The following is a 144,179-nucleotide window of genomic DNA, read 5'->3' on the forward strand; positions in this document are numbered from 1 at the left end:
TGGTTTTATTTGATGTGCATATGTATGCCAAGCCACACTTCTGTAAGTAGCCCTGTTGGCAGGGAACATTTGTTGGTTTTTAAATAAAATAATAAACTTTAGCCTGGTTTTCATCACATATTATGTCCTATAGTGATGAATTGTGAAGAGACATATGTTAATAATATTGAAAAAATCCCTTGATTATACACACATTACAAGTTCACAGTAAATACTGTAAGTAGGCAATACTCCAACTACATAATGGATATATAGTAGTTCAAAAAGAAAAATAGCACTGTAATAAGCACTCATTTTTGAAAATGATGGCACTTGTTTGACAAGCAGGTGTTATATACTGCAGTAAATAGTAGATATTTCTATAGGGGTTTGTGATCTCCCCATAGAGTCATTGTTTTTCGGTTAATCTACATTATTGATGCTATATAAAAAAAGAAGAATAAAAAATAAACAAACCAATAACTTAACAGGTTGAATTGTTTAAGTTGGAGTTGTGAATTAGCAATCGAATCTTGTCATTCCCAGACAGCACTTCTTCACCAGCAACATCGATTTAGAGGGACGTTGATACCGCTCACTACACACAATAATTCAGGGTACATAGTGTGCTGAATTATACTTTAGGGTGACACGCTTTGGCTACTTTCAAGTCTGTACCAAGTCATTGTTTTCTTGTATTGATTTAGTAGATTCCTATACTGTAAATGTTACAAACCAACATAGGCTGCTTTTTTAGATCGTATGTCGTTAATAGTTGTGTCTCAGTTTGCACTACATATACTGGTTCATCGATCTAATTCAGTTATTAGATACCAACAACAAACATTTATCAATTAGAAAGGGAACTGATTTATACAGTACGCATAAAAGAACAAAACATAAACCTATGGGATTTCAAAGGTGCTGAGCGTCAATCTTCAATCTGTTTGCCCCGAATCACACTTTTGCCCCTTTGACCAATCAGATCATGCCATTCCATACTACCACAGAATTACACTGCAGTTTAAAGAATAAACATGTAGCTAGGGTTTTTTTAAAGATGCTTAGCTTTGATCTTCCAAACATTTAATTTAATATCAGACCCTCCCATCTTAACACTGAGATTGCGCCAGTCCAGAAAATTGCAGAACTATTCATCAGCACAATTGATGCAAAGGGTAAACCATATTTGTAAGAGCATTTCTGTGCCTGTATCACTACTTCAACAGGGTTATTAACTTTGAATGCCAAAATCATGAAACACTTGTGATTTTTTTTTTTATATAAAATCAGACTTTTCAAAAATCACAAATTTTTCGGAATTCATTAAACCCTGAGGATGGAAAAGTCTGAATCTGAAAATCCGGCATCTCAGACCTGTCGAGCTTGTATATAAGTCAATGGGAGAAATCCCAATGATTTTTTGATGTGCGCTAGGTTTCGTGATATTCCCCGAAGTTTTCGAGTGATATTTTCCGAAAAATTGGTGAAAATCGGATAAAAAATCCGAAAAAATCTTGAAAATCAGATTTTTCCCCACAAAGCAAATTTTCGGGAAAATATAATAATAAATAAGCTTAAAAAACCCTAGCAGATTCGATCGGAGTTTGTAGCAGAAAATATTGAGATAAATTCGGACTTTGATAAATAAACCCCTAAATGTATTAGCTATTTTTTGAACAGAAACCTTAGGACAAGTACAAAATCTTCATCTGGCCCGACTAAATTTGGCAGTGGTCACCTTGCAAATGTTCTGCTATTTAAAAGATGTAACATTAAGGTGCAACAAAAGATACATCAGTTAATCTAATGAACTGAAAACTTTGATTTTTTGAATGTCATAATCCACCATATAACCCCTGGCTGGAGTAAGATTCTATATAAAACAAGATATATTCCCTGTCCTAAATTTGTCCTAAATACATTTATGCTATATTACCATATTAGTAAAATGTTACCCTCAGTCTACATGATCACTCTGTCTAACAGCATGCCATCTATACACATTTTTCACCATACATTGTAATATTTGTCATATTATCTATCATCTAGTTAATAAATAAGGAATTTGTAAAACATAATTGATATTTTGAAGTCATTTGGAAGATATTTCAATAGTATCCACTGAACAATTTAGAAATGATTGAGCATTCTTCTTGTGTCAAATCAACATTTAAGTGTTACTACATATATTACTGTGACTTATATAAAAATGAAACAGTATGAATATAAATATTGTATGCTTGAAATATTTATACATTTCATATTCCATAAAGTAAAAAATCTATGAATATTTCTGGGCTGTTTCACATTACAGTAAAACTGGCAAATATATTGCAGCAGTTATTTTCCAAACAAAGAGAACAGTTAAAATGTAGTTTACTATGCTGTAGCTTAGAACAGAGAAAGTACTTTGTGCACCAAATATCTCTGATATATGGGAAAAATTTAGCACATCAAATTTTTAAATCAGTGATCAGTTGGTAAGAAATTATGGCAGCCTGTTAGCTATCAAGATCATAAATTAGACCTTTTATGGCCACACTGAATGATATTTCTCTTTAGACAGCTAAAGTCCTAATTAATGTTTGCATTTCTAAACCTGACAATGAAATACAGCATCGTCATACAGTTCATATATATAAATCTTTCAGTAGAGGTAATACTTATCAATTGGAATGTTCAGTCATCTGTTAATAAATGATGCTCCATCAGCTCAACAAATCTAGCAGAGCTGAAATAAACTGTAATTTTGTCATTTTAAAATTAGCTGTAATAGAAGTATCTTCTAGACTATTCTAATATACATACCAATGAGAACAAATAATAGAGAAAAATTAAGTTGAATTAAAAACAGTGACACAGTTGATGGACTCCAATTCTGCGTCAGATCTGGCACTCTCCTTGATTTAGCATCAGGCTTGGTTCATTTTGAAGAATTAATTTGCAAAATTGTGCAATACTTCGTGACGGGCGAATAAATGCGCTAGGCGCGACAAATTTGGGACAAAAATTAGATGGCAACCAATCCGCCGCTCTGAAAAAATTTTGGCAAAATTATTCGGATACCCATTGACTTTAATGCATTTGGACAAAATAGGCACAAAACTGTAGCTGTATATAAAAATCTATAAGTGTGCATCCGGTCCTCATTTAGTAACATTACTGTAGTACAGTCAATAACCATTACTCTAATAAAAAACACTTATGTGATGACGGAAAGAAGAATGATTGCTTTATAATATCAGGCATATAAAATAATATTTACTAGACTAATACTTTGGACAATGGCGCTGGATGTGCAGAATGATAAAGGTGGATGCAGAATTTACAATACAAAGTATTGATTGTTATGTTTGGCTTGGAAAAATGCAGGCTGGTTGTCAAGATATTTTTCATTAAACGTTTATTCTGCATAAAATTAACATGCTCTATTCCTAGTGAGAGGAAAACACAGAAATCAGCTGCAACAGTAATTTGTAGCTGAATAGTGATGGGAGAATTTATCCCGTTTTGCTTTGCCACAACAAATTGCCGGCGTCAAAATGGGCACCAGCATGGAACCACCGGCGTTGAAATTGCGAAATTTCGGCAAATTCAAGAATGTATTCGCCGCAAATTTGTGCCTGGCAAATCAATTCGCCCATCACTATAGCTGAACAAATTTAAGTGGCATCAAGAGAGTTGTATAGCAATAATTACAGAAAATAGTACTGATCAGGAATTCATCAAGTTATGACCATAAGCTCCAGTTCACAGTTTACAATGGGAACAAATAATTTGTTACATTGTGATATTATATGCATTTAATTTTTCTTTTCTACTAAACCAAACACTTCTGTTATGTTGTGATGAACTTTCCTCATACAGACCCTTGTACTGTAGCAGTGTTTGATCTATAAATATGTGTAAGGAGACGCACGCACGAATTTGAGGGAGAAGCACTTTACCATTTCTTGGTGAAAATTGATGATTGCTTCAGTTGCATTAATGCCCCAGCTAAAGGTTGAGAAGAGAAACACCAATCTTGTATGTGATAAGCCAAGCCTTTGAGTTGGGAGAAAAGAACTGCCTGAAAAGTTAACAGGTAAACTGTATATAATGAATATGTTATGCCTTCAAGAAGTTAGCATATTTTTAATTTCATCATTTAATCTGTAATGCCTTTTAGGGTACAGTAATTTAAACTGAAATTTAAAGATCTACTGTACCTAGTTCGAAGGTCAGGGACCACAAACAATCTGCAAACCAATAGATTATGAAATACATTTTTCATAATTACTGTATTTCATTCAGATTTCTTTTTATGGCATTTTCTAGGTACCGGTGTAATAGTAGATCACAACTGCTTAATAAAATATTTTTTTCCTCTTTAAAGCCTTAGTTAAGCTTTTTGAAAATTTTCATTTAATCCAATGTAGGTCATGCGTACTAGTCAGTAATAATTGCTAGACTTGGATTTCAGAATTTGCTGTCTATGTCAAATATTCAACATCATTTATTCTCAGAGAGTCATGTCTAAATACATTTCTAACAGTGTTTTCATCTGCACCAGTCAAAAGCTACATTATTTTGGGAAGTGTTCCAGAACTATTTGAAAGCTTAGCTTTAAAGGGTGATAGTTTGTGTAAAACAAAGATATTCAAAAGCAGTCATCAATAATTAGGAAAAAATACTCATGTATATCAGGGACAGAATAAAATGGACAGACTTCTTTATATCATCTATCTGTCAGCCAACATTGAGCAAGTTATAAAGACATTCAAATGGCAAATGCTAACTGCTAAGGTTGTTTGCCTTGAGTCAACAATTCCCACTGGCCTTTTCACCCCTTGCACTTGCTTTTCATTAAAGTAAGGCCGTCCACAAATGGAATTGCCAGTGTGTGCTATAGATATGTGTTTTCTTTCATTTGAATAGGAAGCAAATCCAGGTAGGAAAGTGTGTTTTTACTTTTACAGCAAGTATTTAAGAATTCAAGCAACCCCATCTGTCACAGGCCTAAGAGCTCCTCTAGCCAAGTTTTCAATACAAAAATTGTAGTGTTTCAAATGACCAAAATAATCTTTACCAGAGATACCCATATTTATATCCCTTCAAATTTAAAAGATAATGCTAATAACATCAAGCTAAGTAAATAAATCTAAATATGTTTGCTCTTAATAATCACATTTCTGCAAATAAGTGAGTGTCAGGACAAGGACTGTGAAACATTTTAAACCTGCCATGAATTATGCCTTTGGAGATATTTCAACTATAGTTGATGGATGACAAAACGAATTATTATTGTTAGAGGATGTTAGGTTCAATTATTGTATTTACATTAATAAAATCCAGGCATTTCTGTCATCCTCCTATTCAATTATATTTTCTACACAGATCCTTCCTACTAACTTAAGAATAAAAAATAAGCATACTGCATTTAAATCATATCAAAATCAAATCAGTATATTCTTCTTTTTCTAATGTATTGTAATTTATCTAACACTAGGAAGCAAAATTGTGGCATCTATTAATCTATTTTCTAAGAGGATAACAGCCAAAATAGTTCAATAATTGACTGACTGGGAGAGATGCAAAGGATGTAACCAATACTTTGTACCAATACACTGACCATTCATTTCTAATAGGCTTTATTAACTCTACAGTGTATTCAGTGATAGTAGTCATACAGGCATTATTAGAATCTACTCGAAAGGCAAAGTCAAGCTTTAAGGAGTGGTCATAAAAAAAAAACAAGGCCTAGACAGATTTTGCTGAAACTTGGTAAACATTGTTCATTGTAACCATTTCAGGAAGGTGTTCTCGTTTGTTGACTGGGCTATGATTATGATTATAGTGTTTGCATTTTACAAAACCAGCCACTAAGAGCTTTTTGAGGTTTTAGGTTTTATATTTTTTAATATTAGGATGGAGCATTGATGTGTTGCATTCTAGTAATGTATTTATTGTGCTCTCGTAGGGATTAGTGTGAGTGGCTTAAAAATCCGCATCTGCATGTATTGGTTTATTGGCTAAAAAGGCCTCTTTTAAACGTTTTAGTTTGCTGCACCACTAAATCACATAATAGGCTTGCCCACTGAGTCAGATGCTTTTAGGCATGATTACTGAGTCATAGGATTCATGTGGAAAAGTCATAAATTCTTATTTTCTTACTGATGTCAGAAAAAATGTACAGATGAGTATACTTAAGATAAGAACACTACAGGGAATATTTATACTGGTCAAGTTTTTAAGGAGAAAAATCCAAAACTTTTAGAGGAAAAAAAATTTTTTTTTGAGATACTCCAGCTAAAATCTGTCACGTAGAAGTGAATGGCAGATGACCTTTTTAAAATTGGAAGATTTTTCTTGCCTTCATGATCTTCATAGGTTTAGGACATTTTAACGCTGGGTTTCATTCTAAAGTCAAAAAAAAAAAATTCGAAAAAGTTGCACGATATGAATTGACGCACAATTTTGTTGTGACACAAAAATTTTCATTCGGATTTTTTAGTAAATTAAGCCAAATCATAGTTGGGAGTTTTTGGGGGGGGGGGTCAAATTTTTATTTTTAAAATAATGAGAAAAATTTGAGTTTTAATAAATAGCCCTCAACAAGTCAGAAAAACACAAGAAAGTACATTAGCTTTAGACTTAATTCTACTAGATACAGTACTATACTTAAGATATGATTCTGGCACAAATTAATTCAACACATAGGGGTATAGTTATCAAAATAAGTTAGAGGTCGCCACAGTCCTCTACAGTGAAATTCCACCACTCTCCAATCATTTCTATGGGATTTTATTTGTCAATGGGTGAAAGTGAAAGTTCATCCTTTGATAAATACACCTTTTAAAATCAGATAGAAATTAATGGGGAGTGGCGGAATTTCACTCTAGAGAACGGTGGCAACCTCTAACTTCACTTGTTGATAGATATACCCCATAGTGAATTTCCATTTGTAGTTAATGGTAGATTGTGGTGCTAGATACTCCACTAAGGTGTGCTTTATGTATGTTGCTGTTTTAAGTGTTTGTGAAGCTCTAATTTAATGGAAAGATGGAATTGTACAGTCTGTGGTTCTGGATACTTCATTAAAGTCTTTTTCATTATGTTTATATAGCAAAGATGCTCATTGGGGAAATTGTAGGAACTTGACCCAACGTGACATGAACAATAGGATATTATTCCTATGGTAGGAATTCTGATTGTTTGCAAAACAATGTTACTCATTCTGATGGTTTGGAAGCATTACTTTAAAGAACAGTTGGAATGGTACTGTCTATATATATCAACTCTCATTTGAGGCCTTTCAATGTAAATTGAACTTTAGCTGAAAAAGTCTGAAAACCACTGCTGTAGTTAAAGTGAACTTGTGTGACAAATGCTACAAATGGGATGGTTGTATATTGTTTTTGTAGTTAGTTATCCTGATAATGCAAAACAGACAAATAAATGCAAGGGTGGAATATCTCTTTTGATTTTTTTACTGCAGTGAGGTTTGCCACATTCCCACTTAAGATCCTCTCTTGCCTGGAATGGTGCCAGAGCATTGGGGGGAATTGTGTCTAATGGCAGTTTCAAACTGCAGTGTCTAGAATATATAAGTTTGACATCTACTCTAGCATGGTATAATATATGAAGCATTGCTTAGGACCGCATTAAAGGGGTTATTTATAAAAGGTTGAATATTAGAATTTTCTATACCTCAAATGAACTCACAACTCAAATGGTTTCTTATTTAAGAGAACACTAGATTCTGAAAATTAGAGTTGCAAAAACCTGAAAACTCGGAACGCTCGAATTGAACAACTTTTCTGTGAAAAAAACTCTAATCACTAAAAAAACATCATGAAGGCTATTAACATTTTCAAATGGTTCAAGGGGCCTCTGCCATTGCCATCCTACATGACCTTAACAGGTTTTAAATGGTGTATTTTCATATTTAAGCTATTTCCATTGTTGGGGTATAATAAATCTCAAAAAAATTTAGGTTTTTTTCTAAAAAAACTAAAAAATTTGAGTTTTTTAACCCCAAAAATATGAGTTTTGACCAAAAAAACATAACCTTGAAACCTTGAATTTTTGTGGAAAACACAACTCAACCTTAATAAATAACCCCCTAAGTACAGTATGTCACAGTGAATAATACCCTTGCTATTTAAAAAAGTACAGCAATTTATATTTTTCATATATTTGTACATGTTTATATGTTATAAGTTAATAGTTCCTAGCACAAACAGCTTAGAGCCTGACTTGGTGCAAAGGACAATAAACAGAAATATATCAATAGAAGTACATATTAGTAAAGGACTCCAAAAGATAATCTGGATCATTAATAAAAAAAAAGTTTGATAATTTCACAGTATTTAAGAGGAAAATATTAAAATATACAGATATGGAGCCTGTTATCCATAATGCTCAGGACATGGCATTTTCCAGATAATGGATCTTTCCCTAATTTTGATCTCCACACTGTACCTCTACTCTAGTCTACTAAAAAAGCTATGTAAACATTAAATAAATCCAACAGGCTGATTTTGCTTCCAAAAAGAATTTATTGCATTTTAGTTTCAAGTACAAGGTACTGTTTTATAATTACAGAGAAAAAGGTAATACTTTTTTTTTTAAATTTGGATTGTTTGTATAAAAGTGAGTCTATGGGATATGGCCTTTCCATAATTCTGAGCTTTCTGGATAACAGATTTCTGGATAAGGGATCCCATAAATACCTTTTTTTTTAAAACTAAGCTGACAAGGTTGGTGCCTACAGCAGCCTTTTTAATTGCTTGTGTTTGTTCATGGTGCAGGCTTAACATCTAATTTCTTCTGATGTGCTCAGGTGTATTACATACAAGCTATATATAATTAGACTGCAGCTGGAGGCTAAAAAGCAGTAGCTGTAATGTTAGCATAAGGGATTCATAGTACAGTGTTTTTTCATTTGAATTAGTAGTACTGGTTTCGTTTTATCACATATATCTAAAACGTTCATTATATATTGAGGCGTCTGGTTAAACCCTGCAAACTCTTAACAGGGACCATTATATATATATATATATATATATATATATATATATATATATATATATATATATATATATATATATATATATTGAATAAAGTACCCCCTCTTGTAAAATATAAGGTTAGTATAAGTTACCGAGGAGTTTCATGACCATATAAAAACACGAGGGTGTTTTTATACAGGTCATGGAACTCCAAGGTAACCTCTAATATCCTTATATTTTACAACTGGGGGTACTTTATTTATTATAATAAACAAATTTCAGTGAGTCATGTGACAGAAGTGACATCAGAACTTACCGTTTATAACTGATGACATCAGAACTCACCATTTATAAGGATATAATTTACAGGATATTCATGGCTTTTGTGTGTTATATATATTATATATATATATACATGATTGGTGCCTTTGTAAAAATGGGAGGGGTTACACGTATTTAAACACTTACTTGCACACTTATATTTTGTCCTTGATAAAGACCCTAATGTGGGTCGAAACATTGGATGCACAAGTTTGAAAGATAAAAATATTGTTGGTTCACTAACCATGGAGTGCAGGTCTTCTTGAACTATACACATATATAGAGCCCGGGTGCTGCTCCTGGGATTGGAAATGTAGAAACAAGAAAATTGGTAGCGCACTCCAGGGACCTGTATACAATAGAATTCCTTTTATTATTTATGGCATAATAATCGACGTTTCGGCTCCCCTCTAGATCTTGTGAAAGGCGCTACCAATTTTCTTGTTTCTACCAATTCTCTTGTTTCTATATATATATATATATATATATATATATATATATAGCCAGTTATTTAGCCAGTCATTTTTGATACACTGGTGTCTAATAAAAGGGCAGCCAAGTTTGGGAGTTTTACTTTGAAAGCAGCAAGTAAGTTGCAGGTAAAACTTAGTCCCTTTGTAAAATGTATAATGAAGCAACAGAATTCTTAATGAATCAGATGAAAATTAAGCGTAGTACTGGCCAGATATGGGATGACTTTGACGTAGTTGGCCAGCTTAAATATATTGCAATATATGGACAAACAATCCCTGTTTTGTTTAAAGGGTAAGGCATTTTTCAGTAGCAGTATGCACAAAATGTCTCTGTCTTAAATATATTGATAATGGGTTGAGTGCAGAGGAATCTTGTATTTGTCTATATATATATATATATATATATATATATATATATATATATATATATATATATATATATATATATATATATATATATATATATAAATATATTGTTTAAGGAAACCTATACCCCTATATAAATATGTCTATATGTCTATATATTTATCAATATAAATATATAGCATCAAACAGCTCATATTTAAAATCTTGCTTCATGTAAATAAACCATTTTCATAAAAATATACTTTTTCAATGTGCCATTGGGTAATCATAAATAGAAAATTGCCATTTTAAAAAATAAGGGACCATAGGATTGGATCATTGGATCATTGGATCATAGGATCCCTTGGGATCATTGGATTCACAGTGCACACAAACAAACCATACATGTTAGGTCAGATGAGCCAATTAACAGACAGAGTTCTGTCTTTTGCTTCAACACTTCTTCCTGTTACAGTTAAAGTTTGTTTTAGCCAAAAAAAATGTGCTATGTGGAATTCAAATTTGTAATGCAACAATATTTTAATGAAGAGTATAACTTTGGGAGATTCACATTTTTCTTCTTAGTTATAGAAGTTTTCTGTCTAAAGCTTGTATTACATTTACCCTATTATCCGCTTTGAAACTGATTTGATGAAATTTCTTTACTATTTGTCCAGACCTGTCATCCTCTCTTGTCTGTGCCAGCTTCTTCCTGATTTACAATGAGCACTGCTATCTTTTTCAAGTTCCTGTGTTCCACCTGTGCCAATTCTGTCATCTTGCAGACCCGTATTGCTCTGTCATATGTATAGTATTTCCAGCTTGCATTCCCTGTTCAATTAGAATGAACTACAAATTTCTATTACGGAGTGTCAAATTCCTTGTTCCTGTTACTCAGTTTCTTATCCAGACACTCCCATTTTATTTCATCGTACTCTAAAGGTCTCGGTTATTTTGGTGACTTTGATATTGCTTTGTATTGGTTTCCTATTGTGCTGGCTTTCCTGTTAGTTTTGACAGGCAGTGGTTATAGGGCTTAAATCCTGAAAAACATTTTCAGACCATTCCAGTCAAAGATTCTGCAGCAATATAAGTTACTTATTTATTTATAAAGATTAATTAGTTATATATTGATGTAATTACATAGTTACATAATTAAATCGGGATGAAAAAAGACAAAGTCCATAAAGTTCAACCCCTCCAAATGAAAACCCAGCATCCATACACACACCCCTCCCTACTTTCACATAAATTATATATATAGCCATATCTATACTAACTATAGAGCTTAGTATCACAATAGCCTTTGATATTATGTATGTCCAAAAAAATCATCCAAGCCATTCTTAAAGGCATTAACTGAATCAGCCATCACAACATCACCCGGCAGTGCATTCCACAACCTCACTGTCCTGACTATGAAGAACCACCTACTTTGCTTCAAATGAAAATAGGGTGGTCTCTGGTACGGTGATCCTCTTTATGAGTAAAAAGGTCCCCTGCTATTTGTCTATAATGTCCTCTAATGTATTTGTAAAGTGTAATCACGTCCTCTCACAAGCGCCTTTTTTCCAGAGAAAACAACCCCAACCTTGACAGTCTACCCACATAATTTAAGTCTTCCATTCCTCAAACCAGTTTAGTTGCACATCTCTGCACTCTCTCCAGCTCATTTATATCCCTCTTAAGGACTGGAGTCCAAAACTGCACTGCATACTCCAGATGAGGCCTTACCAGGGACATATAAAGAGGCATTATTATGTTTTCATCCATTGAGTTAATGCCCTTTTTTATGCAAGACAGAACTTTATTTGCTTTAGTAGACCCAGAATGAGACTACCCAGAATTAGACAACTTGTTATCTACAAAAACCCTAAGATCCTTCTCATTTAAGGAAACTCCCAACACCCTGCCATTTAGTGTATAATTTGCATTTATATTATTTTTGCCAAAGTGCATAACCTTGCATATATCAACATTGAACCTCATTTTCCAGTTTTCTGCCCAGTTTCCCAACTTAGACAAATCACTCTACATAGTGGCAGCATCCTGCATGGAACCTATAGTTCTGCACAATTTAGTATCATCTGCAAAAATAGAAACAGTACTTTCAATGCCCAACTCCAGGTCATTAATAAACAAGTTGAATAGCAAGGGACCTAGTACAGAGCCCTGCGGTACTCCACTAACAACACTGGTCCAATTAGAAAAAGTTCCATTTACCACCACTCTTTGTAGTCTATCTTTTAGCCAGTTCTCTATCCAGGTACAAATACTATGTTCCAGGCCAACATTCCTTAACTTAACCAGTAACCTTCTGTGTGGCACTGTATCAAATGCTTTAGGAAAGGCTAAGTAAATAACATCCACTGCCATCCCACAATAGCAATTAGCCAGTCTCTCGGCACTATGCCAGACCTCTTTTTTTTTTTAGTTTTCATCAACCAGCTGACCACCCTCTAATAATAAAGGCCCCACCCCTTCCTGCTTAATTTTTTTTTACTATTAACATATTTAAAAAATAATTTTGAATTCTTTTTACTGCTTGCTGCAATATCCTTTTTCATACCAATTTTAGCTTGCCTTATAGCTTTTTTGTATGATTTATTGGTCACCTTGTACCTTATAAATAATTTGGCTGTCCCAGCTAACTTGAAAGCCTTAAAAGAACGCCTTTTCTTAGCCACCTCAACACCAACACTTCTATTGAACCAAAAAGGTTTTGTTTTGCAACAAAGTTCCTTTCTTACAAGGGGAATATACTGACATGTATATTTATGAAGCAGCATTTTAAAGACTTCCCATTTTTGTTCTGTGTTTAACCCTGTGAAAAGTATTTCCAACTTAATATGTTGCAGAGATGCCCTTATACTGTCAAAGTTTGCACGTCTGAAATTTAGTGTTTAAGTTACTCCCTTACAGAATTGCTTCTGCAACAGAATCTCAAAGGAGACCATGTTATGATCACTATTCCCTAAATGATCACCCACAAGAATGCTAGAGATGAGTTCAGTATTATTAGTTATTACAAGGTCCAAAAGAGAGTTATTCCTAGTAGGTTCTTGAACGAGCTGGAATAAAAAGTTGCTATTCAGCCTATTTACAAACCTACTAGCTTTTTCTGTCTTGGTAACCCCATTACCCCAGTCAATGTCTGAATAATTTAAGTCACCCATAGCAACAACTTGACCCAGCTGTGAAGCCACTTCTATCTGCAAAAGTACACTGAAGAAAGTCCAAAAAGGATTATTTTGTAGGGATGTAGCGAACTGTTCGCCCGCGAACTAGTTCGCGCGAACTTCGACCGTTCGCCGAATGTTCGCGAACGTTTGGGAACGTTCGCATTTTGAGTTCGCGTTCGATCGTTCGATCGTTCGACCATTCGAATTCCTTCGACCGCTAAAAATCGAACGATTTCCATTCGTTCGAACGATTGTAAGCATTCGATCGAATGAAAAGCATTCGATCGAATGGCTTCGATCGTTCGATTCGAATGAAAATCCTTCGATCGAACGATTAAAATCCTTCGATCGTTCGAATCGAACGATTTTAGCGGGTGTTCGAAGTTCGCGAACTGTTCGCGAACGTTCGCATTTTTTGCCGGTGTTCGCGAACGGCGTTCGCGAACACCAAATCGGCAGTTCGCTACATCCCTATTATTTTGTAACATGAATTGTCTGTTGGTTCAAACCACACTTTTCCCCACACTTTGCACAAGTAACGTAACTAGGTGGGAGTGGGCCCTGGTGCAGGCCATGCAGCCTCCCGCCAATTTTCTTTGCAGCTGCAGCCGACTGCAGCTGGCTACAGTGGGGCGCAATCTGCAAGGGGCGGTCTGCGGGGGTGCGGACCCTGGTCCAATTGCACCCCTGTTCCCCCGGTAGTTACGCCACTGCTTTGCACCCAGGATGCAGGCCTTTATGTTCTAGAATGAAGAGCAAAAAAACTGTGCTCCCCCTATGAATAATGCACTGCCTGCACTGGATAGTAGGGATGGGCGAATTTTTTTGCCTCGTTTCACCACGGAAATGACGACCATCGACTTGTATGGCAGCATGTGTGAAAAAAAATTTGGCGCACATCAAATTTTTTTTGAAGGCCATAGACAGTAGTGGCTGTCGGTGACATTTCACCGGCGGCAAATTTTTGGCAAAACAAAATGGTTCGAATTCTCCCAAGCATCCTGGATAACGCTGCATTCAAGGAAGCTAGAGAGCTCCAGTGGGTGCAAGAACAACAGAGACTTTACTTATAGCTGACCCATGGCATGCCTGACTACAACAGTGCTGTCTTATACTCACTGCTGTTTTTGAACATTACTCTTGTTTTTTAATGTAGCATTAGGTATAGAGCACAGCAATGCCCTGGACACAGTTGCTGAGATGAGAACTTGGGGATGCATAATGTCTTGCACTTGCAACCCTAATGCCTTTTTTAGCTGTTATTATTATTTATTATATTAACAATGATATAGAAAGGAAAGCTAGGCTGTTAGTAGAGTATACATGATATTGTAAGAATGAAAAACAGGAATTCCATAGGCTGTTGAAATGCAGGTGCCAGGATAGAAAAATACTTCATGAAAGGATGCTTGAGTTCTTGAAATTTCAGTCCTGCTTTAAGAGAAAAAAAGAGTCCATATTCCTGAATGTGTTTTCTTAAAGGGTTAGTAGTTTGGACAGATAATAGTGTGCAATGTTTTTGAGCTGTACTTGAGAGTCAATTACTGCCCTGAAGGAGCAAGTGCAAGAGTGCGTCCCTTAGTGTTCACTTACTGAGCACTTGCACCCCCACAGTTGCTGCTCTCTGCACTAAACGCCAGAGCAAATGAGGCACAGGTAGGGGTTGGGCAAGGGGACCCTGGCCAGATTCTCTTGGATTTTGTGCTGACTAAGCAGTCATTGCTGGATCCAAAGGCCATGCCATAACTCTCTGCACTCTGAAAAAGGCCATTGGAAAACAGCTGAACACAGTGTGCAAAGTGCAAAAACCTGAGTAAGTGTTGCCTTTTTTGCACTTTGCACACTGATTGACTTCACAAATGAGATCTACTGTGTTCTAAGACCCATAGCAAAAATGGGTTTGACTGCTCAGTTTCAAAAGAAATTGCATATCTATCAGATAGATGTGTCAATGCGTTACTGCTAATCTAGTTGTATTGTTCTTATTTTAATAGTTTTTTCCCAAAAAAATTTAAGAAAAAAAGCAGAATGTGACCTCCTAAAAAAGTTTTAGCATGGAACTTAAACAAACTTTCATGTAAGTCATACAGAAATATTTTATTGGCAACTCCTAATTATATGCCCCATTTAATGTAATGGACATCATTGTCAAAAATAAATGTTTCTAGACTGCCTTGGTAAGAAAACTGCCTCCTTATTTTTAGTTTTTCATAATTATACTCTTGAATAAATACATAGCAACAAAACTGTGTTTAAAGCTAAAATCCTGTCTGTATAAGAAGTGCTGTATAACTTACATACTTCTGTTTATCGCTCTATAAATATTTTTGAATGTTGTACTCATTCTTATCCTGCTGAAATGGAACAAGTTCAGCCATTGCCAAATGCTGTCAGTATTAGTCAAACAAACACAAACTTCCACATGCCTTTCTAATTTCTGCACAGTGCTTGTCACTCTGCTTGAGGACTGGCAGATCTGGGTTGACTTTCCAGTTAAAAGCATAGCTTTATATGGAAATGAAAATGATGTCATTGTCCATCACTGAAGATATTTTATTTTATTTCTGTCAAGGAATATTTTGTTTCCATATATTCAGGCTGTATGCTGAAAAACAGGACAAAGCTGCTTGTAATATTAAGTGCTGTTCATAGGAACATTTCCTTGCTATGTTATGGTTGGGGAGACATCTACTATATATTTAATCTTTGCCGGTTTGTCACTCTAGTTATACACTTGTGATAAAGTGGAACCTGCTAATATGTGTTAAACATATGAATGGAAGATATACTGTAAGCTAGCAGATGTTGAAAAAGGAATAAGCAATTTAACACAAATGGATATTTGTATTTACAGAGCTGACCAGTCTTGAGGTTTGAGTGGCTTGATGCAATACAAAAATAAACATGTCTGAGTTTATGATTGTAAACTTCATTGAGAGTCTTTGCCATCAATAATTTTTCAGAAGAAATGTAATGAAATGCAAATGTAATGGGAAGTTCATAAGATAATGGACATTTGTCATTTTTGTATTCAGACACTTGAGTGCATCAGTCTGGGATTAGCTTTGATCAAGAAACAAGTTATGTGGAATGTTTTGTACAATTTAACTAATCCCATACCGGGGAAGCATTAATTACTGGCCAGTGGCCACCTCAACCCTATAATCAAAGAACATTGACAGACTTTGCAAAAACCTTGACACCCACTTGCCAATAAGATGAAAAGACTGCAGCAAAATTGATTATAGTAACAAACCATTTAAGTTAATAAAGCAAAGGTTGTCTGTACAACTGAGCATAAATAACAAATAAGACACATCAGTAAACATGCTACTTTTATAGTACACTATTTAAAGGGTTTAATTGCAAATCATACATTATTTCCAACATGGCAGCAGGCCCCCACTGACAATTTAGAAATAATCACTCCTAAACTTGTGGCTCTCCTTGTGGGATTCTGCACTGTAGTCTTCATAGAACTGAAGGTTAATGTAGAAGAGAGGTATGAAACAAAACTTTTTCTATACGGGAGATTTATCAACATTGAAATTCAAATTTTTGCATGAATTTTAATTTATCAGTACTTAACCACATGCATTTGAATTATGGCTTCAAATACTTAAAAGTTTGATATTTATATAGCGCAAAAAAATGTAAAAACTCAAAAGTATTATCTTGGCATTTAAAAGCTTGCAAGTTCATGTAGAAGTCAACAGGAGATATCCTAGGAGAAATTTAGGGATTTTTTTTCAGTTTGAAAAGGTTGTAGACCCATTGAAAATGATGAGTCGAATATGAATTTAATGCATTACATTTTTTTTAATAAATAAGCAAACATCACAGTTCAAATTTATTCAAATTGAAAAAATCCTCTAAAATTCACAATTTTGACAATTTAGAATTTTGATAAATATGCTACTAAACTTACTTTGTTAGGGATGCATGTCTTTGAACATTATTTTCTTTTAGTACAGCATTTTATGAGAAAATTGTTTAGTTTGTTGAGATCTAAATACATACTGGTGGTGAGTGAAAGGGTATGATGTTGCAAGTTAGTACATCAAGTTAAAATATGCTGAAAAAGTTGTCCCTGAAATATATGTGCCTTGTCTTTTCACATGAAACTCTGTGAGTGCTGTAATATCTTATTTAAGATTTTGCAAAATTGTGCATCTGTGAAGTTCTACATTTTGCACGTGCACGTAAGCACACACACACACACACACACACACACACTTCCCCATGTTGATGTATTTGTCTCATTATATTATACAACTATTGTATGGTACTGCTCTCAAAATATCTTGTCTCTTATGGTGACATCTTATGCCTAACTTCTACAATAATTCATTTCATGCTGGATGAGTTTCTTATGTAACAGAGCGCTACAATGCTATTTAAGCCTCTGTAAAAAAAGGTTTAATAGAATTTTTTATTGATGTCAGGTGAGGTTTTGCCATTGTCAGTAACACTGGTTGTTGCTCAGATCTAGATTTTTGCCAACAATCCCAGGACAGGTAAAAAGCTATTTAATGGTGTAATGGTTCATTAATCAATTCAAGCTTATGTTAAAGCCCATTTACTGGGTTTGCAACATGCTGAAGTTGGTCTCCTAATGCTGCTGCCAGGCCGGATTTGTGGCAAGGCCACAAAGGCCCAGGCCTGGGGCGGCAGAACTTCAGGGACGACATGCCACCCAGCCGCATCCAAATACAGGAGATTGGCATACAGGAGATTTTAAAATCTCCTGCATCTACAGTGCTAAACCACGTTTGCATGCATGTTTGCACGCGCACACAAAGGAATTGGATGGGTAATGGAAGTTAAAGAGGAGACAGGGAGGGGGCGAGAAGGGGAGGAGAAGGAGACGGATAAGTGGAAGGGACGGCATAGAGGCTCCTGGACAGTAAATCTGGACCTGGCTGCTGCATTAAAAAAAAAAAAATTTGCATTTGGTTACTGAAACTGTCTGCATAACAAGAGCTACAAAACATGCCATCTAGGCAAGATATCAAAATGTATTCTATGCACCATCCATCTCATTCTTTGTTGTCGATTATTGGTGCTATGAGGCCTCCTTAAATGAACACGTGTTGATATAATCTGTAGTTGTTTAAGAGAATTTAATCATGGCTAAATCTAAAATTCAGTCCATAGATATCATGTGGATCCTAAGCCTAATGTCCTAAAGGTACCACTATAGTGTGAATGATGAGAGCACATTACTGCTGATTGCTATGGAAAAATATGCAACCCTGCTATGGTTGTATCACTACTATAACAAACTTCAAACAGAAAAAAGTTCTAAGCTTTCTAATCACAGCCATATTATCCTTTTAATTATCTCCCCAAGCTGCAATGTTTGTATAGAAATTATTACAGATGTTCAATAATTTATCATACAGATGGAATTTTTTTTTTAAAAAAAGCATCACCTGAAAACAGGGACACCTGCTGTTACAGGTGAAAATCTCTTTAATGTCTTACATGTGAGCAAATTCTTGCAGTTCCCATACAAGATATAAGGAAACAATCTCGGATAGGTAGTGGCATTAAGACGCCTTATAATAAATATAGAAGTCAAAATGTCAGGTGTAACATTAGCATTTGGGAGGTTTGTAGATCACTGCAAATAAAAGGCTTTAATATTCAGTATTTGAGGTGCACTGATATCTAACGATAGAGTATAATATACTTGCCCCTTCTTGTTTTTCTGCAGTGGAGTGATATTTATAAGTGATTATTTTAGAAATAAGACTCAAACCTTGGAATATGGCACTCAAACTTGTCATTTCTATCCCATTATTGAATCCAAACAGCAAAGTTTCACTAAGCAAATTAAAAGTAATCTTTTTTTCCCACAAAAATAAGGACACAGCTGATGAAAAAGGCAAGGTATTCAATCACAGTCTACAGCTGCCATGTACATCCGTTTGGTAGTATTTGCTGTTGTAACGGAATAGCCTTTCCATCATGCACTCCTATGGGACACCTGTCTTCAAAGTGTACATTACAAAAATAAATTGCAGTCATCTGCCTGTTAAACTTCACCATGGGAACACAGAATTGCCTTGCTTAGAGGAAATATAAATTAGTGATTTTACATGAATACACATGAAAGAGTGCACAGCACAGCACAGATTAATTCATTTAGACATATTAGAAATACAGCATTTGGAGAAGGAAAAAGGTACATTATGTGATTATCCTCTTTAAACATATTTTTGTCACTGTAATACTATGTTGGACCATATTGAATCTTCATTTAGCAATCAATAAATCTAATTCATTATGGCTGCCAAGCCAACACTAGCAGGAGCTCTGATCTAGCCAATCAGAGTTAAACTTGCACACACGTATTGATCTTAGTTCACCTCAAACTATCACAGTGATATCCACATCACTTTTAGTTGATGGATTAGAACGTCATATCCTGACTTGTAGCTCATATAAATGCACTGCAGGAAATGTGATAGAATGAGCTTAATAGGAAGAACCCATGGTGCTTAATGTGAACCAACTATCAGTGTTTAACTTGCTTTAATATATCATCACCCAACCATAACATATTTAATGTAAAAGATATTATGTATCACAGGCTGTTTTATGTGACTGACTGCTAATAGCAAAATTTATGATAATTCCTTCCCTCTAGAGCTCCATGGCAACAATTTTAGTCCTTGTTGTTCATCAAACCTCAGCAAGTCCAGCAATCATTGTTACTGTAGCTGCTATTGTGTAGCTCCTAGTTCATAATCAAACAGCTCTCTCTTAAAGGGGAACTATCACAGAAATGAAGGCAGGAAGGAGCCTGGAAATTGCACATCTGGGAGCGGATCTGGGCCGGTGAGGCCCACAAGAGCTGGGGACCCACCGGGTTTATTCGAAGTGTCCCGTCGTCCCCGTCCAACCCTGGAGTTAATTTTTTTTTTTTTTAAATTCTTTATTTAGTAAATTTTTTCCATTTAAAAAAAGAAGTCAAGCTTAAACAGCATAAAATGTATCGTGTCAGTTTACAGTATTAATAAAAACATAAAAGTAAATAAATAAAAGAAAGAAAAGGAAAAACACGTGTAAATTATTAATTATAACTACTATTCTTTTTCCTTTTATTCTTGCTTTTTCTAGCATCTTTTATAACTTTCATAATTATTTTCTTTCCTTACTTAAGAAATCAACCCATCGTTCCCATAATTTATGGTGTTTAACTATTTTACCCCTCTTTTTTTGCTATTATTTCTTCTATACCTCTTATTTCTTCTATTTCCTTAATCCACATTCCCTTATTAATTGGCTTTTTTATTTTCCAATTAAGTGGTATCATATTTCTTGCAACAGCTATCATCAATTTAGTTTACGGGGTCCCTAATAATTTATTGGATCATATAGGAGTAGAATTTGAACTGTATCTATACATGGCATATATATTCCCTTTTTTCGAGAACGTTCAGGACCTCTCCAGAATGGCCTAATTCTTTCTCAATCAAACCATAAATGGGTGTATGTTTCTTTACATATCAGCATTTCCAACATATTTCAGACAAACCATACATAGTATAAAGCTTAATCGGGGTATAATACCATCTTGATAGTAACTTATATCCAAATTCTTGCATTTTAGTGTCTTTGGATATTTCTATATTTGCTTTGCATATACTGTATAACTCCATACTTGGTCCGTCAAAGATATTTTCAATTCTTCTTCTCGTTTTATAAAAAAACTCAGTTTACTACCAGATCCTTTAACTAACTCCCCATAAATTCTCGATAAGCTATGTTGCAATCTATCTCTTATAGCTACAAATTTCTCAAACAAAGTCAGAGGTCTCATAATGTCATCAAATTTTAATGACAAAATAGAGTATTTAGGCTTCTTTAGTAATTATGTTTTCTTTAGTTAGAAAATATCTTAGTCTTAATATTTTACCTTCTATTTCTTCCCATTTTTGCACTTGTCCTGGTACAAAGTCAGAGTTATCACATATGAGCATTAAGACCGAGGGATAGGTAATGATATTTAACTTTTTATTTTTTCCCCCCATATCTTTAAAGTGGGGTTTGCTGTTATTTCCTCTTTTATATTTTCCAATCTTGTATTTTATTTAACCAAATAAGAGATCCTAATTGTAATCCCGTATCTCTGCTTTCAGCATTAATCCATGTCGATGACTACTCTTCTATAGCCCATCTTAATATTCTCGATTGACCCTGCACTTAATTGACTCTAGTTCTTTACAGGGAAAGCAAGTATCTTTGTAATGAGTCCTGATATCCGTAATATATCCACTGTTGCTAAATTGCACAAAAGGATAGTTGTTTATCTAAGTTAATACTGGTAAATTTCTCATTGGAAAAATCCAATCCAGTTTTGCCTTCACGCATTCAGCTTTAAGAAATGGTGATTTCAATGCCTTAGCTATTACTTGCCTAGCTGCTAGAAAAATATTGTTCAATAAGTGACCCTCATGTTGAGGGACTGCTCCCAAAAGAGCTACATATGGGTCCCTTTTCAAGTGTATATGTAGAATAGAGAAAATAAAGTTATTAATACTAATCCAAAATCATGTCACTGTCGGGCAGGTCCACCAAATGTGTAACATTGTCCCGAATGAGGAACAGCCTCTGAAGCAGTGGGTAAAATTTAGCTAATTGGCTATTTTGGGGGCAAAACAACACTTTATAGCCTGCCTCCAGCATTGTGATAGAAACTTTTCCTTCTTAATACTGGGGGCTATGTGCAAATTTTTTATTTTTTTAAGTTTTTGAATTATTTCATTCTTTTTCTGAATCTTTCAAGCTTATAAATTGGAGTGAGTGACCCCCAACTAAAAAAACAAATGCTCTGTAAGGCTACACATTTATTGTTATTATTACTCAACTTTCTACTCAGGCCATCTTGCTAGAGTAATTTTGAACATAGCAACCAGATTGCTGCAATACAAACTGTAGAGTGGCTGAATAAAAATCTAAATAACTAAAAAACACATATGATAAAAAATTAACTTATCCCTCTCTGCAGAGGCAGTTTCATGGGCTGAGTCAGCCTATGACTAAGTGTCCCTGGTAGACATGAAACGCGTCAGGCCTCGGTTCTTAATTATGGAAAATAAAATGTAAGCTTTTTTAACCATTTTAGAATCTGACTGGGTCCAGCCTCTTTTGAAGTTTCCTGGTATTTGCTCCCATTACTGAAGGTCTGTGGCGTGTGCACCCAGGCCCACCATATACAGCGGTAAGCTCAACTAATGCATTTAAACTTAGCATATACTGTTACATATTTGTATAGTGTGATTGTCATTCAAAGATTTATGGGCTTAACTGTATTTCTGCTTGCAAAATACTATGGAATAATCTGGAAAGAGAGCCACTTTGGAATTCTTGAGCACCATCTTTTTTTCTTCAGGAAACCTGTATAATTTGCATTTACTAATTATATAATCAGATTTTGGCGGAGCAAAATTGTATCCAGTGTAGTTAAGTTGAGTAGTCCTGTATATCATTGTAAATAAGTACAGATTTTTTGGAAAAGATTTGTTAATCTTCAGGTGAGTATCCACTCTGCATCTGCAAAATCAGTTTTGTAATATAAATAAAGTGTGAAACTTTTTGTCTAGTTAAGTCAAGTAGCATGTCTGTAACTCCTGAATGCCAGGAATGTACAATGCAGCTGTGACCTATGAGAAAGCTTTGGCATTTCAACAGTTCCCAATCTCAGGGGTGGAGATTTCCCAGCAGGATTTACAGCACAGTGCACAGCACTCTGTTATGAATCAAGAAGAAGAAGAATCACACCAAACAGGAGAGGGCTTTGACCATTTCTGCACCTGTCACTTTGCTGCATATACTCTGTATGACTGTAGTTGAATTTTTTATTACACGTTTTCCCTTGATTTATATTTTGAGTAAAAGCAAAAATAAACTGTTATAGAAATGCCAAGAGATAAAAAAACAAAAAAAGTGGCATATATCAGAAATATAAAAAGCTGACCTAGCTTAAGTATATACATACTGTGTTCCAAATTTGGTATGCTTACATTCAAATTCTTGCTTTTAATATAAATAAAACCCATTAAACTGCATTTAGATTCTTATCTCTTACAGGTATGGGACCTGTTATCCAGAGTGCTCAGGACCTGGGGTTTTCAATTTAGTAATCTTACCATAATTAGAATATGATTGGTTAACACAAAAAACCTGTGCAAAGACAATTGTGAACATTAGTGATCATGTTTGCATCTTTTTTGACTGAATAAAGATTGATTGCAAAGTTTGTGTCCAAATGGCTTTTGTGAACATTTGCAGCAGTGTTTTTTGTGACAAAATATTTAACAAAACTTCAGAGCAGGTGTTAACACTAACCTTTCCTTAGTGATATAATATTTGCCAATGAATGATATTACATTGTGAGCAGCGCTAAACATTAGCAAAAACGCTTTTCAAATAAACTTTGTAAACTTTAATTAAATTCCCCCTTAAGTCTACTAAAAAGAATTTAAACTTGAATAAAACCCAATAGGATTGTTTTACTTCCAATAGGCATAAATTATATCTTAGTTAAAACTCACTGAAGGTGATAACTGAAGGGTCTGGGGAGACCCAACAGTCGTAGCACACACTGGTGCCAGTGACAATGTCAGTGGAAAGGGGAAGTCCTCAAGAATTAATTCAGTAACTATGGTAAAAAAAAGATGAAGCAAAGTATAAAAATTTGACACAAAAAATGGCCAATAACTTCAATGCATGTTGCAATTTTACATGTGGTTTCAAGAATTTTCCAGTGAAGTGAAATGAGATAGATTGGCTCATCACTAGTTAGCGCAAATGGCCAGATCCAGTTCTGTGAGAAAATGGTTTAGCAAGTGAAACTCTATTGAAGTCTATTGGAAAGTACTGGAACTGAACCTGGAGAAAAGTTTTTTCTCACTGAATTGAATTACAAATGTAATGCAAATAAATGTACCGTATATACTCGAGTATAAGCCGAGTTTTTCAGCATCCAAAATGTGCTGAAAAAGTCTACCTCGGCTTATACTCGGGTTAGCGGGCAGTAGCTGCGATTGCAGTCACATTTAATCATTCCTACATTCCTATACCAACAGTTCACTTGGGGAGAGACTGCAATATCACACAGCGCCCTCTGTTGGTTATATGAAAGAATAACAGTGCGCCCTCTATTGGTTATATGAAAGAATAACAGTGACTGCAATATCACACAGCGCCATCTGTTGGTTATATGAAAGAATAACAGTGCGCCCTCTGTTGGTTATATGAAAGAATAACAGTGACTGCAATATCACACAGCACCCTCTGTTGGTTATATGAAAGAATTACAGTGTGCCCTCTGTTGGTTATTTGAAAGAATAACAGTGACTGCAATATCACACAGCACCCTCTGTTGGTTATATGAAAGAATTACAGTGCGCCCTCTGTTGGTTATTTGAAAGAATAACAGTGACTGCAATATCACACAGCGCCATCTGTTGGTTATATGAAAGAATATCAGTGCGCCCTCTGTTGGTTATATGAAAGAATAACAGTAACTGCAATATCACACAGCGCCATCTGTTGGTTATATGAAAGAATAACAGTGACTGCAATATCACACAGCGCCATCTGTTGGTTATATGAAAGAATAACAGTGCGCCCTCTGTTGGTTATATGAAAGAATAACAGTGACTGCAATATCACACAGTGCCCTCTGTTGGTTATATGAAGGATTAACAGTGATGGCAATATCACACAGCACCCTCTGTTGGTTATATGAAGGATTAACAGTGATGGCAAAATCACACAGCACCCACTGTTGGTTATACGAAAGATTAACAGTGATGGCAATATCACACAGCGCCCTCTGTTGGTTATATGAAGGATTAACAGTGATGGCAATATCACACAGCACCCTCTGTTGGTTATACGAAAGATTAACAGTGATGGCAATATCACAAAGCACCCTCTGCACTTGGTAGTGGGACAGTGGGACAATGCACACAGTAATCCGTTTGGCAATTCTCTGTCACCATCAACTTTGCAAAGAAGTCCGGTTGATCGCTGGGGGGGTCGCTTTGGCAGAATGTGCGCTGCTGGGAGACAGGGCTGTAGTTGTGTCTAGGCTTATACTAGAGTCAATAAGTTTTCCCAGTTTTCCTAGGTAAAATTAGGTACCTCGGCTTATAGTCGGGTCAGCTTATACTCGAGTATATACGGTATGTATTTAGAAAAGGCATATTTGTGGACAATAGACTTCCCCAATAGATCCCCATTGCTCCGGTCAAGATGATGAAAATTTGCGCAACTAAATGGGAGGGGACGGGGGCAATGAACATCAACAAACCTAGTCGTGCCCGCTATGTAAATCCGGCCCTGTTCACAGCATGGTAGCAAAAGTCTTCACTTCTACAATGAGCTGGTAAGGACCTATCTAGAATATGCAGTGTTGTTTTGGTATTCACTACTCAAAAAGGTATTATTAAAACAGAGAAGGTCGAGAAAAGAGTAAGCTGAGAAATAGCAGGGAAGTAGGGCCACAGGGCCATTTAAAGGGGTGGTTTACCTATAAGTTAACTACTAGTATGTTATAGAATTGTCAAATCTAAGCAACTTTCCAAATGGACCTTTTTTTCAAGTTTTTTAATTATTTGCTTCTTCTGACTATTTCAATTTTTCAATTGTGGGTAACTGACCCAATCTGAAAAACAAATGATCTGTAAGGCTACACATTTAGGGGCCGATTCACTAACTTCGAGTGAAGGATTCGAATGAAAAAAATTCGAATTTCGAAGTATTTTTTGGGTACTTCGACCATCGAATTGGTTAAATTCGTTCGAATTCGAACGAAATCGAACGATTCAAACGAAAAATCGTTCGACTATTCGACCATTCGATAGTCGAAGTACTTTCCCTTTAAAAAAAACTTCGACCCCCTACTTCGGCAGATAAAACCTACCGAAGTCAATGTTAGCCTATGGGGAAGGTCCCCATAGGCTTGCTAACCTTTTTTTGATCGAAGGATTTTCCTTCGATCGTTGGATTAAAATCGTTCGAATCGTTCGATTCGAAGGATTTAATCGTTCGATCGAACGAAAAATCCTTCGATCGATCGATCGCAGGATTAGTGCTAAATCCTTCGACTTCGATATTCGAAGTCGAAGGATTTCAATTCGAGGGTCGAATTTCGAAGTATTTTTAACTTCGAAATTCGACCCTTAGTGAATCTGCCCCTTATTGTTATTGCCACTTTTTATCCCTCATCTTTCTATTCAGGCCCTCTCCTATTCATATTACAGTCTCTTATTCAAACTAATGCATGGCTGCTAGGGCAATATGGACCCTAGCATCCAGATTGCTGAAATTGCAAATGGAGAACTGCTGAATGAAAAGCTAAATAACTAAAAACAAATAATAAAAAAGTCAAACCAATTGTCTCAGAGCATATTTTAGCTTAAGATTCCAGTTGCAGAACAGATGACTTCCACAAATATTAGAAAAAAGGAGATACAAAAATGGTTTAGAGTTTATGCCTTTGATGGTAATATGTAAGGTAGGACAACCAATATGAGCAATAAATACTTCATAAACAATATATGCTGCATGGTTAGAATTCTATCTGAATACTATCTTCAAGAAAAATGTATACCAACAATTTCTTTGTTCTGAATTATTAAATACACATGGGCATTCATAAACCTGCTTCCCTTTCCCCTTCAGCCTCAACATCCTCCTCGTTATGGTAGTATGAAACGTTGAGGCAAAAAGGGAAGCAGTTTACTGAAGGCCTATGTATTATTATAATCATGCGAGTGCATTTTAAGAGTTAAATAATTTTTATTTTCGTTTCTTTTTATACTACCACACTTGGGCACTCTCTATTCTTTTATTTTTTAGAAGTCATACAAATACAGTACATCTTTTAAGAAGGGGCACTTAATACACTACTTTCCAATACGCATTTATTGTATATGTATATTTTATTTATACAATACAGTATATATATTGTATGGCCTAAAATGAAGTACATATGGGTGCCCACATTGAGCTACAAGATCCAAATAATTTAGAAGATATGTGAGATAATCAACATTAATCTTAAGTGAGTACATTAACCTTAAAGGGCACCTGTTGGGTAAAAATGTTATCCCCAACCAAAGATGTGGGCTAATAGACCCCGCATTCCGATTGGGGATAACAGTCATTTTTTTTTAAAAAAAAATGCCCCCTGCCAACTCTACGCTACCTGCACTGGGAGGGAGCTCTGGTGCAAGCAGCCATGTCCGGTCACTCACATGCGCTTAATGAAAATGTGCCACAAATTGCTCGTTACGCACATGCGAGTGACACAACATGGATGCTCGCATGTGAATGCATGGGTAGTGTAGCGCTGGAAGGGAGCGGGGGGATTTTTTAAAAAAAAATTACTGTTATCCCCAACCGGAATGCAGGATCTATTAGCCCGCACATTTGGTTGGGGATAACATTTTTATCCACAGGTGCCCTTTAAAGGGGGCCTGTCACCCAGACATAAAAAGCTGTATAATAAAAGTCCTTATCAAAGTAAACTCCAAAGCCAAATTCTATTTTTAATTAAAACATTTCATATCTGTTATAAACGTATTTAAAAATCTCAGCTGTCAGTCATATATCATCTTCCCGCCTCTATGCCTTAGGCAATTACTTTCCCTTTCCATTGTGCACTTCCTAGTTGTTACTGCCCTCCTCACATTCCCCTTCCCTCCTCACATTCCCGTTCCCTCCTCACCATCTAATTAAAAGATGTGCTCTGTAGCTAAATCTGACTCACAAAACTGCATTAGATGTAATGCATCTAGGGCCAAATTCGCTAGATTCCAAATTTTCCAAATTTGCATTCTGCAAAAGATAAAATTGTTATAAGGGCCTTTGTCCTGTTTTTAACTATGTCATCTATTTCCTTAAATGTCCTTCCTGTATGTAGGCCAAACCTCTAGACGGGTTACAATACATTTAAATGAACAGAAAAGTCTGGAAAAAGTAGAAGGTGATTTCAAGTAAAGTATAAGCAGAAAAATGAAATGTATTTGCCTGGCATTTTTTAACAATAATATAATGCATATCTGTTGGCAAATATTGAAAGAAGTGTGGGGACATGGATATTAGAAAGTCATTTTTAATTAGAGAAGTTTTGGGTACAGTGGTCAGGTAAACTGAAACCAAAAAGACTGTATAAAAACTAGACGTTTAATTGCTACTATATTAAAGATATTGATCACTAGTTGGGGAATGAAACAATGTACATGTCTACATAATCAACGCAATATTTGAAGGCTGTTTTACCTAATTCCTTGTATTATGACGTTCTTCCACAATTTAAAAGTCGAAATGTGAAAATTATCTATCATAACAGAAAATTCTTAACAAATGTTTTTCTATGTGGCAGATTTACTAAAGGGCTAAGTGTCCCTTAATAGCGAAAATTCACCAGAAATCCCATCCGAAGGGACATGGCCAAGGACAATTTGCTAGCGAAAGTACATCGCTAGCGAATTTTTGTACCCTATCGCCAGGCGAATTTTTGCTCAGGAGAACGAAATTTCGGAATGTTACCTCTTTCGCCAGAGTTTCCTTTGCCAGCTTAGACCTGGCAAACAAATAATAAATAACAAGATGAAGCTACATCCTCCCCAATCTTATGTCAGTGACATCATATCTTGTATGCCGAAAAGTCATAAAAATGATTAAAAAACGCTGGCATTATTTCATATTTTAAAGCGGCATTGTCTGTGAAAGTTGTATTTTTTTTTTCATTTGGGGGGCACATTTATTTTAGGATGGGCTCATGTCTAGGGCATTAGAGGAACTCTGTTGCCTTTATTTTGCTGCTTTGAACATTTTTAACAACAAGTGGCCACTTCAAGCATTTGAACATCTCTAATAAAGATGTCTATACGACCCATATGTACCCACCCTATTCAAATTGACCTAAGCTTTAGTGTACTAACAAAGTTTCGCTAGGAAAAAAAACGAACGTTATCGAAAGTTTGCTATGAAATGCTCGCACTGACAAATTAACGCTAGCGAAGCTTCACCAGTGTTCGGGTTGCGAAATGCAACTTTGCATTTTAGTGAATTAGTGTAGTGGAAGCGAATTTGTGCCTGGCGAAGTTGCACAAAGTGTGGCAAAGCCTTCAAAGTCGAAAATTTGCCCTTTAGTGAATTTGCCCCTAAAAGTGACACTAGTGGCACATGCACACAACATGCATGTCAGGGAAGGCAAGAGACCTAGCCAGATCCAAGACGGTGGATGCATTCACAGGAACAAAGCAATATTTTGAAAGGCCAGTACCGCTGAAAGAAAAATATTTTTGGCAAACAATGTAGCTGTTCTAGAGGGGCATATGAGGACTACCTATTGTTAAGAATGTCGATGTCTATGCCTTATCTTTGAATAAAGTCATATTTCGTTATTTTTCTTTTAAATCTCAGTTTGTTGTATTTACTGTAATCCTGAAGGTTGCTACCCCTAAAAACTCTGAACCATGTTCAATATTCTAGTTTCTAAAATTCCCCTAAATTGGTATATGGTGTGCTATTCCTGTCTAGCAATTGATTCTACAATCAACACTAATCACTGTGGCAACAAACAAATAAACAAAAAAAGATATTGGTCAGTGATCATGCATTTTCTAAAACCAGATTACAAGGTTATGATCAAGAAGTTACTAAGCTACCAGCCCATGTCAAGGTAAACCACATACGGTGGTCCTAATTATCGAATTCTGGTCATATTTTCATGGGCCACACACACTCCTGCAGTTGCAGTCTCCTGATCAAAGCATTGGTCGCATAGGCTGATCTAGCCCACTTGGCTTTTTTTATAGAAAGGAAATTTGCCAGACCAACACTAATCCATTAGACCATCATTAAAGGGCATGTAAAGGCAAAAATATAAAATCCCATTTTTACTTTCTTTAATGAAAAAGAAATCTATCTCCAATATACTTTAATTAAAAGATGTCTACAGTTTTTATCATAAACCTGACTGTATGCAGTGCAATTCCCCCTTCTTTTACTGCTGTTGATAGGAATTGTCAGATGGTCCCCAACTGCTGTGCAGGTAAACGATCATATTTTCAAATGGCAGGGGGAGCCCCCCCACCTTACTTCCCAGAACTCGAGCAGCATTGTTGGATTCCCTGTAGAGATTTGTATCCAGAGACGCAGTGCAGTCTCTATATTATGATTATTAATCAGTCTTGCTGTATTGGCTTCTATGGCAGGTATTATTTGACTTGTGCTGTTTTGATAATTTATGACGATCCCTAAGCTTAACCTCCCAACTGAAGCCCAGACCACACTGAGCATGTGCGAGTCTTGATATTGCAGAAATGTCTAACAAAGTTACAAGATGACAGCCCCCTGCGCCAACTTTGAAAGCATAAATCATTTGTCTTATTAGGCTGCTGGTGCAGTAAGTTCATGTTTATATTTAGTATACATAATACAGCATTTCTAACATTATTCTATTTTAGACTTTAGTTGCCCTTTAAAGGAACTGTAGGGGGGGTTTTAAACTACAGAGACATTTGGTTTGCCTTTTTGCAAAATAAGGCCTAAAAAATGTGTTGATTTGAGCAAACTTGCTTGAATATTTGACCAAGGCATAATATCCATATCCCTCTTGCTCTTTCAAAAACATGGGTTTTAAGTTTATAATTGTAAAGTGACTAAGTAATTTTATGATTATAAACAACATTGTATTTAAAAATCTAAATAATCAATGACCAGTGCAAGAAGGGCCAGGGAATGTCTGTTGATCATTATTACTATTTTAAAATGATTTTGGTTGGATAGGTCCCGCATTTCAATATAGTTTCCAAATACCATTGGATTCATTTATACTATTTAATAATGACATTTTTTATTATAAATATTGGATAGCAAGTTATAATATTAGTTGTAGTAATGTAAAGCAAAACAGATTTTCAAAAACTAATCTTCCAATAAAACACTAAATAGTCTTTTACATGGTAAACTCTAATAGACAGGGCCTTCTTTACCTTTTGTATTTACCAGTATTTGCATGTAATTTGTCTCATATAAAGACTTATTTTGACTAAAATAATCAGGATTGTTTTGCTTCCAATAAGGATTAATTATATCTTAGTTGGGATCAACCTCAAGGTACTGTTTTAATATTAGAAAAAAAAAGAATAATTTTGGAAAACGGTCCATAATTCTGAGACTTTTGTATAACAGTTTTCTGGATAACAGATCCTATACCTTTAAAGGTACTACAATACTACTATTAATATTACTAATAACTCACATAAAAGGCTTAAAATATTGCCTAGTTTTTTGTGTCTTTCCTTGTAGATTTCATTTGCTAATGTATTTGAAAGAGGGAATACTGTAGACAATGTTGTATGCATTTTCAGCTACATCAGTGCCCTCTATAAGAGCTATAATTGGGACAAGCTTGTTTGGAACCCTAGATTAGACTCACTGAAGCACAGATCTAAACTGAAACACCATGTCTTTCCTAAGCTATTCTGATTTATAAAGGCTACACTTCCATTTTCACCTGTGAGTGTTATATGTATATATTAGAAAAAAATAAAATAAACCATGTGGTCTGTTTTCTCTCTTCAGATTATTTTACATGCAATGGAAAGCCCCAAATGAAAACCACATATCTTTGCGAAGATGTACAACTGCCTTTGATTATTATCTTTAGGTTCTGTATTTTCATCCTTGCACAGGACTTGTTATTTTTTAAGATGGAAATGTACTTTTGTTAGGAAATTCACTACTGCCTTAATGCTTAATGATTTATTATAGTGTGTGAGCATTGCTGTATTGTGATTTGCTTTTCATAGCATTTCAAGCAGCTCTACTAATCGCTTTCTTGTTATCAAGCCAGCAGCAGGCCATAGAATAAACCATGATATATTGGGGCATCCACGTGGACAGTAATATTTATTACACAGAAACCTGATAACACCAAGGTTGGAAAAAAGTCACAATAGTTCTCATATAAAAACAAAGGTAACAGTACGTGTGCAGTAACTTGTGCAAACCAAACATATAGTAACTTAAACCATCCGTGTACAGACAGAGCAATGAAAGCAAACATTTAATTGGTTTATTGGTTACTCAACTGGACTCATATCTGAGTACCTTAGTAAATGAGAACCCATATGTTACATTCAATGTTAAGAAACTGCATGGTGAGATAACATTTTTTTTGTAGTTTAGGTTTGTTCTCTTCATTGATTTAAAGGACAAAATGACTTTAGGTCATATATACACTAACTAAATTTGGCTGCAAGTCACTATTAGAGGTAAGATTAGTCTTATTCAGATTAATCCCTTGAACACTTTTTCTTTGTCTATGTCAGTTGCCGTTGCACTTGCTTTGTCCAGTTTTTCCCAGGCAGCACATTTTTTCCTCCTATATGACAAATGGAATAAAGAAGCCAAAAAACCCTGAAACTAAGACTATGTGATGAACCCTTTGCATTCTGATTGGCTTGTTGTCCCTTTCGAAGCTGCAAGAAGAACATTTCACAAAGCAAATTTCATCAGCACATGCATTTTAGATTTGTCAAACCTCAATATGCTTGATTCTTAAACTTACTGAAATGCATTATACATCCCTTTTGATTTCCTCCACATTTGCACACTATAGCCAAATTAAAGCTAACAACAACTAAAGGTACAGTTACCCCTGCTGTTGTAGCAGTCATTAGTCATCTGACAGAGTACCTACTCATTAAAATTCAGAGAAATCTATAAAACAGATGCTGAACCTGCTTCTAACTGGATTCAATTATCCATGTACTGTTAATAAGGCTTTTTTTCACCAAATGTTATCACCACTTAAAGAGAAGTAAACCCTAAACATAAATATGGTTAAAATTCCATTATTTTATATAAAGTTTCAGCTTCTCAGTAGCAGTAATGACCCAGGACTTCAAATTTGTCACAGGGGGTCACCATTTTGGAAAGTGTCTGCAACACTCAGTGGGCTTTGAGCAGCTGTTGGGAAGCTAAGCTTCGGGGTCAAGCAGAAGTTTGTCTGTAATATAAGATGATGATATGAGGCTAATTATTAGATTTTCATACTAATTGCACTGGTTAACTGCCATTTAGCAGTTATCTGTATTAATTACTAATTAGCCTTATATTGTGACATTTATATTCTATGCGTACTGTATATTTTGAGTGGGTCCCTAAGTTCAGCAACTGACAGCAGCACAGCATTTCTAGCTTACTTCTTTAGTTAGGGTTTCGTTTTCCTTTGAAAATAGTTTAAAACAAACACTCCATTACAGGGTTTCTGCTTTATTATTGCATAAAAAAGAGAATAGTGTGACACATCTACCTACATTCCAGGCATAATGGTCATAATTATATGAATGCAATTGGTTTATAGATAGAACCCAGTTTTACTTATGTTTGAGCTAAAGCAGAGTCAGACTGGGCCAGCAGTACACCAGGCAAAACCCCATGGGCCCTGCCGACCCAGACCCGCTCCCTATGTATGCTGCTATGCTCCCACACCCAAAGAGGTAAAAGGTATGTGGTGCTGGGTGGGGTAAAGGGGGCCATTGAGGTTGCAAAGGGTGTCCGTTGAGACTGCAGCCCTGGTGGGCCACAGACACCCCAGTCTGAAACTGAGCTAAAGCCTATACAAATATATGGCTAGAAATATTGTATTCTATATATTGAACTTACTCTACCAGCCTAGGGATTCAGCAGCCCTGTAACTACAACTTCAAAATTGTACACAGAAATTCCAAATTTTCAGATATATTTGAGTGTCAAGGAGTCTTAACAGCAACACGGAACACAATGAGCATGTGCAGAGTTATTAGTAATCATCAACATGTTAGCACAAATTGAGGTTACATTTGTCATAGAAGTTGATGATGCTACAGGACTGTTTGTAAATCAATATCGATGCCAGATAATTGTATCTGAATTAATTCATAAATCACCTTTGTATTGTGAATTTCATATTGTGTATATACACACTTATTGTAAGATGTTTCCATGGTATGGTAAGTGACAGTAGCCCAGAGCTTGTGCTGTGATTCAACAGATAAAATGATGATTTAATGGCAGCATGTTTGAAGGCACTCTGTGTTAAAAGACCTCAAACACAGTGTGCAGCATTTCTATCCTTAGTCTTTGTTTAGTTTTAATTCTCCAATACAATGAGTAGTGAAGCTGCTCAGATTTTAAAAGACACTGATGATGTCCTGCCTAGCCTTTTACAGATAGGAATACATTGTACTATAGCTAAGGGTGCCAGTGCAAAACATATATGCAACAGGTTGGAGATGGCAAATTTAAATGTTCCCTACAGTATGGATCTACAGTATGGATCTTCACAAGTCCACCACATTCTTTTCCCTTTTTATACATATATAAGGAACTGGATAAAGATACCAAGGGGATGGATCTAATGCAGCCTCTAATGTTCTCTCCCTAGATCTAATCCTCAGAGGTATTTGTTTGTCTTAAAATTTATAAGGAACAAAAAATAACTTTTGTCATTTGATGTTTAAAAAGACCAAATTAAAGCATTTAAAATAAAATCCAAATTGTGCAAGCTACAGTTTAATCAATTTTCAATAACAATCGTATTAATGGAGCTCTTTCCTGTCTATTAGGCATAATAATTTTGTGAATTGTTTTTAGTTTGCAAGACAAGTGAAAAACAACAAAGGAACTGTGCATTCGCCATTCTTTATTTATCCTGCAGATATGGACAAGTCAATTTCAATCTGGCCAGGTGCTCCAGGGAGCATTGAAAAACACATGCTCTCAACCACTTTAAAATTCAAAATTGAAGAGTCTGCAGTGAATTTCCCTTTCTTGCTGGAAAACTTTAGAAGTACCCTGACTTCATCCAAAGATATGACAGGATGAATGGGCCTGTTCAAAATATATGTGCATTAAATGTGTTTAGTGCCGTTACCATAATTGTAATCACATTTTGTGTATAAAATGCAATTAGATCTAAGCAAACAGTTTTTCACAAGACTTGTTTATAAAGTTTAATTGTAGTTATCACAAATTGTTTTACAAGGCATTTGTCTTCTTCAAAAGAAAATTGTTAGAATAATGCTGTGATGTACTGTAGCTTGTTATAAACTGTGTAAAAATATGCAAATGCAACTTTAATGTACACTTAAATTAATATTTAAAATGCATGATAAATAAAACATAAAATGTATTACTCCATTGTGTCATATAGTTATGTATGCTCCCATTGTCTGTCTGTATTTTTTTAAACATAAATTAAAAAAATGTAGTAGAAATAAGTCTGAAGAAACTAGCCTTTTATTGAAAACCTTTCACCACTCATCAAGTGGCTTCTTCAGTTCAACGATCCCCTATTTTCACATTCGATAAATGGAAATCTTCAGAGACACACTGAAAGGAAACCATGAGAGTCAATCTCTAACCCTTTACAGAGGTCATGCATTACAGAGTCATGCATCACACTGTTCCACTGTGTCATGTATTCTGGTACTTTAAGAACTTCTGCTTTTCATAGTGGATAGTGCAGTATAAAAAATTCAAGTACCAAATTGCATCACGTCACAATGGAACAAAGTAGGTGTGTGAACAAAGTTTTATGTCTCATTTTAGAGGGATGCTGCTTCTTCATAATTGTTTTATTAGATTCAAGAGCCTTCAAATTATGCAGAGCCTTGTAATAATAATATAACAAAAAAGGGACTTTAAATACCTTAACAAATATGAGTTTAATTGAAGCAGCAGGATTAGAGATCCCTGCATGTAAGGGTCTACAGTCATCAAAGAAGTAGCCTAAGAATTAAAAAAACTAATCTTAGCTTGTACAATTAAAAACAACTCTGGTCAATGTTTAGTTGTGAACTGGGATTAATACCAGATTTTTCTAATCCTTCTGTCATACAAAAATCAAAGGCCTTGGACAATTATCTGGTTACAGCAGACATGTAAGATAAAGACAAATAGGATAAAAGGATTACATGAAGCAAACTGTGAACACATGGGAAAAAAATCACTCTCATGCTATAACAATACAATGTGTGAAAATTGCAAGAAATGAAACCAATATCTGCAAAAACATACTTATAAATGTATTAAGTGGCAAGAAGCCTTCACTCCTGTATATGTAGTTTGTATTAGTCTGTGAGTCTCCCGGAGAGCCACAACCTTGTTTACAGTAAATAAATCATCTCCATTTAATCTGCAAATGGTATATGGTGTTCTCTTTTGGGTCTTTCCCCAACCAATAAATTCAGGCATCAATACTGACCCCAGGCCACTTCCCTTTAGTCAGGGGAGAAAGGAATCAGCAACCTATGGGAATAGTACCAATTCCCCAGAACTCTATATATGTGCCCAATTTCATCAAAAATTGTCCAAAGTCTAAATTTGCCTTCTAATTAAAGCAGTAAACATTACTACTGCCAGGAAGATGTAGTGCATTGTCCTGGGCAGATATGGCAAAGAAAATATATGTAGCAGTCAGTAATCAGGACAGATACCATGGGTGGAAAATATATAAAAGTGTGTGGGGAAGTTATAAGCTACTCTAAGCCAATGTAGCCATTTTTATCCATTTTTCAAGGAAACCCATGCCATGGGCACACACATTAGCAGGTGAGCCAGTGCATCAGATGCAATGATCAGTAACCTTAGTTTGTCTTACTTATGCATTTGTACATACAGTCTCAGACTAGTGAGAAATAGCTGATCTGCTGGAATTCACTCACTTTTGCATCTTCAAATTGTTGGCCTGGGTGCATACACACAGAGCAGATTTTGGAGTGAAAACATGCATTTGTGCTGAAACCCACTGTGTGTTTTTTTACCCAGGCTGGCACAGTGCCCTCTCATTGCAGAGACATAGCATAGAGTTTCAATATCATGTAAATTGCCTCCATGTAGTAACATCAAAATATAGGGACAACTCTATGTATAATAGTCCAGAATACCTCACAGTGTAAACATGGTCCCAGTACAATAAAGAATCTCCCACCAGAACACAGAGGATAATAATAAAAAAACATTCCCTTTTATAATACACTAGAAAAGCAACAGAGTGAATACAGTCCCAATAACAATGGCACCAGATCCATTTATAATGCCCTAAAAGACATAGCTGGATAGATACAATGCCAATTCTAATGATATAGGGAGTGCATGTCCTGCTGGCAGTATGCGTGGCTCTACTCAATCAGAGACTCGGGCAGGTGCACAAACACAATCATACAGATACATACAGGCTTATGAATGTACTCCAACAAAAGCAGATGTAACAGACACACTTACACATGAGAACAAGTTGTGACTTAGCAGGCACACAAAGAATTCTATAGGCAGTGCACAAGAAGATCCAGGGTCGGACTGGGGGGCCCAGGGCCCACCGGGACTGCTGTCCAGGGGCCTCCCGCCACCCCCGCCCCCCTACTAAAACCTGTCGGCCCAGCAACAACGCCGCTCAGCGCGCATGCGCAAGAACGCCGTTCGGCGCGCATGAGCAACAACGCCATTCGGCGCGCATGCGCAACAACGCCGTTCGGCGCGCATGCGCAACAACGCCGTTCGGCGCACATGCGCAACAATGCCGTTCGGTGTGCATGCGCAGGCGGCGCTGCGCATCGCCGGAAATAAAAAAATATTCTGTGATTGGAAATATCGGGAGAACGGTTCTGGCCCGGCGGGGGCCCACAAGGGTCGGGGCCCACCGGGTTTTTTCCCGGTATCCCGCCGGGCCAGTCCAACACTGAGAAGATCTAAGGCAGGTCCTGACACACAAATACATAATTAGATATGTAGCCCACCCTTGAGTGTGCTACACTTAAGCTGTTTATTATGGCTGTGTGCGACCAGGCTAAAACTGCTTGACTTGTGCCCAGGACCTGTGCAACTCCCTGCAACTCCCAGTACCTGGTGTAGTTCAGTGCAGCAAAGGATCCATTCAGAGAGATGAGTTTTGCAGCAAAATAACTTGTTTATTTACAGAGAGGCATTGCAATGGAGTAATTCACAGGCACTTAGATGTCCACAGAATAATAGTAACAGGATCCTTTCAGTGAAATAGTACAATTAGATTACACGCTCCTTGGGCAAAATCCTCCCATAAAGTAGAGCTTTGTGCACAGGGATACTCAGCCTAGGGTCTTGTATCTTGGCACACTGACTGGTCCTCAACTCACCCACTGAAGTCCCTGCACTAGTGGTGGACTCACCACGGGGTCCTAACCCACAATTTCTCTTTGCTGAAGCGGAAGCAGCTCACTATCTTCCCTGAGCCTTCCTCTTGCTCCTAGAACAACTATAACAAAACTTACTAGCACTATATAACTCTTTCTAACTTTGACAAAACTGCAGCTCTGAGCCTGTAACACCTCACAGAGAGGTGAGGTCTCAGGAAAGACCCTTAGTACATGGTGCTATATCCTTTTATACTTTTACATGCTGCTACCTAGTGGGCAAACCATACCCTAGAATACATCCCAGTGGACCCAGGAAGGGAGACATAGCTGCTTGGGTATACTAAAGGACTACTTAGGTGTCCACATACAAAGGGAGACTGCCTGAGTTACTATACCTAAAACTCAGGGTCCCTACAAGATATACTAGGTAAAACACACACATATACTTTGGCAGGCACATACATACAAATAATATAATTAGATTAGAACTTATCAGAAGCTTTATTGATAATAAACTTTAATGTGTTTACCTTACTCCAAGCCTGCTTCCATGCAGAACCTGCTCATCTTCTCCTCAGTTTAAGTCCCGGGACAGCTGCACTGGGATTTAATAGGCTGCAGAGTGAATCCTTCCAGTCTATCCAATTGTATACAGCTGCACAGCAATTGGGTGGACTGCTGGTGAATCCCTCTAGCCTATCCAATCTGTGTTCAGCTGTACCGGGACTTAAACAGTGAGATTGTATGTACAGGCAGAAGGTAGGGCCATTGCCCTACTACCCTCCCTTGCCTCTATTTGTGGACGCCCATGACAGATACCATACTAAAAGGCCAAATTATATTAAAGTTGGCCAGCATTAGAGAAAGTATTGCATCAATCCAGCACTTTTCTGCACCTGAAAAGCTGAGATAAATATATGTATATATATAGAGATAGATAGATAGATAAAATTAAAACAACAAAATGGATGCCATTTATCCCTTTTTATTGGGTGCACATGGGTCAGGCTTGATATACAACTACTACAGAAATTACCCCAGCACTCCAACATTTAGCCCCCTGAGAAAACCTATTTTGCACAACTGAACTGTAACTCTAGTAAAAAAGACACGTTTAGTTACAAAATTCGTACATAGTATGCATAAGCTGACGTGACCCGTCAAGGCAGTGTCCTAGCGTCAGTCCTAAGTGAAAAAAGAGAAAGTGTTATCTTTGGGGGGAGAAAGACCATACCTGCTTTTCTCTTTATTTAGCATGATCTCTTCCAAAGACACCATTAAGCAGGTTGTTGGAGTGCTGGGGTAATTTCTGTAGTATATATACTGCATAGATAAGCACACAATATATAAGGGCCATAGAGTCTTACTGCTTTCTGATATCAGTGGTGAGTATATAAGTGATATCAGCTACACTGGATTAATCCAGTACTAGGGCTCCTTTATAAGCACTGGGCAAATTTGCACCTAGGCAGTAAACTATGGAACCAATCAAATGTATGCTTTTATTGTTCAGCCTGGTTGGTTGCTATAGTTATTGTCCATGTACACAGTTCTATAGTGTTTATAAATGAGCCCCACACTCTTTAATGCTGCCAGGGTCTTTAATAATGACTGGGCAGATTTGTACCTGGGCAATAACCTATGGCATGCAGAGGTTTGCTTTTATTGTTCTACCTGCAGCTAATGCTAATAACTATAGGTAAGCAAATTTGCCCATTTTAAATAAGCCCAGTGACAGCTTCTTCTAACAAGAGGACACCCTTGACATTTATATGCATACCTATAAGAGGGATTTTAATGGCACTGTTCCATATAGATACAGTCCCTGCAAAGTAAGCAGAATAATGGCACTAAAGAGTTAAGAAGCACAAACATTTCATAAAATGACTTTTGTCCTGCATCCTCTTCATTCATGAAATTGCCTTTAATACAAAAGAACATGGTTTTATACAATGGCAAGTCAGTTATTGAAAACATTATAACTTCTACAAAAAATGTTTATATGATGCAGTCTCTGCAATTTCCTCCCTTGTTTTTTTATTTAGTTCCAAAGGAACATTTCATCCTGTGCAATTTAATTCTGCTTGAGTTTTCATTTTGCAAGCATTTAGTGATGTTACCGGAATCCATTAAGGTATTGATTTGCCTTTCACAGGATATTACCTGTTCTCACAGTTGTAGCTGTCTAATGTAGTTTTATTTATTTATTAACTGATTGATTTATAGAGGATAGAAGAGTTTGCACTGTATGTATATGCAGTATATGGGCAGGCAGAGAAAAGGAGGCTTCCACACTTTATTAAAAAATCTCGTGTGGCCCACTAAGAGAAGGTATGCCCCAGCTCGCTCAACAGACTCCATTGACTTATTTGTGTGACACCAAGATTGTTTTATAATCTGGCCCCAGAACATGTTGTATAATGGATAATTGATACACTATCATTCATTTCTATAGTAATACAATTACTTTTTTCATAGCACAGAGAAACATAGAGAGACAATATAAATGTTTTCAAGCATAGCAAAAAGCAGAAAAGACAAAATTAAATAGGCAAAAAAAAACAAAAAAAGTGTAAGACAAGGACACAGATAAATGCAAACATAAACAGTACATTTACATGCTCAATCTCTTCTGGCTGAACATTGAGCACATTGGACAAAGTGTCTTTCCATATCTGTTTGGCTGAATATATATAAGCCAATTAGAAGTTCATGTGAGGATATAAAGCATATGTTTTCCAGTTTCTGGTTTATTAATAAGTGTATGTACAGGAATGGGATCTGTTATCCAGAATGCTCAGGACCTGGGGTTTTCCTAATAAGGGATCTTTTGGTAATGTTGGATTTCTATACTTTGTCTACTAATCATTTAAACAGTAAATAAACCCAGTAGAATTGTTTTGCCTCCAATAAGGATTTATTATATCTTAGTTAGGACCAAGCACAAGGTACTGTCAAATAGCTTGGAAAAGCTTTTATTTACCAAAAGTAGAATGAGGAGCGAAAATGGAACCCTCTACAATTTTCTTTAAATAACCTATAGTTATTGCTTCTATACCGTAAATGCAGTATAAAGGGAGAACAAAAAATAAAGACAACTAAATAAGAACAGGTTGCATTAAAGCACTTAAATGTGACAGTGGATCGGTGAGATTCCTTATCAAAATTCGCCAATCACAACTCTGGGTTTCAGAATTTTGCCAGAGATTTCATAAAATATAAAGAAAATTGAACATTTTGATAAAATTTTAAACATGAAATTGCCTGTGATCCCCATCAGAATCACATTTGATAACATCTCAAGCAATCCGGTTTGTTCTAGATTTTATATTTAAAACAAAAAAAATCACAGTAGGAACTAAAATGTCAACAGATTTATGGAACACAGACTGTTCATTAGTCAAAATATTTTAGAATCAAGAAAGCAAAATCTATCATTAGTTGGAGCTTGTCAAGCTGTTGCTAGCACTGCTGCACAGAAAAAAATTTTAACCTGTACATTTGGTTTACAAAACAGCTATTTTCTTTGCATTGTTCTTTCTTAAATTATTTTATATTTTATATAAAAGTTGCTGATTTTTTACAATTCTGTGTTGTTTTGTGAGTGCTTATACATTGTGTGCACATTCAATTTCTTATGACCCAACAACAATGTGTGTGATGAATGAAAGTAGCTGTCATGAATGGAAGGTTGCAGACCAGGACTGTCTGGAGCCCATGAGCTGGGTAACATGGAGGATCTTGCAGTATCATATAGGCCTTGTTATGGCAGTTGGTTGTATAAGTTAGACTGTTGTGTGTCAGTCCAGTCCTTCAAGTGAATCTGATACCTAACACATAAGTTGTATCAACTACTAACAGCATATTCCTATAGCTTATAGAATTTCTGAAGCAATGTACCGAAGACAGTAAATTATATTTCTACTGTTCTGAATGCCTTTTATTATATTTTTTCTTACTGGCCATTCACAGCTTTATGTCTGCAGAGCCTTTTGAAAGCCTCTTCCTTATCACTGTAAGCTTTCTTTATCTGGCATTTCTAGACAAAGGCTTCTCTTACTGAGTTAAAGAATGAATCTGCCAACTTGTTGTCCAAACATAAACAAAAGTTTACTTACAGAATTGCTATTAATCTTCAAAAGTGAATGAAACATGGATTTCTGACAGAGCAGGTTCTGCTAGACAGTGTACAGCAGATCACCAGGGGTGGCAAAAGGCCCCTCTGATAACTTTAAGAAGCAAATTTTCATTTTTTTTTTTAAGAAACCGAATTTTGTGTCTTCCAGTCCAGGAAGGGAGGGTGCATGCACAACTCCCCCCGTAAAACACAGAGTGAGTCATATTTAAGGCTGTGCGAATTCTGCACAATTATTATAGAACATAATGTGATTTGTTCACGCAAAAAAATGCTCTCAAAGACCATTGCGAATAGTAGTGCCCAAGATTTTCATTATTTGTGTCTTTTATGAATCTCAGAATGCATTCAACTGCTCAAAGCAATGACTGAATATTCTTTTAGAAAAGTGTGTAACATTTGTTAAAAACTTTCCTAAAAACCAGCAATTGTACTACAATGTAATAAGCGCAACTGAATAAAAAATTATGTATTTAAAGGGGAACTATCGCAAAAATTTAAATTTTATATAATCTTCAGCATACTGAAACAAAAAGTTTTCTATATATAATCAATTAAATATTCTGCATTGTTTCTGAAATAATCAAGTGACTCTTCACTATCCCTCTCTCAGCATCTGTTTCTCTTCATTTTCCCTTCATGCAGGAGTTGGGTGTCAGATATTCATTGACGTTAAAATCCAATATATCTTATAGGGGGCTCCTTTTGCCTACAAGATGTATTACTCTGTTACGGTCTCTCTAAATGCAGAATGTGAGCAAAAGGCAGTTATTTTGTTATATTTTAGTTTGTACTGGAATCAGTGAACTCTAATTCAGCTGCTAGGAAAGGGAGCCTCCCTATAAGATATATTGGGTCTAACTGTCAATGAATTCTGCAGGGTTGCACAGAGAGCAGAAGTTAAGAGCTTTGAGTGCAAATGGGAACTATGAACTTATTTTACAGAGGACTCCTAGTAGGCTGAGAATCCAAATGTTTCCAGTAACTTTTCTCAGTTTGGGTCGCTTGCATAGAAACTTGGGAGAACCCTGCTACAAACAAAGCTCAAACTCTACTGTTGCAAGTCTTTTATGTGTTTGCAGTGCTTTTGCTCAGTGGCAGATTTAACAAAGTAATAATATTTTAAGACCCCTAAAATATAGAACAGGATGACATGATTTTAACTCTATAAACAGTCCACCTTCTCTTCCACCAACTATATGCTCATCAGCTGTCTATTTCTGTTCCTCTATGATAGCATGTTCATAAGCCAATGCCTGCACTACTATGGAGAAAAGCTCATGTATGTGACTGAGCTCCTATAAAAAGTTTTTTCCAGCCTGTTGCTACAGCTTATTTTAAAGACCATCGGAAACTTTCTCAAAATACAATGTTGTAAGTCTTAAGATGGAGATAGCATCTGAGTGAATGTACCTCCTCAGGCTTCTGTGAGTCCTTTTATTGTATCTACTTTCCAGGCACCAAAGTGGCTGGTTTTCCCTGTTCCATTTTTTTCTATACCTGTACTCTATACTGATATTGAGGTACCTTTGTCTGTAGTGCAACCTAATGACAGGCATCTGAATACGTGCTACTGCCTGCTGGTGTGCCACCTACTACTGTAAGTAGTCTGCTATCCTGGTTCCTGGACCTGTTTTGCCTGATAACCAGGTGCACCACTTGGAGGTCTCTACTATCTTTCAAGCTTCTGTGCTTTGTGTAACAATTATTGATCCAGTGTTTCTCCAGTATTAGAACCACTGAACGTTTTTGCTGCATTAACTACCTATTGTGGTCAATCACTGCAAATTCTCACTTGAAATGTAAGTAGATAATAACAATAAAACAGTTAAACAGCCTGTCGTTTCTTCATAACTATATGACTGTATTTTACAAATATATTCATTAAAAAACTCTTCAAAGGGATAGTTATTGGCTTTTATTTTGCTCAAGAAAGAAATATTGATCTGATGATCTGTAATGTCAGGTTATCAGAACTGACTGACTGAGTTTAGTGTTAAGCTACTAATGTGATGAATGTGTTTTATTATTTTATTTGGCACTTAATAAGGTTAATTCTCCACTAGGCAAATTGCTATTTCTTGGCATTGTCCTTTATATAATTATCTAGTTTAATTCTACTAACATGAACTAACATAAACTTTTCTTTTGCTTGATAATTGATAAGTAAACACAGTAAAAGCAGACTTCTAAAAAACTGATTCCTAAAATTAAATTTTATAAAAATGTTACACCAGCTACAAAAAAAGATTATTTTGAAGCTAAAAGTATAGAAGACATACAGTAATTGTGTTACATAATAATCATACAGATATAATATATATATATTCAAAGCTATACATTTTTAAGACGCGGACCCAGGAAATCTTGATCTAAAATGAATGTAGCTTATATTTTTTTTTATGGGATTTGCTACCATTCAGGCTTAAGACCTTGGGGGGGGTCCATAATTTGGATCAATCTTGATTCTACTTATAAAAAATGAGATAAAATCAATTGCTTTATCACCATCAAAAATGAGAATTATTTTCTTAAAATAAACAATGAGAGGTAGTAATTCAGAACTTTCTGCATATCAAGGGTCAGGTAAAAGATTGCCTGTATATATATATATATATATATATATATATATATATATATATATATATATATATATATATATATATATATATTTATATATATATTTTACACAGACTAAAAGATTTCACACTGTACAGGGTAGCATTCATGTGTCAGACTGTCAGTTAATTACAGAGCTTTATAAATATGCCCTTGTACAAAAAGCCATTCTGTACTATAATACATTTGACTATACAGGTAGGGGCCCATTTATTAAACCTCAAATTTTTCTGGTCGAGTTTTTAAAGGGGAAAACTCAATTTTAGAGGACAAAAAAAGCTTGAATTTTTAAAGATTTATTATACTCCAAAGCTGCTAAAAATCTAAATTCGAAAATACTCCATCTCAAACCTGTCAAGGTCATGTAGAAGTCAATGGCAGATGTCCCTGAAGATGTTGACATTGTTATCCATTCTGGTTTCGTCCAATAATCCGATTAAGTCAAGTTTTTGTGGTGACAATTCAAAAAGTTTGTTTTCAGAGTACCAATCACATGATTTGAATTTTGTTGTGATGTTTATCCGCTTTGACTTTTCAACAAGAATTATTGATAAATTATTTAAATTCATGGATGAGAGGTAGGTCAACTTTGTTTTAATAAATAAATTAGATTAATGCAAGTACAGTTGGTGTGCTAAAAGGGTATTCTGAGTATGTTTGTAAATCTCAAATGATTACAAAGTTATGGGACCAGTTATCCAGAATGCTCGGGACCTAGGGATTTCCAGATAAGGGATCTTTCCGTAATTTGGATCTTCATACCTTAAGTCTACTTGAATATCATGCAAACATTAAATAAACCCAATAGGCTGGGTTTGCTTCCAATAAGGATTAATTATATCTTAGTTGGGATCACATACAAGATACTGTTTTATTATTACAGAGAAAAAGGAAATAATTTTTTAAAATGTGGATTATTTGATTATAATGGAGTCTATGGGAGACAGCCTTTCCGTAATTCGGAGCTTCCTGGATTAAGGGTTTTTTAGATAACAGATCCTATAACTGTATAGTTAAACCTGACCATACAAGAACACTTTCTAATACTTGCTGCTAACAAACAAAACAGGTATATTTATCAAAAAGTGCAGTTAGAGACCATCACAGACCACTAAAGTGAAATACCGCCTCTCTCTATTCCTTTCTATGGGATTTTTAAAGGCATATTTATCAAAGGGTGAACTTTCACTTTCACCCTTTCATAAATATGCCTTTAGAAATGCCATAGAAATGAATGGAGAGAGGTGGTATTTCACTCTAGTGGACTGTGGTGATCTCTAACTTCTTTGATAAATATACCCCAAGGAGAGAAAAAATATTATTAGAATTATTAACATACTGTTGTTTTACCCCCCTACTTACAGAAGGCCAATAACATCATAATTTTTATAAACATTTTCCCAAAGAGTCAGAAATGTGCCCTTCACACGAGCCCAACTGTATAGTTAATGGTCCATATGTTAGAAAATGTATGGGGGGACACCGGTTACCCCAAAAAAAAATTTTAAGAACTTTTGCAGACTATCACTCTGAAAAAAGGAAAATACGCCAGCGTTTTTTGAACTTTAATGCTTTTTCCACTAAAGAATATGATGTAAGTAACAGAAGATTGAGGAAGATCTATGCACTCCTTTGCACTTCGCCTTGTCGGAGCTGGCGAAGGAAAGTCTGGCGAAAGAGGTAACGTTCAGTAAAATCCGCATTTTAGTGAATTTGCGGAGTAACAACCATTCAACTGAGTGAATTGTCGTCCGGCGATAGAGTGCGAATGAGCGCTAGCCTCAATCTCTTTCACTAGCGAACTGGGGCCTGCGTCTGTCGGGGATCGGGGATGTCGATGCGGGCAATCATAATATAAATAAGAATATAAAGAAGACTTTTTTATACCATCAATTCTGCCAGCTAGACTGCAAATTAAACTGCCTGTGCCTTATGGCTTAAAGGAGAAGGAAACCCCCAGGGCGCTAAACCCCTCCCCCCCTCCCCTGTGCTGCCCCCCCTCCCTCCTCCCCCCTGGCCTACCTGTCCCCCTGGGCAAATGCCCCTAACTTTTTACTCACCCCTCTGCGCAGGTCCTGTCCACGGAGTACGCAGTCGCCATCTTCTCCCACGCGCGTCTTCTTCCTGCTCTGATTGGCGTTTTCTGGCGCATGCGCAGTAGGAACAGGTACCGGTACGGCTCTACTGCGCATGCGCCGAATGTCACAAAGTTTTCCAATTTCACTTCGTGACATTCGGCGCATGCGCAGTAGAGCCGTACCGGTACCTGTTCCTACTGCGCATGCGCCAGAAAACGCCGATCAGAGCAGGAAGAAGACGCGCGTGGGAGAAGATGGCGACTGCGTACTCCGTGGACAGGACCTGCGCAGAGGGGTGAGTAAAAAGTTAGGGGCATTTGCCCAGGGGGACAGGTAGGCCAGGGGGGAGGAGGGAGGGGGGGCAGCACAGGGGAGGGTGGGAGGGGTTTAGCGCCCTGGGGGTTTCCTTCTCCTTTAAAGGAGAAGGAAAGCCTTTGTTTACTAGGGGGTGCCAAAAGTTAGGCACCCCCAAGTTATTATATATACTTACCTTACAACAGGGGTCGGTGCTACTATCAGGAGAAAACGGCACCCGCCCGGGTTTCTTCCAGCGAGCACCACGGATCGTTCGGCTTCCGGACTCTTTGCACGGGTGTGCATGCACATTTGTGTGAGAAGCCAAACTTTAACGAAGAAGTCAGCTATTTTGTTCTACTGCGCATACATCTGCCACAAGAAATTTAAAGAAAGAAGAAGCCGGAAGAGGAGTGATTCCATCGTGCTCGCTGGAAAAACCACGGGCCAGTGCAGTTTTCTCTTGATAGGGTGTGAGGTAAGTATATATAATTACTTGTGGTGTTTATACAAATGGCCTGTAGATGTCACTGAGGCTTATACTGTGCATACTTCCTGTCAGCTTAAAAGTGAAAGTTACTGTTGTGTAATGGCTGCATGAATCTGCTAATAAAGCACTGTTATACTCTTTTCATCCTTGGCTACCCAAAACATAACAAATGGCGACAAGGATGGCTCTTCTACCTCTGCAGCAGCCTGCACCTTTTCTTCCAAACCCTGGTGAGCCTACCATACCCTTTACTGCTTGGATCCATATGTTTGAAAATGACATTAATGCTGCTGACCAAGGGGAGATTTCTGCTGCTAGAAAGCGTGCTTTACTTATTCACTGCCTGGGAGCAGAGGGACAGCGTATATTCTATACATTACCATTACCTGATGATACTTATGAAACTGCTCTTACTGCTATAAAGAACTTTTTCGTGCCAAGAGTAAATGTGGTTGCTGAAAGATATAAATTCCACCAACGTGGACAACGTAATGGCGAATCCACAGAACAATTTGTAGCAGCTTTGAGAGAGCTGGTTGTTACTTGTGAGTTTGGGACTATAACATATGAAATGCTAAGAGACCAAATAGTGGAAAAAACAAACTCACCTCGCATTAGAGAGAGACTGCTCCTAGAGCAGGATTTAACCCTTGCACAGGCTATTACAGTTGATAGCCAAATTGAAACAGCAATGGCAGAGGCTAATACTCTCAGTCAGGGAACTGCTGGGAATGTACAGATTGTGAATTCAGCACTGTTGCCTAATAATGCACAGTCACAGGCAAAATATGGTGCTAAGGAAAGGGATTCACCTACACTGCAAAACCGTGCAGCAAATACAAATAGAAAATACTGCTTTCGCTGTTGTACAACACAACACACTGTAAATCATGTTACATGTCCTGAAAAGCTAAACTGTGCCGCAAATTCACAAAAGTAGGACATTTTGCTAAGATCTGCCGTAGTTCTGCTAAAGATGTTCATGAAATCACTACTAAAAATGTCACAGTATTAAGTGTGGTTAAAGCTGGTACATTTATTCCAGAAAAGTTTATATGCACTGTCAGTGTCAGTACTGCTTCCGCTGACAAGGGACACTCGATTAACATGATGCTTGATACAGGTTCAGCTGTTTCTATAATTCCAAAGGATATTTTCTTGAAACACTTTGCAAAAGATCCTCTTGTTGCACCTCCCCTGAAACTGGTCAGTTACTTAAAGGATCCAGTCCCTGTGCTTGGTTGCTTGCCAGTGACTGTACAATTTGAATAAAATACTGCAAAATCTGACTATACTTTGTGAATAAGGGTACTGCTATACTTGGAAGAGATCTCTTTGCTGCATTAAACCTACAATTAGTTGATGGTCTCATTACTACAGCACCAATGCCTGCCACACAGCCAGTGTCTAAAATTTCACCACAAAGCAACACTTCACTGGGTTGTGCAAAGAACTTTGTACACAAAGTTTCCCATTTCCTGATTCGGCATGGGAAAAACTTGCTATTGATATTGTTGGTCCTTTTACAGATGCTCCTATAGACTGCAGATTTGCTATAACCTTGATAGACTATTACAGTAAATGGCCTGAAATTGCATTTGTTTCTCATATAACATCAGCTACAGTAATAACATTTCTGTCTACAGTCTTCAGCAGAGAAGGTAATCCAAAGGAGTTAATATCAGACAACGGATCACAGTTTGTTTCATATGAGTTTGAATCCTTTCTGAGAGAGAGGAATATTGTGCATAGGAAATCTTCAGTGTATTACCCACAAGCAAATGGAGAAATCGAGCGATTCAACAGAAGTCTGAAAGAAGCACTACAGACAGCAAATCTAACTGGGAAATCTTGGAAAGTATTTACAACAGAAGTTCCTACATAACTACAGAGCAACGTGCCATGCAACAACCCAATCATCTCCAGCTGAATTATTACATGGCAGACAGATGCGCACTAAGTTACATGTTGCAGACATCAAACTTCCACAAAATACTGTGCCTACAAAATCATCTACTGCTGACATTGTGAAATGTCAACAAGCCAAATGCAAGGCTTATACTGACAGAAAACTTGGTGCAAGAGAAGGGCACTTTCAGCCTGGATCTTTAGTCAGAATTAAGAAACCAGGAATACTGAAATAAGGACAATCTAAATTTACTACACCACTTGAAGTGAGACACCAGCGAGGACCATACACATATGAACTGTCTGATGGACGCATATGAAATGCAAGTCATCTTGCTCCTGTTAGATATGACTTTGGAGAAGCTCCATTTGATGAAGGACATTTTCCTACTCCTGATGTCAACTGCAATAGGCCTGAAGAAAGTGAACCTATAAGGCGTACTGAGAGAATCAGAAAACTACCTGCATGGACCCAGGACTATGTAATGTTAATAATTTATATTATTGCTTTAAGATGCATTGTTGTCGTTTATTACATTTGCCCAAATTTCCAACTATAGGGGGAATCTGTGGTGTTTATACAAATGGCCTGTAGATCTCACTGTGCTCAGACTTATACTGTGCATACTTCCTGGCAGCTTAAAAGTGAAAGTTACTGTTGTTTAATGGCTGCATGAATCTGCTAATAAAGCACTGTTATACTCTACTCATCCTCGACTACCCAAAGCATAACAGGTGCCTAACTTTTGGCACCCCCAATTGAATAGGCATTTACTTCTCATTTAAAGGAGAAGGAAAAGCAACAATCACTTGGGGCGGCAAAAGTTAGACACCCCCCAGTAATTGTATTCACTTACCTGATACCAGCGAGCACCACAGAACAAATCTCTTGCTGCTTCTTCTAAATTTTAATAAAAAGTTAGCAATTTCACTTTACTCCCCATTGAAAGAATAAAAGGCGGAAGATGAGGAATGCTCCATGGTGCTAGCTGAGAAGAACCCTGGGCCAGGCCAGTTTTATGCTATTAGGTATCAGGTAAGTGATTACAATGACTTGGGTGCCTAACTTTTGTCACCCCCCAGTGATTGTAACATGGGACTCAGGGCCCCTGGATTGCCAAGGGTAAGTTGCTATTTAAAGAGACAGTAACCAAATTAGGGTTATAATTATATGTGAGTTATTGTTGTAAGCAGAAAAATATCATTATATTGCTATTTGGATCTCCCATGAAAGACAGCTTGTAGCAAACAGAATTTAAATGACTGGAGGATAGCATTTTTTATAATTATACATATTTCTGAATGGTCCTAATTAATTCAAAAAAAGGCCCAAGAACAAGATAAGGCAAGAACCCAATTTAACATGAGTTAAATTTACATATATTTAAAAAAAGGAGTTTCTGAAATGGGCTAGGTTTTATAAAATCTCTTCTACCGTGACATGTATTTATTTTAAAAGCTTAACAAGGGTTTCATTAATATCTCGGTCCCTCCAGAGACCTTCATCCCTGCCTCCTGCACCTTACAACTATAGGGGACCCCTCAGAATGCCCTATTTGCTGTACCTGGATATAAAAAGCAAAATAGTGCAGTTGCATTGGCAGGTGCCATCTTGCTCTGCTTTAGGTCCTCTCATCTGTGATTGCTGGCACCAAGCATACAGAGGTAAATCTGCACCAGAGTTAAAGATAGATTTGTTTAAAGTTCACATACTCTTGTTGGGAACTGGTTCATGTGCTATGTATTTAGGAAGACCTATGCTGTTCAAGATTACAGTAAGTCTTTAACTCTCACTTAACTTATATGTAAAGGTTTTGCATATTCATTCTAACTGTAGCCAGAACTTAGAAAGAAGTTGCACACAAAATCCACCTTAACAATTATAGGCAATTGTGACTATATTTTTTTAACAGGCATATTTTTATCTCATAATTCACTTCATTTTTAATGTGTAGTTTCACAGAACCAACTATAATAGAACAGTCTGTTGACATTTCCTTAGATTGACAATTACTTTAAAATTTAATATCCACTTTAACAGTTGCTGAGAGAAGCTACAGAGAATAGAGTTCAGCATTTAACTTTCTCTGCAGGTGCCATCGAAAGAAACTGTCACACATGGACAACAATTTGTTTTAGGAAAAACACATCTCCAGTTGAATAGGCAAGTGGTCCTGATGAACCAATATTACATAAAGTTGGTCTCAAATTGTTTTCAAGATAGCTGAGTATTCAAAACACATGATTTTCTGAAAAAGTGTATACAAATTATTAAAAAGAAAAGAACACATGGAAACAGCTTTGTGAAATGCATTGATTGTTTTAATAATAACTGACCCGTAATATGCATTATTCATTCACTAGCATGTGAAAAGGATGACAGTGTTTTTGGTCTTTCTCACATTTCATGATAAATTTTACACAGCAGGAAACATTTTTCACAACTTTTCACCTTGGTCAGTTGTTAAAATGTTCAGCAGTTTTTAACTTTTAGTAGAAAATGGATTATTCTCAAAGCTAAATAAAAGGAGATATTGGGGAAATGATTTGATAATTTATTGATGAGATGAGATTTATTTTGAATAACAAGTTTCTGAATGTTGGGAACATTTTGCAAAATGTTAGAAAAAGGTAATATCGCAGGGTTTCTTATTCTTTTTCTTAGGAGATTGAGTTTCGGACTTCACTACACAAAATAATCGGTGTAGAATTATTTATGCACCCCGTTTCATTGACTATTGTAGCTTAACATTGCACTTCATATATTTAAACATATATCTCTTATTACTGTAAAAATATACATCTGAGTTCAGGTGAGAATACACAATTTACAGTTATTTTATTGTTTTATTCACACTATTTATTCTGATAACAATGTTATACACAATACACAATAAAAGGGGCAAAGCAGAATATTTGTAGCATATAATATTTGTATCTTTTCGTTAATCACAGTGAGACATTATTGAAAGCCAGATCCGTTTTACAATAGCCATGTATTCAAGAATAAGAAAATGTACTGTAACAATGCCTTGTGAAATATCTCATGTGAGACTAGCCAGCACTATAGAAGATAGATCACTTTTTGGTGAATATCAGCCATCTGTCTGAAAAACTTAATTTCTTCTTATTCAATTTAGCATTACAGGCAATAAAGATCTGTATTTAAACAGTAAATAGCTTCATTTAAAATAGCTTCAAAAAAACAAATTTGTAGGATGTACAATGTTATTTAAACCCTGCAGGCTTTATAGAAAAACATAAACCCCACATTTTACATAAACAAGTGCCACAACACGTTATGTACGTCTGAAAATAGCTTTCAAAACTAAAGTCTTCTTAGAAGGACACAGGAAAGGTATACAAATCATCAAATGCTTTCACTCTCTGATAGACATTATCCATTACAATAATTCTTTATTTTCTGATACAGTCAAGTGTTGTTTTTTTGCAGCTATCTGTCCCTGCCATCAAAACTCTTTGCTGGAGCAGGATTCTTATGAGATCTTATGATCAATAGCATACTTACATCATTTGAGGACACTGCAATAAATTATAGCTCAGTTGTTCATTTTCAATACAGAATGCTACAGCAGCATTCTGATCTGAGTAATGCCATGCTTTTTATTAGCCCGTTTATTGCACAATCAAATATCTGGAATAAAGCTTGAAGGAATCATGCAAGAAAAGGTTTGTATCTTTAGTTATCTGTAATTGGAATCATTGATACTAGATGCTCAAAATGAAATATTGAGATGACAACAAAACTTAATTTGAAAATGCTAAAGCAGAAATGGGTCACTTTTGGGTTAATGTGAGAAAAATGTACTTTGTGAGATTAGAGCACACCACAGAAAAATTCACCTCACTCCTATGGCATTTTAAGAATGGTATTTATCATTGGGTTAAAGATAAAGTTCACCGTTTGATAAATTTGCATCTAAAAATCCCATAATGATGAGCTGAATTTTTCTGTGGTGTGCTCTAAGCTCACATTTTCATAAATCTGCCACTTATTGTTACTCCTTTTTTGTAATGGTATCAGCGCCAATGCCGTCCTTCTTCTCCGTGCTTAAAACTTTAGAGTCGCAGTAAGTCAAAGGGAGGCCGTATCACTAGTGCAGAGAAAGCTATTGTGCTCACTGCACTAGGAGAGCCAAATTTATTTAAAAAAAAACTGATATTTGGCTGTTAGAGGCAGCCTTTTGCTGCCCCTGGAAACTGACCACTCGCTGCACCATGCCTTGCTTCGTGTCAGGAGCTAGAGTCTTGCGTGGAAACCCGTAACCGCGACCTGAACCCACAACCTGCAACCCGCAATTTGATCTGCATGTTCCCACTACCCGACCCGCAATAGGCCAGCTAACCTTCTGAACCGGGGGGACATGCAAAAATGGACGTGATCTCACATTTGACCGGAAGTGACCTCACTATGGCACCAAATCTTCACAAAAAAAATTAAAAACTGGAAGAACCACAAGGGAGGGTTCAAACCTGCACCTTTGTTGGGTACCCAGTCGGGTCACCTGCGGAACGGTCGCACGGCCAAGGAAGTGGGTAGCCTCGGGTAACTTTACCCGATGCAGGACTATAGCAGTAGCGGCCCCGAATGCTTTCTTATTACGTTTTTCCACAGAGTACATCATTTTGAGTTTGTAGGGTGTACGTCTTCTAATTCAGCAGAGATACTTACTTACAGTATGTCAGTTATTCAATTAATGTATGGATTACTGATTTTCATTCATGTTTTTACATTCACAACAATCCTTTCTTGGATTTTAAATGAGGAGCTAAAGAGAAGTTGAAAGCTTTTGGGTCATAGTGGAACTGAGACGACTTCTCTAGAAACACCAAGAATGATTGTGAGATTTTGATGGTTATTATGTTTGTAGACCCCACTACTACCAGGAATATTTTTTTTTTTTAATTTTACTTGACTCCGTACTATAGACATATTATTTGAAATACATTCTTTCTCTACATATTTTAGGTTCTTATATATACATATTTTGCTTGTTTTGTGCCATAGAAAATCAATTTTCCCTTGCTCTGGCTGTTTTATAATAAGAAAAGCAGAATTGCATCGAGAAGGAATGTACTGCTTAAGGCATGATTGTTTCATTACAATTATTTGAGGATCTATTGTGAAGTCTGAGGGAAAAAAGCAATTGTATGTAATGTCTGCATTTTTATTTTATAGAATAAAAGCATTAAGGTAAAAATAAATGGTCACCCAGAAATTCAGAGGGATAATAAAATTGCAACTTAAAACACTCAGACTAACTTCTGTATAACAGCATATGGAGTTTGTATCATTCATGCAAAAATATTTAAAAAAAACTTACAAGTAGCTTGGTTACTATATGTCATGCCTATTGACATTGTTGAAGTAAAATATATATTTAAATGGAAATATTTATGGCACGAGCTATCAGAGTTGCAGCTGTACCTGATTAAAAAATGCAGACAAGTTGCCAAACATGCGTACTACACAAAATTAGTGTTCACCTGAAATCAATAGACCTTTTCAGGTGCCAGGTGCAAAACAGTCCATAAGACCCCCTGCTCAGGGCCCAAATATCACAGAAATCCAAGAAAAACTGTAGCACACTGGTCCAGTTTGTGGTGCAAAGAAAAGTGCTTTTATTGGCTCACGGTAGACATCAAAAGTTTGGCAACGTTTCAGGCCACACTGGGCCCTTTATCAAGCCTAATCTTACATATCAAGTACTGTGTTAAATAGCTGAATGGAAAGGGGTGGAGAGGGGAAGTGGGGAGTGGCTTCTAAGAAAAACTTCAAGGATAGTTTGAAACATACTTCTGGTGTGTATATTTAATTGGCAAGTATGAATAATTCATTAATATGAAAAGTCCTTGTGCCTCCGTTGGGATTACATGCAGTCCATCCATGTGATAAAAAGTCCATAAAATATCCATAAATAACAAACATACAAGAACAGTGTAAATAAAGTAAAAGACATTTGTATACATTATCTATAAAAATCATTTCACCCCAAAGTGCTTCTTTTGAAATTTAAAACAATTTTCATTTTGATAATACATGAATGAATAAACTGAGGCGCGATTGCAGTACCTCTACTACATACTTTACCCATTCTTTCTCTAGTATATCCTGGGTTATGCAGATGGTGGTACCCGCACTCAGATTCATTCAGTAGCCTTAAAAGAAGAAAAAAGAGTTGTTAGATAAAAAGTATATATATGTACACATTGATTGTCTCCAAAATTCACTACTAATAAAAAGTCTACCCACCTACTGGTAAATGAACATTGATGGGGTATAGTCCTTATTTATACCTCTCGGCCACACTGTATCTAATCTGTGGATCCACTGCATTTCTAGTTTTTGTAGTGCTAGCAATCTGTTACCCCCTTTCCTCTGAACTGGAACCGAATCGATTATTTGAAATTTTAATTGTCTTATTGAGTGTCCCGCTGATCGAAATAAACATCAATAAATGAATTTCTGTAGTTACAAAGTACCAGAGGATAGTGGTTACCAGCCGAACGCAGGAAAAATGCAGCATGTTGCGTCTCAACCTGCGTTCGGCGCCTACACGTGCCTGTGTGAGTACAGCCCCATTTGAAAAAATGTAATGCGTCTATTCCTGTGCTCCCCTGCGGCTGAACGCAGAAAAACGGAACGCAGGGGAGCGCAGGTAAAAACGCTTAGTCAATTTGCAAATGGTTTATATTTTTGTGGTTATTTAGCTTTTTATTTAGCAGCTCTCCAGTTTGCAAGTTCAGCAATTTGGTTGCTAGGTTCCAAATTAACCTAGCAGCCATGCATTGATTTGAATAAGCAAGTGGAATATGAATAGGAGAGGGTCTGAATAGAAAGATGAGTAACAAAAAGTAGCAATAACAATAGATGTGAAAAATGATAGACAATTTGGTTTTTATCTGGGGTCAGTGACCTCCATTTCAAAGCTGGACAGATTTAGAGGAAGAAGGAAAGAGTCAGAAGAAGAAGGCAAATCATAAAAAAACTATAAAATATAAATAAATAATGAAATCCAATTGAAAAGTTGCTTAGAATTGGCCATTCTCTAACATACTAAACTAGTTAACTCAAAGGTGAACCACCCCTTTAAACTCCCAACCCTAATACCGCCTGTTACTTTATGCCCTTGTTCCAGTTCCGTGCCTGCAGCATGGGGTCCAAATTGGCGCTCAGGCTCAAGGGTAGTATATGCTGAGCTATTCAGTGTTCTATGTGCATGCATATGTATATTTACCTGTGTCACAATGGGGTCAGCTGCAGGTCCTTTGCCAGGACTGCAAGGGGTTCTGGGATATCTTGCGGCATAGTCTCTAGAAGTAGAAGCACTACAAACTCATAATGCTCATAAATAGTGTAGTACAATGAGGGGCCTTGACGTGGCATGCGAGCTTACATATTTTAGCCAAAGTGTGGTACTAGCACCTCATCTTTTGTAAAAATAATTTTTAAAGGCAAACCATGCACTGGCAATTTTTCTCTTTTTTCTTCTAGTAGAAGTTGTCCTAGTTGTGATTGGTCCCTGTGCTCGCTCAGATCTGCAGGGTGATTGGCAGGCAGATGTTTATACCCAGCAACAACATACTTGCAGTGGGAAGGCTGCCTATAAAAAGAGGAGCATCGGGGCATCTGTGTGGCAGAAGAGTCTCTGACGAGAGAGTCAGCAAAGTCCCCCTCATACCCTCACTTGAATTATCATTAATAAAAAAAAATAATAATAATTAAATGAATAAACATTTGAATACATTTATCATCTGAAGTAAAAAGATTGATATTGTCACAGCTGTGGGGAGGTAAGCCCAGTGCTGGTGTGGCAGGGGTTAAAAGTGCATACAAATTTAGGCAGCCTGCTGCTTTTTGAGCAGAGGCTGGCTGGGTGGGTTAACACAGTTGAATTGGTCTCACGGTATGAACTATTCAGAGGTTACTTAAGACAAGTTCTGGTTGTGAATGTTAATCCCAAAGAAAATGCAATAAAGTTTTACAGCTGCGGCCATTCTCCACCCAAAAGAGAATCATGTCTTGCTTTTAGGGATGTCGCGGACTGTTCGCCCGCGAACTAATTCGCGCGAACATCGGCTGTTCGCGTCCGCCGAATGTTCGCGAACGTCGCGCGACTTGATACTGCTCTGTATTGTAGGGACAGAACTCTGCAGGGATTTGAGGGACATTTTAGGTTAGGTAGCTTTGCTGGCTAGTAATCTACCTTCTACTGCAGTGCTCTGTATGTAGCTGCTGTGGGCAGCTGTCCTGCTGCTGATCTCTCATCTGCTGACTGCTGCCTGTAACCCAATAGTCCTTGTAAGGACTGCTTTTATTTTCTTTTTTGTTTTTTTTACTTTGCTACTGTAAGAGCCCAGTGCTATTAGTCTAGCTTTGTTGGGGAGTGGGACTGGTGTGCTGCTCCTAGTAGTTCAGCACCAACCAGAGTAATTTATTTTTTTAATATATATATATATATATTTTTATTTTACTTATCTTACTGTTCTTTAACGTGTCCAGTGCTGTTTGCTGTTCTTCATAGTAGTGCACCAATAGTAGTGCACTTGCAGGCATTGTTTGCCCAGTGTGTTCTTCAAACAACTGCCACCTAGCTGTGTGAGCTTTTTCACATTCTGTCTAAATAGCAATAATAATACCGTCTCCAGAAACACCACCTGAGTGACGTTTTTCAAGCAGCAATAATATATTCCGTATCCACTGCTGTAGTGTATACGTTGACCTTGCAGGCATTGTTTGCCCAGTGTGTTCTTCAAACAACTGCCACCTAGCTGTGTGAGCTTTTTCACATTCTGTCTAAATATCAATAATAATAGCGTCTCCAGAAACACCACCTGAGTGACGTTTTTCAAGCAGCAATAATATATTCCGTATCCACTGCTGTATTGTATACGTTGACCTTGCAGGCATTGTTTGCCCAGTGTGTTCTTCAAACAACTGCCACCTAGCTGTGTGAGCTTTTTCACATTCTGTCTAAATATCAATAATAATACCGTCTCCAGAAACACCACCTGAGTGACGTTTTCCAAGCAGCAATAATATATTCCGTATCCACTGCTGTAGTGTATACGTTGACCTTGCAGGCATTGTTTGCCCAGTGTGTTCTTCAAACAACTGCCACCTAGCTGTGTGAGCTTTTTCACATTCTGTCTAAATATCAATAATAATACCGTCTCCAGAAACACCACCTGAGTTTTTTTATTGTTGTTTTAAAAAAAATGCCAGGCAAAGGCAGGCCGCCACGCAGAGGCACTAGGGGCCGTGCTGCTATGCTATCCTGTGGCCCTAGGAAATTGCCCAGTTTTACAAAGGCAATTACCCTGAACTCCCAAAATGCTGAAGAGGTAGTTGACTGGCTTACACAGCACACCCCATCCTCTACCGTTTCTAACTTTGCCACAACATCCTCATCCTCCTCTGCTATGGGCACCCCACGTAACACTTCCTCCACCACCGGCGCCCCTTCTTCACTGGAGTCAGAGGAGTTATTTACACATGAGTTTCTTGAACTGAGTGATGCGCAACCATTATTGGCAGAAGAAGATGAAGGAGATGAGGACGTTACACCAGATATAATTCTGGCAGACAACACAACAGAGATGGACATAATGAGTGATGAGGAGGTCCCCGCTGCTGCTTCCTTCTGTGAGCTGTTAGAAGAAATTGATGCATCTGAGGAGAATGATGATGAGGAGATTGATGTTTTGTGGGTGCCCAGTAGAAGAGAGCAAGAGGAGGATAGTTCAGATGGAGAGACGGAGAGTCAGAGAGGTAGGAGGAGAATAAGACTTAGAAGAAGCAGGGAGGACAGCTCGCAGGGAACAGTAGGGCAACAACATGTATCGGCACCTGTGGTCAGCCGGCCAACGCACCCGCCATTGCCGCCAACTTCTACTGTTACCGCCAGATTGCCAGCTTCAAAAAGGTCAGCAGTGTGGGATTTTTTTCATGTGTGTGCCTCTGACAAAAGCGTTGTAATTTGCAATGAGTGCAGTCAGAAACTGAGTCTTGGGAAGCCCAACACCCACATAGGCACAACTTCTATGCGAAGGCACATGAACGGCAAGCACAAAGCACTATGGGAGCAACACCTCAAAGGCAGCAGACAAACTAAAAGCCACCCTCCTTCTGGTCCAGCATCTTACTGCTCTACCTCTGCTGTCCTTGACCCATCTGAACCACCCTCCACTCCGCCTTCCACCTTGACTACCAGTTCCCAGTCATCTGCCCCCAGCCAAGTTTCTGTGAGGGCCATGTTTGAGCGTAAGAAGCTAATGTCTGCAAGTCACCCCCTTGCCCGGCGTCTGACAGCTGGCTTGTCTGCACTCTTAGCCCGCCAGCTTTTACCATACCAGCTGGTGGACTCTGAGGCCTTCCGCAAATTTGTAGCAATTGGGACACCGCAGTGGAAGGTACCCAGCCGCAATTTTTTTTCCAAGAAGGGAATACCACACCTGTACCACCATGTGCAGAGCCAAGTCACCGCATCTCTGTCACTTAGTGTTGGGGCAAAGGTCCATATGACTACTGACGCATGGTCCTCCAAGCATGGTCAGGGCAGGTATGTCACCTACACTGCCCACTGGGTGAACTTGCTTATGGCTGAGAAGCAGGGAATGCGTGGCTCAACAACAACAGTGGAGTTGGTGTCACCGCCACGGATTGCACGCGGTTCTGCCACCACCTCTACTCCTCCTTCGCTCTCTACCTCGTCTTCTTCCTCTGCTTCCTCCTCCTCTGCTGCTGGGTCCTCCTCCTCCACACCTGTGCACCCCCAGCTCCCCCTAGGCTATTCGACGTGCCAGGTACGCCGTTGTCATGCTGTCTTGGGGATGACGTGCCTGGAAAGCAGAAACCATACCGGATCTGTACTCCTGTCATCTCTGCAGTCACAGGCCGATCGGTGGCTGACCCCACACCAACTGAAGATCGGAAAAGTGGTGTGTGACAACAGAAGCAATCTGTTGGCAGCACTGAGACTGGGCAATTTAACACATGTGCCCTGCATGGCACATGTTCTGAATTTAATAGTCCAACGTTTTGTCTCGAAGTACCCAGGATTCCAGGACGTTCTCAGGCAGTCCAGGAAGGTGTCGGCCCATTTCAGACGTTCCTACACAGCCATGGCACGCCTTGCTGACATTCAGCAGCGGTACAACATGCCAGTCAGGCGTTTAATTTGCGACAGCCAGACTCACTGGAATTCAACGCTCCTCATGTTTGAACGTCTGCTGCAACAACAAAGAGCCGTCAATGAATACCTGTTTGAACTGGGTGGTAGGACTGGATCTGCAGAGCTGGGGATTTTTTTCCCCCGTTACTGGGTGCTTATGCGCGATGCCTGCAGGCTCATGCGCCCTTTTGAAGAGGTTACAAACATGGTCAGTCGCACCGAAGGCACCATCAGCGACCTAATACCCTTTGCTTTCTTCCTGGAGCGTGCCGTGCGACGAGTGACAGATGAGGCTGTAGACCAGCGTGACGAGGAGCAGGAAGCGCACGATTTCTGGTCGGAATCACCAGAACGAGCCCAGGCACCTGCTGCAACGCAGGGAGAGGTGTCAGAAGTGGAGTCAGAGGAGGAAGGTGGCTTTGTGGAGGAGGAGGACCAACAGGAGCAGGCTTCCCAGGGGGCTTGTGGTGACCGTTTGGGGACCCCTGGTCTTGTACGTGGCTGGGGGGAGGAGACCGTGGATGATATAGTCCTTGATAACGAGGAAGCGGAGATGGATACCTCTGCATCCAACCTTGTGAGAATGGGGTCTTTCATGCTGTCATGCCTGTTGAAGGACCCCCGTATCAAGAGGCTTAAGGAGAAGGACCTGTACTGGGTCACAACGCTACTAGACCCTCGGTACAAGCATAAAGTGGCAGAAATGTTACCAACGTACCACAAGTCTGAAAGGATGCTGCATTTACAAACCAGCCTGCAAAACATGTTGTACAATGCTTTTAAGGGTGATGTCACTTCAGGAACTCATCAACATTCCAGGGGCAGAGGTGCCAGTACTCCTGCCACGAGCGCACCTGCAAGGACAATGCACTTTGGCCACTCTGTAACGTCAGACATGCAAAGGTTTTTCAGTCCAAGGCAGCGCCAGAACCCTTCTGGATCCACCCTCAAAGAACGCCTCGACCGGCAGGTAGCGGACTACCTGGCATTAACTGCAGATATCGACACTCTGAGGAGCGATGAACCCCTGGACTACTGGGTGCGCAGGCTTGATCTGTGGCCAGAGCTGTCACAATTTGCCATGAACCTCTTGTCTTGCCCCGCCTCAAGTGTCCTCTCAGAAAGGACCTTCAGTGCAGCAGGAGGGATTGTAACTGAGAAGAGAACTCGCCTAGGTCACAAAAGTGTGGATTACCTGACCTTTATTAAAATGAACAAGGCATGGATCTCGGAGGGTTACTGCATGCCGGAAGACTTGTTCTGACTCCCCATGCAGCTGTCCTTCTCTGCACGCCGCATGACTCCACACACAGCTGTCCTTTAGCGTCCTCCTCCCTCCGCCACCGTTACAAACTAGGGTGCAAACCCTACTGGTTTCATTTTAATCAAAACTTTTTGGACAGGTAAATCCTGAGTTTTTCTGGCCTCTGTGCTTCAGTGGCTGCAACCAAAAAAATATATATTTTCAGCATTTATATGGCATATTTTTTCTGGCCTCTGTGCTTCAGTGGCTGCGACAAAAAAAAATTATATTTTTAGCATTTATATGGCATATTTTTTCTGGCCTCTGTGCTTCAGTGGCTGCGACAAATTTTTTTTATATTTTCAGCATTTATATGGCATATTTTTTCTGGCCTCTGTGCTTCAGTGGCTGCGTCAAATTTTTTTATATTTTTAGCATTTATATGGCATATTTTTTCTGGCCTCTGTGCTTCAGTGGCTGCGACAAAAAAAATTAATATTTTCAGCATTTATATGGCATATTTTTTCTGGCCTCTGTGCTTCAGTGGCTGCGACAATTTTTTTTTATATTTTTAGCATTTATATGGCATAATTTTTCTGGCCTCTGTGCTTCAGTGGCTGCGACAAAAAAAAATTAATATTTTCAGCATTTATATGGCATATTTTTTCTGGCCTCTGTGCTTCAGTGGCTGCGACAAAATCTTTTTTATATTTTTAGCATTTATATGGCATATTTTTTCTGGCCTCTGTGCTTCAGTGGCTGCGACAAAAAAAAAAATTAATATTTTCAGCATTTATATGGCATATTTTTTCTGGCCTCTGTGCTTCAGTGGCTGCGACAAATTTTTTTTATATTTTTAGCATTTATATGGCATATTTTTTCTGGCCTCTGTGCTTCAGTGGCTGCGACAAAAAAAAATTAATATTTTCAGCATTTATATGGCATATTTTTTCTGGCCTCTGTGCTTCAGTGGCTGCGACAATTTTTTTTTATATTTTTAGCATTTATATGGCATATTTTTTCTGGCCTCTGTGCTTCAGTGGCTGCAACAAAAAAAAATTAATATTTTCAGAATTTATATGGCATATTTTTTCTGGCCTCTGTGCTTCAGTGGCTGCGACAAATTTTTTTTATATTTTTAGCATTTATATGGCATATTTTTTCTGGCCTCTGTGCTTCAGTGGCTGCGACAAAAAAAATTAATATTTTCAGCATTTATATGGCATATTTTTTCTGGCCTCTGTGCTTCAGTGGCTGCGACAAAAAAAACATAATTTTTCAGGAAAGTACACATGCCTAATTTTTCAGGGTTCTGCAACAGTGGCAAAATCGCATCTTTTATGGTCACCGCAGGTGATCAATAAAGTAGACCAAAACTGGGCCCACACTGCAGAATCAGTGTTTTTTGGTTCACTTCACTGTACATTGAATTACCTCTGCCTGACCGTGCACGTGCGCACAAGCACGGTGGCTGCTAAACACACCACTACAGAAATATTGCCAACAACAGGACGAACATCCTGGAGGTGACAAGCAACTAGTAATTAAAAACTATTATTTGCTCACTTGACGGTATCATTCATTAAAGCTCTTTGCGTTTTTTTTGCGTTGCAGTAAGCGCCGCGTTTTGTCTTTGCGTGTGAACAGGCTGTAACCTTTACAGGACTTGATTGGCATGTAGACGCCGGACGTTTTAAAGCAGTTTATTACACAAGTTTAGAAATGTAGTGTGATTTCTGCCCTTTACAGAACTCTGCAAGGATTTGATGGACATTTTAGATTAGGTAGCTTTGCTGGCTAGTAATCTACCTTCTACTGCAGTGCTCTGTATGTAGCTGCTGTAGGTAGCTGTCCTGCTGCTGATCTCTCATCTGCTGACTGCTGCCTGTAACCCAATAGTCCTTGTAAGGACTGCTTTTATTTTCTTTTTTGTTTTTTTACTTTGCTACTGTAAGAGCCCAGTGCTATTAGTCTAGCTGTGTTGGGGAGTGGGACTGGTGTGCTGCTCCTCCTAGTAGTTCACCACCACCAGCACAAACCAGAGTCAAAATTGTTACAAAGTATCTTATTTGCACCTGTTAGCTGTTCTGAGCTCTCTGCCAAAAGCTAATTAAGTTAGAAACTGTTTTTTTCCTGGCTGTTCAGTTCAGAGAAAAGAGGGACTGGTGTGCTGCTCCTCCTAGTAGTTCACCACTACCAGCACCAACCAGAGTCAAAATTGTTACAAAGTATCTTATTTGCACCTGTTAGCTGTTCTGAGCTCTCTGCCAAAAGCTAATTAAGTTAGAAACTGTTTTTTTTCTGGCTGTTCAGTGCAGAGAAAAGAGGGACTTTCCAGTACAAAAGAGGGACAGGGGGTTGAGTGGTCAAAAGAGGGACAGTTGGGAGGTATGCAAGTGCCACCTAGCTGTGTGAGCTTTTTCACATTCTGTCTAAATAAAATAATAATTCCGTGTCCGTAAACATCACCTGAGTGATGTTTTTACAGCAGCAATAATATATTCCGTATCCACTACTGTATAGGTTGCCCTTGCAGGCATTGTTTGCCCAGTCTTTAACCAAGTGCCACCTAGCTGTGTGAGCTTTTTCACATTCCGTGTCCAGAAACATCACCTGAGTGACGTAGTGTGATTTCTGCCCTTTACAGCACAAAACGCAGCGCTGTGTCAACAATGTATTTTTCAGATACATTTTTGCCCTTGATCCCCCTCTGGCATGCCACTGTCCAGGTCGTTGCACCCTTTAAGCAACTTTAAAATCATTTTTCTGGCCAGAAATGTCTTTTCTAGCTTTTAAAATTCGCCTTCCCATTGAAGTCTATGGGGTTCGCGACGTTCGCGAACCATTCGCATTTTTGACGCAAGTTCGCGAATATGTTCGCGAACATTTTTTCCGCCGTTCGCTACATCCCTACTTGCTTTATGTTTTTGTTTGAATGCCTGTATGCCTGTTACTAACCCCATGATTCTTGTGTGATTTCCTGTTATTGACCTTGGCCTGTTATTGGACTTTGCTTCTGTCTTCAGCTTGCCCAGACCTCAGCCTGTTTGTATCTCCCTTTATGCTTGCTCAGTTGTTGTTCTTCATTAAATCTTTTCCTCATTGTAACATGACTGCTGCCTTTCATCATACCAATTACATGCACTGCCCGGGTTATCCAGCACATAGACTCCTACCTGCTAGCCACTCTCTGTTGGCTCAACCTGACACGGACAATACTTCGTAACTTGCTTTAAAAACACAGTCCAGTGGGGAACCCTTTAATTACAAACCACTGGGACCAGGGTTCCACTATACATTGCAGATTGCTGCACTGATTATAGGAAGGCCAGGTGGTTAAAGGAGAACTAAACCCTAAAAATGAATAGGGCTTAAAATGCCATGTTTTATATACTGAACTTATTGCACTAGCCTAAAGTTTCAGCTTCTCAATAGCAGCAATGATCCAGGACTTCAAACTTGTCACTGGGGTCACCATCTTGAAAAGTGTCTGCGACACACACATGCTCAGTGGGCTCTGAACAGCTATTGAGAAGCTAAGCTTAGGGGTCGTCGCAAATTATCAAGCACAAAATGAGGTTGGCCTATCATATAAACTGATGCTACAGGCCTGATTATTAAATTGTGACACTAGTTGCACTGGTTTCTGTGCTGCCATGTAGTAATTATTAATATTAATTACTAACTTACAGAGCATGTACAGTGAATCAGCAGATTCCTGGGGCTGGTACAGAAGCCAAAAATCATAATGCACAACATTTCTAGCCTACTTTTTTAGTTTAACTTTCCTTGTCCTTTAAACATGGGGGCGCACTAAACATATTAAACAATTAGAACAAGCTCTGCCTTGCATTCTTTTTATAAATGACCCCTCTTGTTGTTTTCTGTTGATATAGAGCTACGGTAGTAGTAAAAGTAGTAAATATAAAATTATAAAACTAAAGCAATTATTTATTTTACAATAGAAGCAATATTTATTATGGTTTGCTTATTTTTTTTTTTTATTGAGGTAGATGCAGTTTATGATAGATATTACGCCTGGGCCATCCACTTGTCTCAAGTTAAATCAAAAAATGTGGTTTATCAATAACATGGAAATTATATTTAGCAAATTCTAACATTTAAGAAGTTACTAATAAGTATCTTACAATATAATAAACACTTGATCCTATTCATATGGACTGTTTGTGATGTAATGTCACATCTCTGCACTTCTAAATAATAATAATTGTCCTCCTAATCTAATATTTTGTTAGATAAAAGATGTACAGTATGGCATAAATGCTAAATTTGCTCAGTTTGCAGTACTAAATCCATAAAGTTTATTGTCCAAAATGAGTGGAGGGATTGTGCCAATGTAAAATATAGCATAAATGGGATGCATGAATAGATCAGTGTTTGCCACATTTTTTTTTATTTTTTTTTTATTAGTTTTTTATTTTCAAATATGCAGTCGACATCACATATATATATATGCCCACCGGGTGCAACCCGGGTGCGGTTATTATCAATGTAGACAGTATCATAACGTACATAAAATATGCATAAACTGGTGTCAATCTTATTTGTCAACCTAAAGAGAAGAATTAGGGGGAAGGAAAGAAAAGAGAAAAGAGTTGAAATGCATGAGTATATGAATCATGTTGTCGTATAGGTAAGATATGGCTCCCTTAGCTGAGACAAGGTGCAGACAGAGCCTTTCTAAGGCCGTCAGGGGAGAGAAGGCATTTCCTTCTATTTTAGAGTTGATAAAGTGCTCAACTTGCTGGTACCGGAACCATTCTCCCCGAGGGGCTTTGTATGTTTCTTGAAGTTGAGGAAAGGATGGTATTTTGTTTGCCCGAGTAAGGGAGTATATTGTCGTTAAGAGGGCTTGTTCCCACCATGCAAAAGCCTTGCAGGATTTGCCAGGAGGAAAGTCGTCGTTATTGAGTAAACAGGTGACTGGTTTATGCGGTGAATATAGTTGATAGGTGTCCCTTGTTTGGGACCAAACCTTCAGCGAGTGAGACACTATTGGGTTTGCCACATTTTTTACAGCAGTTAAAATAGGTCAGGTGGGACATGATGACTAGGTTGGACTATAAGATTTAGCCCAATGCTTAGCTTGCACCATACGTTTTTTTTTCCCTTTAGGTGGATTATAGTTGAGCCCCACCTGTGCCTGAAGTAAACATGTTTCCCAACAACACTAGTTCTAAAACCCCACAGGAATCACCAGGATGTGGAATTTATGTGTTTGCAGGGTGAATACAAACATGCTATTGGCTGAGTTACTAGACCTGGATCATACCTTTTTGCCTCTTTCTATCTTAACTCTTGTGAAGTTGACTGATACATGCAAATACACTTTATTGTAATATATATAAAAACCCTATAACTGCATATCTAAAATGTTAAAAAAATTGCATTTATTAAAGCAGCAATATAGCCCCTTGTTCAGCATAAGTTCAATGAATAGGGAAAATACTATTTATTAAACCCATGTTGAATGAGGGGGGAATACTGCACATTTAACAGGGCTTTGTATAAATTAGAACATATGGCACCAGTAGTATTACTTGACAGTTAAAAAATCCCCTGCACAATATTACCCTTTCTGTAATGGAGGCAGCAGATCAAATGCCATTCCTGTTTTATTCATATTTCCATATGTCTGAGGTCTCACTGCAAACAGTGCAGTACTTACCAATGCAGTTATAATAATTATGCATAGTAAGTGTGCAATATGTGACAAATATGAAGTGCTAGATCTTTTCATCATCATACGATGCATTGGCCCTGCAGCAATGTGTCTATGAAAGTGTGTTTTCAGATGACTGCATCTTTCTCAAAATATCCCAGCAGTGTTTTTTTTTTTAGTAAATTTCTATTGAAAACTGTAAACGCATGAAATCATCTACACACCAGGTATATGTCAATAATTGAACTACTTAAAGTAAAATTACAATATGTTGTACCATGGTACCATATGTATCTATTTACACTGATTCTAAATAGTGACACGTTTCGCTGTATTCTTTTGCAGTCCCTCTTTCCCGAATCTGTCTGTACTCATTGAGGCACATGCAAGTACCAAACTCGGGTGAAATGCATTAAGGCAATTGCGCTCAAAATTTCACTTTGCTTATAGCAGTTGCAATCATAAATTATCGACAAACATAATTACTTTGCAGGAGCTACATACTAGCCAACAGTTCCTCTGTGTGCTACACATACATCCTACTCCCAAGCGGCACTGCAATCTTCATAGATACCAATCAATAAGGAGTACTGTATGGCATGCTGGATGTATTAAAAATTGTACTTTATTTTCAATTTATAAAAACAATATTGCACACATGAAAATTGGCCCTACGTTTAACGTGTGAAGTGATCATAGTCATAAATGAGCCCCTTCATGTTGTCATGCATTCCTTAAATGCAGATAAACCATGTCAGAGTTGCTTTAACATTTTGCTGGCAAGACTAAGGGTTAGATTCACTAATAGGCAAATTTTCGCCAGTGTCAGCTTTGCACTCCTCGCACCACTTCGCCAGGTGCTATGACTACACCAATCAGGGGCGATCCGCCAATGAGGCGAGCTGAGGCGCTCGCCTCAGGCGGCATCGCCAGCTAGGTTTCCAGGGGCGGCAAAAAGCCGCTCCTGGTGCCTTTAAGAGCCGAATTTCCGGTTTTTGAACCGGAAATTCGGCTTTACTAGGGCGAGAGAGCGCAATTGCGCTCTCCGCACTAGCGTTGCTGCCTCCCCCCCGGAAATCGAATCGGGCTGGGGGGGCGGCATTACTGGAGCCGCCTCAGGCGGCAATGGATACAGAAACGGCGCTGACACCAATTCACTAAAAAAGTTGGTTAGGACTTTTGCAGGAAAAGTCGCCAGCGTTTTTTGAACTTTATTTAATGCATTTTCAGCATACAGGATATGTTGTAAGTGACAGAAGATTGAGGAAGATCTAGCTTTTTTAAAGCACTTCACCTGGTCTGAGGTGGCGAAGTCAAATCTGACAAAAAAAATCTGGACTTTACTGAATTTGCAGAGTAACGACCATTCGGCTGAGAGAAAATTCGCCTGGCGACAGACTCTTTCGCTAGTGAATTGACGCCTGCCTCTGTTAGTGAACAGGTGATGTCTCTGCAGATGGTAACGCTGGAGAATTGTCGCTAGTGTTCAGTAACGTAACTGGAGGGGGGTGGACCCTGGTGCGGGATGTGCAGCCGGGCCCCCCGCCCCCCTCCGTACCAGATTATCTACCCAAAATAGGCCGCTGCGGCTGGAAATCAGCAGTGCACGAGCTGCCGGGGGCCCTGAGGGGGTGCGGATCCTGGCCCAATTGCACCCCCTGCTCCTCCAGTAGTTCTGCCACTGCTAGCGTTAGCCACTTCGTCCTTTAGTGAATCTACCCCTAAGTTGGCTAGAACTCTAGGAACAGATCACAAGGTAAACTGTACATGGTCAGCTTTATTCAAGCAAGGAGCTGCTGTGCTAATTATAGCTACACGTTTGCAAAAGGTTTTCAAGAAGTCTGTGCCTTCTATGACACTTTAAACTCTTGGGCTTATGGTCACAAGCATATATTTGCAGGTAGTCACTGTTTTTTTGGGAACAACGCCTTCCACGTTGATGTGTAATGCCCCTCATTCTGCAGAAACATTTATTATAGACAGCACATTTTCCATTAAAGTGTGAGGGAAGAACTTGTCTGCCAGCTGCGGCATGTGATTCTTCCAGAGATCACAAACACCTCTGTGCCATGATGATTAACCTGACAAGGCTGATCAGACTCTTGTGGTGGTTCTGGGGACCAGGCCCGGACTGGCAATCTGTGAGTTTTGGCAAATGCCAGAGGGGCTGCAATAAGGTGCCATAGAAAGTCGGTATTTAGTGGGCTGGTGGGGGCTGTTTGCCCTTTGTGTGGGCTGATTGGGCCTCTGTGTACCTGAAATGCCAGGGCCTATTTTGATTCTCAGCCCAGACCTGCTGGGGACCTAAGGTTACCATGCTGCTTTCCAAACAAAAAAAAACTGGCACATGGTCCCCTTAAACAAGCGATGAAGGGACACAGCCCCTTTATCAATGGGTAAAAGTGCAAATTCACCCTTTGATAAATATGGTGCCTTACCCTAACAATCCTGAGCACGGTTTCAGTTAGAGGAGAGATAACCAGGCCGGGTGTAACACTGTTAATGTGCAGCATGTGCCATTGGCATCTATCCCAATGGGCAAAGACCCAGAGGGCAGAATGAGATCAGTTAATGCATCCTCTGCTCTGTGCTTTACGCTGTATTTTGCTACTGTTCTTATATCAGATGGCAGTTGCCTGTGGAGTGATAGATCTATTTGTGTGAATGCAGCTACATCAACTTGTTTTCAACTTTTGGTAGCTATACAACAACAATGGGTGAGGCCAGGGCAGGGGAACAAAACCCCGGTTCCAGTGAAATCCACTAATACACAAATAAAAGCAAAACTGTGCTGGAAATGTACAAAACAAAGGGCTGTATAGTGTTCCAGTGGGTCGTGAGCAGCCAGGGAGCTATTTAGTGTAGCACAGGGGGAGGCAGATGAAAATTCAAGAGATGAAAAGTGTAGCCATTTGTAGCATAAATACAATAACAAATGAAACATAAAAACCAACTCACTACATTCTCTACAACTGCCACTTAGAAAATCACATAATTCCGCAGGGAACAAGCCCATAAACTGTCATACTTACTAGGCAAATAATTTCTATTATTGCAAATGTTTACTGAAGTTTAAACTTGCAGCCCTGGGTGTAATGAGGGAAAGGGAATGTTTGCAGCCGAGGCACAATGAGGGGGAGAAAGCAAATCACACAGGGACATGGGCTGGACACACTACACTTGCTCAAGGTTAAAGGCAGCAGTGTATTGTGCTCTCCTTTCTCCCCTGACTCCTGAGATGTGCGCGTTTCCTTCTCAGTGTAGATGCATCTCATTCCCGCTGCTCCCCCGACTGTCCCTCCTCTATTAGCCTCCCTCCCTCCATCTCCTGTGTCTCTCAGGGCTGTGACGTCAGCAGCTTGGTCTGTGCCCCATGCAGCCAGCAGGAGGAGCAGGAGGAGAGAGAGAGAGCGGGGAAGGAAAGGAGTAGTGAAGGAAGGAGAGGAAGGAGGGAGGGAGTTATGCGAAGACGGAGGTTCGTGGATAACAGTTCTCTTCTGTCCGGGAACAGGGAGGTGCCAGCAGTGTCTGCTCCAAAGAAAGCAAGTGACAGGCATAGAGAAGGCACTGGAGTCCCGTAGTATCGGCACAGTTCGGCAGCATTTCCTACAGAAGGAATATAAGCAGCACCCCAGCCAAGCCCTACCTTCTCACTTCTTGTCCCCTCACTTTACCTTATAAAGGTTCAGTCCATTCCCCTCACACTCCTCTCAGCACAGTGACAAGAGAAGTAACCCCGTGGCTCCAGCTCGCCCTCTTCTCGTCTGGTGTGGCTGCTGATTGTCTGGGGAGCATGGCTTCATCTGCCAGCGGGATGGAGGAGGTTCGTTCCTCTGTTCTGACCCCTCTGAAACTGGTGGGACTGGTGTGCATCTTCCTGGCCCTGTGTCTGGACATCGGAGCCGTTCTGAGCCCAGCCTGGGTGACGGCGGACAATCAGTACTACCTGTCATTATGGGAGTCTTGCAAGAAATCCGAAAACCGCTGGATATGTGATTCCACCCTGCAGAGCGGTGAGAGAAAGGGACGCAGCTGTCGCCAATGCACTCTCGCTAAAAGCGACTCTTCTGGCTTCCTTCCCTTGCTAACTGCTGCTTCTATCTGTCAGCTGGCTGACTCCCCTTTCCTTACTAGTAGCTACCTGCTGGATGCCTTCACTTTTAACTACTAGTAGCTACCTGCTGGATGCCTTCCCTTCTTACTTGCTACTATCTCTCAGTTGGCTGCCTCCTCTTTTCAGCTTCTACTAACTACCTGCTGGTTGCCTTCACTTTCTAACTGCTACCTGTCAGCTGGCTGCCTCCCCTCCATAAATGCTGTTGCCTGTCACCTGGCTGCCTTCCCTTCCTAACTGCTTCTGTCTGTCAGCTGGCTACCTCCCTATCTGTATCTACCTGTATCTATCTGTATCTACCTGTATCTACCTGTATCTATCTGTATCTACCTGTTGGCTGCAACACTGCCTTCCCTTCCTAACTACTAGTATCTGCCTGCTGGCTGCCCCATTACCTAACTACAGGTATCTGCATGATGCCTGCCTCCCCTTCCTAAATACTAGTAGTATTTACCTGATAGCTGCTTCCCCTTCCTAACTGTTTACTTTGTCAATTGTTGCATTTCCATCTTAGCTACTGGTATCTACCTGCTAGCTGTCTCCTCTCCATAACTACTAGCATCTGCCTGCTGCCTGACCTCTTTCCTAACTACACCTTATCTGCATGTTGCCTTGTTCTGCTTTCTAACTACTAGTACAGGTATAGGATCCCTTAACCGGAAACCCGATATCCAGAAAGCTCCGAATTACAGAATGGCTATCTCCCATAGACTCCATTTTATCCAAATAATCCACATTTTTAAAAATGATTTCCTTTTTCTCTGTAATAATAAAACAGTAGCTTGTACTTGATCCCAACTAAGATATAATAATCCTTATTAGAAACAAAACCAGCCTATTGGGTTTATTTAATGTTTAAATGAATTTCTAGTAGACTTAAGGCATGGAGACCCAAATTACAGAAAGATCCGTTATCCGGAAACTCCAGGTCCTGAGCATTCTGGATAACAGGTCCCATACCTGTATCAGCCTTCTGGTTACCTCCCCATCCTAATAACAGGTATTTGCATGATGTCTGTCTCACCTTCCAAACTTTTAGTATCTGCTTCCTGACTCCCTCACCTAGTATCTAACTACTGGCTATCTACCCTTCTACTAGTAGTAACTGTCTTCTGTCTTTCTTATTAACTGTTGTGTTCCTGATGACTGCTTCCCTTTCCTGTTCATACATATTATTAGAAACATTACCTACAGCTCCAAGTATGGCAATCACTCATGGGATCCCAAATGGTTGGCATTCTTAAAGTGTTTACTGATTGTTGAGACCCCTCTGCATGGTTTCCTATGCTTTTCCTGCAGCCAGTTATTGCTGGAGAAGTGCTGCAGAAAAAACCTTTAGCATTCTGTTTTTGGTGGTAATTAACGCAATATACTTTTATTTTTATAATTTGTTGAAGTTAGAATTTGCTAATATGTTTCTGATAAAGCCTGCTGCTACGTTAATCATTGCTACGTTAATCATTAAGTGTTTGTATAGTGCCAGCCTATATTTCCTTCTTTCTTTTCAGCTGCTCTGCTTATCTGTCATATAGGTATCTGTCAAATAGATATACTAAACACAACTTTGTCATACCAAGGGCTGTCAGTCAGATAATGTGCACATATTTATGCTGCACACGTATATATTTTGCCAGGAGTTCATGTTAGTATGCTGTGTCTGTGCATCATTTGTGCTAACTCACACTGAATTGTGAAAGTTGAGGTATGTCTAAGTGTTAATGGGGGCAGTCACGAGGTTAGTGCTTTGGGGTAACTATCCAAAATATCACACAATCACGTACCAGCTTTCAGTATATTTAAAAGGGCTAATTTACAAAGCAAGTGCAAAAATTGGATGCAAACTGACTTTTTTTTTCTAACAATGTCGTTTTCCCCAGAATTCCTGCATTACTGAATTTGTGTCTATCACAACCTGTGCAAAATGCGCCAAAAGTATTGTCCATTTTGTTAAGTCACTTGCAAGTTGCAAACCATGCAACTTCCTATTATTTGAGTTCAAACAGTTAGTATTAGTTTGTAATGCTTGGTACAAGTTGTAATGGAGCATATGTGGATGCAAGTTCCTTCCTATTGAATCTTATGATGTCAAACAGAGGAGTCTTACATGATGACATACAGGAACCACTGGGAATACTGGGCAAATTCTGCAGAGAAGCACCATAGTCACGTACTAAATGGAATCAGGACAAGGAATTGGAACAGGAACTGCAAAACAAGTAAATGACCTTGCACACAATTTACAAATATTTGGCACTTGCCAATTATTGAGCAACCAAACAGACACAGGGTTTTAGTTAAAGAAGTAAACATCACACAGTGATTCCAAACTTACTGCTTGAAGGTTGCTAGCAGATGTAATGAAAACAATATTGGGCCATATAGAAGGTGGACAGATTGACCACTCCTGGTGCACAAAGTGAAACTGTCTGTTTTGCAGTGGGTTAGTTAGGAGCACAGTGTAGGAAAGCAATTTGACCAGTGTTGCAATTTGCAACATTTTGGTTTTTCAGAACCTGAGAATTATTTAGCGAATGTGGAGACGGGTGTTACAACTGAGTTTCCTGCACTACAAACTATAGCAGCCGGGCCATTGTATTGCTTTGTCCGTCTCACAACATGTGCAGATTTGGTTCCCAGAGCTTGACTGGTCTTTGAAGTCTCTAGCTAGATTGCAAGCTCTTTGGCTTAGTGTTATCATTCATACTTGTTCATATCAAGCTGTTAAGCCAGGCTAACATACTGCTTTGTGGGTTACATTTGAAGACATTTGCCAGTGTTCCGTTTAGGATTCGACCAGGATTCGGTCGATTTAACTATGTAACTATGAATCCTTCTGCCCGGCAAACCGAATTTGAATCCTAATTTTAACATGCAAACTAGGGGCGGGGAGGAAATCGCGTGACTTTTTGTCACAAAACAAGGAAGTAAAAATGTTTTCCCCTTTCCACTCCTAATTTGGATATGCAAATTAGGATTTTTATTCTGTTCGGTATTCGGCAGAATATTTCACAAAGGATTCGGGGGTTCGGCCGAATCCAAAATAGTGGATTCGGTGCATCCCTAGTTCCGCTATATCCCAATATTTGGTTACAAAGCACAGTCTCAAGCTGTTACATCTAGATGTAGATCTACTTCTCATTCCAGAAGTCTTCCTTTATATTTGCAACAGAATATTTTGTTGTATAGGCCCTTTCTATAATAGCAGAAGCACTATGCATGCAAATTACCAGACAATGTAATATTCTGCTTGGTGATTCTTCTTCTAGTCAGCTCATTTATCTCTATATATTAAATGTGGTTTATTTGACTAGCTAGAATGAAACTGTAATAACATTTATAATGATCTTTCAGTGTAAATCATGAATCATCAATAAGATTGTATGTAAGCTCCACAGGGCAGGGCCTCCCTACTGTTGTATATTTTAACATGATGCACTTTATCTTCCTATCTTCTTTATTTATTACTCTACTGTCTATTTCAGATGTCTGCACTATTGGGTGCCTATTTATGTTATTGTTTTTTATTCAAATAGCACCAACCCATTGCACAGAGTGTGTACAGTATATATATATATATATATATATATATATATATATATATATATATATATATATATATATATATGATGCACACGTTTGAAAAAATAAATAATAATGGTTCACTAACTTTGGAGTGCAGGTCCTTCTGAACTGTATATAATGCTTTGACCCAGCACCCTCTTCAAGACTGGCTCAGAGTGCAAACATTTGATCTATCTGGAAATCCATTATCCAGAAAACTCTGAATTATAGAAAGGCTGTCTCCCATAGACTCAATTTTATCCAAACAATCCAAACTTTTGTAGTAATGAAGTAATGTAATGTAGTGATGAAACAGTACCTTGTACTTGATCCAAACTACGATATAATTAATCCTTGTTGGAAGCAAAACCATCATATTGGGTTTATTTAATGTTTGCATTATTACATAGTAGACCTAAGGAATAGAGATCCAAATTACAGAAAGATCCCTTATCTGGAAAAACTGCAGGTCCCAAGCATTCTGGATAAAAGGCCCCATACCTGTATGATAGGCCCTATCATACACTGTAGAGTAAATTTTAGTAGGGGCCAATTAAGCTGCCTATATAAGGGGTGTATTTTATTTTCTGCTGTCCAGTTGATGTATTTAACAGCATTAATACATTTAGAAGTTAAAATTCATACAGCAAATAAATATCTACTATAAAAATAATAAATAATAATAATTATCTACTGTAAAAATAATTTAAATTATGCAGCAGATTAACTGGGTTTTAACACACTATCTTACACCAGAATTTAATGTGGCTGCCTCCCCTTAGAAGTCACTGCAGAGCTTTGTGACCTGCAAAAAAGTACTTGGACATAAATATATATATATATATATATCACAGTAGGGGGAGCATTATCCCATGTATACTTTAAAGCAAAATGTTATTTTTCAAAATGTTTTGCCATTAAAGTTGGCCTACACAAAAAATACATTCATTAAACAAAAACAAAACACACAACCATGTCTGCATATATGTTTCTGATAGGAGCTTTGGCAAAAACATATGTGTATCAGCTTCCATTTTGCTTACCCTAACAAAGTTTTTGTTAGTGACAAGCTTGTGCCACCAACCCACAGTGGAATTGTATGGAAGACTGCCTCTCTAAAAGCAGACTCCTTAGCAACCACAATCCATTCTCCCCTTTCATTATAACCATGGTTTCAGGAAGAAATATTCAGAAGCGGGGAACAGTGAGAATCGTCTATATTTTCTTTTTCTTATATGTATGCATATTTTACATAGCTTTGTGCCTGAGTGTGTAGTTAAAAACATTCCAGAACAATGCTAGTGCAAATCAGATGAGGTAACTAACCCTCATTCCGATGGCTCGGTGCCTGACAGCCGTCTGCTTTGTGAATTAAGAAACAATAGTGTAGCGAGACTATGTGAAATGCACTTCTCTCTTTCTCACAGTAGGCTATATTCTATAAGAAACAGATGTGATTTTCACACCTCTTGCTCTGTTCTTCTACATTTCCATTCCATCCCTTTCAGTGGGTCACTTGCTTTAGTGAATGCATTCTCCTTATTTTTCTTCAAGAAAAAGAAAGAAAGAAAAAAATAGAAATTCAAGGTCATTGCACAGCTCCCAGTTTCACAGGCTATTCCTTGAGTAAATGAATAATTATGCTTGAACAGGTCCTTTATGTTTGACATCTGGGGCTTTCTATCAGCCTACAAAAGAACTGTTGTGGGATTGTTTGACCTGTTTTTTTAAACATAATTTTTCTTAAATAACAGGCTTAAAATACTCTGGTTATTTTAGAAAACACACCCATGTTACATTTAAAGTAAACATCAGTGAGGCCAACGAGAAAAATGATGATGCTGTAATGCTTTTGCAAGGAAACCAAGGCACGTTTCTTACCCTTTTAAAGGAAAGACTTCATGTGGTGGTATTCAGAAACCTTCAGTTTTTTTTAGCTGGATTCTAGTCAAAATCGTGTAATTAAATCCGTCTGAGTGTTTGCTGTGAAAACTGCTTCCTTCTTTGGTATGCTCCATCAGCTGCTTTACTAATGTGTGTGCTGCTTACTTTCTATTGTGCATTGAAAATGATTTCCTGTTATAATTTCTTTGCAAATTATAGTTGCATGTTTCACATATCTTGTATAACTTCTTAACAGAAGGCATGTGTAACTTATTTTATGGTATAGAATTGCTGTACATTCTTATGGCACTGCTCTCTTTCACTTCATTCAAGACTAACATACACATCTGTGTTGCCTGGGGGTGCAATGATGGTACTATACACTGAAGGTTTGTTTCACTGTGCATTAGTTAAAGTACCAGAGCATCTCCTGCTTGGCCCAGACCCTAGCAGGCCCACATTCAAGGACAGATCCCATGTACAATCCTTTCTTATTTAACATATAGGACAATATATTATTATTTTTAACATGTATTTTTAAAACGCCAACATATTGCACAGCACTGTAAAATAAGTGTATTTATACAAATAAATCACATCAAGTACACACATAGAACATACAGGGTTACATACATAACAACCAATACCAATTCAAAAGGTGAGAAAGGCCCTGTGCAAAAGAGCTTACAATCTAAAGGGGAAGGGAAGGAGACACAAGGTGTTGGAGTGGGCAAGATCAGTAGTAAGCAAGGTGAGAGATGTAGTATATGGTATTGCATTTGGTAGCTAAACAGAGTGAGGGTAGGCATCTCTAAATAAGTGTGTTTTAGGACATTTTATGAAAGCAGAAAGGTTTATGAGAAAGTCAGAAAGACTGTGGGAGAGAATTCCAGAGGTGGGGTGTGGCCCTTGCAATGTGTTCAATGTGAGCTTATCAGGAGGAAATGAAAGAAGAGTTGAGGAGCTGGTCAGTAGAGGAGTGAGTATCTAGCGATGAGTTCAGAGATGTAGGGTTGGGCAGTGTTATCAAGTGCTTTGAATGTCAGGGCCATTTGTTTGAATTTTATTCTGGAAGGTAGTGGAAGCCAGTGCAGGGATTGGCAGAGTGGCATCGCCGAGGAGGAGCGGTTGCTGAGGTGTATTAGCCTGGCAGCAGTGTTTATTATGCACTGGAGATTTGAAGTGGAAAAGCTATAACATTTAGCATTATCTACATCTAATTATTGTGACAGTGGGCCCTTTGTGTCAGTTTTCTTGTGGGCTTTAGGTGGCCCTTAACATAATTTATAACATACTGGTCATTATTTGTGTTGCTTTATATTTTTATAGTAGTATTGTTTCTAGAACATATTATCCCTTCCCTCTCATACATTCTTTACTTTGATTACTCATTGGCATTCCTGGCATTCGTTTTCAGGCACATTGTGTTGCTGCACAATATAGTTTACAATTAGATTTGCAAGCAGTACATTCTTATTGCTATTGTTTCTATAACTGATGTATGGCATATTCTTCCTTTATTGTGCAGTCATAATGTAACTATTTTATGAGTCACTCACTGCCATTCATGCAATTTACAAGTATATTTTTCTCTTGCTCAGCAGAGCTTACAGTTTTCTTTAGATTAATCTATCTGTTATCCATCTGTCTGTCCATCCATCTGTCCAACAATCTAGCTATCATCTATCTATCTATTATTCATCCAACTATCTATCTAATATATCCATCCATAAATCAGTCAATCTGTCTATCCATCCATCCAACCATCTACTATCATCTATCTATCTATCTATCTATCTATCTATCTATCTATCTATCTATCTATCTATCTATCTATCTATCTATCTATCCATCCATTCTATCTATCTATCTATCTATCTATCTATCTATCTATCTATCATCCATCTATCTGTCTATCTATCCATCTATCCAGCCATCCTGGATTCTGAGCAGGCATAACTTATCATTATGGAGCATTATGGGACCCTCAGTTGATCGTGCTTGTGCCCTAAAATGACCTGCTTTTTACATCTGGAATGTTTGGAGATTTGGATGACTGTACAAGACTGAGCTGAATATAAATTATGAATGAGAAGGGTTGTCTTTTCTTCAGCCTCTGTAATTACTTTTCAGTTAGTTTCTTTTCTATTTGAGGCAATAGAGAGGACATCATAACATGAAACAAATTGCTATATTGCTGTATATATTTGCCAAAATAACTTCCAAGGTCTGCATCATCCTCATCATCAAAAGTGGATTTTTTTTTTATTTTGTTAAGAAATTATATTTTTTGGGGAAGTATATTTTCTAAAGTGTACTGCTTATTACTATTTCAGTAAGAAGTTCAGAATAAGTTGTTATTCATAGCTTAAAGGTGTGGTTCACCTTTAAGTTAACTGTTAGTATGTCATAGAATGGCTAATTCAGAGCAATTTTTCAATTGGACTTCTAACTACTCTTTCCAGCTTTAAACTGGGGGTCAATGACCCCATCTAAAAATGAAAGTCAAAAACCATAAATAGCAACAAATGAAAAACAATTCAAATTGTCCCAGAATATCACTGTCTACATCATACTGAATGGTAATTAAGAGGACTTGAAAATTTTTTCTTAGTGTTTTCTTACAACAGTGTTGGTCTCTATTAATAATAGTATTATTATCAACATAAAGCGGCAACATATTCTGCACTGCGTACAAAAGTGTGTGTCAAACATACACATTACATCCACTTATTGGGCGATACAAGATATACAGGTATGGGATTAGTTATCCAGAAATCTATCATCCAGAAAGCTCCGAATTACAGTCATCTGCCATAGACTGTACTCACTACCATATTTTACTTGATCCCAACTAAGATATAATTAATCCTTACTGGAGGCAGAACAAGTCTGTTGGGCTTAATTAATGTTTAAATAATTTTTTAGTAGACTTAAGTAATGGAGATCCAAATTACAGAAATATTCCTTATCTGGAAACTGCATTGTGTCTGTTGTACTTGTCAACTGAATATTTTTTCTATTTTTTATGCTTGTAATGAGGTTATAGATAAATGAATTGTCCCCCCCCATTAATCGCTTTGGGCCCCTAGAGGGAAGGCAGTCCAGCAGTTTTGGAGGTTATTAAACATATTTAAATTATTAAAAGATTGTTACGTACATAACTTTTGTGATATTTATTTTAGAATAAGTGTAGAAAGTGTGATTAATCACAATCAAGAGATTGCTATTTTAAGGACAATCATTACCATTCATTTCTCTTTGATGTGTTAATTTTCTGTGTTTAATAAAATTGATACTTCAAGGTAAGCACCTTATGATAATTACTATAAAGTGATACCTTTTCAGTTACTTTGAATAGTAGGACAGACATGCATTTATTGTATTTTATCTGAAATAAAACCTTAAAGGAATACATTTCTCAAGCTTTCTTTTGCCAATGGCAATTCCAGTTTATTCTTAAGTTATATGTGCAGTGCCTCACATATTGATTAGTATATACAAAATGGTTTAAATATTTAATGATATTTTCAAGTACCAATGTAGAAGTCTTCCTGACCTTGCATAGTCTATTGATCTGTTGCCCAGTTTCATTCTTGCAGTAACCCAAGGTTACCTAAAGGAAAGCTATGTTTAAAAACAGTGTGCTTTGCTAGCCCCCAACAACAATTTTACAAGAATCATACATGAATTCATGTGTACTTCTTTTTAACTTGTTTATTTGTGTCCTTGAGGTGGGCATTGAAAGTACTGTCTCTATTTTTGCTGATGATACTAAACTGTGTAAAACTAGGATGCTGCCCCTTAGCAGAGTGATTTGATTAAACCGGCCAGCAAACTGGAACATGAGGTTCAATGCTGATTAATGCAGGTTATGCACTTCGGTACAAGTAACATAAGTGCTACACTAATTAGTTGTTTGTTTACTTAATTAAAAAGGATTTGGGAATGTTTGTGGATAACAAACTGTGTAACTGTAGACAGAATCACCCAGTGGCTACTAAAGGGAATAAAGTACTGTCTTGCATAACAAGGGTATTACCTGAGGGATAAAATCATTATTTTTCCTTTTTAGAAGTTGTGGGCCCCATCTTTTAAGAAGGTTAGGGTGACGAATGAGCTGGAGAGTGCATAGATGTTCAGCTAAACTTGTAAAAGGAATTGAAGAAGTAAACTATAAGGAAAGACTGTCAAGGCTGGGGTTGTTTTCTCTTGCAAAAGGTACTTCTTGCTTTTGTGCACCAGTAAGGTGAGGGCAGTGAGGCGTGTGGCATGCTGGTTGGTGTCAGAGTCTATTAATGCATTTAGTAGTGGCTTAGATGACTTTAGAAAGGGATTGTTCACCTTCCAATATTTTTTTTCAGTTCAGTTGATTTCACCAGAATACATTACTTTTTTCAATTACTTTATATATTCCAGTTGTGAAAATTTTTATAATATTGCAGCATAAATTAAATTTTTCACCTTCTTAGGTCTCTCTGAAGGAGCCCTGGAAGGGGTGTCACCAAATCTGTTCTAAACGTTTCTAAATTATACATTAGTTTAGTGGTCCCCAACATGTTGCTCACCAAGCCCTCTGATGTTGCTCCCAGTTGCCTCAAAGCAGGTGCTTATTTTTGAATTCCTGGTTTGGAGGCAAGTTTTGGTTGCATAAAAACCAGGTGTACTGCCAAACAAAGCACTCTACATAGGGGTTACCAATAGCCAATCACAGAACATAATCGGTATCCACAAGAACTTTTTTCATGCTCTCCAAATGTTTCTTTTTACATTTGAATGTGGTTCAAGGGTAAAAAAAAAAAAACATTGGGGACCCCTGCATTAGTTGATACATTTCTTTTCTTTGGCCCTGCTGAGCAGAATCACTTACAGGCAGCTGTACATACAATAGTTGCTTATTTACAATAGTTGCTTATATTCCACAGATGCTGCTCAGAATCAGGGACATTATACTTCTATTCTATAAAAACGGTCAAAAATAAAACAGGGAAAGTAATTAGAAAAAAGCCTTTCTTTCTGGTAAACAATCTGAAAACAACTGAACTCAAAAAAGTGTTTGGAAGGTGAGCAACCTCTTTAAAGAAGCACAACATACCGGGCTATAGTGATCTTAAGATCTAGTTAGTTTAGTACAGGTATTGTACTATTATAGAATCTGTTATTCGGAAACCTGTTATGCAGAAAGCTCTGAATAATGGGATGGCCATCTCCCATATACTTCACTTTAATCAAATAATTTAATTGATTTCCTTTTTCTCTGTAATAATAAAACAGTACCTTGATCCCAGCTAAGATATAATTAATCCTTTTGGAGGCAAAATAATCTTATTGGGTTAAATTAGTGCTTAAATTATTTGTTTTAGTAGACTTAATGTATGGAGATCCAAATTATATAAAGAGCCCTTATCCAGAAAACACCAGGTTCCGAGTATTCTGGATAACAGATCCCACATAACAGGTATGTCCAACACAGGTGGTTGTTTGATGGGGTTGAACTTGAAATTTTGTTACTTAGTATTTCTTAACTAACATTAAGAGCCAGATTTATTAAGGGTCGAATTGTGTTTTTCACAAAAATGTCGAGTTTATTTTTGAGTCAAAAATTGATTTTTCTGCCAAAAAATGTATTTTCATTTTTCGACATTTATTATACCCCGACCCTGGAAATAGCATGAATCTGAAAATACACCATCTAAAACCTGTTGAGGTCATGTAGGAGTCAATGTCAGAAGTTCCTTAAACCATTTGAAGATGTTAATAGCCTTTATGATGTTTGAGTTTTTATTGGAGGGTTTTGTATTGAACACTCGATCAATTCGAGCGATTTGAGTTTCATCAAAAACTCAATCAATTCGAGTTTTCAAGTTGTTAACCCTGAACTCGTTAATTCGAGTTTTTCCCATTCGAGTTTTTTCTTAAATAGGAACCGAGATATGATTTGAAATATGAACTTTGTATATTTCTTGGTGCTTTGCAGATTAAGTCACATTGAATCATCTGAAAAGGTACAGTTATAGGTATCTTATCCACAAACATGTACCATTTACTTTATCCTAACTAAACTACATACATACGTATAGGTGACAGAAAAATTCTGTCAGGTATATTAATGTTAAAATGTGTATTGTGATCCAATATACAGAAACCCCCAGATCCAATAATCTTGAAAACTCCAAGTCCCAAGTATTCCGGACAATAGCATGGCGATTGCATGCAAAGACAATTTTATGATAGATGTTAAAAAAGGTTTAATTTCTGTTGTCAGTATCTCTTTAAGTACTCATTAAAAAAGATTTCCATAAGCAAATGCTAAACTCTCCTGCCATTAATAAAATGAGCCCTTTAGTTAGGAATATACGAAGCATAAGCAGATGTTAGTAACATAGTGTAGTGTTTCTCCTGGCCACTTATATGCAGTAAGCACCTTGTGGAATGGCTATTTCAAAGTGTTATGTTAATGTGTTATGTTAATGTATAAAGCTCAAGATCTCAGAACTATGGTAAATGCAACAGCTTAAAACCATAATAGGTGTCAGGTTGTATGACATTCAAAGAATACCTATTGGGTGGCAATGAGTTTCAGTTTGGTTGGATGTGATGGAAGAATTGATTATATTCAATCTGGGGCTGGTTTGAATGTAGGTTCAGATGGCGATAGGGTCACCTTTCGCTGCTTCGAAAGCCAGATAGGAGGTGGGAGCTTTGGTTGTGACAGCATGAGTGGAGTGATATTGTCAAGGCAGCTGGGCTATGATGTAACGATCGTTGATTGGTCGATTGCTTGGTCAACCTAGGAGGGTCCTCTCCATTATTTTTACTAATTTTGGAAAATTTTGGAGAATTTGGAAAACCGGGCAGGCCTTCTGAAGACCAGGCTGTCTGGGTCAAACCTGGACATGTGGCAACCCCTAGATGACGAGTGCAGGTTTGGTGCAGCTCTACTGTGATTGCATTCAAAATTAAATAATATTTTAGTACTACTAATCATTCCTTATTATAATTGCCTTTTGACACAATTTTACTGTTGTTTATCTAGTGCTAAATTCTGAAAAATATTTTTCTACAGTATCTTTTTGTTCTGTATCTCTTCCTTTTGATAAGGGAACGCAGTGTTAGTAAATATGAACAAACAAGTATTTGCACTGACAGCAGATTTTAGAAGGAAATTTGCTTAAAAAGCAGGAAAGTGTAACCGGGTGTTTCAAAAAGAATAGTAACAATAATGGGAAGGTCTTTATTAAGGCTTATGTTTTGGATGTTTGCGTTTTTACAAGATCCAGTTATAAATATAATTAAATACACACTGTTATGGGTAAAGTAGTTGTAGAATCACATAATAATGCAATGATTTAAAATGCATGTATGGGATTTATTACGAGGACACTCTTTATCCGAAAACCTTAGAAAAAAAACAATTCTTTATTTATGTCAGATTTTTTTTATCTCTGTGACATGGCTGTTGATAAAGGGGAACTCACCAAACAAACCTATCTTTTCCCATTTTGGCTACCCAAGTACTATTCCAAGTAAAGGCCGACTATCTCATCATAATAAGTGTTTATGTAAACAGCAGTGCAGTATTTGCAGTGATATCTGATCAAAAACCTAGCCATATATCAGTCATGCTTGCAGTCATTTTGTTGTGGAGTGGACAAGTCAGCTGCTAGCATTGGCCAGTGTATTGCTGAATATGTGTTTGCAAGATTCCATGTGGTTGTGTACAGATGTTTCTGCAGCAAGCAATGCCATTGATTTTGTTTATATTTGTCTGCATGAAAACTGTGAATTATGCGTGAATGTACCTGGAAGATTACAAGATGTATGTATCTGCAGGATTAATGGCATTATATGTACAGTATATGTAGCTGCAGCAATATTTGGGAGTGTGTGCATACTGTATCTTATTGTATTCTCTTCCTGTAATGTATTGTCTGACATTTCTGGTTAATGCTTTGTCTAATTACATCTCAGAGCACTCTTTGTTGATATTACTTGAATATGCAACTAGCCTTGGAGCACACCCATATTTACTTGTATTGCATAGGTATAACAGTAGTTTCCCGTATAGCAATGTATTTCAATATCCTGAACTCACACCTACTGTAATTCATGTAATGCAGCTCACTATCATACCTCCCAAATCTCCCGTTTTCCACGGGACAGTTCCGATTTTGACAGCTCAGCCCACAGTCCAGGGTTTTTTTGCTGAAATGTCCCGACTTCCTCTTTGCTCTCTTGCACTGACTCCAGTAAAAGATACAAAGTTTCTGAAACCTAATTAAAACAAGAGTTTTTTTGGCAGTCCAGAACAGCCAAACAGGTGCACTTTGCTACTTTTGCAAATAAACAATTGTAACTATTTAAGATAAGCAAGTATCTTGGAACAGACTAGCAGCTTAAAGGGCATTTCACTTTCATTAGCAAAACTTAAATAACATATAAAACATTGCACTAAAAATTCCAGAAATGTGTTCAAACTTTGATAACCTGCTAAATTTTGTAAAATGGACATGTTAATTAGGGTGTGTGTCCATAAAATAGGCATGGTAATTAGTAGGTGTGTCCATAAAATGGGCATGTTTAAAATTTTTACGGGTTACTGCCCATGGGCAAATTTGCCCAGTGTTGATAAATGACCCCCACTGTGCTGTTTTCTGTGTAGTCATTTTCAGCACACCTGAACACAAAAATGTTGAGCTGCCGAGGTTCTTCTGCAGTATTCCACTGCAACATATTAACTGGGAATGCGGTTTCACCAGGTTAAACACAGAACAAAAAGGGGATGTCTTTAAAATGCTTTTTAATAAATATACATGTCACTATATTCCCCTTGTAAGCAAGTAACATTGTCACAAAGCAAAACCTTTTTGGTTCGATAAAAGGATTGGTGTTTGAGGTTGGTAAGAAAAGATGTACTTTTAAAGCATTCAAGTTAGCTGGGACAGCTCAGCTAAAACATTTATCAGCAGGCCAAGAAATCATGCAAAAAAATCAGACAAGCTAATTTTATATGGTAAAGGGTATTGCAGATGGTTAGTAAAAAGAATCCAAAATAATTTGTTATTATGTAAATAGTAAAAAGCGAAGCAGGAAGGGGTGGAAGTAAAATGAATCCAAAATATTTTTTTAAATATGTAATAGTAAAAAGTGGAGCAGGAAGGGGTGGGACCCTTAATATCAGGTGTGGGAGGGGGGTCAGCTGGTTGATGAGAACAGAGAAAAAGCAGATTCTGAACTGTTATTTTTTTGTCAAGAACCAAACTGACTGAGGAACTAATGAAGGTTTCCTTCTTAATAGTCCCAATTCTAGTAATAGAACTAATGATTCACGCAAGAGGAAGTTCAAAAGAGACTAGAACTTGTAAAGGTCTGGGACCTGATGATATTCATCCCAGGGAACTAAGCAAGCTTAACTCTGAGTTTGTCAAACCTCATTCAGAATTCATTGAGGTCTGGCATGGTGTTGAGAGACTGGTAAATTGCTAATGTGGTGCCGTTATTCAAAAAGGGATCCCGTTCTCAGACTCCAAACTTTAGGCCGGTTAGTCTGCTGTCAGTAGCAGGAAAGCTTTTTGAAGGGTAATAAGGGATATGATATTCTTGACTTCACTGCAAATAATAATACTGTGCGTTTGTGCCAGAATGGTTTTATGCGTAACCGATCTTGCCTGTATTGTGTTGTGATGGATGATACTGTTAATGCTTAATGATTTCTTGGACAAGCATAATATCCAAGGATATTTTGATACTAAAATCTACAATTAGTATATATATTGGTATACTGTATATAGTTGAGTGTATGGAGGGGTCAGTGTGAGTGGGTAATATGTATAGATGCTTATATATAAATATATAAAACATTGCAGATGCTGTAGTCTGTGGTATGATGCAGCATATCAGTATGTGCATGGTTGTGCATTACATAGTTACAGTTAAATCGGGTTGAAAAGGTCCATCAAGTTCAACCCCTCCAAATGAAAACCCAGCATCCATACACACACCGCTCCCTGCTTTCACATAAATGATATATACCCATATCTATACTAACTATAGAGTTTAGTATCACAATAGCCTTTGATATTATGTCTGTTCAGAAATCATCCAAGCCACTCATAAAGGGGTTGTTCACCTTCCAAACGCTTTTTTCAATCCACTTGTTTTTAGATTATTCCTCAGAAATAAACTTTTTTTTCAATAACTTTCCAATATTTATTTTTTATTGTTTTTCCAAAATGTAAGTTTTAAGTTGAATGTTCATGTCTCTGGTGTTTGAGTCTGGCAACTCAGTAATTCAGGTGCGGACTCTAAACTGTTACAATTTTGCAACATTTAGTTGATACATTTCTCAGCAGCATCTCTGGAGTATGAGCAACTATTGCATCAATTCTAACAGCTGCCGGTAATGAAACTAAATTGGCAGGGACAAAGATAAGAAATGTATCAACTAAATGTATCCGTTTAGAACAGTTTACAGGGTTGGAGACCCTCCCTCCTAGAGCTGCTTCAGAAGGTGAAAAATGACACTTTACACTTCAATATTAGAAAAACAGTCACACATAGAAAATAGAAAGTCATTGGAAAAGGTCCTTGTTTCTGGCGCTGAGTTTGCCAGTACAGTAAGTAATTTTCTGCAAATTCAAATGATTACTTTTATTCTTTCACTGTATTATAACTTCTCTAATTTGAATTACAGAAAAAAATGTTACCAAACTGCTCTCCATTTTTCATTTAGAAATGAAGACTTTAACAGAAGTACATATGGTAACTTCAGGAAACCATTACAAGACTTGCAGTAGCATAGCTATGCCTTGCAGAAGACAAGGAATGCTTTCAGGAATGTGGAGCAGTGTATGGTAATGAAAGGAAATTGGTTCGTTTATGTCCTGGTTGGGATAAACAGCAGTACCAGCAGCAATTTGCAAGAGACGATTTTAGTATGAGCTGCAAACAGTGCAAGTTCAAATGTCTTGTAAAAGCTTAATGGGACTGAGGAAATGCTCTGGTTTTATTAAATCAAGTCTTTAGGGCTATTGACAAATTGTACATTGTATAGTAGGAAAGAAAAAGTAGAATATAGAAAACACGATTAGGAATACTTGTGTCACAGGGAACACCTTGTAGCCAGTGTTAACTAAACATGTTGCTGTGTCCACTGTGTCAGTTACAGCGGAGTAACTACAGTTAAAAAAAACAGCTTGTTCATGTACATTGTACTTTATATTAAAGGGGAACTATCGCAAAATCAATAATCACATAAATGAATCAGCACATCAGGTTATGAAAATCTGTAAATATAATGCATTATAACTTTTGTATGGTTTTTAAAATATTGAAGTTTTCATAGTCCCACAGGCAGCTGCTACTGTTCTAGAGCTCTCCTAACTGCCTCTAGCCACTTCTGAGGTCGGGTCGGGTTAATTTGCATACTTCTCTCTGATTGGTAGTCAGTGCTGTCAATCTTCAGCCATGGAAAGCCAGTATCAGTAGTTGACACAGTCTGGGTGGAGGAGGGGGCGTTGCAGAAGGAGAGAGAAGAGTTTGTGCTGCCTGTAGCCATACATGGGTCTTGGGGGGGGGGGGGTTAGGAGAGCAGGAGTTTTGTGTGTCTGAGAATGGAGGAGAATGCTGCTAACTTTCCACAAGGAGAGAGACTACGGAATGCATTTTAGGACATCCTGCGCTGAAATACCTTTCCTCCATGTGATGTCTATGCCTTCTGAATGGTGCATCGCATGCTTTTGCCGTCACTCATTGTCCAAATGCGCAGTCTACCCTCCCTACTCAGTTGTCAGTCATGCTAACTCCGCCCTCAGCCTTCCTCCCTCAGCTGTCAGCCCTCAGGTGTCAGCCCTCAGCTGTGTGTCTATCTGTGTATGTGTGTCTGTATGTGTGTGTGTGTATATATGTGTGTGTGTCTATATATATATGTGTGTGTCTGTATATATGTGTGTATGTGTGTCTGTATGTGTTTGTGTATATGTGTATGTGTGTGTGTCTGTATATGTAGGGCTTGAACTGGGGGTCGGCAGAAGTGGCAGCTGCCTAGGGCGCAATAATAAGGGGGAGCTGGGCAGCTACCTCTAAAATTGTCTTCTGGCTACCCCTAGCTGGGTTCGCATCCCTTACTCCCCTTCGTTCCCTCTGTCACCACCCCTCTTTCTCTCTCTCCCCTCTCTCCTGTCACCCTCCCCTCTGTCACGCTTTCATTCATTGGGGCGACTGGGTGGCCGACCGGGTTGCCTCGGACTCTCGGCCCTGTGTATATGTGTGTATATGTGTCTGTATATGTGTGTGTCTGTGTGTATATGTGTCTGTATATGTGTGTGTATGTGTGTAAATGTGTCTGTATATGTGTGTGTCTGTGTGTATATGTATGTGTCTGTGTGTATATGTGTGTATATGTGTCTGTGTGTATATGTGTGTATATGTGTCTGTATATGTGTGTGTCTGTGCTATATATCTGTGTATATGTGTCTGTATATGTGTGTGTCTGTGTGTATATGTGTTTATACGTGTCTGTATATGTGTGTGTCTGTGTGTATATGTGTCTGTATATGTGTCTGTGTGTATATGTGTCTGTATATGTGTGTGTCTGTGTGTATATGTGTGTGTATATGTGTGTGTATGTGTGTGTGTATATGTGCAAAATGCAAGACCAGCTGCCTAATCAACCTCACATGATAAATAATGTCTGTTTTGTAAGATTTGCCTGAAAAAAATCCAGTGCAGCTATCAGGGCAGATTTGGAAGTTATTACTATGGTTCTGAAAACCCATATTGATTACTGTTAGGTGACCCAAGTACTCTAAGGCTATTGGCATACAGTCTCGTATATAAGGCTGTATCTTGGCCTGCAGAAATACGTAGGCCAAGAATCAGCCTATTTTCCTGCACACAGAACCATTGTGTCGACCAGGTGCAAACCTCGCAGTGGACTTCAGCACTCAAACACGAGAGTTTTCATTTCAGAGCTAAAATGTAAAGAGTACCTGCATCCAACTGACACAGTGGTTCCAGGTGCAGGAAAATAAAAAGGCCGATTCCAATGTAAGGGCTGATACTGGGCCTATACATGCGACAAGGTCCTTGGCACGGTTTTTAAAAAAAGCTGATCGCTGTGTAAATACGCTAGTGGTTTCCAGTTTAGACTATGGCACTTTGGCTAGCGTATTAACTCAGCGGTCAGCTTTTTTTAAAAACTGTGCCGAAGCTGCAGTTCTCTGCATGTGAGTCCATATCCTTATATACAAGACTTTTCTCTAAGGGATGGATCTTTTCCCTGTACTGACTTTTGAGCAAAAAACAAGGTCTCCATGTTACATACTGAATTCTTTTCAATGGGGCTGTACTCACACAGACGCGTGTAAGCGCCGAACGCAGGTTGGGACGCAGCATGTTGCATTTTTCCTGTGTTCGGCGCTTATACTCGTCTGTGTGAGTACAGCCCCATTGAAAAGTATTCAGTGCGTCTCCTCCTGCACTCCCCTGAGGCTGAACAGAAGAAAAAGGAACGCAGGGGAGCGCAGGTAAAAATGCCCGTGTGTAGCTTGCACTGTCTCTCAGAGAAAGGCTCCCAACAATATGTAATATGATTTCTTTTATTTTATAAACTAAGCATTTTTGTTAAACAAATATATTTGGAAATATTATTATTTTCATCAAATCTGTGCAATTTGTTTTTCACAATAGATCCCCTTTAAGGTGGATATATCAGGGCCAAGGAAGTGGAGGTTCAACTTCCTTATGTTAACTGTTTTGACATGAGCTGTGCACCATAGTTATAAAGGTAGTCATTGGGATTCATGTAGTAACATGGGAACAGTTGCCATTGTTGCGTAACCCATAAAAATCACCAGTTACCTGTAACTAGTTCATTTTAAATAATGAACGCAAACAACAGACTGGTTGTATTGTAGAGGGCACATTTTGTGTTTAAGTTCTGTGTTCATGCAGATATGTATGTATATATAGACAATGGCAGACCTGTTAAAAAAGAGATGCTAATCCTGGTCTAATGGGGTTTTTAGGGGATGAGGAAAAATATGGCTGATAAAAAAACATTTCTTGGTAGATAGGGGCAGGAGGGTCAGGTGCTACGCATGTCTGGGTACTGGGGGCCTGGCTATAGCCCTAATCATTTATTTCGTTTTAAAGTGGACCTGTCCCCAAGACACAAAAATCTGTATAATAAAAGTCCTTTTCAAATTAAACATGAAATCCAATTTCTATGTTTTATTAAAGCATTCATAGCTGTTTTAAGCTCATTTAAAAATCTCATCTGTCAATCAAATATTGTCTGCCACTCCTCTATGCCATGGTTACTTTCACTTTCCATTCAGCACTTCCTAGATGTCACTGCTCTCCACATATTCCCCCATTCTCTTTACCATTTAAGTGTGTAGGCAGGGCATGGGGAAGGACATTATGGCCCCCAATTCTGGTGCACAAACAAGATTCTAAGATGATGCAAGGCTTGCCTTAATAACAGTGTCCACAATATGGCTCCTGCCTGCTTGCTATAATCATGAATTCCCAGACTGAAGGAAACAAGATTCAAATAATTTATATAGTCTAATTAAAGTTCATTTTGCTTGAATAATGTGATAAAATAGAATTTTGAATACTTTTTTTGGGTGATGGGTCCCCTTTAAGATAAGTCTCATCTGTTGTTTCTGACATGTTTCTAAAAGAGCTAGAGCAGTTGAGGCAGAACCAAGATGTTTTAGCACCCCAGCAGCAAATTGTCAGGACACTTGGAATTTGAATTGTAAATTTTAATGATTTTGAGATGCATGTGAGCCCTGAAGATAAGGTGAAGAAAATAAGATATGCAATAACTAAGAAATGGCTACCCTTGCAACAAAATTAATCAGTACAAGAAAGTATTCAATGTTCCTATGTTTATATATGTTTAGCTCTTTTTTACATAGCGAACAATATACAAGGTAAATTTGTACAATGAAATGTTTGATTTCAAGGCAAGCTTTCATTAACTCTGCATTTTACAATTATTTGAATAGCTTATTTTTAAACTTATCTTTTTAGTTTTAAGTGGGTGGGTAGATTACAGTCCAACCATTAAAGCTGAATGATTGATGTTTTCCTTCAATCCTAGGAAGTCCGCTTTTGGTAACTTTGTAAGCAAGGATGCCCATTTACAGTAAAATGTTTGCAGGCTTCAGTCACCTATTACCAAATTAAAAGTATCTTATTTATGCATAACAAAGTAACCCTAAATTAAAGGAAGAAAATAAAAATTCATGTATAGCTCTGCAGTGCGAAATTAGCAAGGACACCGCATTCACTGCTCACCCATGTTTGAAATAAGTTAAACTGACTAAGTGTGTTAAATGATCTTGTGGGTAAAATAGTAATTTCATGGAGCTTGATAATTAAAAAGAGAGAACGTTTTACACTCATTTTCAGCTTTAATTTTAGTTAAATGTCTTTCTTACGCTAATTTTTTTTTCAAAACTGCAGTCATCCATTTTTGACCCTTTTTCTTAATGCTGTACTGTACACTGTAACGTCTGTAAAATAGATATTTGCTGCACTGTTGAATGCAAACAGAGGAGTAGTGATACAGGGAGATAAGGCTTGATGCCAATGTTATTAAGAGAAATAAAATAAAAACATAGGAAGGCCAGTATTTTTTCCTAGAAAAGGTGGCAACCCTAAGGCGGTTATTTATCAAGATCAAGTTTAAGAGGGTATTTTTAAGTCAAAACTCGAATTTTTGGGTTAAAAAAAACTTGAAAAATTCAAGTTTTTTAAAAAAACCTTTTTCCAAGATTTATTATACCCCAAAGCTGGAAATAGCTTGAATTTGAAAAGACACCATCTAAAAGTCGAGGTCATATACAAGTCAATGGCAGAAGTCCCTTGAACCATTTTAAGATGTTTGTAGCCTTCATGATGCTTGGGTTTTTTTCGGTGGATTTCACTCAAAAACTCGAGCAATTTGAGTTTTTCACCCCGAATACACTGATTCGAGGTTTTTACAAGTTTTACAGGTTTTTTCTTAAATTAGAAATCATTTGAGTTGTGAGTTCATTCTAGGTTCATAAAAAAGCTCACAAAGCTCTAAAATTCAACCTCTGATAAATAACCTCTTAAGTGTTCTACTGGTATATCCTGTGCTTATTGGTGGAGCAGAGTGGAAAGGGTGCTTAGTAATAGATGTGCAGAATGAACCTTGTACTTTATTCCAAGGGGAATGGTGTAACTATAGCAGATGCAGACTCTGAGGCTGTGGTCTGAGCCTGGGGAAACAGAGGCCTCAAAGGGCGTTGTCACAATTTACATGCACTTCACGATGGGCCTCAAAATGACATTTTGCTATTGACCCCGTCCCCCCTCACTGTCCAAGGGACTGAGCTATCAGAGTGACAGTCACAGCTCGAATGCTTTTATTTAACAATTTCTTTGCTTATATTTTGTTGGCCTTTATTCTAATTATTCTAAAGGAGAATATGTATTATTTAATGCTCTACTGAAAACAGTGAAACTGACTAACTGAGCATTTGTATAACAGATAAAAGAACACTACCATGGTGAAACAACAACAGACTACAAAAAGAATCAAGACGTCATACTAAATATGTTTTAACATACTTGCATTCAATAGCCAGTATGTCAACTGAAGCCAGTCATGTTCAGTTTTTGATGTTACTGCTCAATGGCAGCAGATAGGAGCCAGTGGCACAATATCCTTGTCTCTTTGAAGCGTTTTTTCTTTGAATACTTATTGCAGCACATCTTTTTTTTTTTTTTTAAAGTTTTTATTTTGCATTTTCAAGTTAACAATTTAACAATAATTTTTAGTAGTATGTGACACTGGGTAATCCTAAATAGAAAATTGCCATTTTAAGAACTAAGGGTCACCCCCTGGGATTCAACATTCACACAAACAAACCATACATGTTAGGTTACTTGAGCCAATTAACAGACAAAGTTCTGTCTTTTGCTTCCACACTCCTTCCTGTTAAAGATGGAGCTGCAGTATTTCTGTTTCACAGCAGTTATCCAGCACTCTATATGCTTAAATAGTCCTTTGTCTTACTTGGGTGCACGCAACAAAGTATGTTCACCTTCACATACTTCCATTCAATATATACACAAATTGCAGCACTCCAATTTGGTATTAAAACCGCTTTTATACCAAAGATAGCATAGCGACGTTTTGGATACAACAGATCATTTTTCAAGCTAAAAACAAAGTATCATTATCACTTCCTTTATACCCACAGCACCTAGTGGCAATCATTTAACATTGCATACATTGTATAATTATATATCACACTATCATTCTTGTAACTTTACTTACATGGCAAATATATCTCCCATGGATTTTATAACCTGATCAAATCTTAAATCAAAGTGATAACAGTATTATATCTTATCTTAATGGTAGTGATTCAATCGGCAGTCTATTCTCTATATCAATGGTTCATTCAGCAGTCTATTCTGTATCACCAATCGGTACATCCTGTCGATGTTCTATAGGGGATAAGGAGTATAAGGAAATAAAAACAGTAATTAAAACAGAATAAATACTTATTAAAAACAATAAATGACTGATCTATATTATTGTGCTTAAGTCATATTCTTTGTTCATACTCTTAGGGCTTAGAGTCTCAAGTCTACAAATCCAACTTGATTCACACTTTAGTAGTAGTTTTATACGATCACCCCCTCTCCTGGGTTTTAAAACTTGCTGCAGTACTTGAAAACGCAACTGTGATACAGAATGACCCACCTCAATAAAATGCTGGGCTACAGGGCTTTGTTTCACTTTTCTCATAATATCTGACTTGTGTTCACCTACTCTATCTTTTAGTGGTCTTGTGGTTTGTCCCACATACATAAGTCCACAGGGACACTTTAAAGCATAGACTACATAAGAGGATACCCTTTTATCTTAATTGCTGTACCTCTATGTGGGTGATAAACGGTATCCCCTTTTAGACAACTGTTGCAATGTTTGCATGACAAACAAAAGATGGAGCTGCAGTATTTCTGGTCAGGTGATCTCTGAGGCAGCACACAGACCATCACAAAATGGTGACTCTAGGCAAAAGATGTAAAAGGACAACATTTCAACATTATGGGGCAAATTTATTAAGGTTTGAGTTGTGTTTTTCACGAAAAATGTGCATTTTCGATCAATTTGAGTTTTCGGACTGTTAACCTTAAACCCGCTGATTTTTGCATTCAAGTTTTTTCTTAAATTAGAAACCATTCGAGTTGTGATTTCCTTTGAGGTCTAAATAACTCTAAAATTCAACCTTTGATAAATAACCCCCCCTACTAATGCATATATTCAGTTTGACATGATTCTTTAATATGATATAAACTATCTGTTGCATAATTATTCATCTTTAGGTTTTAAAATATGCTTACTTGAAATTTGCTGAATCTCTCTTCTCAACAAATATTGATTAACACAGAGAGAATACAAAGATATTTGAGAGATGCTATAAAAATGGACCAGGCATTACATTTAGGGCCCCCTTTAAATATAAAAATAAAAGCTGGAAAGAATCAGAAGAAAAAGGTTAAAAAAGTTGTCTCGAATTGGCCATTCTATAAACATACTAAAAGGTAACTTTAAGGTGAACTCCCCGTTTAAGGGCAATGGCACAAGGAACATCTTGTCACCCACTTTGTGCAGATGGCAAAACTCAGGAAATATTTTTGCTTAAGTGCCAGAAAATTTGAGAGAAGGCAACTTTTGGTGCTTACACAATTTAAATATATTACCATCAGCGACTAACACTGATATCATTACAAAGGTATTGTTTGTCATTTTGTCACACTGTAGTAGATTAATGCAAAACATACACCTTGGCATCACCCTAAAGGTCTAGATCTAAAAAAGATATCAGCTATGACGTTAAATCCCAAATTCTGAGGGTCTTGTATTACATAATATTGAGGATATAACTATCCCCAGTATAGGGTAGTAGATCTCTTGATTACATTCCTCATGTGTCTCATAGCCTTGTAATGTGCCTTGGATTTTTGAAAAGGCCATAAAGCCAAGCCTGAGGTCACTATTGTGCTAATGTCTTTAAACTTACAGACTAGTGACTGGCAAGGGTTTTTCAGATGAATGATAAACTATGTATGTAAACAAATAGGATAAGACACAGTATAAAGACCAATATCCTGGAGAGAAATCCACTTGTGATATAGCCTTAACAATCCTTGGGCACAATATGACAGAGAAGGTGAGACCAGCTAAATGTGGTCTGTCATGGAAAACTTATGACATTAGTAGGGAAAAAACACATGAAATTCTTCATAGCCCGTACAAACAAATTTGTACTTCAAGGCTATATAAATTCCATAGCCCTACATTGAATAAGGGACTTTTACATACAGTATAAAGCACAATTCAGCAGGAAAGTTAAGAGCATAGTGCCCTTCAAAGGGCGTTGGCAAAGGGGGTGATTTATCCACGTTCAAATTCAAAATTTTTCAACAAATCAAATTCTTTTCCACTAAATCTTGTGAAATGCTTTGAAAAACTTGTGTGTACAATATTTATTGAGCAGAAAAATTGTAAAGTTTGAATGTAAAACTTTAACATCTTCAGCTGTCGAGTTCGGGTAGAGGTCAATGGGAGCCTTTGACCTTTTTTTACAATAAGAGTTTTGACACATTAAATATTACACATAAAGCAAAAATTTGAGCTATACAAATTTTTTTTGCAAGTTCAAAATGTTTCAACAAGTTTCATTTTTTTATGATAAAACTCATGAATCTGAATTATGCTCTGAAAAACTCTTGTGTACAATATTTATTAAACACAAAAAATTCGTAAAGTTTTAATGCAAAACTTCATGTAAAAACTGCTGAGTTCAAGTTGACGTTATTGGGAGCCTTCCATGACAATTTTAAGACATCTTCTTTCAATACAAGTTTTTGACACATTAAAAATGAAAAATACAGAAAAAATTCAAGCTATACAAATTTTTTCCATAATTTTTTTCTAGCAAATGTTTTATATTTACATAATGTACATTACTTCTAGTTTCCTCTAAATAGCAGTATACAAAGGGTTTACTTACTAAAGCAAATGGAAAATTGCATGCATTTAAAAGCTATTCGCAAAAGTACTTCTGTCTACATATATTCCTTTTTGCTGGAAAACCACCAAAAGCCTCATTTACAAACAAAGCGCAAAAAAGGCTATAGTTGCCCATTTTGGGCATTGTGCAAAAGTGCAGGCCTCTGCACTCTATTTTTGAATGCAGAGAGAGACCTGTCTGTTTTAGACAATACTCTATTCAAGAAAGGCTGCTGGGGAGGGGGGGTACATAAGCAGGCAGAATCAATGGCGATCCTTACTCTCTGCAGCCTGAGGTGGCTTTCCTGCTACCACCCTCCTTACCCCCCGCTCATCTTTTGGAAACTAGAGGGGGTCCAGGGGGCTCCCCGACACTAGTGAATTGCAATCTCTACATGACAAAAGCCGAATTTCTGATTTGAAAACCAAAAATTTGGCTCTTACAATTACCAGAAGTCGCTTTTTGCTGCCCCTGGTAACCTGTGGGGCTCTGCAGCCTGAGGTGAGTTTCTCTAAGGCTGGGGCAATAGTAGATTTGAATGCCTTTAAGAGTAGCTTGGATTAATTCCTTGACAAGCATAACATGTACAAGTCTATACTGATCTCAAGATCTACAGTTAATTTAGTACAGGTATGTGTTTGTGTGTATGTATATATATATATATATATATATATATATATATATATATATATATATATATATATATATATATGATAAAATAATGTTTGTTTTTTTTTAAACCTTATACAAACTATAATAGAGACTGCAAGCAGACCACAAAACGTAATAAATATGACTTGTGTTGTGAAAGGACTCCTGCGCTCTCTAGTGGTTAAAGACTGATATTCCATGGGTGTATAACCAAATTGTAGTTCTGCAGAGACAGTTGCAGGTTAATAGATAGGAGGAATCATAAAGCTTGCGAAACAGTAATAACAATCTGAGGGAAGTGTAGAGTTTTGTGTAATGATTTCTTTATTAAAGGACTTTGGTCTGTTTGATTAGTAAATAATTGAACATTATCATGAAATCATCTTAATTTTACAATCTCAGATAATAGTTTTATATGTATGTCTATAATTTTCTGTCATGGATGCAGAGTGTGAGTTACAACAATTTATAAAGATGGCTTGGGTTCTGGGCCAAATTAAGTCTGTAAAGGAGTGAAATATATATGTATTCAACCCCAATGCTAGTAGTATTTTCCCCCAGCTAGTTAATTGAACCAATTATTTTGCACCCCAGTATTTTGTTGGGGGTCCATTACTCAATTGGGTCTTTGTATTAGTCAACCATGTTACATTCTGCTGGTGGAAATTCAAACATTACACTTGATTGTAACCTAAAACAAAGTGTGTTGTATATGTGTAATATATTTTTCGAACATAATGAGAGATTGGAAGGTCAAATGTACAACAGCAAAGTGTTTTTTATCAAGAAATCTTGAAATTTCACATTTTCAGTTATGCTTGAAAAATATGATGGCTCATTTACCAAAAAGGAACAAGTACAAAAAACTCTGAAGTGACTGATTATCTTAATAAATTGTGGTAGGGGGTACATTATGCATTATAATCTACAGCTGAAATGTTTAGGGGCCCATTTATTTAACCTCAATTTTTCTGGTTGAGGTTGTTAGGGGGAAAACTAGATTTTTTTATGAAAAAAAAAAAAAACTTGAATTTTTAGAGATTTATCATATCCCAAATCTGCAAAAAATCCGAATGCAAAAATACTTCATCTCAAACCTGTCGAGGTTATGTAGAAGTCAGTGGCAGATGTTCCAGAAGTTGTTTCTTGATATCACAGCAAAAACTGAGTTTTCTGAGTGTCAAGTGTACGATAAAAATTGATGCTCGATTTTCACTTTTGAATTTATTTAATGTTTAAATGATTTTTTTGTAGACTTAAAGGGGACCCGTCACCCAAAAAATTGATCGAAAATCCTATTTTATCACATTATATGAACTTTAATTACACTATATAAATTATTTGAATCGTGCTTCCTTCAGTCTGGGAATTCCTAATTATAGCAAGCAGGCAGGAGCCATTTTGTTGACACTTATTAAGGCAAATTTTGTATCCAGGGCCGGGCCATGCCGACCGGGCTTGCTGAATGCCCGTGTCACCCCCTCAACCGGCGGTGAGTGTGCGCGCATACACGCTGACCCACTGCATGCATTATCTCAGAATCTTTTTTGTGCACCAGAATGGGGGTCCTAATGTCCATCTCCATGCCCTGGCTAAACAATTAAACGGTAACGGGAAAAGGGAAATGTGTGAAGGGCAGTGACATCTAGAAAGTGCTGAATGGAAAGTGAAAGTAATTTTCTTCCCTGCCTCTATACCTAAGGGATAGAGGAGGGGCAGACAATATTTGATTGACAGATGAGATTTTTAAATGCAGCTATGAATGCTTTAATAAAAAATAGAAATTGGATTTCATGTTTAATTTGAAAAGGACTTTAATTGTACAGATTTGTGGGTCTGGGTGACAGGTCCACTTTAAGGTATGGAGATTTTTTTCTTGTTGATTTTTTTTTTTTTACTTTTGAATTTTGGCCATAAAGTTTTGTTTTCTTGTCACCTACTACATGCTATTTTACTGCATATTTACTGGGTTACTCTTGTGCTTGTGACAAACTCTAGATATGATATTTTATCTAGTCTTATGCAGAGTTGTTGAAAGACAAACTACTGTACATTAAAGTATGCTGGTATTAAGCATCTTGGTAAAATGGAAGGAATCTTGAATCTTGTTATAAAGTTACTTCAGTAAAAAAAAGTTCATTTAGTGGGTATATAAAGGTCATATGTATGTATATGTATGTATATGTATGTATTTATTAGTGATGTTGGTAAAATTGCTGAAACATAATCCCACTTGACTTTTGATTATGACTTTTTTGGAATACAGGATATGATGTCACTGACATAATAATGTTGAGGATGTAGCTCCATTGTATTAATTAGCCAGTCAGAAACTGGCGAATTAAACTTTAGTGAAAAGGGTAAAGAATGAAATTTTCACAATTTGATAAATTAGCGGATTTGCGATCATTCACCTGGCGAAACGCACTTAGAGTTCTCCATCGACAAGGTTACTTGCCTTTTAGTAAATTGGCACTGTCGCTGTTAATTGTCTTTTTAGAAAAAAAATTGGCAGAAAAACACAATTTGCTCTTTAGTTTGTGCCCCATTGTGCAAAGTGATAGTAAAGTGCAATTTTATTTCATAAATTGTACTGCAAGAATAAGAAAAGCATATATTTAATTTGTTCATCTAAATCTTTTATGGAAAATATATTCTTTGACCTAGAAAAAAAAACACTTTTGAGGACATATGAGTATTCAGTACAAATGCGTGCAGTATATATGTTCTCATGAGAACTTTGTATTCTTTGGAGCATTCAGGTAACAATAGGATAGGTATTGTGATTGAAGGAAATTTAATTAGGCATCAGTCAATGCAGGAACAGATGCTTTGAAAATATTTGTACAGGGTGGCTGTAATGATGATAATACTGTACATCTGAAACTAGACAGGTTTACGCAAGAGAGGGATTTTCAGTGTTCCTCTGAGATTGGGTAGATATATTTTTCCCTTTACCTTAGTTAAAATGACATACACTGTTTATTTCTACTGTATAAAGAACACACAAAAATGAACAGTGGAGACTGTCTAAACCGCAATAACCCAATTACATTAGCTTTATATTTACAATAATACTTAGCTCTACATCACCTAAACAAATTTCAAAACAACCACAGAAAGAAAAATACAAAACAACACAAAATCATAACATATAAAAACACTAAAACATATTTAAAGGAAAACTAAAACAAAAATAAATATGGCTAGGAAATCTGTATTTTATATTCTGAAAGTACCCATTTATTACACTCCTTAATAAATCTTGAAAATCACGCTAACTTACTTACCAGATCAGTGGTTCAGCAGATGTAAAACAACAATGATCGAGATCTTCAAAGTTGTCCACAGTATCTTGTCAGTGACACCCCACATGCTCAGTGTGCTCTGAGTAGCTGTTGAAAAGCTAAGCTTTAGGGGTTGGCAAAGCAGAAAACGAGTTTCATCAGTCAAAAAAGGTGATGCTACAGAGCTGATTAAATTCTGATGCAGAAGGCACTGGTTTCTCATTTGTCATGTTATATATATTATAAATTAGCCTGTCTTGACTTTTATATTGTATATATAAATGTATATTGTCAGTCCCTAAGCTCAGGTAACTGACAACAGCCCTGACTATGTGCTATGAATCAACAGAAAAGAAAATGGGGCGCTACTGTGGGCATCTACAGAGGCATACTGTATGTCTTCCCTGCTAAAAAGAGAACTATGGTGGTCTTGGACTAATAAAGAAGCCCACAACATTATGAGTTGCATTTCTGGCTCGCTTCTTTTATGGTTTAGCTATTTTTTTAAGCTATTGCAGCCATGGGCACTGCTGTCATGAGGTGAGTTGAAAAACTCAGCAGCCCACAAGTAACCAGTTGTGGCAAAAATCTGCTCCTGATTAACTTTAAAAACTGAAATTCCAATATTTAATTTTGAATTATGGCTCTTCTAGTGCAGAAAGCACAGTTGTGCTCTCTTCACTAGCAATATGGGCCCCCTTTAACCAATGCGGAAGCTCCAAAGTTTAGGTATGGGGGGTGGCACTATAAAGTCCACTTCAGGCAGCCAGGGATGGCGAGTCTCCCCTGATTTCAGCATAAAAAGAAAGTTGATGTAGCGCATTATTACTGTCATGGACTCAAGTGCAAAAGCACTGAGTAGCGCCAAATGCACCTCTAAGTGCTAATAAACAGTTCGAGCCAAGGCAAAGCCATGGCAAGGTGCAGAGCACTGTCAGCTACGAGGCAGTTCTGTACATAACTGACCTGCATTGCTCATTTGTACCTGTGGCTTCTAGAGTTCTATAGCCTGCACATTTGAATCATTTAGAGAGTTATTTACTAAAATCATCATCATCATTTATTAATATTGCGCAGACAAGATACGCAGTGCTTTAAATCTAAGTTTATCTAATTATTTAAATTAAAAAAACCATGACCAAAGTACCATACCATATTTTATCTTATTTATTATTTAAAAAGCTTGATTTAATCGGTTCGGGACTCAATTAAATCGAGCAAAATGTTTTTTTCCAAAATGGTTGGATTTTCAGTCTAATTCCAGCACAGACCACAGAAACTTCAAAATTGGATAGGGACCTCTGCTATTGACTTATGGATGACCTTGGCAGGTCTGAGATTGTGGATTTTCAGATTTGGGCTTTTTGCTGGATCAGGTTTTAATAAATCTCAAAAAATTTAGTTATGCCCCAAAAAGCCAGACCAGAGCTTAGTAAATAATCCCCTTAGTGTCCCTGCGTCCCTACGAATGTGCAAGTTCAAGACCAAGAGGTGGCCCTAAATGCTTATGTACAGAGCACTTGGACCTGATACACTGAATGTTCTCTTCACTTTATATATGCTCCCTAAGTTGTCACACAAAATCCAACCACAAAGAGAACAAATGTAAATACCATCCCAGACAAGAATCAATAGAATTAGAAATAACACTTTTAATCATAACCTTAAAATGCCCCTGTGTGTGAGAGGTGACATTTAAAACTCACAGAGATGGGAATGTTGTTACTCTTATAGGATTACCAAGGCATCATGCAACCAGTTTTCAAGTTGTTTTTTTTTTTTGGTCAAAACTCAAATTTTCGGGTTAAAAAAAACTCTGGAAATAGCTTAAATCCAAAAGTACACCATCTTAAACCTGTCCAGGTCATGTAGGAGTCAATGGCAGAGGTCCCTTAAATCATTTGAAGATGTTAATAGCCTGTATTGAGTTTTTTCGAAAGGTATTGCCCGAAAACTGGAATGATTTGAGCGTTTCGAGGTTTTTTTACTGCTGAAAACTAGATCAATTCTAGTTTTCAGATCTCACTACTTGAACTCGCAGAATCAAAATTTTTTCTAGGTTCTAAGTTCATTCAAGGTATAAAGGTAAAAAAAAACTCTAACATTTTGATTAATAACCCCCATAGTTGCATTTAATAGATAAATGTATCTGTTCCAACTTAGATACAAATTCAACTGAGAAAACAATCCTACAGATCCTTGTACATAACCTGTATTGAGAAAATTTGCTTTTTATTACGTATTTTATAAGCGGTCCATCTCTGGTGTAAAGTACCGAGCGTCCTTGTGCTTCTGTTGGCTGTCACTATTAACTCATTCGATAGATGCAGCTGGTGTGTTGGCTGTAGTCTCACTCTAAATTATATGGTTCCCTACACTACACAGTAGAGGGGGCTTGCACAAAATTGTGTCTGGTTTAGAGCCTGGAAGTTATAAGCAGCTAATTGTAAATGAGGCCTATGATCTTTAATTATTTATGTATAATTACAGATCTATTGATTATGATTATAGATATTTTTAATTCCAACACACATTTACAATTTCTCCAGTTTACAGGAGTGCATACACCGTATTTGGTGAATTGCACAGTCCAGTTTTTTTGGGCAGATTACTATGCAATTTTCCTTGGATGCCAGTCTCCGTTCCAACACAGATTTCACACATTTTACAGGTCATTTGGTTGAAAAAATTCCAAAGTCCTTCCGGTTCAATCCCTCCTAACGAACCCCAGAATAAATACAGTATATGCACATGCATATAGAGATCTATCTATATGCTCACATATACAGTATAAATTATATACTGTATACAGATACCTACAATAAGGGCCTATTTATTTTGCTGTGTAAAACATTTGAGAAAAACATCAGTGTTGATGTTGCCCATAGCAACCTATCATCAATTAGATCTCAACAGTCACCCCCATAGCAACCTATCATCAATTAGATCTCAACAGTCACCTACAAGTTATAAAACAAAAGCAACATCACCGGTGATGTTTTTATCCACTGTTTTACACAGCATGATAAATAGACCCCTAAGATCCAACCATTACTAGAACTTGCTACTGTGTGCTTTTTTATTTGTACTTCATAAAAGTTTCAACTTGAATGCCTTAAAAGCACATTTTTCTTACTCAACACGGATGCTTCTATCAAACCATAGGGATTTGCCTTGCAATATCATTCCTTACTTGTAAGGAGAATATACTGAAATGTATATTCCATTTCATTTAACCTGTTGAAAAGCTTTTCCCAATTTATATATTGCAGAGATGCCTGTATACTGCCAATGTTTTGTACGCTTATTTATAACATTCAAATTTCAGTTTGTACAGAGATTTGTGATTTTTGGTACTAAAACTCACAAACTCGAATTATAACTTTAAATCAAGTATTTATTTAGTTAAAAAAAACTTGAATGTAAAACTTCAGCATCTAAAAGCTTGTGAAGTTATATAGACGTCTGTGGGAGCTGTCTTAGGCAAAACTGTCCATCGACCCACCCCCTATGCCCAGTTTTAACCTTAGGCAAAGTTGGCAACCCTAACTCTATTACACCATAATCCTGTTTGAAACACTAATTACATCAATCTTGGTCCCATGGCATGGCTACGGTAATTATATTAACTAGGGATGCACCAAATCCCTTTTTTTGGATTCGGCCACTGAAAACTTTTAGCAGGATGCCTAACCAAATCTAAACCCCACCCAACAAACTTTAAGGCTAACTTGAGCAATTAAAAAAATATCATCAACAAGATACCTGGCCTTGGAGATGACACAGAAATTTTAGAAGTTGATACTTTGGGATGGGGTCATGATGTTGTGGGCTGGATCATGACATCACGTGCAATTGGATGGAACTTTGTCTGGGTTTCCCAATGTTAAAACCCAGACAGGAGCTTCAAAACTGGACAAGTGATTCATGTAGTATGTGTACAGTACCGGTATTACATGGACATGAGTTTTCATGAACTTAAATAAGAATTCAACCCTGTAGAAAAAAACCCTGTACCCCCCACCCCACGTAGACCCTCCTCCCCCAGCCTAACTGCCCCCCCCGGGGAAATGCCCCATACTTTATACTTACCCCTCGTCGCAGATTCTGGCAGCCATCTTCAGGGTCTTTGTGTCTTCATCTGGCGCTTTGGCAATTTCCATCCAATTCAGCGCAGTTGTGCAAACCGCCAAACTGCTCCAACTGCCCATGCGCCAACATACCGATCTACCAGTCAGCTTACTAAGGACCCAGAAGATGGATGCCGTGAAGTTCGATGCCAGAATCTGCGACGAGGGGTAAGTATAAAGTATGGGGCATTTCCCCAGGGGGCAGTTAGGCTGGGGGGAGGAGATCTGGTGGGTCTATGTGGGTGGGGGTACAGGGTTTTTTTCTACAGGGTTGAATTCTTCTTTAACTGGGTATTTGTGTAGGGACAATATTAGGTTTTACATTTCAGATCACATAATTAAGTTGCTGGGAGCTTGTTAGCTCTACTTATCAGCTTAAAGGTATGTTTACATGTCTAAAATACAAATCCTAAACCTACCTCCAAACTTTTAGGCCCAATCACAAAAGACCTGGGCAATTAAAATAAAAACAACAACGCCAAGATACCTGGTCTAAAGGATGATATAGCAGCAGTTTTAGAAATCTCAGTCCTTTTAAAATTCCAAATTGAAAATCAAGCCATGCCTCTGGTACATAGGATCTTGCACTGATTCAGAAATGGGCCCTTCCTTTTTTTAGAATCTGATGATTAGGAACAGCTTGGAGGTCTGGAATGACTAATTTATGTGACTTTGTTTGTATTTGACAAACATTGACACATTGTAGAAAGACACATAATGGTGTTTTCTTTTATTAAGTCAAATCAATCTTTTTGGAATCCAATCAGAGTCAATATATTTATTTGATACTAGGTTAGCGTTCAGTGCCCCAAAATGAAATATTTCAGGAGGCAATGTAACAAATGCCAGGGGTTTTCTTTGACTCTTAGGAACACTGGCAACACACACAAAAACACTCTTTTAATAGCTACATCTGCTTCAGCAAAATTGCTAATTTATCTTTGCCCTGAATGCATGCTATGGAATCCGACAAAAACAGGACTTTTTTTTTTGCTTAATAAATGAAAAGAATCTTCAAAATATCTATTGCAGCTAAGTGAACCCAGCAAATTTATTTGAAATTTTACATTTCCAAAGTGATAGCCTTTGCCCAAGCTGTAAATTAAACTTTCTTCATTATCTTATGCTTTTCAATAATACTGAGACATAGTCCGGCTGAGATAAATGTGCAGTCCATTTATGGATAAAAAAAAAGATGTTTCTAGATGACACAGGATTCTCAGTGAGTGCAATTATAGATGTGATCAGATTTGTCAGTTCATGCATCATCAGTAGTGGAAAGCAAACATTAAAGTATGCCTCAATCATTCTCTATACTGTGCTTTTATATGCAGTATATATTGTGACATGCCACTGGCCTGCACATGCACTTTTTGGGGGAATTAGCGTTTGGTAGGCAGGTAGCATAGAATTTTGGAGCTTAGAGACAGGGACACCAAGGTTTAGGACAAAACACAGCTTTATTAAGCACTGGACATTCCCAACAAAAAGGCAACAGAAAAATGTTCAGGTTACAGTTCAACTTCACTGTAGAACATGCAGGGTACAGTTCAGCAAATACCTTCAGGGTTTTCCCCCCTCTGGTCGCTCACCATCAAGGGAAACTCTCACCCTCTTGCACTTTGAAGTATTTGGGCTTCACACTCAGCCCTGCTGGCTTACCCTCCTGGGACTCAGACTCACTAGCCTCTGCCAGTCCTTTCCTCTTTTTTTCCCCACAAGGGATTTAGGCTCCAAGCTCTGGAACTCTCTTGCTGGCAGCAAAGCTCCTTCTGCCCAGCTCTGTCTCTCACAGCCCCTCACTTCCCTGGAGAGCCTTGAGCTATGCTCACACAGCCCTTTTACATTGCCAGGTAGATCCTCTCTCAGCTGCCACTTAATTACCTGGCTGAGAGGGAATATTAACCCTACCTGAGCCGAGTATCTCTCTGCAACACCTATCTTGCAGTTTAAATGTACTCTTTTTCCATGTACTTTCCTGCAAGTCAGTGGTGTTTTCCAAACACCCTGTCACAATATACAATGCATTTTTAAATGTTTTTGTGTTGAAGAAGACATACTTACAGTATAAAGATAATATTTTTTTCCATTGAATGCACATTTACTGATATCTATAACAGACTTGGACAGAACTCTTGTGAAGTACATGCACTATTCCTTTAAAAGCCTGGTTAACAGATAAAAAGGAAAGGTAACATTACTTTATTGTCTAGTGGTCCAGCAGAGGTTTGTATAAGCGATTCCGATTTTTATTTACTTATTTATAATTCAAACGGAAGGATTTCAATCAGAATTTTTTTCACTTAGATCAAGCTGTCAGTTCATTAGAATGTGTTTGACTGCTTTGAGCAATTGAACCCCATTCTGTTCAATGGGCTGTTAGACCTCAGTGGGGCTCATTTATTAACGCAGCGCAGCGCTAAAAAGAGCGCAGTGGCCTTACATTTGCCCAGCGCATGCGAGTATTTAATAATGTAGTGCACGATACCTTAACAGTGCAATTTGAACGCTAATGTAGACACAGACAGGTGCGACGTGTGAAACTGCGTATCAGCTGTCGCAGTGCTTATAATAAATTGTGCGCACAGGAAGATACCGCAAAGGTAAGGATTAGTTGTGCTCATGTATGAATGCGCTGCTTTAATTAGTTGCGTCACATATTGCGCATATTGCGTTCACTTAGACGCATCTGCATTTGTTTCTGTGCTAATATTTGTTTGGTTGCAAAGGTGTTTAGCCTACCTGATACCCTTAAAGGAACCTTGGTCAATATAAACATGTTGGGTGGAAGGCGTGGTTAATATGCACTTTACAGGGGTTGTTCATCTTTGAGTTAACTTTGAGTTAACAAACATCCCCACCAACAGCAGCACCATTGTATTTGCCAGAACCCAGTTTAGCAGTGTGGCTCTGCACACATATATATAAAATTCTCTTTTAAGCAACATGAAACGCAAAAATGTGAATATACTAGCGCAGCTGGGCAGGAATGCGCATTTTGAAGAGCGTTACTATTACGCCACGAAGAGGCAGTCGTAAAAATTGTGGTGCTGTTGCCCGGGTGCAGTTTTGCACATATACAGACGCAAATCTGCGACGGCCGCAGTGCAAGCGCATTGTAGCCACGCCCACAGCCACGCCCCTAACAACCACGGCATCGTTTGCGACATAAATGCCCAATCTTTTGCGCAATGCGCATAAACAAAACCATCGCAAAAGCTCTGTGTTATGCACAATATCACGCAAATATATTAGCGATCACGCTTGTGATGGCGCAGACAATCTTTTGCGTCCACTTATGCGCTGCGTTGCTTTAATAAATGAGCCCCAGTGACTTCGATGAGCTCTAACACCCCTCCTCATTTATACCCAACAGCATTTTTTTAAAATTGTAATGTAATATATTTTACCCCTATCTCAGTTATGTTTTGAAGCGCAAATAATAAATGTGAAGTGAGAAAAGGGAAGTGCTGATTTGTAAAAACTTTTTTGTTCATCCTCGTGTATGCTTAAGCCTTTGGTTATACATTAAGAAGTCCACACTATAAGCTCCAGGAGTTCCTATGGGCATAAGAATTGTGTTATCTAGCAGAATTTGGAAGAAGTTGTTGTAAAATGATAGCGTTGTGCTGGTGAATGTGATTACCTTATTCCCTTTCGAAGCTTTTTAAAAAGGCATAGGTGCGACCATTGACTTAAATTGCTGACGTTCAATCCTCCTATTCATGCTAGGATCAGGAGCGTTTCAGGCTGTAAGGCGGCCTGAGGCAGCGTTCAAAATACTGCCCCCCGCCCTGCCCATCGAGCTGGCCTCATGGCAGAAACGCCCCTGGCTAGGGTACATGCAGAGTACACTTGGTGACAAAGAAGTTCAGAACTTATACTGTTTTCTGCTGTACTGGAAAAACTATTTTGCTGACTTCAAAGGTGTCAGGAGGGCTCCTTGTGGAGTGATCTGCTTCCTTTCCAAGATGGCGGCACCCATAGTCGTTTAGCGACAGCATTGCCCTGCATTGCAATGAGGTGGCGCATGGTGTTATTGTGTCAAGGTACAAAAATCCTAGATAAAAGTACTCCAGAGACCCTTTTTCAATGCCTGAATATATGTCTTTCTTGGTAAAGTTCCTGGGTACTCCTAAATTTCTATTTTGACGTGATCCTTGTTCCTGATGTCTTGATTCTGGCTGGCTTTTTGCGACCTGCCCAGATCGTTTGCCTGGATACCACTACCAACTTTCTAAACCCTTCAAATACCGAATATTTGACTTTATGTATACAGCTCCCTCCTTGGTCCTTACTCCTACCTATTAAAGCCGCTAGGCCCTGATAAAAGGAGTGGGAGGGTTGTGCTCCAAGGGTTATTAAACTGAGGGGGTTCATGCTTTTGAATGGGCATATTACAAGCCCAATAGAAAAATATCACTGCAAAATGATTTACAATATATGGGTTTGCAATCAGGCAATGCACTAGTTAAATGTATTACTTACAGTATTAATGTTGTTGTATTACATACATCCTTTTCTCCCTTTCTCTATTTTTTTGTACACATTCTGTGTAAGTTCCCATTATCGTTCACAGACAAGCACTGCAAATGGAATTCTGTTGTTTATATCTGTGCAGAAAAATAGGGCATTTTGTAAATTATTTAGCATGATGCATAATAATCAGAACTGATTTAAGCCAGAGGCAAGCAGTAGGAAAATATATATGGTGGTTTTAGGCAATAACTTCCAATGAAGTACCATTGGAATTAGGCAGGAACTCTTTTCCTGATAAATGACTTCTACTACTTTACCTTCTAATACAGCTGCAAGATGTATAGAAGTTGTTTATATTTCCCAGTGATCCTGATTTCTATGAAAGAATACCAAATCACAGACCAAAACACAGATATATCTTCCTAATTTCTGGCCTTCTATGCCCAACCATGACCCTATGCCCAATGGTGTAACAATGGATGATGTTTGTGAGGATTAGTTATCCTTTATTTTTACCACACATGTTTGACAACAAATATATTAATCAATTTGACTTGAAGCAGACTGATCAAAACTAACTGCTGACTGTTAGCACATGTTAACTCTTTTGCATGTATCTTGCTTCCAGACTTAATAATGTTTTTTTAGACACACAGTCATTGTATGTTTCTCTTTCTTTTGTTTTCAGACTGGCAGATTGCTACTCTAGCCTTACTTTTAGGCGGTGCTGCGATCATACTAATTGCCTTCCTTGTGGGCCTGATCTCCATCTGCGTAGGATCCCGTAGGCGGTTCTACAGACCGGTGGCTGTGATGCTTTTCGCAGCAGGTAATTCAAGTCTCTGCAGAGTCAATAATTTTAGTCAACACCGATAAAGACTGCAGTGTTTGCTTTTGAACTTCACAGTAATATAAAAAGCTAATGAAAGTATTCCTTATCAAGAGAAAAAAATGTTCTGCACATAAGAAACACACAATATTGCTAATTAGTGTACAACCAGCAGCAGACAAGTTAAGTTGTTATCGAAACATCCTTTTTCCATCTTCCACCTAAATAACCCACATTTGTATAAAAACGAATTCTGCATATTCTGCATTGGCTGTCGCTTTAACTGAGTTTGACCTAGCTGACTCCATTATATTCACTTGCATTTCTTGTTGTACTGGATTAAATTGATTTAGACTAAAAAAAAAAGAAAGTTATAAGTTCACGATTCAATAATGCCAAAATGTGCTATTTTTATTTTACTGTATTAATTACATTATATGTAATTTATATTGTGCTTGGCATACAGTAGGCTCTATAAACAAGAAGAAAGGAAGATATTCAAGAAAAACCTTGTTGGAAACTGCATTTAAAGGGCATGTAAAGGCAAACAAAATAAAATCCCATTTTTACTTTCTTTAAAGGAGAAGAAAATCCTTTGCGCACCAAATGTGAGGCACCCGCAAGTGATTGTATTTACTTACCTGAAACCCCGGGCCGGTGCTCCTATCAGCAGAAAACTGCACCGGCCCGGAGTTATACCAGTGAGCACCGCGCTTCTCTTCCGTCTCGCTCTTTCCTTCGTACGGCTGCACATGTGTGTTTGCCCCGAGAAATTTGAAGAAAGAAGAAGCCTGAAGAGGATCACTCCGTGTTGGTCACTGGTATAACCCCGGGCCGGAGCAATGTTCTGCTGATAGGAGCCTAACATTTAGCACCCCCGAGTGCACAAAGCCTTTCCTTCTCCTTTAATGAAAAATAAACCTATCGCCAATATACTTCAATTTAAAAATATGTACCATTTTTATAAAAAACCTGATTGTATGCAGTGAAATTCTCCCTTTATTGCTGTGGATAGGAATTGTTAGACGGTCCCTAACTGTTCTGCAGGGCAACAACCATACTTATAAACAGCAAGGGGAGCCCCCGCCTTACTTCCCAGGCATGCAGAACTCAAGCAGCTTTGTTTGTGACCCTGTAGAGCAGTCGGAGACTGTGTAGAGATTTGTATTCGATTTTATTTTTGCCTTTACATACCCTTTACTGTTTTCAACTCCAGCTGCAGGGACAAAGATCACGGAGCCAGATTTAAACGGATAAACTGGGATTCTATTTGGAGGATTATTTTGCTGCAGTCACTGGTTCTGCAGAGTTGGAGAAAGTTTGTATTAAACAATACAAAAACTATAAAATCCACATTAGATTACATGACAACACAGGACCCAGTGCAGTCTGTATATTCTGATTATTAATCAGTCTTGCTGTGTGGCTTCTATGGCATATATTATTTGACTTGTGCTGTTTTGATAATTTATGACGATCCCTAAGCAGCCCAGACCAAACTGAGCATGTGCACAGTCTTGGTCTTGAAAAGATGTTTAACAAAGTTGCAAGATGATGACCCCCTGTGGCCAACTTTGAAAGCATAAATCATTTGTTTGATTAGGCTTGTGGTGCAGTAAGTTCATGTTTAGTACAAAAGACAGCATTTCTAGCCTTATTCTATTTTAGACTTTACTTCCCCTTTAAATTATTATTGTGTCTTCCCTAGGCTGAAATGCTTGATTGTAAGGCTATATTATAACTGCATATTGATATGTATTGAAAATCTGAAAATGATGCGAAGCTTATATTTTCAGCTTCTGAATTATGGCAAGCTTGACAAGTTTACAAGTATACAAGTGTTTCCCTTTTGCAGTTTTGTCAGTCCCCCTTTATTTGTCATAATTGCACTGATTTGTATGGTTACATTCATTGTGATCAGGCAAATAGTAAAACAGGCAGAATAATGATGAGCCATTGGATGACATTTCTGCACAGTGCAACAATTTGTTGGATCAGTTTAATGTGGCTGTTTGCATGTGCAGATGTCTGAACAAATTACACAATATCTGAATTTGGCCCTACCCCAGAAAATTTACTGTGGATGGTCTTAATGCCATAATGCTGGTTTGGGCACATGTAGCAAAGGATATTGATTCATCTGGAGGACATCTACACTTGCTCCTTGTCACATATTGCATAAGTTTCTAAAAGGGATTTCTGCAGTTAAGTGACTTACAGTCAAAAAACCCTTGCAAATAGAGTTGTGAACTAGAACAAAAGAAGCTCCAAGGTGTCTTTTATATCCAGGGCTGTATTTACATATAGACCTGTTTCTAGGGTGGCAACTTTAGATAAACATTCCTTGGGTGCAAATATATATATATATATATATATATATATATATATATATATATATATATATATATATATATATATATATATATATATATATATATATATATATATATATAACCTGAATCAGACGCTTGCACTCTGAACCAGTCTTCCATAAATGTGGGTGCAGGATCAAAGTATTTATGTAAAGTTCAAGTGAACCAAAAATGTCTTTATTTTTCAATCTTGTGTTTCCTTTTTCTCTTTCATAATAAAACAGTACCTTGTATTTAATCCCAACTAAGATATAATTAATACTTATTGGAGGCAAAACCAGTCTATTGGGTTTATATAGGGGCAGATGTATGAAGGGTCATATATCGAGGGTTAATTAACCCTCGATATTCGACTAGGAACTAAAATCCTTCGACTTCGAATATCGAAGTCGAAGGATTTAGCGCAAATCCTACGATCGAACGATCGAAGGATTATTCCTTCGATCGAACGATTTAATCCTTCGAATCGAACGATTCGAAGGATTTTAATCCAACGATCGAAGGAATATCCTTTGATCAAAAAAACTTAGGCAAGCCTATGGGGACCTTCCAGATTCAGGTGTTCATTGTTATGGAGCAGAATATATCCACATCTCCAAAGTCTACAAATGCAATGTAGATAAAACTGATTATCAGTGTTATGTATTTTTAGGTAATATTGAAGCAAATGTGGTCATCCGTAGTGATATTAGTAGGCAACTTGTTCAACAGTGGTAGTGGCAAAAGTGACCTCCTATGCACATGTCCATTAGGTGCAGTATTTATAACAAAATGCATTATTTATTTTTTAATTAAATCAAAATATACATCTTGTAAAAATCATGACCTTAATTATTTAACAGTCGCTAATAACAAAATATAATCCCAATATAAAATTAATAAAAGGTCTTAACCTGTAAAAACCAGAAGATATGGAACTAAAGTAGATATGTGTTTACTGCCCTTTATTGCAGCTATGGAGAAGTGCAGCAAATTGGAATTTTTCAAATAATATTTTATTCCCTAAAACATTACTTTTACATTTGGAGTTCAGTTGGTACTTAAAATACAGGTTGTCCAAGTGTGGAGAGCTAAGATTTGATTGTCAAATCAAGCGAGTGACTTATGTAGGGATTAGTAGGCAATCAGAGGTGAAACCTAAACTGCTTTTAAAAATGTTTTCTCCCACCAGTATCTTCAATAAGCAGCTTTAACTAAAGCTAATACTTAGGAAGGCTACTTATTGGAAAGTCATATTGCATTAATATCATATGTCAACATTCCAGATTTCTTGTACTTATCATTCTTAATCCATACAGCTCTTGTGGCTTGAACAAATGATTAGTCTTAATAAAAATTTAATATTTAACTACAAGGTTCAAAGAGGTTTTATAAGGATTTTTTTTCTTATTATGCTTATCTACAAAGAAATCTTTGATTTGATATTAGCTTAGCAAAATCATTTTATATGTAAAAGGGTGCATTTCTCTTATTTGTCCCTTTCTTTCACAGGTCATTGGTACTCTGCCACAAATATCTTTACAAAGACACCAAATTATACCTGTAGCACTTATTATTCTGGAGACCCCTTCTAATTTTATATGCATTTAAATGTTTTTGGTGTAATATTGTAAAAACATGAATACTGTGCTACTGTTTTACAAAAAACAAACAAAATGAATGGCATATATATATATATATATATATATATATATATATATATATATATATATATATATATATATATATATATATATATATATATATATATATATTTGTGTGCCTTTGTATATATTGATACATGCTTCTTTGTGTATACATTAACATTCTTTGTTTTTAGTTGTTCTCCAGGTCTGCGGTCTTGTATTGTACCCAATCAAGTTCATCGAAACTGTCACTTTAAAGATATACCATGAATTCAACTGGGGGTATGGACTGGCCTGGGGTGCAACTATTTTTTCTTTTGGAGGTGCTATACTTTATTGCTTGAACCCCAAGAATTATGAGGATTACTACTAAACCTGTGCTGTATATGCAGAAATGAAAAACAGGACTATTCGACTTTTTTTTCTATCTCCGTTTTCTAGAACACATATGGAGCATAAAGCAATCTGCACAGTTGATTTAATCACTTTTGCCTTTCGGCTGCCAATAGTATAACCAGCTTTACATCCACTTACAAAAACTGCCGAATATAAAGCAAAGAGTGGGGAAAAGATTCCATGGATAACTGAATAGGTGACTGCTGAAATCTGTTGCTATCTTAAGAGACTACACAAACATAATCATGGTATGAATAGTTAAGTGAAAATAAAATGACAATAACCACCAAACGCATCTGCCGCAAGATCTGTATAAAATGTTACCATTGCATTGTGCTGCTGATATTGCTAGATAGTGTGCTGAAGACATTGGATTCTGTGAATGGAAAGCTTAAAATGCTATTTCGAAAATAAAAAAAGGGCACTTCAAAATATTTGCAGTAATCCACCGAATATACGAATTTAATCCAACATTTTAGGGAATTTGTTTGCAGTTTTTACATTATAGATCTATGTATTTGGCATGAGCCATGGGAAAGAAAAAAAAGTGTCTGTTGCTGAACAGATTTTTAAATGGAGTTCTATTTTCTCATGTTACCCAAGCCAGGATGAGAACAGCTATCCGCTATACTCCTAGGGAAGCCTGTATACGATTAATCTACATGGTAGGCTTCTGTATATTTGAAGGGATTAACGATAATTTAGCTATTCATTTGCTTATAAAACGACTATTTTTAGAGATATGAGTAAATCACAGTGTTTTTTGAATGTTTAATTATAAATCCCTTGGAATTTTATTCTAGATTGTAGCCACGTGACATAACCAAAAATGAAGTGCACTATTCATGTTTAAACATTTATGTTTAATGTACTGTGCTGATGCAAAAAAGTTAAAAAGACATTAAATATATTCATATATGTTCCATATATATTGTTAGTGTATAGATTCACAAAGCAGCCTGTAGGTTTACAATGAGGTGGACAAATAGGACCCAACATCCATTCTCTGGAAAATCAATAGAGAAAACAGCTTTAAAAATAGAGTCTTTAAAAATAAAAAAATATGTAATTTAATGTTTTCTTAAAGGACAGGTAACACTAAAAATGTTCTGACTCTGTCTGAGTCAGTGTGGGGAACGAGGTGGCTGGGTAAGGGAGGGGGTGTGAGCAGCTACCAAGCTTGACAGAGAAGGAGACAAGCTAATAAAAAGTCACCGGCTGAAGAGCAGCTGCCACAGTAACTTCCGGTTTTAGAAAGAAGCCAGCTAGCAGGACATTGGAGCGTGCACATAAGTGCAGGTCGCCACATCACCTTTTTTAAAACAAACCGGAAGGGAGATTTTGTTGCACTCTTTATGTATTAAATATTAAAGAGAGTTAACTTTATCCAGGATAGCAGTATCATTGGAGGGGGAGGAATGTATTTTTTTACTTAAAATGTTTTAGTGCTACTTGTCCTTTGAGAGCTAGTTAAAGGGATAAGCAAATCAGTGCAAAGAAACATGAATACTTTTCAACACTAAAGAAGTGCATGCAATCAATCATATCTAGAATACATGTATGATTAAATATATGTGGCGTGTGGATTGAAAAATCACTTTTTCAGATTTGCTTATTTAAAGGTAAGTTATTTTTAGTTGCTGTTTATAAATGTGAATGCCATTTAGTTAAAGCTGGGCGTTATTTGTTTTTCTAACAATGATTTAACTGAAAATACATTTGAGCATAAGTATGGATCATGTTACCTGCAAGTTGTTGAATAAATTGTTTGCACAAGACAAGGGAATTAATGAAATCGGAAAATCCAGAAAATACATTAAGCATTACAAATAAACATGGTTATGCAGGTAACATTGAGAATTTGAATAATGTACTAGATTTGTCATTGAGGCATATTTAATCATATTCTGCATACTTAGAATACTAAGATGCTTTTAATAAGAGAAGACCTCTTATGGGTTATAATTCCCATCAAAGTTATGGAAGAAACCATGCTTAAAATCTGGGCATATATCTCTTTAAATGTTTGCAAATTGCAATCTTCATTTGAGGTTCAGATGGTGCATGAGGTTTTGCAAATATCCTCATACTATAAAATAGATTATGTATTATTGTAAGGTAAAGGCTGATCTATTTATGAGGGTTTAATGCACAGTACATACTTGTGCTATGTTGATATTTTTAATACCCTGTGCTCAATCTGAAGCCACCTCCCACCAAAAAAAAGTTATGTTCATGCTATAACTTTTTTGATGGATATACAAGGTTATATAAGGTTTTTCTTTTATTTTAACATTTACTGATATCACCATCACTGCTTGATAAAGAATTGGTATGGTTGATAAATCTGCCTCTGTATGTTTTAAGTGGAATTTATAACCCCTGAATGCTTCCCCACATCTCTCTTTCTCTTCAGGTAGGGAAACAATACTAACATTGGCCATTGGTGGTACACAGTTGGGGAGGAAAAAGAAATATGTATAAATTAATTTGGAGAATTCCTTATAAGTTGAAATATATAATTATCAAACTCAATCAGGTGTTCAAGGTTTTTTTCACAGATAACTCCATCAATTCATGTATTAGAGATTTTTCCACGATTGTATTCAATTTCGTTTTTTACCTTTTTCATAAATAAGCAAATATTCGAGTTGTAAGTTTATTTGAGGCAGAAAAAAAACTCACAAACCTTACAAACTCGACCTTTGATAAATAACCCTTTACATCATTGATTTAAGGCCAATTTCATCTTTGATTTGACCAGCATTCATATTGTACAGTACAAAAAATACAGTAAAAGACTAATAAAATTGTATTGTAATCTAGGAATTGTATGGTTACCAGTTGTCATATAGTTAATAGAAGTAAACAAACTTTAAAGCAGTTAAAGTAAGGCTAAATCTGGAAGATTTATGTAGAAACAATGGAGCAATGTTAAATTTTTCTTTTGTAAATTAGCATTATTTTGGCACCATTATGTTTTTTGTATGATATCAGATATATTTTGGCCATAAACATCCACACAAATTCTGGTTAAACATTTTGAAACTTTTCAAATTGTTGTATTCTACTCTTATATTTCTGAATTATTTGCTCAGTCTAGAAACAATTGACAAAAAAATATTATCCAAAATTTAAAGTTATGATCTAACCCCCTCTTTACACATTATGCAGATCTTGGGATTCCGAGATGCAGCTATGACCTTTAATACCTGCATTTTTTTACCTTTTTATTTGAATATGGTTTCCTGTTGTTGTTAGCTTCATTCTATGTACCAAAAACTTACAAGAGGTATTAATGGGAACTCTGAACGTTTGATTTTGATTTCAAGTGTAATTAATTTTAATATTTACTTCAAGCATTTATTAGATGCAGTGTTCTTAGGTTTGCATTGTAGTGATAAGTCTTTTTTTGTGGTTAAAAATAATGCTTTTTTTTGTTCTGTATCACCAAGCCTTGGAATGTTAACTGCTATCTGGTATCTTATTACTATGAATGAATGAATGAATGAATGAATGAATGAATGAATGAATGAATGAATGAATGAATGAATGAATGAATTAATTAATTAATTAATTTAACTAGGCAACAGTTATGAATTTAAATATAAATAATAGAGGACCTAAAAAGAAAGATAAGCAAATAATAATAATAAAAAAAATAAAGGCTCTAATCCAGTGTCTTTTTTGGTTGCCAGGGTCAGAGTCCAACAGCCACACATAATTTTTAGTTGTAGAATGGTAAGAATTGAATGTCTGTGACCTAGCTCTTTCTAAACACTCATGTTAAAGACTTCATCAGGTTTCACTCAAACTATAGGAAGTCAATGCAGGCAATCAGCTCCATGTAGTTTATCTTGAAGAGAGTGACAATAATTATAAGATGGCTAGTTTTGATGATCGCTAAAGCCTTTGTATGAATACAGTTTTTGGAGAAAGTTTTCTCTTTTGTTTTTTCCATCTAGCCAGAGAGTGCAGACTCTATTAATACATATTATTAGTTGTAAAATAAATGTATAAAAGTAAATCTAAATAGTACAAATAAAGATCATGAGTTTAAGTGAGTACTGTATCCGTTAATTGTTTTTTCCTCAAAATCTGGCTTCTTTCTGGTATTTGGTCAGATGTCTCTGCCATTATTGTGTAGGTAAATTCTAACATACAAAGGTGAGGTGCCATGTTAGGTCTTAAGATGACTAAGACTCTAAATATACCAGCAGTGCAATAGATTAATTTTAGTCTATTGTGTATGGCAGGCTGTACTAAAAATGGGCAAGCAATGAAGAACATAATATTTTGATATGTTTTATTACAGTATATTTTCTTGTAGAATTAAATGAAGATGAAGCTATTAACAATATATAAATTTAGATTTAAAGATTATTTCTTTTTATCTTCAAAACTCCTATTTTTGTATGTGTTTCTGACAATAGTGACATTGACACAGAAGAAAAAAAATTATGGTGTATGTATTTTTATTCATCTTATAAACTCATTAAAATACTCCTGAATACAAATTTACACCACAAAATTCAAGCAAAAGTTTCTGTTTTTTATTCATCATGTTCCTTAAGTTTTTCATTTTTGTTGGTCATGTCTAATAGAAAAGTCCTACCTCATTAAGTAACCATGTTTTACACTCCTTGTTAACCAACAAAAATCTGTGGTCATGTGTCTGTGTAAATGCAGCATTTTGCAGTGTTGTTATAAATGATACTACCCTCTCAAGTATAAGAAAACACAAAGGAGGTTATTTACTAAACCTCCATTTTATCTGGTCGGCCTTTTTGGGGCAAAAACTAAAAATTTTCATGGAAGAAAAACTCAAATTTTTCAAGATTTATTATACCCTGATGCTGCAAAAAGACAGAATTTGAAAATTTGATACATTTGGGGTTTTTGTGGAAAAACCTGAAAAATGGAGCGATTCAGGTAAAAAGTCAGAATAAACGTACAATTCAATTTTTTTCATGATTTTAGCATTTTTTTCCCCGAACTAATTTTATTAATGTAAGGCAATATATTATAATAATAATAATATTATAATAATGCAAAATCGGACATGGCAGTTTGGTCCAACTTTTTTTTAATTTTAATTATGAAATAAATTCATATTTTAGTGAATAACCCCCAAAATGTATGTAATAAGAGTTGTAGATCAAATAAAACATTTGCAGAAGTAAGAAGAATTAAAAAAAAACATTTCAAAATGTAACATTTCAAAATGTTATTTCATCATGAATTTAAAATGTACCGTATATACTCGAGTATAAGCCGAGTTTTTCAGCCCCCAAAATATGCTGAAAAACTGTACCTCGGCTTATACTCGGGTCAAGCGCAAAAACGGTCGCCGGCGCCTAAGAATATTCGCCGCACCTTAGAATAGTAGCCTGCGCCTAAGAATATTCGCCGGCGCCTTAGAATAGTAGCCGGCACCTAAGAATATTCGCCGGGCCCTTAGAATGTTCGCCGGCGCCTAAGAATATTCGCCGGCGCTTAGAATAGTAGCCGGCGCCTAAGAATAGTCATCCAAAAACGAGATTGAAACTTACCAGAAGCTGCTGCATTTCTCACCCTCGGCTTATACTCGAGTCAATAAGCTTTCCCAGTTTTTGGAGGTAAAATTAGGTACCTCGGCTTATACTCGGGACGGCTTATACTCGAGTATATACGGTATATTAAACATTTTTAAGTCCAGATTGAAATTTTCCATTGGCAATTTGCAAACGATATATTATTTAATTTGCTAATGGCATTTGTTCATTCCCCTTAATAGTTTACTACAGTTTTAGTGACTTAGAATGAAAATAAAATATAATGGAGAATAAGTACTATGGCTGTATTACGCACTTTACTGAAGATGAACATATCTGCAGAGGTTAAGGCAGAGAGAAGTAAAAGCATAGGTTTTAATTTGTTTATCTGAAACATATACTATATGACACAGTACAGGTATGCTGTTGGTAGGTATATTATACAGATGGGACAATAATTCTTAAAATCAGAATTATGACAAAAATAAATAGGAAACAGCAAGTTCTGAGATGGAAGGTTACTTGTAAAAAGTGACTTCTTGTACGTTCTGTCTATGCTTTATTTGCTTTTACATTTATTACATTGATTTACCCACAAGCACAAGAAGCCTTCATATTATATTAACAGTTTTGTTTATATAAATGTATATTTTCATATATTCACAGGCAATGCTAAATATAATAGTTTAAAAATTCTTCAAAATGTCATAAAAACATGTTATACCTTTTTTGGATTTGTTTTTATCAGTCATATGCTACTCACTGTTTATGCAAATAAGCATTTACTTTATTTTATTGAGTGATTATTCTGCTGAGCCACTTACTAAGTCTCACACAAAACAAAAATACATGTTTTTTGTTATTAAAAATGTTAAATATCATAGAACGTGTTAACCTAGTTAAAAAGGCATTTTATACTTGATATTTAATAGTATTATTAAATTTATTCTTTTCATAGCTTAACAATTGGTTTAGATTTTTTTTTCAAGTGTGTTTTATAGTATATATTACTTTTTAAAATTAATCCAGTTAGTCAGAAGTTAAGGAATCTACAGTAGTATGCAAAACTTGGGTGGCAATTAATGTACCTTTTATTAGATTTACTTGTGATGTAATGTATCTGTCCTTGGGCTTAATTTTGACCCACAGACAATAATTTAAATGTTGACACATATTTACACATCTACCTTTCTATATTATTTTTATACTATATACTAATGGTATGGTAGTGATGCCAGCTGGTAGAAATGAATGAATTCAGTTATAGCAATCATGATTCTTTGGGGCAGATTCACTAAAGAGCGAAGTGGCTAACGCTAGCGTCATTTCGGCAGAAATCCCATCCGCAGGGACATCACCAATTTACTAATAGATGTAGGTGACGATTTGATAGTGAATGGGACTGTCGCTAGCATTCATTCGCACTCTATCGCCAGGCGACTTTTCACCCTCGCGAGCAGTCGTTACTCCGCAAATTCAGTAACGTGTGAATTTTACTGAAGTTATCTCTTTCACCAGAGTTGACTTCACCACTTCAGACCAGGTGAACTGCTAAAATGAAGCTACAATCTTATGTTAGTTACATCATATCCTGTCTGCCGGAAATGCATTATAGTTGTAAAAACAGGATTGTCTGCAAAAATCCTAACCATTAAAGTTTTTTTGGTTAACATTTTTCCCCAGACATTTGAGTGCATGGATCTTTCATTTTAGGGTGGGCTCATGTGTAGGGCATTATAGGATCTATTTTGTCTTTATTCAGGTTCCTTGGACATTTGTAATAAAAAGTGGCCACTTCAATCATTTGCACCAACATCTCTAATAAAGACATACACACGACTTTAATGTACACGGCCTATTCAAATTGACCTAAGCTTTAAGAAGACTAATGAAGTTTCGCTAGGCAGAAGAGATCGCTATCGTAATTTCGCTTTGAAACACTCGCACTGCAGAAGTTAAGCTAGCGAAAAGTCTCCAACGTTCGGCACCCAGAATGCAACTTTAGTCAATTAGCGTAGTGGTAACAAATTTTCGTCTGGCGAAGTGTGCCGAAACATTCCTGGCGACAATGTGTCCTTTAGTGAATCTTTCCCTTTATGAGCTAGAGTGATTATCAAGTCAGAAATTGTAATTGATCTCAAGATTAGTTATTCACATTTCCATGGCATAACAATGTCAAGTATCCTGCTTAAATTTCTTGCACAAGTATATTATTTTTTTGTAACTTCAGTATAAAAAAACCTATGTAATTATAGAGAGAAATATGTGTTTGAAATAAAATTGATATATACTGTATATGGAATAGCATGTGTCTGTATAATATTAAACATGCAATGAACTAACTGGTAAGTGAAGTCCAAACTTATAGCTAGCAATGTAATTTATTCATACTGTATTTTTGTACAGAACAGTGCACACTAACATTTGCCTCTGTGTTCTCTTTAATGCCTAATACTGTGCCTAGAGAATTGTCTACAAAATAAAATATATTTGAAACTGTTGTTTTTATTTACTTTAGTGTAAATACCATTGTTTGAATTTCTTTGTTGAAAGATCCAGACTAAAATGAATTTGTAATCTTGTTGCTCAACAAACTCAACAAATTTTAACATTTTCTTTTCCAGGTCCATCTGCTGTAGCAGCTAAAAGCAAACTAGAATTGAAAGGACATTATTATAAAATATATATCCAGACTGTTCTTGTTATTTCTCAGTCCTTCTCAATTGTTTTTAGTTTTGGCTAGTTTCATTTCCAGACCCAATATAGCCCAAACCTTCCTTTAAAAATCAAATGAGTCATATTGATCTGCCCATGAATATATAGTGCCACAGTAGGCCACATGACCATTCTGTGCACTCTATAAGCACAAATAAAATCAATTGTTTGAATATAGGGCCCATTATAGGGGAAGAACACCCCAAAATTACTATGCCCCCCCTGCATAGCTCTTCTGCCCACTCAACCAACACCATTGTCCCAACCTCATTAACAAAACTATATGCAAGGTGATCATGTCCTGCCTTTTTGAAATTTGACATGGGACTAGGCATGTTGTTAAGTTTCTCAGGTGCCCTCAACAATGTGACGTGCTCTAATAAATTTCAGTCACTATTTACTTCTTCATGTCCCCCACTCCCTTTCTCCCAGCATGCTATCAACAGAACTATGGGAATGTAACAAGATATCAGCTCCCTGACATCTGCATTGGTAATAATTCCCCCATACCACACATGGAAATAGCACTCAGTGGTAAAACTCCCAAGCCTGACCACGACCCCTCCAGTTACACTGAGTAAGAGAAACAATAGCTTAAAAAAAGAAAGATTTATTGGTTGATGAATAACACTTTATATGGTAAAGTGAATTATATGTAATATTAACAGTGCAATAATGCAATATATGGGCAAACAATTTCTGTTTTATGTAAAGGAGAAGATTTTGCTAGTGGGTGGCTAGTCCCCTTGTGTGCCAACAGTATTTGGTGCATGGTTCTGGCAGACAGGTAGGACTGCAATGTAATGTTTGCTCTCTTTGTATGCATATATATCTACTGGGGCATGAATATATTATTTTACCTTTTTTATGTTGGCAATTTTCTAACTGTGTTGTAGTGGAGTGTAAGTCAAATCATCCAATCTGACAGAAATGATTTACGGTGATATAAAAACCAGTAGGGAACAGTATTCTTGCTCTTTACAAATTATCACCATATAAATCAGTATAACAAGTATACAGTACATACAAATTCCACCTGTTGGTGTCCTACAGCATGTAAAACAAAATATTTCTTACTTAGTGACAATACTTTACGGTGATATAAAAACCAGTAGGGAACAGTATTCTTGCTCTTTACAAATTATCACCATATAAATCAGTATAACAAGTACGCAGTACATACAAATTGCACCTGTTGGTGTCCTACAGCATGTAAAACAAAATATTTCTTACTTAGTGACAATAATTTATAGTCAAGATGGTCTGCATTAGCAGCATATGGTGTTAATATGCATAGACGTGGGCATTATTATTGAATTAACTCTTTGCGGCAGCTCAACTGTTTTTCATGAAATACACTTCTGGTAGATTGATAATGCTTACTTTTAAAGGCTGGGAAAAAAGAAGTGACCATTATATTTTCAGAACTATATTTTTTCCACAGATCCTTTGGTTTTCCATAGATAAAATAATCCTGCTTTCCACTACTATCTAAAAATTGCCACCTAAAAGACTAGAACAAAAAAAGTCACTAACTTTGGAAAAAAGCCTGTATTAGGCCTGACACAGTAAATTATCAAAAAAAAAATAACAAGCTTGCAACCTAAAACCTGCCAAGAAAAAATATTTTAAAGTTCACTGCAACTATAACTTTTTATAGCAGTTGTTTCTTTTTTCTTTCTAATATTTTAAATAGGGATGCACCAAATACACTATTTTAGGATTCTGCCGAAATCCAAATCCTTTGTGACAGATTCAGCTGAATACCCAACCGAATCCAAAGTGAGTGGGAAAGAGAACAAAAAAAAGTTTTGACTTCCTTGTTTTTTTGTGACTAAGTTATACGATTTTTCAGATTTGGCTCGGCCAGGCACTTGGATTCGGTCAAATCCAAATCCTGCTGAAAAAGGCAGAATCTTTGCCAAATCCCGAACCGAATCCTGGATTTGGTGCATCCCTAATTTTAAAGGCCACCTTATAGTATTGCTTGGGTTTGTGTTCTTTCAGGACAAAGGCAATGGCTACATTTTTTGGTATACTTCCATTACAATTCTCCATCGAATAGCAACCTCTAAAATTTCTGTGGCACTTGGGGTCTGTGGCACAAAAGTTTAAAGTGTGGGGCTGGTACCTAGTAACCAGTACTAATTTGGCTAATGATAAACTGTAGAAGCATGACTATTGTAACAATGGTTTTATGTGATACTACGGGGCACATTTACTAAGGATTGAAGTGAATTTTCGAATTTCAAAAACTTTCAAATTCCGAAGTAATTTTTGGATACTTCAACCATCGAATAGGCCAAATTTGACTTCGACTTTGATTTGAACTGAAAAACTTTGACTTTGAAAATCGAAGTACTGTCTTTTTAAAAAAGTTCAACTTCGACAATTCACCATTTTAAACCTGCCAAATTGCTGTTTAGCCTATGGGGGACCTCCTATAACCTATCTTGAGTGTTTGGGCAAGTTTTGAGAAATCAAAGGATTTTTGGTAAAGTCGTATGATTAAATCGTTCGATTCCAACGATTTTATCGTATGATTTTAAAAATCCTTTGACTTCGAATGTCGAACTACCCCATTCGATGGTCGAATTTCGAAGTTCGACCCTTGATAAATCTGCCCCTACCTGTAAGAATACCTGGTGGTTTAGTGGGGCGGCAGCTACTGCTTTAAATTCAAATTTAGCAAAAGATATTTAAAGGGGAACTCCGGTTTACAAACCAAAGTTTGATAGAGAGGCCCACATAACACAGAAACCCCTAATATAACTAACACTGTTATCAGCTTCTTCAAAAAGTATGAATAAATGCAATTTTTGTTTAACAGTTCTTTTCTTTCTGCATCATTTGATATCCTGACAGGGAAGGAGGGACTAAAATATGGATGTTTCAAATTGTGACAACTTCACAGCTTACAGACAGCATGCAGGAACTACATAACCCACAATTCATTGCACAATGATGTTCTGTTCCTTATTGAAATCACGTGTGCAGGGAATTGTGGGGTTTGGAGGATGCAGGCTGAGGACAGATGGCCCCTGATACAAAGTAACAGTAGTCAGTCAGCTCAGCAAAGTAGTCAGAGAGATCAGCAGGAAAGCTCGGGTTAGGCTTAGGGAGCTGTTCCAAACCATTACAAATTACGAAAAGTCTGCATATTTTTTAACTGGTGTACATTGCAAAGTTGCTTGAAATTGTGTTTACTTTAAAAAAAAAAAGCTAAAGTTATGTATTTGTTTAGTTCCCCTTTAAAAACTAAGAGAACAGGATATGTTGCATAACTCCTACTAATAGATTAAAACAAGCCTACAAGCATAATACACCTACACACAATATGTACATTTGCTATGAGTCAACTTTTTCAGTAATTGAAATGACATACAAACTTTTTTTTATAAATAATGATAAACATTGTAAACACTATATAAAATATATCACAATATAAATATCAATAATATGTATCAAAATATACAATTAGCATAGATTGATATAAAACTGGCTTATTAAATTGACTGTAGTGCATTTTGGGCGGGAACATACATCTTAAAATAACGGCTAGCTTTCCTAAAAACACCTCCTTCTGCTGTTGACATAGTAACAGTTTATTGGAGAAAAGCCCTGAAGCCAACACTTACACAACCTTTTGAAATGTATTTGCTAGACTCCAAATTATCCCAGCAACCATGGATTGATTTGAATAAGAGACTGGGATATGAATAGGAGAGGCCTGAATAGAAAGATGAGTAATAAAAATAACAATAAATCTCAGCAATAACAATAAATCTCAGTAGGCCTAAACAGGCCATAATTTTGTATTTTGTTTTTATTTTATTGCACTTCCCTGCAACATCCCATGATTTTACAGTGATGGCAAGCCACACAGTCATTGATAAATCAGCTCCATCGGCAGGTGACAATTGGTCCCTTCTTATTTGAATAGTAATGATCTTGTATAGCACTCATGTCTGGTGATTGTCCTCAGAAATCCTAACTGCTATGTTTCCAAGTGACAGTTGCCACATGAGTGCACCATTAATCCAAGGCTATGCCCATTCAAATACTAGATAAACATTACTTTCCAAGTAATATGTCATCTACCCATGCAGCAATTACTTGCTTGGAATTATGTGTGTCTTCTAATTTTAAAGACACCTCAAGTCCTTTTCTTTTTATTAATTTATAGTTGAATGAATTAGTAGTTAAGTGCATAGAATAGTCTACGAATCACTGTTACCAACTGAAGGTAAGTCCATTCATTCAGCTTTAAGAAATTCATCATCATTTATTTATATAGCGCTGTCAAGATACGCAGTGCTTTAAATTCATAAACTTACAATTCTGATTATCCCCAAAATAATTTTGAACCAGTTTGCACAACTGAACTCACACCAGTAATGCTTTACATTCACCCTCACAAATATGCAATTAGTAGAACCCTAGAGTTTTTGAAGACTACTGCATACAGTTGATATAAGGAATAATGAAATTATTAAGAAGAAACTTTTCATTTAAGCACAACCCTAATAAATGTTGGGGTCAAATCAAACTATTCATGACTCCCATAATGTAAGTTCATGATTATCTTCTAATACTCGCATTACACAACTGAGCAAAGGCAGACATTGTACAAAATACAGTAGGTGGATAGACTGTAAAATGTCTATATCAATTTGCTGGACAATTTATTAACATTACAGCTTGCTGACACTTTTTCACCTTTTGTTCAGCAGAATCCATTACTTCAGATATTATATTAGCAGAAGTGATTTTTCATTGCTTGTCATTTAATGATGAATATTCGTATATCTGTGCATAGTGATCTTTTTAACCATTTATCTGTATAATGTAGATGTCTAATATTATGTAATTTAGGACTTCATCTCAGATACAGAGCATAATAAAGCAAATAAGTCCATTCAAGGTTATTAATATTTGAACAGTATGTTGCAAGAGGTCCGTCACCAGTGTAATAACAAAGAAAAATTGTGCAAATAATGTTGAATTAATGACATGAATAAATGTTCAAATTTGGATTATTATTGACTGCAGCAGTTATTGTCAATGGCCATTTATGAAGTGTTAAATTCACTTGATGAGACTAAATGGTAATTTAAAGGAACTGTATGCTCCATTTTCAACATTAATGTAATAAATAGGGCTTCTCGTGAACATACTGTATTGCTTTAACTTGGACATATGTGTGGTGCTTTTTATTTCTTGCACTAAATTCGGGAAAATCCGAATTTGAGGTAAAGTTGCATTCTACTTCTTGTCCATTCAAGCACAATAAAAACAGATCTGCAGTCCCCTGAGAAGCCTTCTATATAGTGAGCTGCTACTTATCTCATTAACAGCCTACAGCTGGGGAAGGGATGGGTTTGTTAATACAGAGGATTTTACAATGGACTGGTGATTTGTTTTGATTATGCTAAGATGAACTGTAAGTAAAATGTGAGAACAGTGTATGGTTTATCAAAGTGTAGAAATGAATTTGTCAGTGACACCTTCATAAGGAAGACTTTTCCCTCCCAAAATAGCTTTCATTTAATTTCATAATACTAATTAACTGTAAATTATATTTTATAGATATCTACCCCCTAAAAAGCTTATGATGTTTCCCTGTGCCATCCATATTAGTTTTTCTCACAGCGTGTTTATTTAGATAGTATAATTAATTTCCTCATAGTTCATTTTATCAGCTCCTGAGTGTTGCTAGTACAGTATATTGCATTCTTTTATTCCTCCTTTGATTTTCCTCCATTAAGTGCCAGCTATTATTCCTCTCTGTGTTACTGGACCCTTAATGATTAAAGAGTCAATAGTTTTAACATTTCTTTGAATGTATAACTGTATAGCACTTACTGCAGGCTGACAAAGCATTTAGCTCTAACAGCTCTTTCAGTAATGTGTGGTGTGAATTGCGTTGAAGACTTCCCTAAGTTATTCCAGCTTTACTTCATTGAAAATAAAAGTGCTTGTTCTGTTGGCTGTAACTGAAAAACCAGCTTGTCCCCTAATTATAAAGTTATCTTGGAAACAATAAAGAATTGAATATCCTTTTATCCCTTTTGCTTAAAAATATTTCCTCTTACTAAAAGTGAGAAACTGAGAAGGCCTGCCATTGCACGTTAGTTTTTCTGTTTTGGCCAAACTCTAAAACAGATGCAAGAAATCTTTTAAACTTTAGAATTTCCAGCATTATGAAGTTCTCTCTGTACTGATCAGCAAAATGTTCACTTCATTACCTTCTTAGTACATCAAATATGTTACACACTGTTTTCCACTTTGTAATCCACTGTGCAATTCATTAACAGTTTGATTCTTTATCATCACTGCTGGCTACTTCATTTTATAGATTTTTATTGGAGTTGATGTGACAGCTCCCCTCATCATATATCCCCAATGTATAGTACTTAAATCTTAGAAGACACTGCTGCATCTGCCCTTTATGTGGCCCCAAGGCAGCATCTGAAGAGGGATATCATCTGCCACACAACATGACCTCTGTTTCATTTTGAGCTTTTAATGTGTTCAGTTACACTGCATAGAAAATATAAAAAGCCATTTGCTCTGTTCTCTTTCCAGCACCATTGCTCTGAATCTTATATGTGCTAATTTAGGAAATGAATCCAAGAGAGAAGCTTCAGAGCAATTTCTTTAACATTTTCAGAATTCTGAACATTCATTAAAGAAATTAACTGAATGCAAAACAAATCCTTTATTTATTTAATTATTTGTTGAGAGAACATAAGCTTGTTCTGTAATTACATGGCTGGTTTTTGGGCATGCATTAAATATTGCCACATTTTCTTCTTAGTGCTTGCTTTAGCAACATTTACCCCCAAACCAAACTAGGACCTCCCATCTGTTCCACTTCCTGTTGCCTACTTTCCAAGGCTTTGCTGGAGAACAGGCAGCTCTCAGCACTTTGGATAGTAGGAAACCAGCCAATTAGCAGATAGGCAGATGTGACAGGGAGCCACAGCCTAATTTGACTGTGCAAATGCAGAGTTGCCATTGGTCACCAACCTCCTACTGTGCTTCTGGCAAGGACCGCCACTTGAAATACAGAGTGTATCTATGGGGTTCTTACTGGACAAGCTCCAAACTTCATTGAAATCAACCTCAGAGAAGAATTGTATCACACCTGAATAAATTTATGGTTGGAGAATGCATAAAATAGCTCCATATGTGCTGCGTTTACAGATAGGTAGGCTACTGACAAAACAAGCAGTTACCCTCAATATAGAAAATAATAATAATAACATGTATATATAACTGATAATGTGCCCCCTAAGTGTGCTTTGGACATACATTTATCAAAGATTATGAAGCATTACTATTATTATTATTATTAATAATATACATGGTAACATTCTCTAGGGTTGGTACTTTTTATCTGTATTATAGATCTGTATTTTATGGTGCAAGAACAGCCAAAAATATAGACCTGATAGCTTGGAGCACTTTAGGCAAGGTTCCTTAAGTACTACTATTTGCAGCTTGTGGTTTACATTTTTAGGCAGCTTTGGACTAAGTAATGTATTCTTTTTGAGAAAAAAAAAATAAAGTGCTATCTGGTCCTGTCAATGGCACTGCTACATTAATCAAGGTGGCTAATAATCAGTGTCAGTCTCATGTTCGGTATCCCAAAAACGACGGCAAAAGTTCCATTCACAGCTCACGCTTTTGCCTATAACAGCCACCTTTCATGTTGGGAGGAGCCCTTTGCTACTCGGATGCCGCCAGAATTTAAAATGAGAGAACCAAGGCGAGAGTTCTGGGCAGCCAAGGGAACCAGAACATGGGGCAGGAGTAACAGGGTTAGAGCAAAGCTTAGTTGAGGAAATAGGCCAGGATCAATAGCAGACTTCCCCGTATAGAATTAGGATCCAGAACATTAGTCAGGAAGGATGCAATGGATGGTTCAGGTAGTAGACGGGAATGGTCAAGGACAGGCAAGGTTCTAGGAATGGTAAATCAATCCAGAATCGCAACCAGGTACTATCTAACAATAGACCTATGTTGGGAGAGGAGAATTAGGCCATGGTGCCTCTAAATATTTGAATTGCGAAACAAGTATAATGACGTCACGCCTACCAAAAATAAAAAGAAAGGCACGTGTGGACGTGCGCCAAAACCCAGAAGAACGAGTGCAGGTGCAAGCATTCACATCAAGGAAGATGCGGGCATCACTGCACAGAGCATGGCAGGTGTCCCTGTTGCCCCACTAGATGACCAGGTATGCTTACATAACCACCCTCTAGAGGGGGGCCACCGGACCTCTAGGCTTCTCAGAAAACATATTAGAAAAGAATAGGAGTTATAAGGGGGAATGTAATATGCTTTGTTATCAAAAAAACTTTTGCAAAGATGCTTGAGCCCATTAGCGACCATGTTTGAGCTATTTTAGACTGATTAAGACCTCCACTAGTTCTTTGCAAAGTTTGCATCCAAAATGCCTTTCTGAAAGTTTGCAGTGTATGTCATAAATTTCACAATCGCAAACAGTTTTTTTTTATTATTTAACGAAACTCCAAAGCGGGTGTTAAAGGTTCACAATGCACAATTAAGATTCACAATGCACAATTAAAGGGATACTGTCAAAATGCATCAGTTAATAGTGCTGCTTAATAGTGCTCACTCTAATAAAATCACCAGAAATCCTGTACCTGTACATGCAGAATATGTGCAAAAAGCAGTTATTTTGTTAGATTTTGTTTGTACTGGAATCAGTTATTTTAGTGAGCTCTAATATGTGTGTTAGGAAAGGAAGCCCCCTTATAAGATGTATGGGATCATTCATCTGACACCCAACTGCTGCATGAAGAAAACATGAAGTGAAACAGATGCTGAGAGAGGGATAGTGAATATAAACTTGATTATTTAAAAAAACAACACAGAATGTTGATTTAATTGTATTTAGAAGGTTTCATACTTCAGTATGAGGAAGCGTATAGTCACTTTTATTTTTTTTGCGATAGTCCCCCTTTAAATTGGAAGAATAAATTTGAATATCATCTAGGTACAACACTACATAGCGACCCAGAAGATCATGAAAAATATTGCTTATGAATTCTTGGAAGACATTTTACATAAGCCAAAGAGCATTACTAAATATTCATAATACCCACCACGAGTGTTAAAGGCCGTCTTCCATTCATCTTTTCCTGATTCGAATTAGATAATTTGCACCCCACAGAGTTTAGAAAAAACTGTGGCACCCCTAACTCTATCGAAGAACTCAGAAATCAAGGGATGGGTATATTGATTTTTGACTGTGATCTTATTCAGACCTTCAGATCTATGCACGGCCTTAGGCCACCGTCTTTCTTCTTTACAACAAAGAAGCCCGCACCCGCAGGAGAAGAGGAAGGCCTTATGAACCCTTTTTCCAGGATTTCCTTAATATACTCCTCCATGGCCTGAGACTCAAGAAGAGAAAGATGGCATGTCCTACCCCTAGGAGGAGAGGAACCACAAATTAAGTCACTAGCACAGTCATAAGGCCTCTGTGGAGGAAGGGTCGTTTTTAGAGAAGACATCTGAGAAGGAAAAATAGCATGAAGGTAATCCTTCTACAGATGTAGCATCAAGGACATGGGAAGGTTTTAGTCACAAAACCTCACAGCCTGTTCCCCATTGCAGAAGCTTGTTAGTAACCCAATCAAATTGGGGATTGTGTTTCTGTAACCAGGGGAGGCCTAGAACAGGAGTATGAGAACAATTGAAAATGTAAAAAATAATTTGTTCAGAGTGATTAGTACCTAAGGAAATGATGAGATTATCACATTTAGAGGACACTAACCACATCCTAAAGAGCTTCCATCAATGGCCAATAATTTGACAGATGGGACAAGTGGTTATGTGGGAATGCCATGTCTATGAACAAAAACTTCCATGGAATCTAAAACGGCAGTACTTTCTACGCAACCCTTCTCCCATTCCAAGTGGACCAGAATGAGCTCTTTGTAAGAAAATTGTTGGGGAGTTAAAACTGCATGACCTATACAGATCCCCCAAGACCTGCCTGGGACAGGTATCATGGAAATGCCCTTTACCCCCCACAATATAGCCATAACCCATTAGTACGCCTATGGCCCTCTTCTTAAGGGGTCAAATGAGTAGAGCCAGGAAGCATGAGTTCCTCAGCAGGCCTAGTATTATGAGGGGTGGAAGCATGACTTCTCCACTGATGCCTCTCCCTATGCCTCCTATCAATCTGTATAGCAAGGTGCATAAATGCATCAAGGGAGGATGGAGCAGGAAAATTATTTAAGCTATGTTTGATAGTGTCAGCCACACCCTGAACTGACTGCGTAATGCAAGTGTTCGAGAATGTATTCAAGCACATTAACTTTGAGCATCTGGACAAAAAGCAACATAATTCAAAAACTTCAAACAATAAAAAATGTAGACAAAGGTCAGGTTGTCTCAGAATATCACTGTTTACATGACACTAAGGGACAGTTTTATCAAGGGTCGAATTCAAAAAGACCAACCGAAATTAAATCAAAGGTTTTTTTGGGCGAATAGGTCCATTTTCGATCAAATCGGTCCGTATTCGATCGAATTTGAATTGTACAAATTGAAGTAATATCGGATTTGATCAAATTTGATTCGAAGTTTTTCCAAAAAGAAAAACTTTGATTTTTCAGACTCCACCAATTGACTCCAAATAGGTTCTAGGAGGTTCCCCATAGGCTAAAACAGCAATTCTGCAGGTTTTAGATGGCGAATGGTCAAAGTCGAATTTTTAAAGAGACAGCACATGATAAATTTCAAAATTCGAATTTTCTGATTTTTTTTTCAAATTCAAATCGAATTTGGACTATTCCCTAGTCAAAGTACACTAAAAAGTATCTAGAAATTCGAATTTTTTAAATTTGAATTTTCACTTCGACCTTTGAGAAATCTGCCCCTAAAAGTTCATTTTAAGGAGAACCACTCCTTTAAAATTGGGATTTATCCATAGCATTTCTTCTCCTTTGCACTTGTTTTGGATTTGGTGGCTCTGTACATTTATGCACAAATAAACTTTACTTTTACCCTATAGAGCATAGTGAGTACAACAGAAGCCTGTGAGAGCCAAACTACCATCCGTGAGTTTCACAGAGGATTGAATCTCTGGACATAGCTGATCGTCTAAATCCAATATGTAGTTTGGTCAAATATATATAATTTCTTTTTTAAATAGCGCAGCTTGAAGCAAATATAATATTTTGTGTTATAGCTCAACAGCTATTGGTCTGCCAGTTATAGAGTTCATAAAATATCATGCTTACAAGAAAAGTGCTTCCAAAAACTGCTTTAAAACTGATCAAAAATAATTAATTTTTTACCATAATACAGTAAACTTTAGTGATAGGTCTGATATTCAGAGCCATCAATCACAGATTTGTTAGTAAGAAACCAAAAGTGGTTTACACTTAAACAGAATGATCATTATTCTAAGGATGGCTGATTTCTCCTTGAACATTCTTCTTACTACTCACCTGCCCTTGGTGACAATAAATTGATTCTCATTTATTAAAGTGCCGTTAAAAAGAGAGAAAAAATGGAATTTCAAGAGGGATGTATTCACTCACATAATCTATACTGTAATCTACCAACAAAAAACTGTAGATACAATGCAAATTATTCATTCCATTGACCCTTGACCAGTTTTCTCATTTTTGAAATGTTGAAATGATGAATGTTATGTGAAAGTATTTTAAGGGGAACTCCACACAAACATAACTTGAGCTTTTTTAAAAGTAAACATAAACAACTTTGCAATATACATCAATTAAAAAGTATGCAGACTGATTTTTAATGTTTTGGAACAGTTCCCTAAGCATTACCCCCTGCTCTCCTGTTGATCTATCTGACTACTTTGCTGAGCTGGCTGACTACTGTTACTTTGTATCAGCAGCCATCTGTCCTTAGACTGCATCCTCCAAACCCCATAATTCCCTGCACACGTGATTTCAATAAGGAACGGAACATCACAGTGCAATGCATTGTGTGTCTTAGTCAGCAAGATACAAACGGGTAGCTTCTATCCCAGTTGTGCAGCTTCCTAGACTCAACAAACATGTAGTGATGCAGCTGGGTGCAGATCTATTATGTCATGTAAATGTCATGACATTTATACGAGTTACATCACTTTCATCTTGCTGACTCTTGTGAGATCACCTGTAAGATTTTCTTGTACTGCATGTTTTTCCTTTATGAAAAAATAAAAATTATAATTTACAAAAAAGAAATAAAAATGGCAGAAACATATCCCCCCCCAACAATTCTCTGGGCTTACAATTGCTTTTGATTTTTATTTTAATTCAAATATTTTTTTTAACCAGATCTAGCAATTTAACTGCAACGTGAACTTAAATTCTTTATTAAAAAGACAAACTTTGCTACAGTAGCTATGACATTTTTTTTATTTTATTTTCTAGACCTGAGATAACCTCATCTCCTGATTATCTCATTAATCCACAAGTGCAGCAGATCTCCATTCGCCTAATAGCACTAAAAGAAAAATACTGCAGTCTAAAAGCAGAAGATGTTTGAGCCTCAAGGGACATTCTACATACAGTACATGGACACTTCACATTTCTACTGATGCTAAACACCTCAGATGAACACTGGGGACATCACTGGAGAAGCCCTTTATAAGGATGCCAGCTCTGTAGTTTGCACATGAGACAAGTATGCCAGCAGATTTTATAATACAAGGTAGTTGCGGACCTCTGAGTTACCATAAATGACACATTTTTCATATCAAAACCTTAGCAGACATTCTCTATATATAAGGAATATTTTAGACAGAAATTGAAAAACATATAAGAATCTTCCAGTAGAGTACTATCTGTAACTTGCAAAACATACACTGCCTTTGTTAAAATCAGTGCCATGGGGCACAATAACTCCATCAGAATTGTATGAATTTGATCCTTTTCAGATACACTAGTATTAGCTGTTACTCTAATGCAGTAAAAGAGGCAATACACACACAGATATTATCATACAAAACAAAATTTCCTTTGATATTCTGTGCATGTGGGAGATGAGGTGACCAATATTGGCAATAGGCTTGGCTATTGGTCGTCTTGTCAATCGGCCAAGATGGAAATTTGAATGCACGAATGGTATATAAGTATTTGTAGGGACTTGGTGATAAATACAAGTGCAGGAAGCGATTTAATTAGGAGGTCCCTTTTATAAGTACTATTACAGGACCAGCAACATATAAAATGCAAATTATTATGACCCTGAGTTCTAGTAATTAAATTCTTGTCCATATACCTGTACAAATATTTCCTTTTGAAGTGAAAGTTATGATTCCTATTTCAGCATGTTCATTATCAGCACTGGTGAGTTTAGTCATGTTTTGTCTGTTATCTAAGGCTTGGATTCTAAGCAGCGACCAACTCAGTGGAATCTTTCATAATATAAACAGTACATTAAAATATATACTCATAAACTGCCTCCTAAAGTTCAGTCAAAAAAAGTACAGATACTTGAATTGTTTTTCAGTATTTCTATTTCTGCAATTGGTAAAATGGGTGCATAATAACCAATCCAATATTTTCACCCATCCTTGTAAATATTTAGAATCATATTCATTAAAGTGTCTTCTTTATCTTTTTAATAGTTTGCCGCCCTGGATTTGGTGAAATTGCTTCTGGTGAAAAAATACATTGTTGCATTTAATAAATTAGTATATTTTTATGTTTTCCAGTTGCATATCTATGACTGGCAAAAAGAACTGAATGCAATGTTAATACGACAAAATTTGTTATGTATTTTGGCAAATTGCTGATGTTGTGGTCAACTTCCACATATTAGTAAAAATGTCCTTAGTCCCAGTTTCACTCTCGCCATCAAAACGATTGACAGACGGCACAGAGAAATCTTTGCATTTTGGCTAGATTTTAGCCAGTAATGCAGAGGACACATTAAAGAATGAAATGGAAGTAAAAACATTTGCTCTAGGTCTTGTATTAGGCCTGCTGCAAACTTGATGTCTTTTATAAAGGATTACAGTTTTACTAGACTTTTTTTCGGGAGCATGAAAATCTCTATGTGGATTTTAAGTATTTACAGGCATATTTACATCACAACTTATTTACATTTTCACTTAAACAACATGGTAAAATGTGTAATGGTAAATGCAATTGAGGTGATGTACAGTAATTAAAGTCAAAGCATAATAAAAAAATTCAGCACAGTCAAAGGGGAGCTCAGGTGCACTACCCTGTTCCTTCAGCTAGGGGAGCATGCATAATCAACTGTTTGTATATAAAGAAGGCACTTAATGAACATTCCTTCACACAGGCGTGTAAAATCCAAAGTTTATTGATACAAACCTAAATGTTTGTTAAAGATACACACTTAGCACAGGATATTTAAAGGAGTGTTTACCAATTTGATTTGATCTGTTCCATTCTGTCCCAGGTGGGTGGTGACCATTTACTATGATAGTTTTATATACTATGTGGGAGGGGGTTGCTCCTCCTCTTTGACCTCCAACTGCAGAAGAGGAAGAATTGTGCTGGGGAGCTAGGAAGTCAGAGAACAGGTCCCTGTGAATAAGGTATTAGATAATGTGAATGTAAGACATATAGGTTGAACTAGAAATAGCAGTTCTGAGCTCCATCTCAGGGAAACCATGCACTGTGAGTACCATTGTTGACTGTTAATACATTTCTATTTTGATTAAAGGGCATGTAAAGGCAAAAAAAATCCCATTTTTACTTTCTTTAATGAAAAAGAAACTCCAATATACTTTAATTAACCTGACTGTATGCAGTGAAATTCTCCCTTCATTTACTGCTGTGGATAGGAATTGTCAGATGGTCCCTAACTGCTGAGCAGGGAAACAATCATACTTATGAACAGCAGGGGGAGCTCCTGCCTTACTTCCCAGCCATGCAGAACTCAAGCAGTTTTGTTTATGATGATCCCTAAGAAGCCCAGACCACACTGAGCATGTGCACAGTCTTAGTCTTGCAAAGATGTATAACAAAGTTACAAGATGGTGACCCCCTGTAGCCAACTTTGAAAGCATAAATTATTTGTTTGATTAGGCTTGTGGTGCAGTAAGTTCATGTTTATATTTAGTATACAAAATACAGCATTTCTAGCCTTATTCTATTTTAGACTTTACATGCCCTTTAAGAACTCCTGGCATCCAGATTAAGAGCAGCTAAGAGATATAGTTTTGCAATAACAAAAATATAAGGGTTACAATCTTTATAAATATGTCATGTATTTCATTTTAACATTAGCATTTTTCGGTGCAAAATATTTTACACATCTTTTTAAATATTCCCCTTATTGTTGATAAAGTTCTGCAATAGTCACTGCTGGCATTCAGCTAATGAATTGTGTGTTCAATGAAAATTTAATGTTGACATATAATATCTCTCTCTGCCGTCTCCCTTTTGTAAAAGCGCTTTCTCAGAGAATATGTCTTGTTATCAATATTTAATAAGCCATTCTACAAAGAATAACTATGAAACAGTATAACTAAATGAACCTTTAAATTTATTTGTAATACATTTTATATTTGTTTTTTTTCCCACAAAATGTTCATTATTTTTAAACAGAGCAATTCTTATTGTATTCACTGGGTTAAGGAAAAAAAGGAAACAGATTCTAAATTTGACAAAGTTATAGCGAAAGTGGTATACTTGATAGGAAATACACAATGCTCTAGTGAATAAGCATGTTGTATGTTTAGAGAAAATGGTGCTGAATTTTTATTCAATATTTCTGATATTTACTACTTGTATGGGTAAAGTTGGTGCATAGTAACCAATCCAATATTTTCCTCTTGTGTCTACTTTTTGCTCCTTCCCATTGCAATTCACCCATCAAACATTTTGCAAAAAATCTAGCAGCATATTCATTAAAGAGTGAATTTTCTCTATCTCTAACTCCATCAAATTTCCCATTAATATGTCTTATTTTCATGGCAACATTGTGTATATAATAATAATTGTAATTATACAAGTAATAATGCCAACATTTTGCTGAATTACTTATGCCAGTATATTTATACCATACATTTATAATGGGGGGAAGTACACGTGCAAATTGTGGGTCTATCCAGAAATTTTTTTATGGCGTGCAGTATTAAATCATTGCATTCTGTTATGCTCAAGTAGTATTTTTCCTCTGTATAGAAACGAGCCACATGATTTGGAAAATTGACATTTCAGTGGTTGATCAACATTGTGAAACTTACTGCCTGATAAAAAAAACTGCAGGTTGCTTTAGGAAGTACCAATAACAAATTCAAATAAAGGGATCCATCACATGGTATCAGTCTCATTTTCTCTTGCCTATACAATAATGAAAAACAGCAAAATGGGCTGTCTGAACCTGAATATAGAAACTATTGCCTTTATATAATAAAAGGGGAGATGGGGGAGTCAGAGGTAATCCTGGAGCAGCTGCTGCCTAAGGTGGAACACCTGATGCACCCCCACCACTTCCCACTGCAATTCCCACTGTTGAGTAAAGGGGGGGCACATAGTGCAGAAAGTGTGTAGTTATACTATTTCAGCCAACGAAATGCAGGTGCACACCTGGTCCCTCTTTAACGTACACGGTGCGTGGGGCATAGGAGGACGGCACCTCCAACAAGTAATACAAAGTACTCCAGCACACGTAATCTTCTTAAGGGTTACGACCCGTGTTTAATGTCAAGCCAAAAGGTTACAACGTTTCGGGGGCATACCCCTTCGTCAGGTGATCTGTGCCTCCCACCTCCACCATTAAATACGTAAAAAAATGTTAATCACCACCCACATAGGGTAAAATTTACATATCAAGCAAAACACAATCAAATTATGTCATTTGCCGATATTTCCGCTTCTACTGACCAACGTGCTGATACTTTCAGCTTTACAGAGGCGGAAAGGAAAAGGATACTGAATGCCGCACAAGCACTACCTTCACCGCACCGGCGGGTGACGCTGAGATTTTACCTCATCTTGAAAGACTAAAGAGGAGAGAGGTAGCATGGACGCTGCACTCCTCTACTTTATCCGAATATGCAAAGGTACAGAGAATACCTCGAGGATTAAGACTGCATATAAAACCAGGTTTATTCCGGGAGGACAAAGATTTCGTCTCCAAATGGCAAGGCATTCTGAACAGGTGCAGTCTCGATCTTATCACTCTCACTGTGCAGCAGCTGCAAAATGGCTTACGGGAAACTCGCCAACAGATACATACGGCAGAGGAGGAGTACAAGGCCAAAGACACCACTAGTGCTTACAAGACGACATTTGCGGAACTTCAGGTGAGGATAGACACGCTCGAACAAGAAATCCTCCAATCAAAACTGCGCAAATTCAAAAGAGATACGAAAGATTACGAGAGGGGAGAAGTGTACACATGGAAAACGACAAGGAAGACTCAACACACAAGACAGCCCAGAGTAACAGGGGAACCAGAAGTATCCTACTCACAACAATCTTCGGATTCGGATTCTATCTCTGGCACCTCTACACAATCCTCACTGGCTTCTTTAGGTCAGCGCCAAAGCAACACAAGAGGACCAGGAGGGGCAAAAAAACGCCAGCCAGTTGCCAGGAAAGGACAACAGAAACTGAGGTGAATAATGTCTTTGTGAAATCAGTCCTCAACAAAGGGCTTAATTTTGTACCTATTCATGTAAACGCCCCATTTGATTTCACTATTGATTTCTTTAAATTTATGCGATCTCTTAAGCTAACGGTACATTTTTTTGATAAAGATGTGGGTGTTAAGAATGAAAAGGTGAATAAAAAACTTGCCTGTAAATTACAACAAAAAAGCACATATCCCCTGGGAATTACCCCTCACTTGATGCTTTTGAATTTCTTGTGAGAATGGAAGTTGAAAAGCATTTGGGTAACAGTAATGGTAAAATTAAACACAATATCTCGGCCGTTGAGAGAAAGGCTTTAGTTAGTCTGCAGGAGAATGACTCTATCGTGATTTGCAAAGCTGACAAAGAAGGGGAGTTGTTGTGTTGAATAAATGCGATTATGAGAATGAAGCATTTCGCCAGTTAAATAATGATCGCCATTATAAGAAAATTGATTATGATCCTTCAATACAACTAAGGAATGAAATTAAAATCTTTTTGTATTCTGCAGTCATAGAAGGTATAATCACAGAAGATACATATAATCTATTATTTCGGGAACAAGCTAAAATCTCACACATTTATTTTTTGCCTAAAATTCACAAGTCCCTTATTAATCCACCTGGGCGCCCCATAGTGAGTAATGTGGGCTCTTTGTTGCAGCCTCTTGCAATCTACATTGATATTTCATTACAAGAAATAATTCCAACTTTGAAACACTGTGTACAAGACACAGGTGATTTCTTGTTACGTTTGGAAGAGATAGTAGTACCGACAGATGATTATCTCCTGTGTTCTCTTGATGTATGTGAACTATTTACATCTATCCCGCACAATGAAGGCATTGAATGTGTGCGTTCTTATCTGAGCCATACAAAAACACCTACACACCACAACACCTTTCTATGCACTTTATTGGAAATGGTTCTTAATAAAAATGTTTTTTCTTTTCAAAATAATTTTTTCTTACAAACAAAAGGCTGCGCCATGGGTGCTAATATGTCACCCGCCTATGCATATATTTTTATGGATTATTTTGAAAACACATTTATCTTTTCAAATTCTGAATTCTCGTCACATATTTTATCTTACTGGCGCTATGTGGATGATACCTTTTTTCTTTGGAAAGGTGGCAAAGATAAATTATTGGAATTCCTTGGGTTTTTAAATAGTGTACATAGCACCTCAAAATTCACTCTAGAGTATCACCCTACCAACATACATTTTTTAGATGTTGATATATGTCGATCGTATAATGGTTTTAAAACAACAGTTTTTATAAAACCGACTGACCATAACAATCTATTGAGTCCTACCAGTTTCCATGCCCCTAGCTTGTTTAACGGCTTACCAAAAAGTCAATTAATGAGGGTTAGGAGAAATACATCGGATGATGGGTTATATGCATGCGAATCTGAAAAGATGATTGATAAATTCTTGTTAAGGGGTTATGATAAAAATAGCCTATTAAAAATTCGTGAAGAGGTTGGTAAGATACCTCGAACTAAACTTTTACAAAAACAGGTAAGGACTCCTAACAATGATAAACGCACCCCTTTTATTTCAACTTATGATATTAATGCGAAATACATAAGGAAAACAATTTTAAAACTTCGGAAGGTATTAAAAAGTGATGTTAAATTGAGTAAATTATTTACATTGCCCCCAGTGTTTTCATACAAACGTGGCAGAAATGTTGGTGATATTAAAAAGAAAGATCAAAATGTCCCCAAGAAATATACTGACAGGGTGGGTACTTTTCCCTGCCTTAATTGTGGCCATTGTACTGGCATTATTAAGGGGAATTATGTGGTACATCCCCAAAAAGGCACAAAGCACTAAAAATTAAAGGCTTTTATACCTGTAACTCCCAGGGAGTAATTTATTGTTTAAAGTGCCCGTGTGGCCTGCCATATATTGGTCAAACAAGTAGACAGGTAAAGATAAGGTTAAACGAACATAAGGCTGCCATCAGAAATTTTAAACCAACACAAAAAGAACATACTAAGGAATTTAGGGATAGAAAGAAAAAACAAGAAACTTTTTTATATCAACTTTTTTTGAAGCAGGCCATAGGACATCACAATCAAGATGGGAGGTATTAGAAAAGGTACAAACACCTAGTCAAAGCCTCAAGCTAAGACTGGCACAACGTGAGGCTTATTGGATATGGCTGCTACAAACACAGACACCGAGATGGTTAAATGAGGAGTTTAGCCTGAAATGTTATTTGTAACAATGTATCATTCTGCCATCTTTTTGAATTATGTTGCTAATTTGTTTCCATCTTTCTACAGATTCTCCTAACTTGATAATTTTTCGTTACGAAATAATAAGAAAAGGTGTGATTAATTCCTTCCTAAATTGATTAACTGCATTAGGTTAATAACCCTGTATTTTGATTGCAACCCTTATTAATTTGTTTGTTTGTTTTTTTAAAACAAAATATTTTCAAAACTTTTCAGTCGTTGGATTATATCTGGACTTTATTGGAAATAACGGATACTATTACATGGATTCTGCACTTTTATCGTAATCCAAGGAATTAATTTGATTGTGTTTTGTTTGATATGTAAATTTTACCCTATGTGGGTGGTGATTAACAGTTTTTTACGTATTTAATTGTGGAGGTGGGAGGCACAGATCACCTGACGAAGGGGTACGCCCCCGAAACGTTGTAACCTTTTGGCTTGGCATTAAACACGGGTAGTAACCATTAAACAGATTACGTGTGCTGGAGTACTTTGTATTGCATTAGTTA

The 144,179-nt window shown here is 37.1% G+C and overlaps 1 protein-coding gene across 1 annotated transcript; it reads left to right on the top strand.

Moving 5' to 3' along the window:
• Nucleotides 1-71,622: 71,622 nt before the first annotated feature.
• tmem47.L (transmembrane protein 47 L homeolog) lies at nucleotides 71,623-116,078 on the top strand (the record flags this gene model as incomplete). Its single annotated transcript, NM_001091665.1, is given in 3 exon segments — nucleotides 71,623-72,150; nucleotides 111,007-111,147; nucleotides 115,339-116,078. Coding segments are annotated over 3 exon segments (540 nt in total). The 3' UTR covers nucleotides 115,518-116,078.
• Between the last annotated feature and the right edge of the window lie 28,101 nt (nucleotides 116,079-144,179).

Source organism: Xenopus laevis, chromosome 2L (assembly GCF_017654675.1).
Source record: "Xenopus laevis strain J_2021 chromosome 2L, Xenopus_laevis_v10.1, whole genome shotgun sequence".
NCBI classification, from domain to species: domain Eukaryota; kingdom Metazoa; phylum Chordata; class Amphibia; order Anura; family Pipidae; genus Xenopus; species Xenopus laevis.